Below are 127,032 nucleotides of genomic sequence, written 5' to 3'. Positions count from 1 at the left end.
GAACAATGAGGTGGAATAAGATTCTACAGGTGAACAACTGGCTACGTCGATGGTGCCGTCAACAAGGATTTGGATTTCTGGATCACGGAATGAATTACCTATACGATGGACTACTTGCTAGAGATGGGGTGCACCTTACAAAGACTGGAAAACATGTATTTGGAAGTCGCCTTGCTACACTCATCAGAAGAGCTTTAAACTAGAACAATGTGGGAAGGGAAGCAAAAGGCCAGAAAAAGCCATACAGCTGACAAATACTATTGAGATCTCTGCTACTGGAAGTGGAAAGGAAGAACAAAGACAAAACAATTTAAATAATAAAAATATGGGAGGAAGAGAAACCAATCACAAACTAAAATGTTTTTATACAAATGCACAAAGCATGGGCAACAAACAAGGAGAATTGGAACTACTAATGCAGGAAAAGAAATATGATGTCATTGGAATCACTGAAACTTGGTGGGACGATACACATGATTGGAATAAAAGGCTAAAAGGATACAACTTATTTGCAAGAAACAGACTTGATAAACGAGGAGGAGGTGTCGCATTGTATGTTAGAAAAGCGTATATCTGCACAGAGATTGAAGCTTCAGAGACTGGGAGTTCTGTGTAAACTGTTTGGGTAAGAATACAAGGAGAGAACAACGGAAAGGACACCATTGTAGGCATTTACTACAGGCCACCTGGGCAAGCTGAAGATATGGATGAACTCTTTATGTATCAAATGACCAAGTTCTCAAAAAAATATGACGTAGTGGTCATGGGAGATTTCAACTATCCAGACATTTGTTGGGAATCTCTCTCAAGTAAAACTAACAGGTCAAGCAAATTCTTATCCTCTCTTGCTGACAACTTTATCTTCCAAAAGGTAGGGGAGAAAACAAGGGGATCTGCTACTTTGGATCTAATCCTTATAAACAGGGATGAAATGGTTGAGGAGGTAAAGGTGGCTGGGACCCTAGGAGGCAGCGATCATGCTATTATAGAATTTTCGATAACTAGAGGAGGAAGACATGTGAAGACTCAAACTTCAAGGTTAGATTTTAGAAAGGCAGATTTTAAGAGACTCAGAAAGAGAATAGGAGGGATCCAATGGCTGGATGTCCTTAAGGACAAAAATGTCCAGGAAGGATGGGAAATTTTTAAAACTGAGATTCTCAAAGCACAATCGTTAACAATCCCGAAAAGTAGGAAGAATGGGAAGCATTTAAGGAAACCAGGATGGATGAACACAGAACTTAAACACATGCTAAAAAGAAAAAAAGAAATGTTTATTAAATGGAAAGAGGGAGGCATATCTAAAGAAGATTATAATGCAGTCTGCAGATCCTGTAGGGCACGTATCAGGTTAGCTAAAGCTGACAATGAATTAAGGCTTGCAAGAGATGTCAAAAGCAACAAAAAAGGATTTTGGGGGTATGTCAAAAGTAAAAGAAAAGTCAAAGATGCTATAGGATTTTTACAGGATGAAAATGGAGAAATGGTAAGAGAGGATGTTGAGAAGGCCGAACTTTTTAATTCCTATTTTGCATCTGTTTTCTCTCAGAAAGAAAATGTATCATCAACTGATCTTCACTGTCGTTTTAAAGGAATAGAAGAATCCAAGTTATCTGTAAACAGAAAGATTGTGAGGGAATATTTAGCTAACATAAATGAGTTCAAGTCTCCAGGTCCAGATGAATTACACCCCAGAGTACTGAAGGAGATCGTAGAAGAAATTTTAGAACCACTCTCCATAATCTTTGAAAATTCTTGGAGAACAGGAGAAGTCCCAGAAGACTGGAGAAGAGCAAATGTTGTTCCTATCTTCAAAAAGGGGAAGAAGGTGGACCCAGGGAACTATAGGCCGGTGAGTCTGACTTCTATACCAGGAAAGATCTTTGAACAAATTATTAAACAACATGTAGGTAAGTACATGGATAAGAATGAAGTGATTAACCAGAGTCAGCATGGGTTTGTAACTAACAAGTCATGTCAGACAAACTTAATTTCCTTCTATGACAGAATCACTGACTGGGTGGATCAGGGAAATGCTGTAGATATAGTATATCTTGACTTCAGCAAAGCATTTGACAAAGTATCTCACACCATCCTTATTGAAAAAATGACCAAGTATGCAATGGACCAGGCAATTGTTAGGTGGATTCATAACTGGCTTAGTGATCGGACTCAAAGGGTGGTTGTAAATGGCTTCACATCCAGCTGGATGAATGTCTCAAGTGGGGTACCACAGGGCTCCGTCCTGGGACCTGTATTGTTCAACATCTTTATCAATGATTTAGATGAAGGAATTGAGGGTAAACTGATTAAATTTGCTGATGACACAAAGCTAGGAGGGATAGCTAATACTAGAGAAGAGAGAGAGAGGATTCAAAAAGACCTAAATAAACTGGAGCAGTGGGCAGCAACCAACAGAATGGTTTTTAACAGGGAAAAATGCAAAGTACTACATCTGGGTAATAAAAATGAAAAAAGCATATACAGAATGGGAGGAATAGAGCTAAGCAACAGTACATGTGAAAAAGACTTAGGTATACTAATAGATCATAGACTGAACATGAGTCAACAGTGTGATGCAGCAGCAAAAAAGGCAAATACAATTCTGGGATGTTTTAACAGAAGCATACAGTCTAGATCACGTGAAGTCATTATCGGACTTTACTCCTCTTTGATCAGACCTCATCTGGAATACTGTGTACAGTTTTGGGCACCACATTTTAAAAAAGACATAGACAAACTGGAGCAAGTTCAGAGAAGAGCGACCAGAATGGTGACTGGTCTGCAAACCATGTCCTATGAGGAACGGTTGCAGGATTTGGGAATGTTTAGCTTGCAAAAAAGAAGACTGAGAGGAGACTTAATAGCTGTCTACAAATATGTCAAGGGCTGTCACATTGTAGAAGGATCATCTTTATTCTCATTTGCACAAGGAAAGACTAGAAGCAATGGGATGAAAATAAATGGGAGGAGACACAGATTAGATATTAGAAAAAACTTTTTGACAGTGAGGGTGATCAATGAGTGGAACAGGCTGCCACGAGAGGTGGCGAGTTCCCCTTCAATGGACGTCTTCAAACAGAGGCTGGACAGACATCTGTTTGAGATGATTTAGTGAATCCTGCTTTGAGCAGGGGGTTGGACCAGATGACCCAGGAGGTCCCTTCCAACTCTACATTCTATGATTCTATGATACTCATTTTTTAATCTGAATTCTATATAGATCAGCCTCGAGCTAGGTTTTGCTGACAAGACATTCAGGCTATTCTTGTCTTTTTAGCTCAGTGTAAGTTAGTGCCATAAGCAGAAGAACAGGTGCTGTGAGGGGCCAATATAACCCATACAGGGTGGGGGGCTCGGGGTCTCTTTTCCATTCTACATTACATGGCTCAGTGCTAGGATCTAAGAGCTGAAGAGGCAGCTGACATGTAGGCCCTGACACACGTGCTGGACACAGACAGACGCAACCTACCATTCAGGATCCCAGGAAAAGATGGGTGAATCTCAACTAATAGGCTAATTATGGACAAATGGAAAATCATTTTGTAACTATTTCACCTATTTTATGTAACTGCTGGAATTATTATTTTTAATGGACAACCCAAAAATAAAAAATATATTCTTTGAACAATCGCATCTGATAAACAGTCCTATCTATATATAAATATATGAAAATAAGTATATTTAACATTTTGGCGAGCCCCCATTCCTGATTTTTTTGTGCTTTCAAGTGGCTTCCTTCTTGAACAAGGTGGGGGAGAGGAGGAAAGCTTTTGCTGAACACCTGTTGTCCAAGTGTCGGGAAATCCACTAACTTTGTCACAAGAATCAGAAAGAACCTACAGAAGATTGAGGACTGATATATTCTCAAGATGGATTGACAGGCACCAGAAGTACTACAAGGATCAGACGTACACTGATGACCAAACCCCAGTGTAAAGGAGAATCTGAGAAATCTGAAGTTAAGGAAAAATATGGATATTATTTCTTCTTTTCTAAGCAAAGTAAACTAAAATTTAAGGCTACTGACGAGACTGACTTAGACGTTTTTGTGGCTTAGCTTATGCGCAGAATGTGAAATGGAGAATTTAAAAATAGATTCTAAGCTGGTGTCCTTTTATAGAGACAAAGAAGTTGAAAAATATTTTACAATTCATTGACGTATTTCACAAACTTGTGTCAGAAAAGTCTAAGCATGACTGTAATAGTGTCAGAAAAGTCTAAGCATGACTGTGTAATAGTGTCAGAAAAGTCTAAGCATGACTGTGTAATAGTGTCAGAGGATACTAATGATGTTACTGATTCTGACTGTAATGTGGAAATTGAACAAGATGACAGCTACTGAAGGTGACCTTGTGTCTATTGACAAAGAGACTGACATGGGAACGGATGAACGAGAAACTGACATAATAAGTGATGTAGGAGACATGATAATTGACTTAAGTAATGTAGGAGGAGCTTATGTACAAAGACCATTAAAATTAGAAGAAAACTTAAAAGCTACACAGCCCAACTCCAAATTAAAGTTTGGAAAAATTTGTTAAAATGATAAAAAATCATTCCAAAAATCCATGTCTGTAGAAATTCCGAGATATTTGAGAGCTTTGGTGATAAGTTTAATTTAACTAATGAGGAGAGGAATCAATTATTTAAAATGTGGATTCCTGTGACATTTTCCAGACGTCTATTGTTAATGTTCTGTGAACATGACTCTCCTAATCAATGGATAAATGATTCGGACAGATTAAAATATTTGATTTACTGTTCAACCAAGAGTTTCCCAGACATAGATGATCTTCAAAAATTAAGGATTGGTAGGAAAGAATGTAAGTTTACATTCATGTCCATATTTAAATGGTTGTACAATACTCATCAAAAATGGAAAATGACAACAAATGCTAACAAATTTTGTACAAAAATTCAAATTCTTAAATCCAGCATCTCGAGTTATTGCTTCACAATAAGAATCTTTATTTAACCCTGCTGTTCTGTTCGGTCAAAAATGACCAAAGTTGAAATTTGATATTTTTTAAAATATTCATTATGCGGTTCTGAAACTTGTGGTTAATTGACGTTTCCGCATTTGAGGGGTTCTTACTGTGGGTAGTAGGTGTTTTTTTTTTTTTTTACTTCTTGCTCCAGGTTTTTTTTTACACTTGTACTGTTTGGTCAAAAATGGCCGATAGCCTTTTATACTAATCTTCAGCCATTTTTTGAGTAAAATAAAGGAGTTATAATCTCATTTTGGACTATATGTATATTGCATCTACTACTGTTTATCGACTTATCTAGGTCCTTTTGGTCCATGCTGATTTACACGTACATACATTTTCAAATTACGATACAGCAGATGGATTCGCTTCCAGTATAGTTATGTGCAAAATTTTTGCTGTATCTTATTTATGGGTAGAGATTCTACCAACATTTTATAATACTGGTGAAAATGTGACTGTAGATGAACAACTGGTGTCATTCAGAGGTAGGTGCCCATTCACACAGTATATTCCAAGTAAGCCTGCAAAGTACGGCATCAAAATATAGACTCTGTGCGACAGCAAAAGTTCATACGCTGTAAACGCTCAGGTATACATAGGGAAAAACACTGGAGAAAGAGCTGAAAAAAATCAAGGCATGCGAGTAGTTTTGGATTTGACACACGGACTCAAAGGACAAAATGTTATATTTTTTCACATCATACCAACTGGGGGAGATGTTGCTGAACAGAAAAATGACCATGCTGGGTACTGTTAGAAAAAATAAGCCAGAACTGCCACAAGGTATCCTCAGTAAGAGAGACATTTATAGTTCTATGTGTTATTTTACTAAGGATACCACAGTAGATTCTTACGTTCCCAAAAAACACAAACGGTCATTCTGATGAGCACGATGCACCATGATAGTGCAATCAGTAATCGAGAGGACAGAAAGCCGGACATGATTTTACATTACAATGCCACAAAAGGGGCAGTTGATACTCTAGATCAGGGGTCTCAAACACGCGGCCCGAGGGCCCGCAAGCATTGGAGCACCAGTAATGACTGCGGCCTAGTCCTGAGGGCAGCCGAAGTCAGTGATTCTTTTCAGTTGAATGTTCTGTAAGTTAGGGACCAGCATTGGCCACTACTACAAGATGGGTTACCAGGATAGAGGACATTACTACTATATGGGGACCAGGATGGGGAACATTACTACAAGATGGGGACCAGGATGGAGAACATTATTACAAGATGGGGACATTACTACAAGATGGGGATCAGGATGGGGGGACATTACTACAAGATGTGGACCAGGATGGGCACATTACTACAAGATGAGGACAAGGATGGGCACATTACTACAAGATGGGGACCAGGATGGGCACATTACTACAAGATGGGGACCAGGATGGGCACATTACTACAAGATGGGGCCCTGAAGGGCACATTACTACAAGATGGGGACCAGGATGGAGAACATTACTGAAAGATGGGGACCAGGATGGATAAAATTACTACAAGATGCGGACCAGGATGGAGAACATTACTACAAGATGGGAACATTACTCTAAGAAGTTGATCAGAATTACTATATGGTGCTAATTGTAAGAAGAAAAAAAATCACTGTATGTCGCCAATTAGTGGACACAAAAAGGAAATAAAAATTGTAAAAAAAATTCAAAACTGTACCATAGCCCATAAAATCAGTGCCATTGTAAAGAATAAAATAAAACAGCCAAAAATGTTGAAAAAATTATCCAAAATGTGTATAGAAAAAAACAATATGGTATCATTAAAAATATCATATCATCCTGCAAAGAATGTGGCCCTACAAATTTGCATTCTTTCTATGTGCGGCTCATATACTTAGCCGAGTTTGAGACCCCTGCTCTAGATCAACTCATAGGCACTTACACCTGTAAACGCAAAACAAATAGGTGGCCAATAGTTGTCTTTTACAACATTCTTGATGTGTCGGCATACAATGCATTCGTGTTATGGCGTGAAATACACCCAAATTGGAACAAAAATAGACTATATAAAAGAAGAATTTTTATAGAGGAGTTGGGAGAATCACTGGTTAGCCCATATATCGAAGAAAGAAAAGTAACACCGAGAAATGATGGAGCAGTAGCCATTGTCCACAGGATCCAACAGCATGCTAAGAAAAGTGAACCAACAGCTTCCACTGGCACTGCTACGATACCAACGGCCTCAACCAGCCTAAAACTGAAACAATGTGCCTTCTGACCAACATCAAGTAATCACAAAACAAATGTAATATGTTGCAGTTGTGCAAAGTACTTATGCAAAAGACTTGTAAATTATACTTGTGACGAATGCAAACAGTAAATTCAGCACCGTGAACCTTATTTACCATTTTATATAGAAAAAAATGAACTTTATTTTTTAATTTTTAAAAAAATATTTATACAGTACAGATCAAAAGTTTGGACACACCTTCTCATTTAAAGATTTTTCTGCATTTTCTTGACTATGAAAATTGTACATTCACACTGAAGGCATCAAAACTATGAATTAACACATGTGGAATTATATACTTAACAAAAAAGTGTGAGACGACTGAAAATATGTGTTATATTCTAGGTTCTTCAAAGTAGCCACCTTTTGCTTTGATGACTGCTTTGCACACTCTTGGCATTCTCTTGATGAGCTTCAAAAGGAGGCACCAGAACTGGTCTTCCAACAATCTTGAAGGAGTTCCCAGAGATGCTTAGCACTTGATGGCCCTTTTGCCTTCACTTCACTACAGCTCACCCCAAACCATCTCGATTGGGTTCAGGTCTGGTGACTATGGAGGCCAGGTCATCTGGCGTAGCACCCCATCACTCTCCATCTTGGTCAAATAGCCCTTACACAGCCTGGAGGTGTGTTTGGGGTCATTTTCCTGTTGAATAATAAATGATGGTTCAACTAAATGCAAACCAGATGGAATAGCATGCCGCTGCAAGATGCTGTGGTAGCCATGCTGGTTCAGTATGCCTTCAATTTTGAATAAATCCCCAACAGTGTCACCAGCAAAGTACCCCCACACCATCACACCTCCTCCATGCTTCACGGTGGGAACCAGGCATGTAGAGTCCATCCGTTCACCTTTTCTGCGTTGCACAAAGACACGGTGGTTGGAACCAAAGATCTCAAATTTGGACTCATCAGACCAAAGCACAGATTTCCACTGGTCTAATGTCCATTCCTTGTATTCTTTAGCCCAAACAAGTCTCTTCTGCGTATTGCCTGTCCTTAGCAGTGGTTTCCTAGCAGCTATTTTACCATGAAGGCCTGCTGCACAAAGTCTCCTCTTAACAGTTGTTGAAGAGATGTGTCTGCTGCTAGAACTCTGTGTGGCATTGACCTGGTCTCTAATCTGAGCTGCTGTTAACCTGCGATTTCTGAGGCTGGTGACTCAGATAAACTTATCCTCAGAAGCATAGGTGACTCTTGGTCTTCCTTTCCTGGGGCGGTCCTTATGTGAGCCAGTTTCTTTGTAGCGCTTGATGGTTTTTGCAACTGCACTTGGGGACACTTTCAAAGTTTTCCCAATTTTTCGGACTGACTGACCTTCATTTCTTAAAGTAATGATGGCCACTCGTTTTTATTTACTTAGCTGCTTTTTCTTGCCATAATACAAATTCTAGTCTATCAGCTGTGTATCCACCAGACTTCTGCACAACAGAACTGATGGTCCCAACCCCATTTATAAGGCTATAAATCCCACTTTTTAAACCTGACAGGGCACACCTGTGAAGTGAAAACCATTTCCGGTGACTACCTCTTGAAGCTCAGCAAGAGAATGCCAAGAGTGTGCAAAGCAGTCATCAAAGCAAAAGGTGGCTACTTTGAAGAACCTATAATATAAGACATATTTTCAGTTGTTTCACACTTTTTTGTTAAGTATATAATTCGACATGTGTTAATTCATAGTTTTGATGCCTTCAGTGTGAATGTACAATTTTCATAGTCATGAAAATACAGAAAAATCTTTAAATGAGAAGGTGTGTCCAAACTTTTGGTCTGTACTGTATATATATATATATATGTGTGTTTGTGTGTATATATATATATACATACACTACTCAAAAAAATAAAGGGAACACTTAACAGAGTATAACTCCAAGTAAATCAAACTTCTGTGAAATCAAACTGTCCACTTAGGAAGCAACACTGATTGACAATCAATTTCACATGCTGTTGTGCAAATCGAATAGACAATAGATGGAAATTATTGGCAACTATCAAGACACCCTCAATAAAGAAGTGGTTCTGCAGGTGGGGACCACAGACCACATCTCAGTACCAATGCTTTCTGGCTGATGTTTTGGTCACTTTTGAATGTTGGTTGTGCTTTCACACTCGTGGTAGAATGAGACGGACTCTACAACCCACAGAAGTTGCTCAGGTTGTGCAGCTTATCCAGGATGGCACATCAATGCGAGCTGTGGCAAGAAGGTTTGCTGTGTCCGTCAGCGTAGTGTCCAGAGGCTGGAGGCGCTACCAGGAGACAGGCCAGTACACCAGGAGACGTGGAGGGGGCTGTAGGAGGGCAACAACTCCAGCAGCAGGACCGCTACCTCGGCCTTTGTGCAAGGAGGAACAGGACAAGCACTGCCAGAGCCCTGCAAAATGACCTCCAGCAGGCCACAAATGTGCATGTGTCTGCACAAATGGTTAGAGACTGACTCCATGAGGGTGGTATGAGGGCCCGACATCCACAGATGGGGGTTGTGCTCACAGCCCAACACCATGCAGGAGGCTTGGCATTTGCCACAGAACACCAGGATTGGCAAAGTCGCCACTGGCGCCCTGTGCTCTTCACAGATGAAAGCAGGTTCACACTGAGCACATGTGACAGACGTGACAGAGTCTGGAGACGCCGTGGAGAGCGATCTGCTGCCTGCAACATCCTTCAGCATGACCGGTTTGGCAGTGGGTCAGTAATGGTGTGGGGTGGCATTTCTTTGGAGGGCCGCATAACCCTCCATGTGTTCGCCAGAGGTAGCCTGACTACCATTAGGTACCGAAATAAGATCATCAGACCCTTTGTGAGACCATAAGCTGGTGCGGTTGGCCCTGGGTTCTTCCTAATGCAGTACAATGCCAGACCTCATGTGGCTGGAGTGTGTCAGCAGTTCCTGCAAGATGAAGGCATTGAAGCTATAGACTGGCCCGCCCATTCCCCAGACCTGAATCCGATTGAGCACATCTGGGACATCATGTCTCGCTCCATCCACCAACGTCACGTTGCCCCACAGACTATCCAGGAGTTGGCGGATGCTTTTCTCCAGGTCTAGGAGGAGATCCCACAGGAGACCACCCGCAACCTCGTCAGGAGCATGCCCAGGCGTTGTAGGGAGGTCATACAGGCACGTGGAGGCCACACACAATACTGAGCCTCATTTTGACTTGTTTTAAGGACATTACATCAAATTTACATCAGCCTGTAGTGTGTTTTTCCACGTTAATTTTGGTGGTGACTCCAAATCCAGGCCTCCATTGGTTAATAAATTTGATTTCGATTGATGATTTTTGTGTGATTTTGTTGTCAGCACATTCAACTTTGTACAGAACAAAGTATTCAATGAGAATATTTCATTCATTCAGATCTAGGATGTGTTATTTGAGTGTTCCCTTTATTTTTTTGAGCAGTGTATATATACAGTTTTGCTCAAAAGTTTACATACCCCGGAAGAATTTTTCCTTTCTCGGCCTTGTTTCAGAGAATATGAATGATAACAAAAAAACTGTTTCTCCACTCATGGTTATTGGTTGGGTGAAGCCATTTATTGTCAAACTACTGTGTTTTCTTAATGACAACCAAAAACATCCAAATGACCCTAATCAAAAGTTTACATACCCCATTTCTTAATACCGTGTATGGCCCCCTCTAGCATCAATGACAGCTTGAAGTCTTTTGTGGTAGTTGTGGATGAGGTTCTTTAATTTCTCAGATGGTAAAGCTGCCCATTTTTCTTGGCAAAAAGTCTTCAGTTCCTGTAAATTCCTGGGCTGTCTAGCATGAACTGTGCGCTTGAGATCTCCCCAAAGTGGCTCAATGACATTGAGGTCAGGAGACTGAGATTGGCACTCCAGAACCTTCACTTTGTTGTGCTGTAGCCAATGACAGGTCGACTTGGCTTTTAGTTTTGGATCGTGGTCATGTTGGAACGTCCAAGTACGTCCCATGTGCCGCTTCCGGGCTGATGAGTGCAAATTTGCCTCCAGTATTTGCTGAAAACGTGCTGCTTTATTTATTTATTTATTTATTTATTTTACTCACTTATATAGCGCCATTAATTCCACAGGGCTTCACAGACAATATCGGCACTGTCCCCATCGGGGCTCACAATCTAGATTCCCTATCAGTATGTCTTTGGAGTGTGGGAGGAAACCGGAGAACCCGTAGGAAAACACACAAACACAAGGAGAACATACAAACTACTTGCAGATGTTGTCCTTGGTGGAATTTGAACCCAGGACCCCAGCGCTGCAAGGCTGCAGTGCTAACCACTGAGCCACCGTGCTGCATTCATCTTTCCTTCAACCCTTACAAAGTTTTCTGGGCCTTTGTAGCTCACACATCCCTAAAACATCAGCAATCCACCTCCGTGCTTTACTGTAGGAATGGTGTTCCTTTCATCATAGGCCTTGTTGACCTCTCTCCAAATTTAAAGTTTATGGTTGTGGCCAAAAAGTTCAATTTTGGTCTCATCACTCCAAATTACCTTGTACCAGAAGTTTTGAGGCTTGTCTCTGTGCTGTTTGGCGTATTGTAGGCGAGATACGTTGTGGCATTTGCGCAGTAATGGCTTTCTTCTGGCGACTCGACCATGTTAGAACCCTCCTGTTTGTTTTTTCCATCTTGTGTTTTGCGGTCACGTGACCATCTGCCTTTATATTCCTGTTCCGCCCTTCTGGCTGTGCTGGACTTCAGTGTTTGACTGTTTCTCTAGCCTGGTGCTTCGGTGCCTTTCTCTGTCAGTTCACTTAGTCCTTCTGGGACCTCTAGTACCTTTTGTCAGTTTGTCTTTTTGTGTTCTGTAACAACTTCTCTGTTTAGGAGGTGTCCCATTTTTGTCCCAGTTCTTAGTTCTTTTAGGGACCCCTCCCTTAATGCTATAGGTCTTCGTTCAGACTAGCCGAGGACTAAGGTTGATCTGTTCGCTAGGAACAGGCAGCCCGCTACATCGTAGGGATTCAGCTTAGTCTTACTGTAGTGACAGCTTTCCCCTATCTTTCCTTAGTACATGTTGCAGATCATAACAGTAAGTCCAGCCCAAAAAACTAAAAGGAAAGAAATTCGGGGATCAGTATGGTTTCCGTCCAGGATTTGGCTCAACGCCTGCAGGGATTGTCTCTGGAGGTGGCTGAGCTTCAGCAACACGGGAGTAGCTGTTCTGGAGCGCATTTTGTCAAACCCAAGGTAGGACTGCCTGATGTTTTTTATGGTAAACAGCAAGATTTTTTTTCCTTTAAAAATGCTTATTGGTTATATTTTCGTTTGAGACCAAGGTCCTCTGGGAATGAATCACAGTGCATTGGTTTTATTATGTCACTTTTGCGCAATGAACCACAGGGGTGTGCCTTTTCTCTCCAACCTAATGGTCCGTGTTTAAGGTCTGTTGAAGATTTTTTTTTCTGCTATGGGGCCATTATATGATGATCCTGATCGAATCTGATCTGCTGAAGCAGAGCTCAGGCGTTTGAATCAGGAGTCAGATGATGTTGAAAATTATTGCACACACTTCAGGAGATGGGCTTCAGAAGTTAAATGGAATGATCCTGCGCTGAGATGTCTATTTCTTGCTGGTCTGAGTGAAAGAGTTAAGGATTTTCTAATTGCATTCCCTGCACCTGAGACTCTGCAGGATGCCATGCAGTTAGCTGTTCGTGTAGACAGGAGACTGAGGTGCAGGCTTAATGAGGGAAAGACTCCTGTAATGTCTGTTCCTAGTCCCCAGAAAATCTGCTCTGACGACGGAGAACCGATGGAGGTTGGGGCGATGCCACTCCGCTCTCAGGAAAGAGACCGGAAGTTTTCCGAAGGATTGTGTCTTTATTGTGGTAAAGCTGACCATTTGATTAAGTATTGTGAGTGTCGTTTAAGTAAAGAAAAAAAAAGGTCAGTTAGGCCCGTATAGCTTGTTTACACTCTGCAGGAGTATTTCTTTATGGGAGTACTACTTTGCAGGAAGATTTAATTGAATTTCAGGTATTTGTAGATTGTGGTTCAACACTTAGTGTGATTGATAAAGGGTTTTTGGAAAAACTTAAATTGAAATCCAAACCTTTGTCATCACCTATTTCTGTGGTTGCAATTGATAACACTCCCTTGAAATATATTACTCACAAGATTGCTGCATTTCCCCTCACTATCAATGGAGTTCACAAAGAAATTTTGGACTTGGTTGTTTTAGATAATTTACCCTCTCGGGTTGTTCTAGGATTGCCTTGGTTAAAAAGGCACAATCCTTTATTGGACTGGTCTACTAATGTGATTAAGTCTTGGAGTCCGAAGTGCTATGATAAATGTTGTAATGGTCGCATTGCGTCTGTGGAAAAAGGGGAATTACCTGTACCTATTCAAGATTTTTGGAGGGTTTTTTAAGAGGAGGAGTCACAAATTTTACCTCCTCATAGGGATTATGATTGCGCCATTAAGGTCGTTTTGTTTAATCTGACTATCCCTGAAAGAAAGGCCTTGGAGGAGTACATACACACTAGCCTGGCTGCTGGTCACATTAGACCTTCTAAGTCGCCTGTGGCAGTTGGATTTTTCTTTGTTAAAAAAAGGATGGGGGTTTACATCTATGTCTGGATTTTTGTGAAATTAATAAGATTACCGTACGCAATTCCTACCCATTGCCGTTAATTCCTGACTTGTTTAACCAGTTAATTGGGGGCCAAGAGGTTCTTCAAAATTGATCTCCGGGGGACATACAAGTTGTTACGAGTGAAAGAGGGTGACGAATGGAAAACTGCTTTTTACACCCCGGTAGGTCATTTTGAGAATCTGGTGATGCCTTTTGGTCTTACCAATGCACCTGCATTTTTTTAAGAACTTTATTAATGACATCCTGAGTCCTTTGATTGGTAAGAATGTGGTTGTGTATACTGTTATGATCTGCAACATGTACTAAGGAAAGATAGGGGAAAGCTGTCCCTACAGTAAGACTAAGCTGAATCCCTACGATGTAGCGGGCTGCCTGTGCCTTGCGAACAGACCCGCTTTAGTCCTCTGCTAGTCTGAACGAAGACCTATAGCATTAAGAAAGGTCCCTAAAAGAACTAAGGACTGGGACAAAAGTGGGACACCTCCTAAACAGAGTAGTAGTTGCAGAAACACAAAAATACAAACTGACAAAAATGTACTAGAGATCCCAGAAGGACCAAGCGACCTGACAGAGAAAGGCACAGAAGCACCTGGCTAGAGAAACAGTCAAACACTGAAGTCCAGCACAGCCATAAGGGCGGAGCTGGAATATAAATGCAGATGGTCACGTGACCGCAAAACACAAGATGGAAAAAACAAACAGGAGGGTTCTAACACAAACAAGTCTCTTCTGCTTGTTGCCTGTCCTTAGCAGTGATTTCCTAGCAGCTATTTTACCATGAAGGCCTGCTGCACAAAGTCTCCTCTTAACAGTTGTTGAAGAGATGTGTCTGCTGCTAGAACTCTGTGGCATTGACCTGGTCTCTAATCTGAGCTGCTGTTAACCTGCGATTTCTGAGGCTGGTGACTCGGAGAAACTTATCCTCAGAAGCAGAGGTGACTCTTGGTCTTCCTTTCCTGGGGCGGTCCTCATGTGAGCCACTTTTTTTGTAGCTCTTGATGGTTTCTGCAACTGCACTTGGGGACACTTTCAAAGTTTGCCCAATTTTTCGGACTGACTGACCTTCATTTCTTAAAGTAATGATGGCCACTCGTTTTTCTTTACTTAGAATTTGTATTATGTCAAGAAAAAAGCTGCTAACAGTCTATTCAGTAGGACTATCAGCTGTGTATCCACTTGACTTCTGCACAACACAACTGATGGTCCCAACTCCATTTATAAGGCAAGAAATCCCACTTATTAAACCTGACAGGGCACACCTGTGAAGTGAAAACTATTTCCGGTGACTACCTCTTAAAGCTCATCAAGAGAATGCCAAGAGTGTGCAAAGCAGTCATCAAAGCAAAAGGTGGCTACTTTGAAGAACCTAGAATATATGACATATTTTCAGTTGTTTCACACTTTTTTGTTAAGTATATAATTCCACATGTGTTAATTCATAGTTTTGATGCCTTAAGTGTGACTGTACAATTTTCATAGTCATGAAAATACAGAAAAATGTGTGTCCAAACTTTTGGTCTGTACTGTATATACATATATATCTACTACATAAGTATGCTATATATATATATATACACACACACACACACACACACACACACACACATACACACACACATACACACACACATACACACAGTACAGACCAAAAGTTTGGACACACCTCATTTAAAGATTTTTCTGTATTTTCATGACTGTGAAAATTGTACATTCACACTGAAGGCATCAAAACTATGAATTAACACATGTGGAATTATATACTTAACACGAAAGTGTGAAACAACTGAAAATATGTCTTATATTCTAGGTTCTTCAAAGTAGCCACCTTTTACATTGATGACTGCTTTGCACACTCTTGGCATTCTCTTGATGAGCTTCAAGAGGTAGTCACCGGAAATGGTCTTCCAACAATCTTGAAGGAGTTCCCAGAGATGCTTAGCACTTGTTGGCCCTTTTGCTTCACTCTGCGGTCCAGCTCACCCCAAACCATCTCGATTGGGTTCAGGTTTGGTGACTGTGGAGGCCAGGTCATCTGGCATAGCACCTCATCAATCTCCTTCTTGGTCAAATCACCCTTACACATCCTGGAGGTGTGTTTGGGGTCATTGTCCAGTTGAAAAATAAATGATGGTCCAACTAAACACAAACCGGATGGAATAGCATGCCGCTGCAAGATGCTGTGGTAGCCATGCTGGTTCAGTATGCCTTCAATTTTGAATAAATCCCCAACAGTGTCACCAGCAAAGCACCCCCACACCTTCTCCTCCATGCTTCACGGTGAGAACCAGGCATGTAGAGTCCATCTGTTCACCTTTTCTGCATCGCACAAAGACACGGTGGTTGGAACCAAAGATCTCAAATTTGGACTCATCAAACCAAAGCACAGATTTCCACTGGTCTAATGTCCATTCCTTGCATTCTTTAGCCCAAACAAGTCTCTTCTGCTTGTTGCCTGTCCTTAGCAGTGGTTTCTTAGCAGCTATTTTACCATGAAGGCCTGCTGCACAAAGTCTCCTCTCAACAGTTGCTGAAAATATGTCTTATATTCTAGGTTCTTCAAAGTAGCCACCTTTTGCTTTGATGACTGCTTTGCACACTCTTGGCATTCTCTTGATGAGCTTCAAGAGGTAGTCACCAGAAATGGTCTTCCAACAATCTTGAAGGAGTTCCCAGAGATGCTTAGCACTTGTTGGCCCTTTTGCCTTCACTCTGCGGTCCAGCTCACCCCAAACCATCTCGATTGGGTTCAGGTCTGGTGACTGTGGAGGCCAGGTCATCTGGCGTAGCACCCTATCACTCTCCTTCTTGGTCAAATAGCCCTTACACAGTCTGGAGGTGTGTTTGGGGTCATTGTCCTGTTAAAAAGAAATGATGGTCCAACTAAACGCAAACCGGATGGAATAGCATGCCGCTGCAAGATGGTGTGGTAGCCATGTTGGTTCAGTATGCCTTCAATTTTGAATAAATCCCCAACAGTGTCACCAGCAAAGCACCTCCACACCATCACATCTCCTCCTCCATGCTTCACGGTGAGAACCAGGCATGTAGAGTCCATCCGTTCACCTTTTCTGCGTCGCACAAAGACACGGTGGTTGGAACAAAAGATCTCAAATTTGGACTCATCAGACCAAAGCACAGATTTCCACTGGTCTAATGTCCATTCCTTGTGTTCTTTAGCCCAAACAAGTCTCTTCTGCTTGTTGCCTGTCGTTAGCAGTGGTTTCCTAGCAGCTATTTTACCATGAAGGCCTGCTGCACAGTCTCCTCTTAAATGTTGTTGTAGAGATGTGTCTGCTGCTAGAACTCTGTGTGGCATTGACCTGGTCTCTAATCTGAGCTGCTGTTAACCTGTGATTTCTGAGGCTGGTGACTTGGATAAACTTATCCTCAGAAGCAGAGGTAACTCTTGGTCTTCCTTTCCTGGGGCGGTCCTCATGTGAGACAGTTTCTTTGTAGCGCTTGATGGTTTTTGCAACTACACTTGGGGACTCTTTCAAAGTTTGCCCAATTTTTCGCACTGACTGACCTTCATTTCTTAAAGTAATGATGGCCACTCCTTTTTCTTTACTTAGCTGCTTTTTTCTTGCCATAATACAAATTCTAACAGTCTATTCAGTAGCACTATCAGCTGTGTATCCACCAGACTACTGCACAACACAACTGATGGTCCCAACCCCATTTATAAGGCAAGAAATACCACTTATTAAACCTGTGAAGTGAAAACCATTTCCGATGACTACCTCTTGAAGCTCATCAAGAGAATGCCAAGAGTGTGCAAAGCAGTCATCAAAGCACTGTAACGGGTCTGGGAGGTGGAACCTCTGAGCAACAATACAAGGGGGCAGTCCTTGTAAGGAAGCGGGTGGCTCCCAGGGAAGGTGGGCAGGTAGTCACGGCTAGTGACGGGGACAGTCTCTGGGTAAGCGGGCAAGTGGTCACGGCAGGTGACGGGGACAGTCTCTGGGAAGATAGGCAGGTGGTCACGGCAAGTGACCGGGACAGTCTCTGGGTAGATGGGCAGGTGGTCACGGCAAGTGACCGGGGCAGTCTCTGGGTAGATGGGCAGGTGGTCACGGCAAGTGACCGGGCAGTCTCTGGGTAGATAGGCATGTGGTCACGGCAAGTGACCGGGGCTGTCTCTGGGTAGACAGGCGAGGCGGGTACCTGACAGGTAGCTGGCGGGCGCTCCCAGGTGAGCGGGCTGACGGAGACAGCAGGTAACAGGCAGGTAACTGGTGGATGCTCCCAGGTGAGCAGTCAGCAGACAAGGCAGATAACAGGCAGGTAACTGGTGGACGCTCCCAGGTGAGCAGTCTGACAGACGAGGCAGGAGACAGGCAGGTGACTGGTGGACGCTCCCAGGTGAGCAGTCTGACAGACGAGGCAGGAGACAGGCAGATGACTGAAGGACGCTCCCAGGTGAGCGGACTGGCAGGCAAGGCAGGTAAGTAGGAGACGCTCCCAGGTGAGCGATCTGACGGACAAGGCAAGTAACAGGCTGGCAGGCAGGATGAGAAGTCAGGCTAGCAGCGGGGCCTGAGGGCTGAAGCACAGGTGAGACACAGTGCAAACAACATTGCTCGGGCACCTCCATTTTTGAGGAGGTGCCTTAAATATGGGAGGTCCTCCGGCAATTGGCCGGGGACTCCTTAGGACGGCGCGCGCGGTCCCTTTAAGAGAGGGGGAGCGCGCGCGCCCTAAGCACACTGCCGGGGAAGGAGCGCGTGCCGGAAGCAGCGGGGAGAGAAGCGCTGGAGGACGCCGCGCCAGGAGTGGGGAGGTGAGAGGGACGGCGTCTCTGCCTAGTACGGTGCAGAGACGCCGATGCTACAAGCAAAAGGTGGCTACTTTGAAGAACCTAGAATATAAGACATATTTTCAGTTGTTTCACACTTTTTTGTTAAGTATATAATTCCACATGTGTTAATTCATAGTTTTGATGCCTTCAGTGTGAATGTACAATTTTCAAAGTCATGAAAATACAGAAAAATCTTTAAATGAGAAGGTGTGTCCAAACTTTTGGTCTGTACTGTATATACACTACGAAAAAAAGGATACAACTTTGCCAATTACGTGCTGTTTATATGGAACATTTTTTTAAAGGAAAAAAACAATGATGTGGATATACGTATTGTGTCTTATGATGTAAGAAAATGCAGGTTATGCAGACATGATGTTTCATATGTTTGTCATTAAACTCATCTCCTCTCCATCATGTCAGGTTCCCCAGGCTTCCTAAACTACCACAGTTATGATTCAGAGACTTATGTACACATTACCTATCAGTTTTTTTCGGTGAATTAAATAAACAATTGGTGTGTGGGGACTTTACTAAGACCCTCATGTAATGTTCACTATTGTTATCACAATGCTGCTTGAATGCAGCACAATTAGGACGGCAGTTTCCAAACCACACTCTTTTTATTATATAATTGTTGTGGTACCAATGTAGCAAGCTTGATTGTGTTATTGTATCAACATAACGAGTATGGATGTTATTATTTCTACGCAGTAAGTTTTTGCTGATCCCATATATATACAGTAACCTTCCTTTGTAAATGTATATCAGCAGTAATCTAGGTTCTGTTACAGTTTGCTTCTAATAGGCATGGTTCTGTTCCTGTAGCTATGTAGTAACCTAGGTTCTGATCCTGTAGATGTGTAGTAAGCTTGGTTCTGGTACTGTATCAAAGTAGTACACTTGGTCCTGGTACCGGATCTAGATACTATGCTTGGTCCTGGTACCGGATCTATTTAGTACGCTTGGCTGTCATATATTTATTCAGTAGACGTTTTTTAACCATGTCTGTGTAGTCTGTTCAATCTTGGGTTTGTGACTACATTACAAATACAATCCCAACATGAACACACAACCCCTGCTCCTTCTTTAATCCTTTAAGGGCCAGATGACATTTTGTTTTTACCTATCTGTTTTTTTCCTCCCCTTATTCCAAGACCCAGAATTATTTTATTTTCCATCCACATAAGCATGTGAGGGCTTGTTTTTTGTGGGACGAGTTGTACTTTTGAATGACACCATCCAATTAATCATGTGATACTGGACAGTGGGAAAAAAATTTCAAGTGTGGGGAAATAGCAAAAGAGCACAATTCTGTAATTGTTTTTTACTTAGAGTGTTAATTTTATGGTAAAAATTACCTGACAGCATGATTTTCCAGGTCAGTACGATTATGCAGATACCAAACATGCATAGTTTTTGTTTTATTTAAGTGGTGAAAAAAAAAATCAGAAATTTGTAAAAAAAAATTAGCTTGTGATGTAATTTTCCAAGAGTCGTAACGTTTTCAATTTTCGGGATATGGAGCTGTGTGAGGGCTTATTTTTTTGCACCCCTAGCCAATTTTTTTATTGATATAATTTTGGGTAAATACTATGTTTTAATCGCCCATTATTAAATTTTTGGGTTGTTGTAGTGGCCAAAAAAAATGGAATTCTTGCGGTTTGATTTTTTTCGTTACATAGTTTACCGAGCTGATTAATTTATTTTACATTGTCAGGAACGACACCAGCGGGACTATACAATATCCTACCGCTTCCACCAATTTGTCAGGGATTCAGCACACGCACGATTCCGATTACTCATTCCGTAATTAGCGACAAGTGAGCGTATGGCGTACACACCTCCGAATTCCAATGCATGGAATATGTGTATATGCCTCCGTATGATCACTGCCAGCTTCACGAGAGCCCAATTAAGATTATTCACTGTCACCACCGATCAGATACAGGCCTGATTGGGCGCCTCCTTTCTGGTAGCGTATATGCCTTCGGGGGAGGGACAATTACAGAGCACAAGAAACAGAACTATTAAATTTTATATTTAATCCAAAAAGGAGGCAGTGTTTATGAAAAATATACAAAGATTTTACTAAGGGGGGCAATACAATATAGAATATACAGTTACACAAAATAAAAGGGATTAATGGAAGAACTTACTAGACGATTCAGTTGAGCTGGAAAGGAGGCGCTCCAATGGACCATTATCGAACGGGACCCCTGTTTATAGAATATATACCTCCCGGCATGAGTATGGACCCATCTTCAGCTGGATCTTTTATGCTAAATGGGGGCCCTGCCCACACACTCCCCTGGGATGACCTCACGTGGTCTCGGCTCCACCCTTCATGTTTTTATTAAAATCTCTAACTTGTGCGATAACTTCTCGCTGGTTGATCGCAGAAGTTAGCAAGCGACGCCATATTTTTTATTGCGAATATACCTTTCTGTAGAGACCAGACATTACATGGCTGCTGTCTGTTATTTTTGTACTTTTGCGCTATAGCTCCCCGGAAGGGCTCATAGATCCGGAAAAATGTGCACATTGTTCCTTAGCTAGACCCTCTGCTAAAAATGTGGGTCCTATCATTATCGGAATTATAGAACTTCCAATATTCCATATTTTGTGTCAGTGCCTACGAGACTGGTGAGCAAAAGGAGTTTGCAAATGAGGATGACCCTGCTATTATATGGAATGTGATAGAATTTCTTTGTAGCTTAAACGAGCAGTTTCCTCTTTACCCAGGTGCCTATCATCACCCATGTGTCTCTGTTTGGTATGATAATTAGCCTAGATTATTGAGTTTGAGGTTTCTTTTGTCCCCTCCCATTTGCATAAAGGCAGCTGTCTAGATTGCAAGCTCCGCTTCATTTGACAAATGGTATAGGAGAGGGGGAAGAGGGGCTTGGGGGGAGAGAGAAATTCTTAATATTTTCTATGACATATCTTGATCATATTTTAAGAACTTAGCGATATCAAGCAAATATGTGTATTTTTTACTTCCTAATTTTTAATAGGCAAAAAGGGGTGTGATTTTAATATATATATATATATATATATATATATATATATATATATATATATATATATATATATATATATATATACAGTACAGACCAAAAGTTTGGACACACCTTCTCATTTAAAGATTTTTCTGTATTTTCATGACTATGAGAATTGTACATTCACACTGAAAGCATCAAAACTATGAATTAACACATGTGGAATTATATTCTTAACAAAAAAGTGTGAAACAACTGAAAATATGTCTTATATTCTATGTTCTTCAAAGTAGCCACCTTTTGCTTTGAAAACTGCTTTGCACACTCTTGGCATTCTCTTGATGAGTTTCAAGAGGTAGTCACCAGAAATGGTCTTCCAACAATTTTGGAGTTCCCAGAGATGCTTAGCACTTGTTGTCCCTTTTGCCTTCACTCTGCGGTCCAGCTTACGCCAAACCATCTCGAATGGGTTCAGGTCTGGTGACTGTGGAGGCCAGGTCATCTGGCGTAGCACCCCATCACTCTCCTTCTTGGTCAAATAGCCCTTACACAGCCTGGAGGTGTGTTTGGGGTCATTGTCCTGTTGAAAAAGAAATGATGGTCCAACTAAACACAAACCGGATGGAATAGCATGCTGCTGCAAGATGCTGTGGTAGCCATGCTGGTTCAGTATGCCTTCAATTTTGAATAAATCCCCAACAGTGTCACCAGCAAAACACCCCCACCCCATCACACCTCCTCCTCCATGCTTCCCGGTGGGAACCAGGCATGTAGAGTCCATCCGTTCACCTTTTCTGTGTCGCACAAAGACACGGTGGTTGGGACCAAAGATCTCAAATTTGGACTCATCAGACCAAAGCACAGATTTCCACTGGTCTAATGTCCATTCCTTGTGTTCGTTAGCCCAAACAAGTCTCTTCTGCTTGTTGCCTGTCCTTAGCAGTGATTTTCTAGCAGCTATTTTACCATGAAGGCCTGCTGCACAAAGTCTCCTCTTAAATGTTGTTGTAGAGATGTGTCTGCTGCTAGAACTCTGTGTGGCATTGACCTGGTCTCTAATCTGAGCTGCTGTTAACCTACGATTTCTGAGGCTGGTGACTCGGATAAACTTATCCTCAGAAGCAGAAGTGACTCTTGGTCTTCCTTTCCTGGGGCGGTCCTCATGTGAGACAGTTTCTTTGTAGCGCTTGATGGTTTTTGCAACTGCACTTGGGGACACTTTCAAAGTTTTCCCAATTTTTCCTACTGACTGACCTTAATTTCTTAAAGTAATGATGGCCGCTCGTTTTTCTTTACTTAGAATTTGTATTGTGGCAAGAAAAAAGCAGCTAACAGTCTATTTAGTAGGACTATCAGCTGTGTATCCACCTGACTTCTGCACAACACAACTGATGGTCCCAACCCCATTTATAAGGCAAGAAATCACACTTATTAAACCTGACAGGGCACACCTGTGAAGTGAAAACCATTTCTGCTGACTACCTCTTGAAGCTCATCAAGAGAATGCCAAGAGTGTGCAAAGCAGTCATCAAAGCAAAAGGTGGCTACTTTGAAGAACCTAGAATATAAGACATATTTTCAGTTGTTTCACACTTTTTTGTTAAGTATATAATTCCACATGTGTTAATTCATAGTTTTGATGCCTTCAGTGTGAATGTACAATTTTCATAGTCATGAAAATACAGAAAAATCTTTAAATGAGGTGTGTCCAAACTTTTGGTCTGTACTGTATATATATATATACAGTACAGACCAAAAGTTTGGACACACCTTCTCATTTAAAGATTTTTCTGTATTTTCATGACTATGAAAATTGTACATTCACACTGAAGGCATCAAAACTATGAATTAACACATGTGGAATTATATACTTAACAAAAAAATGTGAAACAACTGAAAATATGTCTTATATTCTAGGTTCTTCAAAGTAGCCACCTTTTGCTTTGATGACTGCTTTGCACACTCTTGGCATTCTCTTGATGAGCTTCAAGAGGTAGTCACCGGAAATGGTTTTCACTTCACAGGTGTGCCCTGTCAGGTTTAATAAGTGTGATTTTTTGCCTTATAAATGGGGTTGGGACCATCAGTTGTGTTGTGCAGAAGTCAGGTGGATACACAGCTGATAGTCCTACTGAATAGACTGTTAGAATTTGTATTATGGCAAGAAAAAAGCAGCTAAGTAAAGAAAAACGAGTGGCCATCATTACTTTAAGAAATGAAGGTCAGTCAGTCCGAAAAATTGGGCAAACTTTGAAAGTGTCCCCAAGTGCAGTTGCAAAAACCATCAAGCGCTACAAAGAAACTGGCTCACATGAGGACCGCCCCAGTAAAGGAAGACCAAGAGTCACCTCTGCTTCTGAGGATAAGTTTATCAGAGTCACCAGACTCAGAAATCGCAGGTTAACAGCAGCTCAGATTAGAGACCAGGTCAATGCCACACAGAGTTCTAGCAGCAGACACATCTCTATAACAACATTTAAGAGGAGACTTTGTGCAGCAGGCCTTCATGGTAAAATAGCTGCTAGGAAACCACTGCTAAGGACAGGCAACAAGCAGAAGAGACTTGTTTGGGCTAAAGAACACAAGGAATGCACATTAGACCAGTGGAAATCTGTGCTTTGGTCTGATGAGTCCAAATTTGAGATCTTTGGTTCCAAACACCGTGTCTTTGTGCGACGCAGAAAAGGTGAACGGATGGACTCTACATGCCTGGTTCCCACCGTGAAGCATGGAGAAGGAGGTGTGATGGTGTGGGGGTGCTTTGCTGGTGACATTGTTGGGGATTTATTCAAAATTGAAGGCATACTGAACCAGCATGGCTACCACAGCATCTTGCTGCGGCATACTATTCAATCCGGTTTGCGTTTAGTTGGACCAGCATTTATTTTTCAACAGGACAATGACCCCAAACACACCTCCAGGCTGTGTAAGGGCTATTTGACCAAGAGGGAGAGTGATGGGGTGCTACGCCAGATGACCTGGCCTCCACAGTCACCAGACCTGAACCCAATCGAGATGGTTTGGGGTGAGCTGGACCGCAGAGTGAAGGCAAAAGGGCCAACAAGTGCTAAGCATCTCTGGGAACTCCTTCAAGATTGTTGGAAGACCATTTCCGGTGACTACCTCTTGAAGCTCATCAAGAGAATGCCAAGAGTGTGCAAAGCAGTCATCAAAGCAAAAGGTGGCTACTTTGAACAACCTAGAATATAAGACATATTTTCAGTTGTTTCACACTTTTTTGTTAAGTATATAATTCCACATGTGTTAATTCATAGTTTTGATGCCTTCAGTGTGAATGTACAATTTTCATAGTCATGAAAATACAGAAAAATCTATAAATGAGAAGGTGTGTCCAAACTTTTGGTCTGTACTGTATATATATATATATATATTTATTTTTTATTTTATTTTTTTGTATATTTAACACTTTTTAGTCCCTTTAGGGGACTTGAACCTGCGATCATCTGATCGCTTGTGCTATATACAGCAGTGCCACAATATTGCTGTGTATAGCAAAAAACATAGTCTATCAATGCCAGGCATGGGTTGGCTTATGACAGGCACAGGGTTTTCAACAAATCCCTAGCTGTCACGAAGACCCATCTGTGTCCCACGCATTGGGGGAGCTCCGATGAGCAGTTAGAACAGCGCGCCCCCTGCTGATGCATTGCAAATGCCGCTGTCACAGATTAAAAGCGGCATTTAACAGCAAGTCAGATGATCACAGCCATCATCTGCTGACAAAGACACAGGCTTTTTTTACGAGCCTGCATTAAAGTCAGGAAGCTAGCATTTGACATACCTAGTGCATCATATTTCATCAGGGGTTTAAAAGTGTCTACTTTAAAGCCTAATAACTCAGTTACCTTTATAAGGCAGCCAAAGGAAAATAGACAAAGCCCCCATAGACATCAGATACATCCAAAATCTATCTTCCTTGAATCCCCCATTGTCATAGAAAATATTAAGAACCTCTCTCCCCCCTGAAATCCCTCTCACTGTCCCCCCTCCCCTATACCACATGTCAAAGCAGAAGAGCTCACAATCTAGAGAGCTGTCTCTACGCAAATGGCAGTACAAACAAGAGGTGGCAAACTCAATTATCCAGGCTAATTACCATACCAAATGGAGAGACATGGATGATGAATAGACACCTGAGTAAATAGGAATATCTCGTCAAGGCTTCAAAGGGAATCTACCACACTCTTCACAATAGCCGGGGCATTCTCATTTGCACATGTGTTGAATCTGCAGACTTGTAGGCACCGAAATAAAATATGGAATATCAGGAGTTCGATAATTCTGATTGGTATGGGACATATTTTTAGCGGCGGCGCTAGCTACGGAACAATATGCATATTTTTCCGGATCTGTGCGCCCTCCCATTGAGCTGTAACACAAGAACACAAAAATAATGGACAGCAGTCATGTCATGTGTGGTCTCTAGGTAAAGGTAAAATCAAAATAAAAAAGATGGCATCACTTGCTAACTTCTGCGATCAACCAGCGAGGAGTTATTGCAGAAGTTAGAAATTTAATAAAAACAATGAAGGATGGAGACCAGCTCACGTGAGGTCATCACAGGGAAGTGTGTGGGCAGTGCCCCCCTTCAGCTTAAAAGATCAAGCTGCATATTGATCTATACTCATGTCGGGAGATACATATTTGTGTAAGTAGTGGTCCCGTTCCATAGAATCATAGAATGGTAGAGTTGGAAGGGACCTCCTGGGTCACCTGGCCCAACCCCCTGCTCAAAGCAGGATTCACTAAATCATCTCAGACAGATGTCTGTCCAGCCTCTGTTTGAAGACGTCCATTGAAGGAGAACTCACCACCTCTTGTGGCAGCCTGTTCCACTCCTTGATCACCCTAACTGTCAAAAAAATGTTTCTAATATCTAATCTGTGTCTCCTCCCATTCAGTTTCATCCCATTGCTTCTAGTCTTTCCTTGTGTAAATGAGACTAAAAATGATCCTTCTACAATGTGACAGCCCTTGAGATATTTGTAGACAGCTATTAAGTCTCCTCTCAGTCTTCTTTTTTGCAAGCTAAACATTCCCAAATCCTGTAACCGTTTCTCATAGGACATGGTTTGCAGACCGGTCACCATTCTGGTCGCTCTTCTCTGAACTTGCTCCAGTTTGTCAATGTCTTTTTTAAAATGTGGTGCCCAAAACTGGACACAGCATTCCACATGAGGTCTGACCAAAGAGGAGTAAAGTCCGAAAATGACTTCACGTGATCTAGACTGTATGCTTCTGTTAATACATCCCAGAATTGTATTTGCCTTTTTTGCTGCTGCATCACACTGTTGACTCATGTTCAGTCTATGATCTATTAGTATATCTAAGTCTTTTTCACATGTACTGTTGCTTAGCTCTATTCCTCCCATTCTGTATATGCTTTTTTTATTTTTATTGCCCAGATGTAGTACTTTGCATTTTCCCTGTTAAAAACCATTCTGTTAGTTGCTGCCCACTGCTCCAGTTTATTTAGGTCTTTTTGAATCCTCTCTCTCTCTTCTCTAGTATTAGCTATCCCTCCTAGCTTTGTGTCATCAGCAAATTTAATCAGTTTACCCTCAATTCCTTCATCTAAATCATTGATAAAGATGTTGAACAATACAGGTCCCAGGACAGAGCCCTGTGGTACCCCACTTGAGACATTCATCCAACTGGATGTGAAGCCATTTATGACCACTCTTTGAGTCCGATCACTAAGCTAGTTATGAATCCACCTAACAGTTGCCTTGTCCATTCCATACTTGGTCATTTTTTCAATAAGGATGGTGTGAGATACTTTGTCAAATGCTTTGCTGAAGTCAAGATATACTATATCTACAGCATTTCCCTGATCCACCCAGTGATTCTGTCATAGAAGGAAATTAAGTTAGTCTGACATGACTTGTTAGTTACAAACCCATGCTGACTCTGGTTAATCACTTCATTCTTATCCAGGTACTTACATACATGTTTTTTAATAATTTGTTCAAAGATCTTTCCTGGTATAGATGTCAGACTCACCGGCCTATAGTTCCCTGGGTCCAACTTCTTCCCCCTTTTGAAGATAGGAACAACATTTGCTCTTCTCCAGTCTTCTGGGACTTCTCCTGTTCTCCAAGAATTTTCAAAGATTATGGAGAGTGGTTCTAAAATTTCTTCTACGATCTCCTTCAGTACTCTGGGGTGTAATTCATCTGGACCTGGAGACTTGAACTCATTCATGTTAGCTAAATATTCCCTCACAATCTCTCTGTTTACAGATAACCTGGATTCTTCTATTCCTTGATGTTACATTTTCTTTCTGAGAGAAAACAGATGCAAAATAGGAATTAAAAAGTTCGGCCTTCTCAACATCCTTTCTTACCATTTCACCATTTTCATCCTGTAAAAATCCTATAGCATCTTTGACTTTTCTTTTACTTTTGACATACCCCCCAAATCCTTTTTTATTGCTTTTGACATCTCTTTCAAGCCTTAATTCATTGTCAGCTTTAGCTAAGCTGATACGTGCCCTGCAGGATCTGCAGACTGCATTATAATCTTCTTTAGATATGCCTCCCTCTTTCCATTTGATAAACATTTTTTTCTTTCTTTTTAGCATGTGTTTAAGTTCTGTGTTCATCCATCCTGGTTTCCTTAAATGCTTCCCATTCTTCCTACTTTTCGGGATTGTTAACGATTGTGCTTTGAGAATCTAATTTTTAAAAATTTCCCATCTTTCCTGGACATTTTTGTCCTTAAGGACATCCAGCCATTGGATCCCTCCTATTCTCTTTCTGAGTCGTTTAAAATTTGCCTTTTTGAAATCTAACCTTGAAGTTTGAGTCTTCACATGTCTTCCTCCTCTAGTTATCCAAAATTCTATAATAGCATGATCGCTGCCTCCTAGGGTCCCAACCACTTTTACCTCCTTAACCATTTCCTCCCTGTTTATAAGGATTAGATCCAAAGTAGCAGATCCCCTTGTTTTCTCTCCTACCTTTTGGAAGATAAAGTTGTCAGCAAGAGAGGATAAGAATTTGCTTGACCTGTTAATTTTACTTGAGAGAGATTCCCAACAAATGTCTGGATAGTTGAAATATCCCATGCCCACTACGTCATATTTTTTGGAGAACTTGGTCATTTGATACATAAAGAGTTCATCCATATCATCCATAACGGCCAGAATTGGATTGCTTCCCTCCAGCTAAACTGAATAGTCTCCGCGATCAGTCTAGTAATTTTTTTCTGTTAATCCCTTTTATTTTGTGTAATTGTATGTGTTGTATCCTCTTGTCCCCCTTTGTAGAATGTTTGTATATTTTTTCATAAACACTGCCTCCCTTTTGGATTAAATATAAAATGTAATAGTCCTGTTTCTTTTGCTCTGTAATAGTTCCTCCCCCGAAGACATATACACTACCAGAAAGCAGGTGTCTAATCAGACCTGTATTGAATATTTAAAACTGATTGGTGGTGGCAGCGAATAATCTTAATTGGATTATCGTGAAGCTGGCAGTGACCATACGGGGGCATATACACATATTCCAATCACTGGAATTCGTAGGTGTGTATGCCATACGCTCACTGCTCGCTTGCCGATAGTTACGTAATGCGTAATCAGGATTGTGCGTGTGCATAATCCCTGACAAATTGGGGGCAACGGTGGGATATTGTATGATCTCGCTGGTGTCGTCCCTGACAACTTCATGGCAACGGTGGGATATTACAGAACATCAGTGGCTGGATTGAGCAATCATTTCTGTCACTGAACACTTGCACGGTTCTTGCGAGAATTCTGTGCAAAGTTTTAAGGAATCAGACTCAGTGTTTTAATATATTTTATCTGGGACATTACTGTACGTGCAGCAGTTGCACCCCCCCTTCTCTTGTTTTTCTGTTCTATCTCTTGTTTGGCAATGATGGTTATGCGTGGAGAGCCCTGGTATCACCAGCAGTCTAAGGACACTATCACTGCCCTCTGTGAGCTGGGACAGATTGACCCCACAGGCAAAACCAAGGCCCAAATGATTGCTGAACTGTTGCAAGGTGCCACAGAGCCAGTCCGCCAGCAGAACCCTGATGATGGGGCAGCCAACCAAGGCCTAGACGGGGCTGTTGCAGGGGTCCCACCTGTGATTGACAGTCATACCCGCAGCCAGGGTAGTGTGGACCCCCACCTGCAGATGGCCTGGGAGCAGCTCGCAGCAGACGATTGTGATGGACGACAACAGCTGATCATGAAATTCTGAGAGGCTGAGAGAGCTGAGTGACAGGCCCAAGCTGACCGAGAGGCTGCTGAGCGACAAGCCCAAGCTGACCGAGAGGCTGCTGAGCGACAGGCCCAAGGTAACTGAGAGGCTGTTGAGCGACAGGCCCAAGCTGACGGAGAGGCTGCTGAGCGACACGCCCAAAACGAGCGTCTGTCCTCACTGGAGCTAGCCTGGATTCAGAAGGAGCCATCCCCCATACATACCCATGAGTGCAACAGTGCCAACAGCTTTAAACCCCATCCCGAGCATATTCCTGTAATGGAAAAGAACAGGGACTTGGACATATTTCTGCAGAGATTTGAAAAAGCCTGCAGACAGTACCAGCTGCTCGAGGACCAGTGGACCAGATATAACTCCAGGGCTCAGAGGAAAAGCTCTGGAAGTGTTTGCTTCTCTCCCTCAAGCCCACGATGGAGACTATGAGGCCATCAAGCAGGCCCTGATTAAAAAGTACCAGCTGACTCCGGAGGCATACCGGAAAAAGTTCAGAGCCCTATAGAGTGGACCACATGACAGCTACAGTGATGTGGGTCCAAGGACTGTCAGTCATCACTTTTGAGGACCTGAAAGATCTGATGGTGAAGGACCAGTTTCTTCATCTTTGCCCTGAGGAAGTGCGACAGTTTGTGCTGGACCGAGAGCCAAAGGAAGCCGCCAAAGCAGCGGTGTTGATTAACACAGACTATTGTTTGAATATTCCTGAATGTTAACAATTGAGTTAAGATGTATTGCAACTTATTGTCTGCAAATCTTAAAAATATAGGGTCATGGAGCATGGTCATACTGTTTGATAACATGCTGATTACATATTTGTTAATTTGCTGAGCAATGGAGGACAAACTATGCAAGTTGATTAAATGCTCAAACAATGAGTCATGAGCTCTTTCCACCTTCAACCCTGACCCTTGACCTGTGAATAATGGCTGCAAGGACAATTGTGATCTATAAAAAGGGGGTCTCTGCCTCTATTCGGTGTCATTCTACAGCATGTCAGCTTAGGGGACTACAGCCCCGGCTAGAGGAATACAGATCGGCTCCATTGACCATTGCTGAACCCTCAGAGACGTCTTGAGCCCTGGTCCATGCGGTCTTTCTAAAGACAGCCGGGCCGGCGGACAAGATAACCCACTGATCTTCACACCGCTCATTCACACTGAACATTTAAAGAAGTGTTAAAAAAATTGTGGAATTTTTTTTTTCTTTTGTCAGTACATTTTAAAGTGAATTTTGTTCTAAAGCACAAAAACTTTCAATCGCCCGACACCAAAAAGTTAAATATTCCTAAAAATGTATGAAAAACATCATTACACAGATGGAGAAGGTGGCAAATGGTGAATGTGAACACATGTGAAGAAAGAGGAGAGAGTGAGGCCCGATGGGGACGGTGATAATAATGTGTGTACAGCGCTGCGGAGTATGGAGGCGCCATAGAATGAAGACGAAGAAATAATAGAGAATAACAGGGAATCTCCACAAACCTCCACCTGCAGAGCCGCCACCACATATATGGCTGCTCTGTGCGCACAGGAGCTGTGATGAGGTCACAGGAGGGGAGGAGTCAGGGGTCACATGATCAGGGGCCTCAGTGGATGCAGGACTCTGCTGTGCTGGTTGTCATGGTGCTGGATGAGCTGAAGTTTATGTGTGGGGTCAGGAGGGGTTTACAGTGTGGATGTAGCAGAGCCGCGTGTGTACGAGGTGTACGGAGCAGAGCCGCGTGTGTACGAGGTGTACGGAGCGGAGCCGTGTGTGTACGGAGCAGAACCGCGTGTGTACGAGGCGGAGCCGTGTGTGTACGGAGCGGAGCCGCGCGTGTACGAGGCGTACGGAGCGGAGCCGCGCGTGTACGAGGCGTACGGAGCGGAGCCGCGCGTGTACTAGGCGTACGGAGCGGAACCGCGCGTGTACTAGGCGTACGGAGCGGAACCGCGCGTGTACTAGGCGTACGGAGCAGAGCCGCGCGTGTACGAGGCGTACGGAGCGGAGCCGCGCGTGTACGAGGCGTACGGAGCGGAGCCGCGCGTGTACGAGGCGTACGGAGCGGAGCCGCGCGTGTACGAGGCGTACGGAGCGGAGCCGCGCGTGTACGAGGCGTACGGAGCGGAGCCGCGCGTGTACGAGGCGTACGGAGCGGAGCCGCGCGTGTACGAGGCGTACGGAGCGGAGCCGCGCGTGTACGAGGCGTACGGAGCGGAGCCGCGCGTGTACTAGGCGTACGGAGCGGAGCCGCGCGTGTACTAGGCGTACGGAGCGGAGCCGCGTGTGTACGAGGCGTACGGAGCGGAGCCATGTGTACGAGGTGTACTGAGCCGCGTGTGTACAGGGTGTATGGAGTGGGGGCGCGTTTGTACAAGGTGTGCAGAGCGGAGGTGCGTGTGTACAAGGTGTACAGAGCGGAGCCGCGTGTGTACGAGGTGTACGGAGCGGAGCCGCGTGTGTACCAGGTGTACGGAGCAGAGCCGCGTGTGTACGAGGTGTACGGAGCAGAGCCGCGTGTGTACGAGGTGTACGGAGCAGAGCCGTGTGTGTACGAGGCGTACGGAGCAGAGCCATGTGTACGAGGTGTACGGAGCGGAGCCGCGTGTGTACAGGGTGTACGGAGCGGAGGTGCGTGTGTACAAGGTGTACAGAGCGGAGCCGTGTGTGTACGAGGTGTACGGAGCGGAGCCGTGTGTGTACGAGGTGTACGGAGCGGAGCCGCGTGGGTACAAAGTGTGCGGAGCGGAGGTGCGTGTGTACGAGGTGTACGGAGCGGAGCCGTGTGTACGAGGTATACGGAGCAGAGCCGCGTGTATACGAGGTATACAGAGCAGAGCAGTTTGTGTATGAGGCATACGGAGCGGAGCCGCGTGTGCAAGAGGCGTACGGAGCGGAGCTGTGTGTGCATACCTGGATGGGGGGCCATATATATCAATATGGGAATCATATATGTCTGGATAGGGACATATATATATATCAGGATGGGGGATATTAGTATAGAATTGGGGTACATTAACCCTATAACAGTGTCAGCAGCAGACCTCCCCCATAACAGGGCATCATATGGTATATCTCAGAGGCACACAGACAATTAATGGATGACTCCACATATGTTCCTTTGCCGGATGATCCAACTAATAAATATAAAAATCAACTCCGTACATTTTTGAGAAAAAGGTTGAAAAATACTGGCACTATGTACTCAAAGTGCAAAAATCCTTAACCTCACCTCCTGGCAGTCCGATAATCTCGGGGATTGGTTCTGTAATGGAACCACTGTCAAAATATCTCGACTGGCTGCTGAGACCATTGTTAACAAATGTTCCATCATATCTAAAAGAATCTGGTGAATTCCTGAAGACTTTCTATGACATTGAATGGCAGGAGGATTTTATTTTAACATCGATAGATGTAGAAAGCCTTTGTACAAGAATTCCCCAAAAAACGGCAATTGAATGTATATTAAAACCCCTCTCTGACATTGTCAGCAATAGTACGTCCCTGTGTCCTGAGCCTATTGGACTACTACCATTACGCACAATGTGATCACTCCCGCACACAAGCTGTGCAGGGAGATCGCCGCCGGTGCTATGTGCCAGGAGCGGTGCCACCCCGCTCCTGGCACTTTAACCCCCGAAATGCTGCGATTGAAGCCGATCACGGCATTCCAGGAGCAAGGGAAGGTAAGCAAGCCCCTCTTATCCTCTCTCAGGCATCTCGCGCTGTCTGTGCTGGGTCCCGGTAGTTGCTATGGGGACCTGATGTCGTCATGACGACATCCGGGTCACCAGGCATCAGGAACGTACTTTGATCATGCGCACAGCTCAATCAAAGTAACTTCTGCATGCAGGCTGAAAGCCTGTATAGCATAAAGATGCAGGTGCTGCATCTCTATGTTATACTAGTGATCAGCCTGCAAAAAAGTGAAAGTCCCATAGTGGGATAAAGTGTAAAAGTAAAAGAAAGTGTCAAAAAGTGGGAAAAAAAGAAGTAAAAAAAATTGTAAAAAAAATATATATATATATAAAGAAAAAATAATCAAAAAAAAAAATATATATATATACACACTGCACCCTTAAATTAAATATTATTATGACAAAAAACAAAAACAACAATAAAAGTACACATATTTGGAATCGCCGTGTCCGGAACAACCTGAGCTATAAAATTGTCCCACAAGTTAACCCCTTTAGTAAACACGGGAAAAAAAATAAAAATAAACGAAGCAAAAACAATGCGTTATCATCATTCCGCCAAACAAAAAATAGAATAACGCGCGATAAAAAGACAAATGTAAATAATCCCACAAAAAAATCCCACAAAAAAACAAGTTGCCATACAGCTTCATCAGCTGAAAAATAAAAAAGTTATAGCTCTCAGAATAAAGCGATGCAAAAAAAAATTTTTTTTTCTATATAATTATGTAAAGGCGCCAAAACATAAAAAAATATACAGTACAGACCAAAAGTTTGGACACACCTTCTCATTTAAAGATTTTTCTGTATTTTCATGACTATGAAAATTGTACATTCACACTGAAGGCATCAAAACGATGAATTAACACATGTGGAATTATATAGTTAACAAAAAAGTGTGAAACAACTGAAAATATGTCTTATATTCTAGGTTCTTCAAAGTAGCCACCTTTTGCTTTGATGACTGCTTTGCACACTCTTGGCATTCTCTTGATGAGCTTCAAGAGGTAGTCACCGGAAATGGTCTTCCAACAATCTTGAAGGAGTTCCCAGAGATGCTTAGCACTTGTTGGCCCTTTTGCCTTCACTCTGCGGTCCAGCTCACCCCAAACCATCTCGATTGGGTTCAGGTCTGGTGACTGTGGAGGCCAGGTCATCTGGCGTAACATCCCATCACTCTCCTTCTTGGTCAAATAGCCCTTACACAGCCTGAATGTGTGTTTGGGATCATTGTCCTGTTGAAAAATAAATGATGGTCCAACTAAACGCAAACCGGATGGATTAGCATGCCGCTGCAAGATGCTGTGGTAGCCATGCTGGTTCAGTATGCCTTCATTTTTGAGTAAATCCCCAACAGTGTCACCAGCAAAGCACCCCCACACCTCCTCCTCCATGCTTCACGGTGGGAACCAGGCATGTAGAGTCCATCTGTTCATCTTTTCTGCGTCGCACAAAGACACAGTGGTTGGAACCAAAGATCTCAAATTTGGACTCATCAGACCAAAGCACAGATTTCCACTGGTCCATTCCTTGTGTTCTTTAGCCCAAACAAGTCTCTTCTGCTTGTTGCCTGTCCTTAGCAATGGTTTCCTAGCAGCTATTTTACCATAAAGGCCTGCTGCACAAAGTCTCCTCTTAACAGTTGTTGAAGAGATGTGTCTGCTGCTAGAACTCTGTGTGGCATTGACCTGGTCTCTAATCCGAGCTGCTGTTAACCTGTGATTTCTGAGGCTGGTGACTCGGATAAACTTATCCTCAGAAGCAGAAGTGACTCTTGGTCTTCCTTTCCTGGGGCGGTCCTCATGTGAGCAAGTTTCTTTGTAGCGCTTGATGGTTTTTGCAACTGCACTTGGGGACACTTTCAAAGTTTTCCCAATTTTTCGCACTGACTGACCTTCATTTCTTAAAGTAATGATGGCCACTCGTTTTTCTTTACTTAGCTGCCTTTTTCTTGCTATAATACAAATTCTAACAGTCTATTCAGTAGGACTATCAGCTGTGTATCCACCAGACTTCTGCACAACACAACTGATGGTCTCAACACCATTTATAAGGCAAGAAATCCCACTTATTAAACCTGACAGGGCACACTTTTGAAGTGAAAACCATTTCCGGTGACTACTTCTTGAAGCACATCAAGAGAATGCCAAGAGTGTGCAAAGCAGTCATCAAAGCAAAAGGTGGCTACTTTGAAGAACCTAGAATATAAGACATATTTTCAGTTGTTTCACACTTTTTTGTTAAGTATATAATTCCACATATGTTAATTCATAGATTTGATGCCTTCAGTGTGAATGTACAATTTTCGTAGTCATGAAAATACAGAAAAATCTTTAAATGAGAAGGTGTGTCCAAACTTTTGGTCTGTACTGTATATAAATGTAGTATCACTGTAAATGTACTGACCCAAAGAATAAAGCTGTCTTATCAATCTTACCACACGCAGAACGGCATAAAAAAAAAATCCTGAATTGTTGGTTTTTGTTTATTCTGCCTCCAAAAAATCGGAATAGAAAGTGATCAAAAATGGTCATTTAATAAAAACGTCAACTCGTCCCACACAAAACAAGCCCTTACATGACTGTCAGCCGAAATATGGAAAAATAGTTGCAAAAACTAGTCTTTGCAAAAAAAACGTCATTTAGTGTGTGACCACTGACAAACATGAAAACCCGATATGAATCTGGTATCGCTGTAATCGCACCGACCCGTAAAATAAAGTCGTCTAATTACTTAGATGACTAAATACCGCACGAGGAACAGCATAAAAAATAAACTTTAGGGTTGTACTAGGGTAAAGCTTATATTAGGGTTGGAGTTGTATTAGGGTTGTGTTGGGGTTGGGATTTTTTCAGAAGTAAAGAAAAAAAATGACGATATGGCGACTAGTGTTGTGCACAGGTGCTCGCTACTTGAGTTTGAATCAGGTGCTCGGGTATGCCCCGAGTATGGTGGGTGCTCGAGTGAGATGCTCCGCCTCATATGTTTCGCAGCTGTTATACAACCAAAAAAACACGGGGGATTGCCTGCCATGCACGAGTGATCCCTGCATGTTTTTTTTGGGTGTCTAATAACCGTGAAACATGCGGAGCGAGGACTGGAGCATGTCACTTGAGCACCCGCGATACATGGTGCATACCCGAGTACCCGATGCAAACTCAAGTAGCGAGCACTTGCACTCAAGACTAATGACAACTAATTCAATATGATGACCTAATGTTTTCAAATTCTGTGTCGTACCTCTGGGTTCAAAATATTCACTATACCCCTTAATAAAATCCATGAGGGTGTAGTTTCCAAAATGGGGTCACTTTTGGGGGGTTTCCACTGTTTAGGCGCATCAGTGGCTCCCCAAACACGACATGGCGCCCGCTCTTGATTTCAGCCAATTTTGTGTTCAAAAAGTCATAGTGCTCCTTCCCTTCTGAACCCTGCCGAGTGCCCAAACAGTGTATTTTCCCCACATATGGAGTATCGGCATACTCAGGAGAAATTGCACAACAGTGTTTGGGGTCCATTTTCTCCTCTTACCCTTGTAAAAATAAAAAATTTGGGGCTAAAATATCATTTTTGTGGAAAAAGTTAGATTTTTTTATTTTCATGGCTTTACGTTATAAACTTCTGTGAAGCACCTGGGGGTTCAGGGTGCTCACCACACATCTAGAGAAGTTCCCTGAGGTGTCTAGCTTCAGTTGTTTAGGCACATCAGGGACTCCCAGAACGCGACATGGCGTCTGCTAATTATTCAACCAAATATTACATTCAAAAAGTCAAATGGCGCTCCTTCCCTACCGAACCCTGCTGTGTGCCCAAACAGTGTTTTTTCCCCACATATGGGGTATCTGCGTGCTCAGGAGAAATTGCACAACAAACGTTGGGGTGCATTTTTTCCGGTTACCGTTGCGAAAATAAAAAAAAAATTTGAGGTCTAAAGTAAAATTTTTGTGAAAAAAAAGTTATATGTTCATATTTCTCCCACATTCCAAAAACTCCTGTGAGGCACCTGAAGGGTTAATAAATGTCTTGAATGTGGTTTCGAGCACCTTGAGGGGTGCAGTTTTTAGAATGGTTGCACTTTTGGGTATTTTCTGTCATAAAAGCCCCTTAAAGTCGCTTCAAATGTGATGTGGTCCCTAAAAAAATCGTTTTGTAAATTTTGTTGGAAAAATGAGAAATTATAACTTATAACTTCCTAACAAAAAAAAGTAGACAGTATAAAGTAGACATGTGGGAAATGTTATTTATTAACTATTTTGTGTGATATATCTCTCTGATTTAAGGCCATGATAATTCAAATTTTTGAAAATTGCAAAAATTTTTGCCAAATTTCCTATTTTTTCACAAATAAAGCAAGTCATATCGAATAAATTTTACCACAATCATGAAGTACAATATGTCATGAAAAAACATTCTCAGAACCAGGGGGATCCGTTGAAGCGTTCCAGAGTAATTACCTCATAAAGTGACAGTGGTCAGAATTGTAAAAATTGGCCTGGTCATTAACGTGCAAACCACCCTCGGGGGTAAAGGGGTTAAATAATGCAGGTGAAAATTAGGACTAAAATGACTTTGTAGGTGAAGCTTTGGGTTTTGTTTTATCCCATAACACTTTTAAATTTCTGGACAAGTGGTTCCTTCAGCAGGCTGCAACTGCAATGGGTACCCCTGTGGCATATGTTTTTGCCAATTATTCTTGGCTTTTTTTGAAGATAAATATGTCACCACTACCTCAAACCCATCCATGCATATCTCCAGTATGTAGATGATGTGTTTATTGGATGGGCGGGCACTAGTTTGCAGTTTTTTTTTCTTTTGTTCCTTATCTGAATTACTGTTCAAAATCTGAAATTTACTGCAAATTGTGGGGGAACTCAGAATATTTCAATGTCAAAATAAACATACAGGAAGGAAAAATAGTTACAGAAATGTATAAAAACAACACTGTAACAAATTTGCTGTTACATTATAACAGTGCACATCCACAGCACACAAAGAGATGGCTCCTTACAGTCAATTCCTGAGATTAAGAAAGATCAATAACAATGATGACACATTTTCCAGACAAGCAAATGAACTCAAAAATAAATTTTCTTAGTCGAGGTTATCCATTACCCCTACTAAATGAACAGACAGAGTCAGTAAAAAAACTCAAAAAGATTTATTAAAACAGAAAGATAAGAAAAAGCAGAGTACTGTAGAGAAGTTAACTTTAACTGTCAAACACAAAGCAATGGATAAGGTGATCCATACAGCTATAAGCCAAAACGGACACCTGATAGAAAGTGACAAAGAGCTAAACGAGAAAGCCAATACTAAACCCCTATCTTCATGTAGAAGTAGTAAATTGGGAGATTTAATAGTCAGAAACAGAACTGAACACAATACAGGTAACTGGCTAGAGACCCTTCAGATGCGGCAGCTGCTCGTTCTACCACCTGCAGATCACAGATAAAAGCTTCCGCTTAGGACCATTGACCTGACATGTGAAGGACTTTGTGTCATGTAGAACTAAGCACATCATATCATAGCATCATACATAGCATAGCATGTGTGGTATACGTCATCTCCCCATGTAAATTCTATAAGAAAGGTAAAACTATAAGACCTCTGTTTATCTGATCTAGAGAACATTATCGCTCTATAATTACTGGAAAGGGAGCTCCTTCACTTAGACGACACATGCATAATTATCATAATGCTGATCCGAACAAAGTGTTTTGCAGGAATAGAAAAGGTCAAGTTCCCTCCACAATTTAGAAATCATCATGTGTTATTATTAAAACAAGAAGCAAGGTGGATTCTTACTTCTGCAGCCCAGGGTCCTTTGCGACTAAATGACAGATTGGATGGGCAACACGGTGACTCAGTGGTTAGCACTGCAGCCTTGCAGCGCTGGGGTCCTGGGTTCAAATCCCACCAAGGACAACATCTGCAAGGAGTTTGTATGTTCTCCCTGTGTTTGGGTGGGTTTCCTCCCACACTCCAGAGACATACTGGCAGGGAATTTAGATTGACAGCACCAATGGAATTAATAGTGGTATATAAGTGAGTGAAATAAATAAAAATAAATGTCCGTGTTTTTTGTAATTATCTTTTAACATGTTTTTAAATTGCACAATGTTTTGCATGCACTGATAATGACAACTATTCTGCACCTGTTTTTTTACAAAAGGAATCAGTGGCTAAGGCATTGTTAGCTGAACCCATTGAAGCACAGCTGCGTGAAACGGCTGTGATTCTCCCTCATTCCCCTGCACACTCCCTGTCCTCCACTCAGTTAGATCCTGCTCCAATGTACTGGAAATAAAGGACTCTTGAATTGCATACCTGGTGAGTGCCGCTTTTCTTCAATTTTGTTGGATGCATTAAATAAGGCCAATGGCACCTCAACCCGAGTAAAGGAATGGGTCAGAGAGTAATTAATAGGACCCCTAACACATCCCCCCGCCTAGGTTGGTCAGGTATCACGTTCTGATGACCACTTCCATTAAAATTGTTACCTTTTTCCCCCAAAAATACCAGCAGAAATTAAATATGTGGTGTACTTTAGGGCTGAGGCTTAATAGTGATTGCAATTTCAGAGTTAGAGTCACTGGGTTACCACGACAGAGAGGGGCCAGAAGACTGCGGTGTCTGGTTTCATGTACTTCTGCACTGGTTAAAAGTACTTCACCATCATATTCAAAAGTGCAGTTTTTTTCCTTGCTAGCAGTGCAAGGGTTAATCTATTTAGTTGAAGCTCCTGGAGCTTTCCTACCTGGATTGTCTCAGCTGTTCAGTGTTGGCCACTCCCCTCTGCTATATAAGCTCACCTCTGACACTTAGGTAATGCCAGTGTTAGTTCTTACTGCCTGGTTCTGGAGTTGGCAGTAGTAGTGGACAACTCCTTTAAGAAGATACAATTTTCAGTTAGAACATTTCCAACATTCTGAACATGAAAAAGGCTTCTCCCCAATGTGACTTCTATGATGTTTATTAAAAGTTGATTCCGTGTAAAACATTTCCCACATTAATTACATGAAAAAGGCTTCTTCACTGTGTGGGTTCTCTGGTGACTAAGAAGGCATGTTTTCTTCACAAAACATTTTCCACATTCTGAACATGAAAATGGCTTCTGCCCTGTGTGAATTCTCTGGTGTCTATTAAGATGTGATTTCCGGTTAAAACATTTTCCACATTCTAAACATGAAAATGGCTTCAGCCCTGTGTGGATTCTCTGGTGTCTATTAAGATGCGCTTTCAGTTTAAAACATTTTCCACATTCTAAACATGAAAATGCTTTCTCCCCTGTGTGACTTCTCTGGTGTGTAACAAGATTTGATTTATGGTTAAAACATTTACCACATTCTGAACATGAAAAAGGCTTCTTTCCTGTGTGAATTATTTGGTGACTTAAAAGATATGATTTGTTCACAAAACTTTGTCCACATTCTAAACAGGAAAATGGTTTCTCCCCTGTGTGAGTTCTCTGGTGTGTTACAAGACTTGATTTATGGTTAAAATATTTCCCACATTCCGAACATGAAAAAGGCTTCTCCCCTGTGTGAGTTATTTGGTGTCTATTAAGATGTGCTTTCAGGTTAAAACATTTTCCACAATCTGAACAGGAAAAAGGCTTCACCCCTGTGTGGGTTCTCTGGTGGTAATCAAGCTGTGTTTTCTGGTTAAAACATTTTCCACATTCTGAACAGAAAAAAGGCTTCTCCCCTGTGTGAAGTCTCTGGTGTGTAACAAGACTTGATTTATGGTTAAAATATTTCCCACATTCTGAACAGGAAAAAGGCTTCTCCACTGTGTGAGTTCTCTGGTGCTTAACCAAATCTGATTTCTGGTTAAAACATCTCCCACACTTGGAACATGCAAACCTATTCTCTGTCGTGTGAATTTTTTGATGTTTTAGAATACACTTTTTGAGGGGAAAACTATTTCCATATTCTGAATGTGAAAATGGCTTCTTTGCTTTAGGAGCAGTTTGTTTTTTAATGTTTGTTTTGTGACTTTGATTTTCCTTAGTAGTCGGTAATGAATCAGAAGACAGGACCTGTTTCAAATGATCAGATGACAGATCTTTGCTGTGAAGGGATGATGGTATATCTGGAGTAATGGCATTCACTTCAATTGTATCCTGTGGGATCTCAAGATCATCTGATTTAAAAATTGAAGATGTCAGCTGTCCCTCTGATCTCCTGGTACAGTCATCTGCCAAGAAGAAAACCAATTATTATTTTACAATAAAATATCCTTGAATTGTATATTTTTGAGCATTTCTACTTAAACTGTCTGTAAAAATGGTAATTTATGTAAAATATTGAATTATTCATCAAGACAATGACAGTTCACAGTCAATAGAAAACCTCATAGGATGAACCAGTGGATCGTAGTGTTCAACTGTTTGTTAATTCTGCCTCCCAAATATGGAATAAAAAGCCACCAAATGATGTTATGTAGGTGAAATAATACCAATAAAAACTTCTACTCCTCTCACAAAAAACAAGTCCCCACTCAGGTCCATCATCTGTCAATGGAAAACCAGAGGTTTCCACATTATTAGTGGCTCAAAGGCTCTTGAAAAGCAACATGGCTTCCATAAACCAATCCAGCAATATCCGCTCCCCCAAAGTCAGATCTCCCCCTCACTTCTGAGCCTTGCAGTGCGCCCAAACAACATTTAGCATCCATGTATTTGACATTCCTATAGTGAGAGGAACCCACTTAATTTACGGTGTGTGTCTCCTGAAGCAAAATCTGGGCACTATGTGTAGGGTAATAAAATGGTATATTTGCAATTTTCTTTCTCCAACATCCACTGCGTGCTAATTTCCAGAAAGTGCCTGTGAAGTCAAAATAGTCACTACTCCTATAGATTATTTCACTGAGGGTTATAATTTCCAAAATGGAGTCACTTTATGGGGATTTCTACTGCTCTGGTTTTCAGCTATTTTGTTATTTTAGAGCTTCTGCAAAAGGTGTGTCCCATCTTCTCTGGGATCTGCTCCTGCGACATCTGCCTCTGTCACCAGGAGCCGCCTTATTCATCCTGCAGGCGGCGCTGGTGATGGAGGAGATGACAGAACCAGAAGCTCTGGGTGATGCAGGTTCTGTCCAGCCCTTGGCTCTGACCCGGCTACATGACTATTCTTCTTCCCATCTCACACCAAAGAACAGCAGGTAACACCATGGCCCAAGCCTAGGGGTGCAAGTCCAGATCCATGTAGAGGGGTAAAAGGGTGATGGGCAAGGCAATCCCTATTTTGGACACTAACTAGTGCAGTCAAAAATTGTGAGTATAGACAATGACATCTATTGAAATGATCAAACTCAACAGTCTTCATCAGTAAACAGTAACTAGTGGTGAAACCTCTCTGGGGTAATTAGAGTATGGGGCTAGGTGGCTCTTAGCTATCTAAAGTATCGTAAGGGCACTTGGAAGAGGCAATGGAGACCTTTTTTTTTTTTTTAAAGACTACCAGGGAGTTACAGACTCACATAAGTGAGGCCGGCCGATCCCACCACAATCAAACTATCACACAGAATTAAGCTGTAAAGAAAGATATGGAATAAAAAAATGTTACATCTCCAACAACGGACTTTATTCATTTATGGTGGACCACTGGAGCTACTATGAGTCCTGACCAGAAGAGTAGACAAAGTGTTAGTGCCCCCATTTCAGGAGAGATTGTGCAGTAATCTGAATTCCTTAGGATTGAAAACAGAATGGAATTTATGATGTGGAGTGAATCCATGAAACCAGGGCTCGAGCCACCACATCTCCTGCAGGCGTGAATAAATGTATATTACAGCCATCAGCCACGCACAGCTTAGAGATATATCATGGCACAGGTGTAATGTTTTTTATGTAGTTTATCACAATCCTATTTGAAGTTAGATGGTTTTAAAAGAAATTGTAAAGTCAGGATAAAGGGAAACTCTGTTGTTATTATACAGAAATTCACACTTGGCCCTCACTGCATGTTTAATGTTGTCGATCATAAAAGTGAAGTTTGGCCAGAAAGACTAGACCTGGTCTTGTAGGGACCATATGACGACATTCAGAAGCAGAAGGGAGAGAAGGCAGATTCATCCAATAAGATATCAGGATTCTAGGAAGCCAACTGGGGGTAGGTGGATCCCGCAGGTTGTAAATTCTATAGAAAAGGGCTTTCAATGCCCAAAGTCATTCGAACAGTTTTGGGTGAAGGAGAATGTTGTGGTCAAGAGGTAAAATGGTCATCACATGATTGTGATACGGCCGGACTACACCACCGATAAAGCAGCCACAGCCGGTGACTGAGGAGAATATGTGACTTCTCTGCATTTAGTGGTTACTACTCACCTGGATGGTTATCTGTAGGAATCTCCTCTTTACACCGCTCATGACCCCTCACATATGTTTCTGTAGCATTAATATAGGTCAGATCTTCACCCTGAAACAAATATTGTAAAAGTCACAGACAGATGGAGAAGTCGCATCTATGATCAGCTCTAATCCTGCCATCTCCACCGTTCTCATTACACAAGTATAAAACATATAATACTGGTGGATAAAACAAGACTGAACACAAGACCTTCACAGCCGTCTACACATCATAGGGGAGATCTCATGACACCATCTCTCCATCTACCTGATGATCCTGAGGAACATTGGGATCTTCTTGCTTACAGTCCTGTGGAAGAAGAGGACGGGGACATCTCTCTGGTGTTGTCCTCTTACTGGATAGATCTGGAGGAAACACATACAGGGACTGAATTCATTCTTTACATATAGATAATTATAGGCCGTGTGTATTTAGTCCTATTACCTGGTGATGTGAGGGGCTGGGGAACCTCCATTATGACGTCCTTATACAGATCTTTGTGTCCTTCTAAATACTCCCACTCCTCCATGGAGAAATAAACAGCGACATCCTGACACCTTATAGGAACCTGACACATACAATGATACTGTCATCCCCCAATCCCTTCATAGCGTTACTGTATAATGTCCCAGCATTCCCAGCAGTGTCACCTCTCCAGTCAGAAGCTCAATCATCTTGTAGGTAAGTTCTAGGATCTTCTGGTCATTGATGTCCTCATGTATCAGGGGGTGAGGTGGAGGTCCTGTGATTGGGCTCAGGGGTCTTCCCCATCCCTCAGACACAGGGTCCTGACAGCGCTCACTAGAGGTCTTCTTCACTACTGTGTAATCCTGGTAATGGAGAGACAGATTAATAAATCTCACTCCAGACATTTCCAGAGTCCTCACCTCTCCAGTTCGTCCATCTGTTATTCCCATAGATAAGAATGATGTAATGTGACATCATCAGAATCTCTCACCTCTCCAGTAAGCCGGAAGAGGATCTCTAGGGTGAGGTGTAATATTCTCTCCGCCATCTTGTCTCTGTCCATATCCATCTTTGATGGGAGAATTAGGAAAATTCTCTTACATAGAAGATCTTCACTGAGAGGATCTGATATTGACCTGAACAAGAAGAAAATGAGCCGATGGAACATCATAAAAATCCTGTGTAATAATACAATTACTGGAGATAATAAGGGAAACATGAGGAGATTTATTATTTTACAGTATTTAGTTTTCTGCTTTACATCTAGTAATAAAACCTATATATTTTAGGCCACAAACAAAAATCAGTTTCTTCCTTGGAGTCTGCAGCTGAACACGTTTCTCATAAACTCATCTTCCTTATTGCTAATTCTCGTCCCATTTACCGACACTGGAATCGGCATTAGCAATACTGCAGGAGATATTCATTACACGTGACATGAGAAATAACTACTTCATGATGAGGACGACACATTCATCATCTACTACGGCTCTAGAAAGATATTTGGCCAGAGTCCATCATTGACTACATCTCCACCGGTCGTCTATATGAATGTTTCCCGTCTTCCCCGGACTGTAATCTTATGTCACGTTAGATCTCATGTCTGATTCACACACAGAAGTTTGATGCTTTTATATATAATTTCACAAGCCCCTACATATAATAAACTTAAGTGCCTTTCATGTGGCACTAAAGGGTGTTTACCCTAATAAATAAATGAAAAAAAAAAACTATTTTTTGTAACCAGGCAAGGTGAAGCAGACAACTGCGGGTTGATATCAGGCTCAGAACGATCCTGGTTATTGACCCTATCCAGCCTGAAAATACGCGCTTTGCCCACCTCTTCTCTATTGCCCTTGTGCGGTGGCAATTGGGGTAATGATAGTTGAGGTTGATGTCAGCTGTGAATTGTCAAAAAACACATTTGGCATCAAGCCCTGGGGTTAGTAATGGAGAAAAAAATACACAGACAGAAAAAAAAAATTATTTGAAGAAAGACTCCCCGACACTCTTCCTGGTTCACCAATTTATTTTTGAAAAAAAAAAACCCATGCAGGTCCGACATAGTCCATGGCGTTCCCATGACGATCCCTGAATCCAACATCCAAAGGCTATGGAGCCTTGTTCAGAGGACGACGCTCTATAGGTCGTAGCAGCAGCCACTCCGGGACCCACTGCATTCCACAAGACCTGGCGGCTCTGATGAGCAGTGACCTCAGTAACTACACCGCACATCAGAGTCACCGAGTCCTCTGTATAATGGCCCCATGTAGTGCCCCACAGTCTAATGGCCTCATACAGTGCCCCAGTGTCTAATGGCCCCACACAGTGGCCCAGTGTCTAATGGCCCCACACAGTGGCCCAGTGTCTAATGGCCCCACACAGTGGCCCAGTGTCTAATGGCCCCACACAGTGGCCCAGTGTCTAATGGCCCCACACAGTGGCCCACAGTCTAATGGCCCCACACAGTGGCCCACAGTCTAATGGCCCCACACAGTGGCCCACAGTCTAATGGCCCCACACAGTGGCCCACAGTCTAATGGCCCCACACAGTGGCCCACAGTCTAATGGCCCCACACAGTGCCCCACAGAATAATGTGCCCCACAGTATCATGGCCCCATATAGTGAACTATAGTATAATGTCTTCCCCATATAGTGCACCACAGTATAATGGTCCCATGTAGTGCATCCTGGTATATGGCCCGTGACATTACTAATAGATGGGGGCACACAGGCGACATTACTAATATATGGGGGCACACAGGAGACATTACTAATATATGGGGGCACACAGGAGACATTACTAACATATGGGGGGCACACAGGGGACATTACTAACATATGGGCGGGCACACAAGGGACATTACTAACATACGGGGGGCACACAGGGGACATTACTAACATTTGGAGGCTCACAGGTGACATTACTAATATATGGGGGCACAGGTGACATTACTAATATATGGGGGCACACAGGGGACATTACTAATATATGGGGGCACACAGGGGACATTACTAATATATGGGGGCACACAGGGGACATTACTAATATATGGGGGGCACACAGGGGACATTACCGATATATGGGGGGCACACAGGCGACATTACTAACATATGGGGGGCACACGGGGCAGTAATACTATTTTGGGCACACAGGGGACATTACTAATATATGGGGGCACACAGGGGACATTACTAATATATGGGGGCACACAGGGGACATTACTAATATATGGGGGGCACACAGGAGACATTACCGATATATGGGGGGCACACAGGAGACATTACCGATATATGGGGGGCACACGGGGCAGTAATACTATTTTGGGCACACAGGGGACATTACTAATATATGGGGACACACAGGGGACATTACTAATATATGGGGGCACACGGGACATTACTAATATATGGGGGCACACAGGGGACATTACTAATATATGGGGGCACACAGGGGACATTACTAATATATGGGGCACACAGGAGACATTACTAATATATGGGGCACACAGGGGACATTACTAATATATGGGGGCACACAGGGGACATTACTAATATATGGGGGCACACAGGGGACATTACTAATATATGGGGGCACACAAGTGACGTTACTAATATATGGGGGCACACAAGTGACGTTACTAATATATGGGGGCACACAAGTGACGTTACTAATATATGGGGGCACACAGGGGACGTTACTAATATATGGGGGCACACAGGGGACGTTACTAATATATGGGGGCACACAGGGGACGTTACTAATATATGGGGGCACCCAGGGGACGTTACTAATATATGGGGGCACCCAGGGGACGTTACTAATATATGGGGGCACCCAGGGGACGTTACTAATATATGGGGGCACCCAGGGGACGTTACTAATATATGGGGGCACCCAGGGGACATTACTAATATATGGGGGCACCCAGGGGACGTTACTAATATATGGGGGCACCCAGGGGACGTTACTAATATATGGGGGCACACAGGGGACGTTACTAATATATGGGGGCACACAGGAGACGTTACTAATATATGGGGGCACACAGGAGACGTTCCTAATATATGGGGGCACACAGGAGACGTTACTAATATATGGGGGCACACAGGAGACGTTACTAATATATGGGGGCACACGGGGACGTTACTAATATATGGGGGCACACAGGGGACGTTACTAATATATGGGGGCACACAGGGGACATTACTAATATATGGGGGCACACAGGGGACATTACTAATATATGGGGGCACACAGGGGACATTACTAATATATGGGGGTACACAGGGGACATTACTAATATATGGGGGCACACAGAAGACATTACTAATATATGGGGGCACACAGAAGACATTACTAATATATGGGGGCACACAGGGGGACATTACTAATATATGGGGGCACACAAGGGACATTACTAATATATGGGGGCACACAGAAGACATTACTAATATATGGGGGCACACAGGGGGACATTACTAATATATGGGGGCACACAAGGGACATTACTAATATATGGGGGTACACAGGGGGCATTACTAATATATGGGGCACACAGGCGACGTTACTAATATATGGGGGCACACAGGGGGCATTACTAATAAATGGGGGCACATAGGGGACATTACTAATATATGGGGGCACACAGGGGACATTACTAATATATGGGGGCACACAGGGGACATTACTAATATATGGGGGCACACAGGGGACATTACTAATATATGGGGGCACACAGGTGACGTTACTAATATATGGGGCACACAGGCGACGTTACTAATATATGGGGGCACACAGGTGACATTACTAATATATGGGGACACACAGGTGACGTTACTAATATATGGGGGCACACAGCGGACATTACTAATATATGGGGGCACACAGGAGACGTTACTAATATATGGGGCACACAGGCGACGTTACTAATATATGGGGGCACACAGGTGACATTACTAATATATGGGGACACACAGGTGACGTTACTAATATATGGGGGCACACAGCGGACATTACTAATATATGGGGGCACACAGGGGACATTACTAATATAGGGGGGCACACAGGGGACATTACTAATATATGGGGGCACACAGGTGACATTACTAATATATGGGGACACACAGGTGACGTTACTAATATATGGGGGCACACAGCGGACATTACTAATATATGGGGCACACAGGGGACATTACTAATATATGGGGGCACACAGGTGACATTACTAATATATGGGGACACAGGTGACGTTACTAATATATGGGGGCACACAGCGGACATTACTAATACATGGGGGCACACAGGGGACATTACTAATATATGGGGGCACACAGGGGACATTACTAATATATGGGGGCACACAGGGGACATTACTAATATATGGGGGCACACAGGGGACATTACTAATATATGGGGGCACACAGGGGACATTACTAATATATGGGGGCACACAGGGGACATTACTAATATATGGGGGCACACAGCGGACATTACTAATATATGGGGGCACACAGGGGACATTACTAATATATGGGGGCACACAGGGGACATTACTAATATATGGGGACACACAGGTGACGTTACTAATATATGGGGGCACACAGCGGACATTACTAATATATGGGGGCACACAGGAGTTGTGGCCGCTGCAGGTGAATATTATCATGTGGAGTCACAGGGGGAAAAGGGAGAATTATTACAGAGGGGAGGACATTACTCTCTGGAGGACAGGAGGAAACCGCAATCACTGCACACACAGATAGGAATCGCAGGTGTGAATAAGGACTATAGTGAGTGCGATAATAATGTGCACAGTGCTGCGGAGTATGGCGGCGATATAGAAGGAAGAGGAAGAAATAATTCACAAAGAGAATAACGAGAAGTCTGCACAGACCTCCAGCTGCAGAGCCACACCCCGGAAAAGGAGGAGCAACCTGGGAAAAAGGCAACCGAGCCGCCACCACATATATGGCTGCTCTGTGCGCACAGGAGCTGTGATGAGGTCACAGGAGGGGAGGAGTCAGGGGTCACATGATCAGGGGCCTCAGTGGATGCAGGACTCTGCTGTGCTGGTTGTCATGGTGCTGGATGAGCTGAAGTTTATGTGTGGGGTCAGGAGGGGTTTACAGTGTGGATGTAGCAGAGCCGCGTGTGTACGAGGTGTACGGAGCAGAGCCGGGTGTGTACGAGGCGTACGGAGCGGAGCCGCGTGTGTACGAGGCGTACGGAGCGGAGCCGCGCGTGTACGAGGTGTACGGAGCAGAGCCGCGTGTGTACGAGGTGTACGGAGCAGAGCCGCGTGTGTACGAGGTGTACGGAGCAGAGCCGCGTGTGTACGAGGTGTACGGAGCAGAGCCGCGTGTGTACGAGGTGTACGGAGCTGAGCCGTGTGTGTACGAGGCGTACGGAGCAGAGCCGCGTGTGTACGAGGTGTACGGAGCGGAGCCGCGTGTGTACGAGGTGTACGGAGCAGAGCCGTGTGTGTACGAGGTGTACGGAGCAGAGCCGCGTGTGTACGAGGCGTACGGAGCAGAGCCCTGTGTGTACGAGGTGTACGGAGCAGAGCCGCGTGTGTACGAGGTGTACGGAGCAGAGCCGCGTGTGTACGAGGCGTACGGAGCAGAGCCGCGTGTGTACGAGGTGTACGGAGCAGAGCCGCGTGTGTACGAGGTGTACGGAGCGGAGCCGCGTGTGTACGAGGTGTACGGAGCGGAGCCGCGTGTGTATGAGGTGTACAGAGCAGAGCCGCGTGTACTAGGTGTACGGAGCGGAGCCGCGTGTGTACGAGGTGTACGGAGCGGAGCCGCGTGTGTACGAGGTGTACGGAGCGGAGCCGCGTGTGTACGAGGTGTACGGAGCGGAGCCGCGTGTGTACGAGGTGTACAGAGCGGAGCCGCGAGTGTACGAGGCGTACGGAGCGGAGCCATGTGTGTACGAGGTGTACAGAGCGGAGCCGCGAGTGTACGAGGCGTACGGAGCGGAGCCATGTGTGTACGAGGTGTATGGAGCGGAGCCGCGCGTGTACGAGGCGTACGGAGCGGAGCCGCGCGTGTACGAGGCGTACGGAGCGGAGCCGCGCGTGTACGAGGCGTACGGAGCGGAGCCGCGCGTGTACGAGGCGTACGGAGCGGAGCCGCGCGTGTACGAGGCGTACGGAGCGGAGCCGCGCGTGTACGAGGCGTACGGAGCGGAGCCGCGTGTGTGCGAGGTGTACGGTGCGGAGCCGCGCGTGTGCGAGGCGTACGGAGGAGCGGAGCCACGCGTGTACGAGGCGTACGGAGGAGCGGAGCCGTGCGTGTACGAGGCGTACGGAGGAGCGGAGCCGCGCGTGTACGAGGTGTACGGAGCGGAGCCGCGCGTGTATGAGGTGTACAGAGCAGAGCCGCGTGTACTAGGTGTACGGAGCGGAGCCGCGTGTGTACGAGGTGTACGGAGCGGAGCCGCGTGTGTACGAGGTGTACGGAGCGGAGCCGCGTGTGTACGAGGTGTACGGAGCGGAGCCGCGTGTGTACGAGGTGTACAGAGCGGAGCCGCGAGTGTACGAGGCGTACGGAGCGGAGCCATGTGTGTACGAGGTGTATGGAGCGGAGCCGCGCGTGTACGAGGCGTACGGAGCGGAGCCGCGCGTGTACGAGGCGTACGGAGCGGAGCCGCGCGTGTACGAGGCGTACGGAGCGGAGCCGCGCGTGTACGAGGCGTACGGAGCGGAGCCGCGTGTGTGCGAGGTGTACGGTGCGGAGCCGCGCGTGTGCGAGGCGTACGGAGGAGCGGAGCCGCGTGTGTACGAGGTGTATGGAGCGGAGCTGCATGTACGAGGTGTACGGAGCATGTATGAAGTGTATGGAAGCAACACAAGTTTTTTCTACAGACAGTTCTTCCTCTTCAGAAGGGAATTTGTATAGCTCCTCTGATAATATCTACAGGACTTGCAGACAGCAGATAAGGACATGGTGGGAAATTGCGAGTTTTGAAACTTATTTTCAGAGGAGGATCGTATATGGGGGTCTGAGAATCCCAGTCCTTCCTGATGCACATAGAGATGATGAGGCGTTTATGAAAGGTTGGGAAGATCTCCTGACAGCTCCTTACGGATGATTAATCACCTTCTCGAATATGAGAAGAACCTGTTACTGATGAATCAAAAATTAGAGAAAGAGATGAGAGAAATTCAACAGTTTGCTTCACAGCCTGATTTCGTGAATTTGGAGTTAAAATTACAAAAAATCTTGAAATATTTAATAGGGACATCAAAGAAAAGAAGCATCGGGAGTTTATATGAGATCTGACTTCGAGACAGGAGAGGTCTAAAAAAATAAATGCAGAGGGCAAAGATCAACAAGACCCAGGTTTGCTGACCTTTCGCGTACTGATCTATCGGAGTCTGATCGCGCTGTCAGTGGGCAGGGAGATTTTAGGTTAGGAATGAAGAGAAAGCGCGGATATAAAAGGAATCGGAGACAAAGGAAATTGTCCTTCTCTAAATCATTGGGGGGACAATTTGTGGAACAATTCAAAATTGTTTTCCAGAATCCCCCTCTCCTGCTTATTTTCATCTACATTAACCACTATGAGAACAGAACCAGTAACTCAGGGAGTGGAAAGCTCAGCCCACTTTACCTGCTGTGTTTAGACATATGATGTCAACGGGAACACCAATTGTCCCCCAAATGTCAGTAGCGACAGCTTTACCTGCAACCCCCATGACTATGACAACAGCAATGCCATCAATAGGCGCCACTGGACAGACTTTCCCTTTTTTAGGGAACAAATAATAGACATAGAAAGTAATAATAGGTCTCTCGGTAATGATGATAATTTACAGATTTTCACTTAGTGACATACAGATAGGACTTCTAAGGAAAGGGCTGTCATTTACTCCAACCCCAAGGTTTGATCTCTTTGTATGGACGAAGGATGTCAACTTATTCGCCCGTAAACTGGCCTTGCATAAATATCATGCAATTAACCCCTTGATGACCGGAGCAGTTTGCATTTTTGATTTTTGCTCCCCTTGTTCCCAGAGGCATAGCGTTTTTATTTTTCTGTCAATATGGTCGTGTGAGGGCTTATTTTTTGTGGGACAAGTTGTACTTTTGCACGCCATCGCTGGTTTTATCATATCATGTACTGGAAAACGGGGAAAAAAATCCAATTGCGGTGAAATTGCAAAAAAAAGTGCAATACCACAGTTGTTTGTTTTCTTTACCATGTTCGCTGAATGCTAAAACTGACCTGCCATTATTATTCTCCAGGTCATGATGAGTTCGTAGACACCAAACATGTATAGGTTCTTTTTTATTTACGTGGTGAAAAAAAATCCAAAGTTTGCTGAAAAAAAAGTCCATTTTCCGAGACCCGTAGCGTCTCCATTTTTCGTGATCTGGGGCCGTATCTACCATTTTGGGGTAGATCCGATGTTTTGATCGCTTGTTATTGCATTTTATTGCAATGTTGCGGTGACTAAAAAAACGTAATTTTGGAGTTTAGAATTTTTTTTCTCATTACGCCGTTTACCGATCAAATTAATTCTTTTTTTAGATTGATAGATCGGGCGATTCTGAATGCGACTATACCAAATATGTGTATGTGTTTTTTTTTTTTATTGTTTTATATTTAATGGGGCGAAAGGGGGCGATTTAAACTTTTATATATTTTTTATTTTTTTAATATTTTTAAAAACATTTTTTTTATTTTTTGCTTGCTTCAATAGTCCATGGGAGACTAGAAGCAGCACTTGCCTGATCGGCTCTGCTTCATACAGGCGATGAGCAGATCATCTGTATGTAGCAGAAATGCTCACTGGCTATGAGCACTGACCACTGGGCGGCACTCATAGTAGTCTTGACATGACAACGACAGGGGTCTGCTGCAGACCCCAGGTTGTCATGTCAACCCATTGGTGACCCACGATCATGTGACGGCGTCACTGATGGGCGGGGCTAATGCCACACTTCCGGCACGGTGATGTTAAATGCCGCTGTCAGAGATTGACAGCGGCATTTAACTGGTTAACAGCCGCGGGTGGATCGCGATTCCACCCGCGGCTGTTGCGGGCGCATATCAGCTGTATAGATCAGCTGACATGTGCCCGGTTCAGTGCAGGCTCAGCGCCTGAGCCCTTGCTGAACCAGGGGTACCGACATGGTGCATATTAGTTCGTACCACGTCGGTAAGGGGTTAAATCATTAGAACCCATATTGATGAAGGAGAAGGAGGAAGAGGTAATACATTAGAAGACCTGGGAGCTTACTCAATGACTTCTGACTCACCCAGTCCTCCTTTTTCAAATTTAAGATCTAAGGGCAAAAATATCCCACCTGTTGCACAATATCACTACATATACAGTACAGACCAAAAGTTTGGACACACCTTCTGATTTAAAGATTTTTCTATATTTTCATGACTGAAAATTGTATTCACACTGAAGGCATCAAAACTATGAATTAACACATGTGGAATTATATACTTAACAAAAAAGTGTGAAACAACTGAAAATATGTCTTATATTCTAGGTTCTTCAAAGTAGCCACCTTTTGCTTTGATGACTGCTTTGCACACTCTTGGCATTCTCTTGATGAGCTTCAAGAGGTAGTCACCGGAAATGGTTTTCACTTCACAGGTGTGCCCTGTCAGGTTTAATAAGTGGGATTTCTTGCCTTATAAATGGGGTTGGGACCATCAGTTGTGTTGTGCAGAAGTCTGGTCTGAATAGACTGTTAGAATTTGTATTATGGCAAGAAAAAAGCAGCTAAGTAAAGAAAAACAAGTGGCCATCATTACTTTAAGAAATGAAGGTCAGTCCGAAAAATTGGGAGAACTTTGAAAGTGTCCCCAAGTGCAGTTGCAAAATCCATCAAGCATTACAAAGAAACTGGCTCACATGAGGACCGCCCCAGGAAAGGAAGACCAAGAGTCACCTCTGCTTCTGAGGATAAGTTTATCCGAGTCACCAGCCTCAGAAATTGCAGGTTAACAGCAGCTCAGATTAGAGACCAGGTCAATGCCACACAGAGTTCTAGCAGCAGACACATCTCTTCAACAACTGTTAAGAGGAGACTTTGTGTAGCAGGCCTTCATAGTAAAATAGCTGCTAGGAAACCACTGCTAAGGACAGGCAACAAGCAGAAGAGACTTGTTTGGGCTAAAGAACACAAGGAATGGACATTAGATCAGTGGAAATCTGTGCTTTGGTCTGATGAGTCCAAATTTGAGATCTTTGGTTCCAAACACCATGTCTTTGTGTGACGCAGAAAAGGTGAACGGATGGACTCTACATGCCTGGTTCCCACCGTGAAGCATGGAGGAGATGGTGTGGGGGTGCTTTGCTGGTGACACTGTTGGGGATTTATTCAAAATTGAAGGCATACTGAACCAGCATGGCTACCACAGCATCTTGCAGCGGCATGCTATTCCATCCGGTTTGTGTTTAGTTGGACCATCATTTATTTTTCAACAGGACAATGACCCCAAACACACCTCCAGGCTGTGTAAGGGCTATTTGACCAAGAAGGAGAGTGATGGGGTGCTACGCCAGATGACCTGGCTTCCGCAGTCACCAGACCTGAACCCATTCGAGATGGTTTGGGGTGAGCTGGACCGCAGAGTGAAGGCAAAAGGGCCAACAAGTGCTAAGCATCTCTAGGAACTCCTTCAAGATTGTTGGAAGACCATTTCCGGTGACTACCTCTTGAAGCTCATCAAGAGAATGTCAAGAGTGTTCAAAGTAGTCATCAAAGCAAAAGGTGGCTACTTTGAAGAACCTAGAATATAAGACATATTTTCAGTTGTTTCACACTTTTTTGTTATGTATATAATTCCACATGTGTTAATTCATAGTTTTGATGCCTTCAGTGTGAACGTACAATTTTCATAGTCATGAAAATACAGAAAAATCTTTAAATGAGGTGTGTCCAAACTTTTGGTCTGTACTGTATATGATAGATAATAGATAAATAAATGATAAATAGATAACAGATAGATAATAGATAGATAATAGATAGATATATGGATAGATGATAGATAAATGGATAGATGATACGAGGGTCAGTCAATAAGTAATGCCTCCTATTTTTTTTCTCCTTAAGGTAGTTATGTTAAATATTCGAATTTGGCGCAATTCCTCAAACCTTCTTCTCCAATCCACAGCAATTGCAACTTCCTGCACCAACAGGTGGCAGGACTGTATCCGTTTGCAAAATGGCTGACATCGATGTTCGTATTAGACAACGTTCTGTGATTGAATTCTTGCATGCAGAAGGTGAAACGCCCATTCGAATTCATGAGAGACTGAAAAATGTGTCCGGTGATGCAGCAGTGGATGTCAGTACTGTTAGACGATGGGTTCATCGCTGTAACACAGCTGAAGGGCCATCACCGTTGGCTGACAAAATGCGGAGTGGCAGGCCAGTAACCGCAGTGACTCCAAGCAACATTCAGCGAGTCGATGACATCATTCGTGGTGACCGCCGGGTGACTGCAGATGAATTGTGTGGCATTATCTGCCTCAGTAAAGGCAATGTGATGAAAATTATTCCACAACTGGGATACAGAAAAGTTTGTGCACGGTGGGTCCCAAGAATGCTTTTTACCATGCTGGAATACATGCCCTTGTTAAACGGTGGACCAAGACAGTGGAAATGGATGCAGATTATATTGAAAAGTGACAAATTAATCGTTAATGTTGTCGTTTTCAACCTATGTAATTGTATTTGAATTTCTTGCCAATTAAAAGGAGAAAAAAAATATTCATTACTTATTGACTGACCCTCGTAGATAGAAAATAGACGATAGATAATAAATAGATAGATAGATAATAGATATATAATATATAGATGATAGATAATAAATATATGATAAATACATAGTTGATAGAGAGATAATAGATCGATGATAGGTAATAGATAGATGACAAATAGATAGATGATAGGTAATAGATGATAGATAGATGATAAGTAATAGATGATAAATAAATATAGATAATAGCTGATAGGTAATAGATGATAAATAGATAGATGATAGATAGATAATAGAGAGATTATAGATAGATATATGGATAGATATATGATAGATAATAGATGATAAATAGATGATAGATAGATAATTGATAGATGATAGATAAATGATTAATAGATAGATAATAGATAGATGATAGATAGATAATAGATGATAGATAATAAATAGATAATAGATAGATAATAGATAGATGATAGATAATACATAGATGATAGATAGATAATAGATAGATGATAGATAATAGATACATAATGGATAGATAATAGATTGATGATAGATAAGGGACTCCGGTCTCTTCCTCATGGACTGGTGACACCTAAGATGTCTGACAGCAGCTCGCTGGTGACATCATTATTTATCTTCGTCAGCCGTTAAAGACATCAGAGCTCAAGGACCATCTTGTTTCCCACTGAGAGCAATCTGTAATTATCTGCAAACTGGGGGGACACAGACCCCACCTATAATCCAGCACAGCAGAGTCCTGCACCCACTGAGGCCCCTGGTCATGTGACCCTGACTCCTCCCCTCCTGTGATCTCATCACAGCTCCTGTGCGCACAGAACAGCCATATATGTGGTGGCGGCTCTGCAGGTGGAGGTATGTGGAGATTCCTCATTACTCTCTATCCGGATATTCCTCTCCCTTCTATATTGCCTCCATACTCCGCAGCACTGTACACACATTATTATCACCGTTGAGCTTGAGGAAGCGAGAGGAGAAGGAGGAAGATATGGCTGATGGACAGCAGAGAGGTGACGTCTGGGCCAGAGAGGTAGATCTGGGTGTCATCAGCGTACAGATGGTGCTGGAAGCCATGGGGATTTATGAGCTGTCCTAGGCCAAGGGTATAGATGGAGAAGAGTAGGGGTCCTAGGACAGAGCCTTGGGGGACTCCAACAGAGAGGGGGCGGGATGAGGAGTTAGTGTGGGAGTGGAGACGCTGAATGTGCAGCTGGAAAGGTATGAGGAGATCCAGGATGGGTCGAGGTCTGGTTTCGCCAAAGGAAGAGAGGATCTGTAGTAGGAGGCAGTGGTCAACTGTGTCGCAGGCAGAGGACAGGTCTAGAAGCAGGAGTATGGAGAATTGTCTGTTAGCTTTGGCTGTAAGTCATTAGTAATTTTGGTCAGGGCAGTTTCAGTGGAATGATGGGGGCTGAAGCTGGATTGTAGGTTGTCGAAGAGCAAGTTAGATGAGAGATGGAAGGAAAGTTTAGCGTGAACATGTTGATGAAGGAGTTTGGAAGCGAATGGGAGCAGCGATATGGGGCGATAGCTTGACATAGCGGTCGGGTCGAGGGATGGCTTTTTGAGGGCAGGCGTGATTGTGGCATGTTTGAAAGCAGAAAGGAAGGTACCAGAATATTGATAGAAGAGGTGGGTTAGGGCCGGGATAAGTAGGGTAGTTAGGTTGGGGAGGAGGTGGGATGGGGTCGAGTGCACAAGTGGTGAGGTGTGATTTGGAGAGGAGGCGAGTAAGCTCTCCTTCAGTGATGTTGAAGAGGGAGGTAATAGGAAAAGGGAATTGGTCTGGTACACAAAGGGGTTGTGGTGGTGGTAAAATAAAGACTTGCCTTAATTGGTAGATCTTTTTTTTGAAGTGTGTGGCAAAGTCCTCAGCATGATGTGGCCATCTCATCATTATTCCTGTCTGTCCTCAGGCTAAGGCTCATTATAACTTTGAACATCACAATGTGCCCTGGACTAACATCAGAGAGGAGTATCATAGAAGAGGATTCCCCTTTCAGTGTTCTGTACACAGTCTACGAGCCTGTGTAACAAATGCAATAATCAGCATTACTCACCTTCCCCTGCTCCTGTGCCGGCTCTCTGCTGCTGCTCGGGTCTTCTTTATAGGCTGCAGTGGTGATGTCATGTCTTTAGCGTGTGTGACAACTGCAGCCAGTCACTGAGCTCAACGAGTCATACTGAATAAATAGTCATCAGTTCTGAGATCAGTGGTTGACTGCAGCGGTCTAATGCTCTACAGGTGTGATGTCACCAGGGCTGAAAATTTAGTATCTACCAATTTTTTCGTGTCGCCATTTTCTGAGACCTGTAACTATTTTCATTCTTCCATCGATGGTCCGGTTTCAATGATTATTTCTTGTTTTCTTTGTTTTTGTTGATACAATTTTGGAGGAAATATGACATTTTAATAGCTTTGTATTACATTTTTATGTGGAATTGAAGTGATCAAAAAACATTATTCGTAGTGTTTCAATTTATACCACATGGGAAAAAATATTTCAAAATGTTATTAATTCAGGCAGTTACGTGCATGGCAATACCGAATAATGTTTTCAATGTATTACATTTTGCTATTTACTTTGGGGGGAGGGGAATGATATAAACATTTATTGTTGTGTGTTTTTTAATATTTTGTCTTTTTCATATATATATTTTTCATTACTCTCCTTGTCCTGCCCATTTGTCTCCACTTCCACATAGTGCTATAACCATCTATAGTGCCCTATAAAGTAATAGCCCCCCTCTCATTGCCATATGCAGTAATGATCCTCATCTTTGTTAGCCCCCATAGTTTTAGTGGCCCACAGCCCACACCGCTAATAGGGGCTTTCTTCTCTTTTGCTCTAATCTACAGGATATGGTTGTAATCATTTATTTTTTGTAACTCCTGAGCATGCACTGCACCCTGCTAGTTGCTACCATGCCAGTGTTTCTTTTTGTATTACCATAAAAAAACAGTGCACCCCTAATACACATTAACATAACTGAGAGATTTAAACTTGCTTATAACATATCATAATCACAATGGAGACAAACTTCAGAATATTGCCCAACTATTTTCACTTTTTGGCTTTGTCAGGGGTGAGATGTGTAATCCACGTTCTATGGATTGAGGGATGATTCCTGAACATTGCACCCATAGCTTATAGTAGGTGAGAATAAAAAATAGTTTTCTTGATCACTTTGAAACATACACTGTGCGTGCAATTATTAAGCAAGTGAATATTTTGACCATATGATCATTTTTATGCAAATTTTACAAATGCAAGTTATATAAACATTTGTTAGTGGATGAAGTACTGTATTTTTCAGACTATAAGACGCACCTTTTTTCCTCCAAAATTTTGGAGATAAGTCGGAGGTGCGTCTTATAGTCCGATATAAATAAATACTGTGGCTGTGAGGGAAGCTACAGTGACAGTGGCAAAGTAATGGGGCACAGGAGGCAGCAGCCGCCTGCTGCAGCCTACACTGTGCCCCCTACTAAAGAAAATGAATATTCACTGCTCCCCACGCCCAGTGAATATCCCATGGGTGTGGTGAATATTAATGGACTTTGATAGCGGGCATGTTGACAGCCGAGCACAGCAGGAGCCGTGCTACGGCAACAGCGTGCGCGCTATTAGGGAGAATGAAGGTCACTGCTCCCCACGCACGCAGTCCCAGCGTGGGGAGCAGTGACTATTCCGGCACAGAGCGGAACACAGCGCTGGAGGAGAGAGGAGGTGAGTATGATTGTTTATTTTTTCTGTGCAGTGTGATGGAGATCAGGGGGTGCCAAGCATACCAGGATGTGGGGGGCATACATACAGGGATGAAGGGGGCCATACATACAGGGATGAAGGGGGCCATGCATGCAAGGATAAAGGGGGCCATGCATACAGGGATGAGGCATAAGAGGGGCCATGCATACAGGGATGAGGCATAAGGGGCCATACATACGGAGATGAAGAGGTCCATACATACAGGGATGAAGGGGGCCATACACACAGGGATGACGAGTGCCATACATACCAGGAAGAGGAATGAAGGTACCGTACATAGGAAGAAGAGGGATGAAGGTGCCATACATGCCAGGATGGGTGTGAGGGGGGCCATACATACCAGAATGAAGGGTGCCATACATACCAGGAAGAGGGAAGAGGGGGCCATGCATATCAGGATGGGGATGAGGGCCACATATAACAAGGAAAAGGGGGCCGTATATACCAGGATGGGGCATATTAACAGAATTGGGGGACAATACCCCTGTAACAGTGTCAGCAGTAGACCCCCTCCCCCTTAACAGGGCATCATGACCACATTTTTGTCTTAAATTTTTTTTTCTATTTTCCTCCTCTAAAACCTAGGTGCATCTTATGGTCCGGTGCGTCTTATAGTCCGAAAAATAAAGTAGATCGGGTGATGTGTATTTGTGTAATGAGGGGTGTGTGGCCTATGGATATTGACACCCTTTATCGGGGGGGGGGAATTATTGGACAGCTTCTTGTCCTCAGACAAAATCGGCCAAAAAGAGTTTTAACTGACTCTAAAAAGTCAAAAATGGTTAAAAGTCTTACAGAGGGATGCAACACTCCTTAAATTGCTCAGATATTGGGGAGTGACCACAGAAACTTCAAAAGTCTAGAGGGTTGCAAAAAATATATACAGAATAACATTAACTGCAAAAGATTTCAGAAGACTCAAACGTGAAGCGACCAGGAAGATATTATCCTCCAGTGCTGTCGTATTCCAGAATTGCAGCCTCCCTGGAGGCCCAGAAGAACTAGGTGTTCAGTGCTCAGAGACAAGGCCGAGGCTGAATATCAATCACCACCAACAAGACACAAGTGCAAACATCAAGACTTAACCAAAAGAAAGCTGAAAAAAGATTTTTTTAAAGGTTTTATGGACTGATGAGAGTGACTCTCAACGGAGCAGATGGATGGGCCCATGGCTGGATCATTACTGGGCACAGACCTAGACTTCAACTCAGACGCCAGCGAGATGGAGTTGGGCAATGCTATGGGCTGGTATTATTACAGATGAGCTAGTTGGACTTTTTTTAATTGAATATGGACTCAAAATCAAATCCCAAACCTACTGCCAGTTTTTAGATGACACTTTCTTTAAACAGAGGTACAGAAAAAATCTGCATCTTTAAAAAAAAAAAAACAGCAGGATTGTTCTGCGGGAGAATGCTCAATGGCAGCATCAAAGTCTTCACTGCTCAGTACCCGGAAAGGCCTTAAAGATGAAAGAGTAATGACATGACCTTTTCCTCACTGGACCTAAACCTTCCGGAGAACTTTTGAGCTTTTCTTAAACTCGAGATTTAAGGTGAAGGAGAACAGTCCCCTCTTTGATAAGTGTCAGGGGGCTGTGCCTGGTGCTGCCCACAAAGATGATTGTCAACAGATTAAGAAACTAATGGACTCCATGGATGGATGGCTTATCACTAGTATTGAGAAGAATGGTGGCTATATTGGTCACTGATAAATTTTTGTTAAATGTCAGAAATGTATTTTTGGACATTGAGTTGTTTGGGTCTTATTCTCAATATACCAGATGAAAATAAACAGTTAAGATGGAAAATTTACATTTTTAATATAATTGCATAATAATTCTGGACACAGAGATATTCTCCTAAGACAACACCTCACTTTTACTTTCTTAAATATTCAGGTTTATTACTCTGTGGATTGACCGACAGCACTGGAGATGTTAACTAATAAAAATAATCATCAAAAATACAAATTATCTAATAATCATGCATATAGTGTAGAGTAGGCGGTGGAGATAGAAGACGTCTTCTTTCTAGAACTTATCATGGAGTGGTGAGATGTATATAAATAAACCATTAACATATTTTATTGGCTGTACAAAGACTGTTGCATTCTTTATATTGTTAAATTACCTGAATTATTTTATAACTTCCGTAATCCCAACTGATAGCACATCGGTATCTCTGTGTGATCTGAAGATGTATGACGTGCTCTACCACATTATTGCCTTATACCGGCATCACAATGCTATTCATGTTTTTTAGTACACAGAATTTGATGTATTTTACACCAACTCATCTTCAATCCACTCAGATTCCCACAATATGAGATAGTAATAATTTATCTATATAATTTTCCTACAGAAGAATGGATAGAGACAGAAAGAAGATGGCGGAGAGGATAATGCATCTCACCATAGAGATCCTCTTCCGGCTTACTGGAGAGGTGAGAGATTCTGATGACGTCACATTACATCATTCTTATCTATGGGAATAACAGATGGACAGAACTGGAGAGGTGAGGACTCTGGAAATGTCTGGAGGGAGATTTATTAATGTGTCTCTTCACAACCAGGATTACACAGTAGTGAAGAAGACCTGTAGTGAGCACTGTCAGGACCCTGTGTCTGAGGGATGGGGAAGACCCCTGAGCCCAATCACAGGGCCTCCACCTCACCCCCTGATACATGAGGACATCAATGACCAGAAGATCCTAGAACTCATTTACAAGATGATTGAGCTGCTGACTGGAGAGGTGACACTGCTGGGAATGCTGGGACATTATACAGTAACGCTATGAAGGGATCGGGGGGATGACCTTATCATTGTATGTGTCAGGTTCCTATAAGGTGTCAGGACGTCACAATCTATTTCTCCATGGAGGAGTGGGAGTATTTAGAAGGACACAAAGATCTGTACAAGGACGTCATGATGGAGGTTACCCAGCCCCTCACATCACCAGGTAATAGACAGGAATAAATACACACGGCCTATAATTATCTGTATGTAAAGAATGAATTCAGTCCCTGTATGTGTTTCCTCCAGATCTATCCAGTAAGAGGACAACACTGGAGAGATGTCCCCATCCTCTTCTTCCACAGGACTGTAAACAAGAAGATCCCAATGTTCCTCAGGATCATCAGGTAGATGGAGAGAAGGTGTCATGAGATGTCCCCTATGATGTGTAGTCGGCTGTGAAGGTCTTGTGCTCAGTCTTGTTTTATCCACCAGTATTATGTGTTTTTTACTTGTGTAATGAGAACGATGGAGATGGCAGGATTAGAGCTGATCATAGATGGGACTTCTCCATCTGTCTTTGACTTTTATAATATTTGTTTCAGGGTGAAGATCTGACCCATATTAATACTACAGAGACATATGTGAGGGGCGATGTGCGGTGTAAAGAGGAGATTCCTACAAATGACTACACAGGTGAGTAGTAACCACTAAATGCAGAGAAGTTAAAGATTCTTCTCAATTACCAACTGTGGATGCTTTATCAGTGGTGTAGTCCGGTTGTGTTACAATTGTGTGACCACCATTTTAACTCTAGACCACAAGATTTTCCTCCATCCAAAATTGTTCACATTACTTTGTGTAATTGTGAAAGACCTTTTCTGTAGAACTTACAACCTGGAAGATCCACCTACCCCCTGGAATTAGAAGACTCTGTCCATTACCTGCTCAGATCTGTAAACTACAAAGCCAAATGACAGCGTACTTAGAATGTGCTGACAAAAGAGAAAATCACTTGAAGAGAAAGTAGAGGGTGATGATTCTGTTGGCTTCCTAGGACCCTGATATCGTATTGGATGAATCTACCTTCTCTCCCTTCTGTGCTGCTGAATGTCCTCATATGGTCCCTACAAGACCAGGTCCAGTCTTTCTGGCCAAACTTCACTTTTATTATCGACAACATTAAATGTGCAGTGAGGGCCAAGTGTGAATTTCTGTACAATAACAACAAACCTTCCCTTTATCCTGACTTTTCAGTTTCTTATCAAACCAACTAACTTCAAACAAGATTGTGATAAACTATACAGAAAACATTACACCTGTGCCATGATATATCTCTAAGCTGTGCGTGGCTGATGGATGTAATATACATTTATTCCCGCCTGCAGGAGATGTGTTGGCTCGAGTCCTGGTTTCATGGATTCACTCAACGCCATAAATTACATTATTTTTCAATCCTAAGGAATTCAGATTACTGCACAATCTCTCCTGAAATGGGGGCGCTAATAGTTTCTCTACTCTTCTGCTCAGGAGTCATAGTAGCGCCAATGGTCCACTATAAATGAGTGCAACTCCAGTTTAGTGTTGGATCTCTCCCCTTATATATATGTTGTTGGGGATGTAACATATCTTTTATTCTGTCTTTTTTTTCCAGTTTCATTTTGTATGATAGCTTTATTGTGGTGGGATCGGCCTGACTCACTTATGTGAGTCTGTAACTCCCTGGTAGTCTTTAAAAGAAGGTCTCCATTACGTCTTCCCAATGCCCGAGGTCTAAATTTAAGACATCTCAGCTCTGCAGTATTATAAAAAGTTCTCTTTAAATGTCTAATATTTCTTCTTGACACTCATCTGATAGAAAATATTGTTCCTTATGATAGTTTAGATTGCAAAGACCCACCGAGCCCCATACTCCAATTACCCCAGAGAGGTTTCACCACTAGTTACTCATTTATTACTGATGAAGACAGTTGAGTTTGATCATTTCAGTAGATGTGTTATTGTGTATAGTCACAGTTTTTGACTTCAGTAATCCTCTGATTTAACCTCTTCCTGCAGCCAGTTTTGTGTTCCTAATCAGGCCCCATTTTTTTGATCTGACGTGTGTCACTTTATGTGGTGATAACTTTGGAATTCTTCACAAAGGATAATAGGAAACAAATGGACCTTACAAATTATTTTCCAACTTCTCTTGAGTCCGACAATACCCTATATATGGTTGTACACTACTGTCTGGGCACATGGCAGGTTAAGAAGGGAAGGAGCGGCATTTAGCTATTTGAATGCAGATCTTGCTGGAATAGTTTGTGGACACAATGTATTGGGGGCACTGTTCATGGTCACCTGGCAGCTCAAAAGATGGCCACCATGAACATGCTTGGCGCTATATACTCCAGATCCCAGGGATTGCCTTGCTCATCACCCTTTAACGTCAAGAAGAATAGTCAGGTAACCGGGTCAGAACTAGGAGGGCAGAGAAAATAACGAATCAGAAGACACAAGAGTAGTCAGTAAATGGGCCGGGGTCACAAGAAGAAACAAATACACAAGCTGGGAGCTGAGCACAGAGGACTGAACCAGAGGAGAACAAGGCTGTATCTGGCAGCTTCCAGCAATATGCTTCCAGCTTTAGTAGGGTGCGGTGCTTTCTAAATGGCTGAAGCAGGGAGCAGATTACTCTAGCTGGACAGCACACACACCCATACTGCCAGACTGGATGGTACTACTGGTCCCAACAACCCTAATCTTAGTGGCTGGACAGAGCCTGCGCCGCCCAGAGCTTCTGGTTCTGATGTCTCTTCCATCACAAGTGCCACCTGCAGAATTAATAAGGAGACGCCTGGTGACAAAAGCAGATGTCACACAAGTCGAAGCAGGAGGAGAAGTAAATGCCCCAGAGGAGATGGGACACACCATTTGCAGAAACCCTAATATAACAAAATGGCAGAAAATCAGAGCAGTAGAAATCCCCATAAAGTGACTCCATTTTGGAAATTATAACCCTCAGTGAATTAATCTATAGGAGTAGTGACTATTTTGATTCCACAGTCACTTTCCAGAAATTAGCACTCGGTGGATGTTGGAGAGTGAAAATTGCAAATATATCATTTTATTACCCAACACATAGTGCCCAGATTGTGCTCCAGGAGACACACACTGTAAATTAAGTGTGTTCTTCTCATTATAGTAAAACCAAATACATGGATGCTAAATGTGGTTTAGGCACATAAACTACTGCAAAGCTCAGAAGTGAGGGGAAGATCTGACTTTGGGAGAGCAGATATTGCTGGATTGGTTTATGGAAGCCATGTTGCTTTTCAAAAGCCTTTGAGCCACTAATATTGTGGAAACTTCTGTTTTTCCATTGACAGATGATGGACCTGAGTGGGGACTTGTTTTTTGTGAGATGAGTAGAAGTTTTCATTGGTATCATTTTTCTACATAACATTTTTTGATGGCTTCTTATTCCATATTTTGGAGGCAGAATGAACAGTTGGACACCACGCTCTACTGGTTCATCCTATGAGGTTTTCTATTAGACTGTGAACTGTCATTCTGTCAATAACTTCCCATTTCTACAGACATTTTACGTACAATTAACACAAGAATCCCATAGAAAAATAAATAAAGATTGCATACCACTTCTAAATCAATCTCAACAAACACATCCCTGGGCTACATGCTAGTCCAGGAAAATGAAGAGATATATGCTCAAGTTTAAAAATCAATTTTATTAGACACAAATCTAAAAAATAACAGGAATATTTAAAATATTTAAAATATTCCTCTATTTTTTAGATTTGTGTCTAATAAAATTGATTTTTAAACTTGAGCATATATCTCTTCATTTCCCTGGATTAGCATGTAGCCCAGGGATGTGCTTGTTTAGACATTTTAAGTAGAAATGTTCAAAAATATAAATTTCAATGATATTTTATTCAAAATTAATATTTTTTTTTTCTTGGCAGATGACTGTACCAGGAGATCAGATGGACAGGAGATTTTTAAATCTGATGATCTTGAGATCCCACATGATGCAATTGAAGTGAATGCCATTACTCCAGATATACCATTATCCCTTCACAGCAAAGATCAATCATCTGATCCTATGAAACAGGTCCTATCTTCTGATTCATTACCGACTACTAAGGAAAATCAAAATAAAATAAGCATTAAAAAACGAACTGCTCCTAAAGCAAAGAAATCATTTTCACGTTCAGAAAATGGAAATAGTTTTACCCTCGAGAAGTCTATTCTTAAACATCAAAAAATACACACAGCGGACAATAGATTTTGTTACAAATGTGGAAAATGTTTTAACCAGAAATCAGTTTTTGTTGTTCACCAGAAAACCCACACAGGGGAGAAGCCTTTTTCATGTTCAGAATGTGGGAAATGTTTTAACCATAAAGCGCATCTTGATATCCACCAGAGAACTCACACAGGGGAGAAGCCTTTTTCATGTTCAGAATGTGGGAAATGTTTTATCCAGAAAGCGCATCTTGATAACCACCAGAGAACCCACACAGGGGAGAAGCTCTTTTCCTGTTCAGAATGTGGGAAATGTTTTAACAATAAATATGTTTTGGTTAACCACCAGAGAATCCACTCAGGGAAGAAGCCTTTTTCATGTTCAGAATGTGGGAAATGTTTTAACCATAAAGCGCATCTTGATATCCACCAGAGAACTCACACAGGGGAGAAGCCTTTTTCATGTTCAGAATGTGGGAAATGTTTTATCCAGAAAGCGCAACTTGATAACCACCAGAGAACCCACACAGGGGAGAAGCTCTTTTCCTGTTCAGAATGTGGGAAATGTTTTAACAATAAATATGTTTTGGTTAACCACCAGAGAATCCACTCAGGGAAGAAGCCTTTTTCATGTTCAGAATGTGGGAAATGTTTTAACCGGAAAGCGCATCTTGATAGCCACCAGAGAACCCACACAGGGGAGAAGCCTTTTTCTTGTTCAGAATGTGGGAAATGTTTTAACCGGAATGCGTATCTTAATAAGCACCAGAGAACCCACATAGGGGAGAAGCCTTTTTCATGTTCAGAATGTGGGAAATGTTTTAACTGGAAAGCGAATCTTGTTAGACACCAGAACAGTCACACAAGGGAGAAGCCTTTTTCCTGTTCAGAATGTGGGAAATGTTTTAACCAGAAATCAGGTTTGATTAAGCACCAGAGAACCCACACAGGGGAGAAGCCCTTTTCCTGTTTAGAATGTGGGAAATGTTTTAATCGTAAAATGATTCTTGATAGACACAAGAGAACTCACACAGGGGAAAAGCCTTTTTCTTGTTCAGAATGTGGGAAATGTTTTAACCGGAAAGAGCATCTTGATAACCACCAGAGAACCCACACAGGGGAGAAGCCTTTTTCATGTTCAGAATGTGGGAAATGTTTTAACCATAAATCACATCTTGATAGTCACAAGAGAACCCACACAGGGGAGAAGCCTTTTTCATGTTCAGAATGTGGGAAATGTTTTAACCAGAAATCGGCTTTGGTTAAGCACCAGAGAACTCACACAGGGGAGAAGCCTTTTTCATGTTCAGAATGTGGGAAATGTTTTAACCAGAAATCGGCTTTGGTTAAGCACCAGAGAACTCACACAGGAGAGAAGCCTTTTTTCTAATCTTTTTTTTTTTAATCCAATAAATTTTTATTGAGATTTTTTTTACAAAACAAGAAACCAGTACATACTGTTAAGCGTCAGTCTGTTGCTTGATTTGAAATGGGTTCAGAAGCTTCTGTGGTCTCCCATTTTGGTCCAGGTGGGGCTGATGCTGCTCAGCATCATCATCAGCCCCAACGCCTATCTGGTCCACGAGATGTGCAGATTGTCTCCTGGGTATTTGTGCCTAGCAATGTTAAGCATAGGTTGCAGAGGGAGATAGGGCTTTTGGAGTCTAAGTCCAGGATTCGCCGCACTGAGCACGTCCATGACCTGGCGGATCGTGATTGGTGGTTTGGCACCCACCTGACCCGGTGACCTGGCACCGCCTGATTGGTCCATGGGTAGCGTCACCAATGGCGCGTCGGTGGGCAGGGTTTAGTCTTTAAATGGCCCGCCCATAAACATGGCGGCGCGCTCTGATCATTTGAGCAAGTGATGCTGTGGTGTGGACAACTGTGTTCCACGTGCTCCCTAGCTGTTCACTCCGGAACCTGCTGATGCCAGAGTTCGCTCGGCTGATCAGCACAGGTCGCTTAGGCAGGCTTAGATGTGCATAGGCAGGTAGCTTCGTCTTGCACCCTGGCTCAGCCAAAGGGGTCACCTATCACCCCGAGCAGCCTGCAGACGTCCTGTCCACGGCTATCGCCTGTCAGCCACGTGGAGTTTTACCCTTCAGTCCGGTAGCACGCCGGCTGGAGGAACGTGTACCCGTTGGCGTAGTCACACACGCATCCTAGTGCCGCCACTGTAGTCCCTGTGCTGTAACAGGACTACAGATAGTTTTTCTCTGCCTATCTCTCGTGCAGCTAACGGAGATAGTGCGAATTGCTATACCCGTTCCAGTGTGCAGAAACATGGAGGGGTTTTACATTTAAGTTGGTTGCTTCCCTTTCCACCCGGAAAGTGTTCGGCAGCAGTTCACCAGGCTGCATCGCGGACCCTGGGGTCGGTTGCGTTCCATTATATTAAAGTCGTCTGCAACCGCCCTCCTAACACATACAATAAAAAAATAACATACCGTAGGGATGACATACATGCATCTCTCCAATATATCCTTTCAGCTTGCCCATTACCGTCTGATAACTTGCAATTACTATATCTTACTTCTAGCTGGAGAAGGAAATATTCTTAAATATTTATCAAGAAGGACTCAGTAAATATCAGAAATACGACCCATACTATTTCCCTTCTCTAATACCAACTTAACAAAAGTATTATTTTCTACCCAAAAGGGAGTCCATCTTGATTGTGCATTAAATGAATGCCGAAACTGTAAAGATTTATAGAATTGTTTATTTGTCATCCCAAATCCCCCCTTTAATTGATCAAAGCACTTAAGTATCCCTTCAGATAATATGTTTTATATCGTATATATTCCTTTATCCACCCAACTCCGAAATCCCTCTAATTTATAGAACTCAGCATATTTATTATTAAACCATATAGGTGTAGATTCATTGCAGTCTCCTATTTCCATTATATCTTTACCCCTATCCCAGAACTTGTAGAGTAGAGCAAGTGTAGGGTATATTGATTTCTTGTGTACGAGGTCATTCAGTTCCACTATATGAATAGGAATATTCCACGGTGTTCCTGAAGTAATTAACCCCTTAATACTATTTGGGTTTGCAGCGCTATGCCACCCACCCAAATGTTGCAATTCCGCTGCCATATAATGCAATGGGGAAAAAAAGTATTTAGTCGGCCACCAATTGTGCAAGTTCTCCCACTTAAAAAGATGAGAGAGGCCTGTAATTGACATCATAGGTAGACCTCAACTATGAGAGACAAAATGGGAAAACAAATCCTGAAAATCACATTGTCTGATTTGGGAAGAAATTTTTTTAAAATTTTGGTGGAAAATAAGTATTTGGTCAATTACAAAAGTTCATCTCAATACTTTGTTATATATTCTTTGTTAGCAATTACAGAGGTCAAACGTTTTCTGTAAGTCTTCACAAGGTTGGCACACACTGTTGCTGGTATGTTGGCCCATTCCTCCATGCAGATCTCCTCTAGAGCAGTGATGTTTAAGGGCTGTCGCTGGGCAACACGGTCTTTCAACTCCCTCCAAAGGTTTTCTATAGTGTTTAGATCTGGAGACACTAGGCCACTCCAGGACCTTGAAATGCTTCTTACGAAGCCACTCCTTCATTGCCCTGGCAGTGTGCTTGGGATCATTGTCATGCTGAAAGACCCAGCCGCATTTCATCTTCAATGCCCTTGCTGATGGAAGGAGGTTTGCACTCAAAATCTCATGATACATGACCCCATTCATTCTTTCATGTACACGGATCAGTCGTCCTGGTCCCTTGGCAGAGAAACAGCCCAAAAGCATGATGTTGCCACCCCCATGCTTCACAGTAGGTATGGTGTTCTTTGGATGCAACTCAGCATTCTTTCTCCTCCAAACACGCCGAGTTGTGTTTCTACCAAACAGTTCTACTTTGGTTTCATCTGACCATATAACATTCTCCCAATACTCTTCTGGATCATCCAAATGCTCTTTAGAAAACTTCAGACGGGCATGGACATGTAATAGCTTAAGCAGGGGGACACGTCTGGCACTGCAGGATCTGAGTCCCTGGCGGCGTAGTGTGTTACTGATGGTAGCCTGTGTACCGTTGGTCCCAGCTCTCTACAGGTCATTCACTAAGTCCCCCTATGTGGTTCTTGGATTTTTACTCACCGTTCTTGAGATCATTTTGACCCCACGGGGTGAGATCTTGTGTGGAGCCCCAGATCAAGGGAGATTATCAGTGGTCGTGTATGTCTTCCATTTTCTAATGATTGCTCCCACAGTTGATTTCTTCACACCAAGCTGCTTGTCTATTGCAGATTCAGTCTTCCCAGCCTGGTGCAGGGCTACAGTTTTGTTTCTGGTGTCCTTCGACAGCTCTATGGTCTTCACCATAGTGGAGTTTGGAGTGTGACTGTTTGAAGTTGCGGACAGGTGTCTTTTATACTGATAACAAGTTCAAACAGGTGCCAGTACTACAGGTAATGAGTAGAGGACAGCGGAGCCCCTTAAAGAAGAAGTTACAGATCTGTGAGAGCCAGAAATCTTTCTTTCCAAATCAGACAATGTGATTTTCAGGGTTTGTTTTCTCATTTTGTCTCCCATAGTTGAGGTCGACCTATGTTGTCAATTACACGCCTCTCTCATCTTTTTAAGTGGCAGAACTTTCACAATTGGTGGCTGTCTAAATACTTTTTTTTCTTATTTTTTCTAATATGCTCGAATTAGAGATATCATCAAATGGTAGAATAGCCGACTTATCCCAATTAATGGACAGGCCTGACCATTCACCAAACTCTCCAATAATGTTCAGAATTGGATCAATAGACTTCTGGATATATTGTACATATAGAACTGTTTGTGTATTATACAATCACTGTATTTTATGTAGTGTGGTCTCCCGCTTCTGAGGTGCCACCATGTAACCAATTGCTTGTGAAATAAAGGTTTTTGACCAAACTCATGTTTGGTGTTTCTGATTATTCCCAAATGGTCTGCCATTCATATCCTAGCATAGATATGTCACCATCTTATTGGTACTAGACAATTGTCTGATACGTAGATACTTTCCTTTGGTTTGATATATATTATTTGCTTTGTTCAATTTTTATTTTTGTTGTGTTAACCCATTTACCCCCGAACGTGGTTTGCACATTAATGACCAGGCCAATTTTTACAATTCTGACCACTGTCACTTTATGATGTAATTACTCTGGAACGCTTCAACGGATCTCACTGATTCTGAGATTATTTTTTGTGACATATTGTACTTCATGATAGTGTTAAAATTTCTTCGATGTGACTTGGCGTTACTTTGTGATCAGAAATTTTGGCAAAATTTGAATTTTTATGCCCTTAAATCAGAGATATGTCACATAAAATAGTTAATAAATAACATTTCCCACATGTCTGCTTTATACCAGCACCATTTTGAACCAAATTTTTTTTTGTGTAATGAGGGGTGTGCGGCCTATGGATATTGACACCCTTTATCGGGGGGGGGGGGGGAATTATTGGACAGCTTCTTGTCCTCAGACAAAATCGGCCAAAAAGAGTTTTAACTGACTCTAAAAAGTCAAAAATGGTTAAAAGTCTTACAGAGGGATGCAGCACTCCTTAAATTGCTCTGATATTTGGGCGTTACCACAGAAGCTTCAAAAGTCTACAGGGTTGCTAAAGAAATAAACAGAATAACATTAACTGCAAAAGATTTCAGAAGACTCAAAGGTGAAGCGACCAGGAAGATATTATCTTCCAGTGCTGTCGTATTCCAGAATCGCAGCCTCCCTGGAGGCCCAGAAGAACTAGGTGTTCAGTGCTCAGAGACAAGGCCGAGGCTGAATATCAATCTCCACTGAACAAGACACAAGTGCAAACATCAAGACTTAACCAAAAGAAAGCTGAAGACAGATTTTTTTTAAAGTTTTATGGACTGATGAGAGTGACTCTTGAAGGACCAGATGGATGGGCTCGTGGCTGGATTGGTAATGGGCACAGACCTAGACTTCAATTCAGACGTCAGCGAGATAGAGTTGGGTAATGCTATGGACTGGTATTACTACAGATGAGCTAGTTGGACTTTTTTTTAGTTGAATGTGGACTCAGAATCAAATCCCAAACCTACTGCCAGTTTTTAGTTGACACTTTCTTTAAACAGAGGTACAGAAAAAATCAACATCTTTAAAAAAAAAATAGGATTGTTCTGCAGGACAATGCTCAATCGCAGCATCGAAGTCTTCACTGCTCAGTACCCGGAAAGGCCTTAAAGATGAAAGAATAATGACATGACCTTTTCCTCACTGGACCTAAACCTTACTGAGATCTTTTGAGCTTTTCTTAAACTCGAGATTTATGGTGAAGGAGAACAGTCCCCTCTCTGATCAGTGTCGGGGGCTGTGCCTGGTGCTGCCCACAAAGATGATCGTCAACAGATTAAGAAACTAATTGACTCCGTGGATGGATGGCTTATCACTAGTATTGAGAAGAATGGTGGCTATATTGGTCACTGATAAATTTTTATTAAATGTCAGAAATGTATTTTTGGACATTGAGATGTTTGGTTCTTAGTCTCAATATACCAGATGAAAATAAACAATTAAGATGGAAAATGTACATTTTTCATATAGTTGCATAATAATTCTGGACACAGAGATATTCTCCTAAGACAACACCTCACTTTTTCTTTCTTAAATATTCAGGTTTATTACCCTTTGGATTGACCGACCGCACTGGAGATGTTAAATAATAAAAGTAATCATCAAAAATACAAATTGTTTAATAATCGTGCACACAGCGTAGAGTAGGCGGTGGAGAGAGAAGACCTCTTCTTTCCAGAACTTATCATGGAGTGGTGAGATGTATACAAATAAACCATTAGCATATTTTATTGGCTGTATAAAGACTGTTGTTTCTTTATATTGTTAAATTACCTGAATTATTTTATAACTTCCGTAATCCCAACTGATAGCACATAGGTATCTCTGTCTGACCTCAAGATGTATGAAGAGCTCTACCACATTATTGCTTTATACCGGCATCACAATGCTATTAATTTTTTTATTACACAGAATTGTATATATTTTACACCAACTCATCTTCAATCCACTCAGATTCCCACAATATGAGATACTAATAATTTATCTGTATGATTTTCCTAGAGAAGAATGGATAGAGACAGAAAGAAGATGGCGGAGAGGATAATGCACCTCACCCTAGAGATCCTCTTCCGGCTTACTGGAGAGGTGAGAGATTATGATGACGTCACATTGCATCATTCTTATCTATGGGAATAACAGATGGACAGAACTGGAGAGTTGAGGACTCTGGAAATGTCTGGAGTGAGATTTATTAATGTGTCTCTCCATAACCAGAGATTAATCACGGGGCCTCCACCTCACCCCCTGATACATGAGGACATCAATGACCAGAAGATCCTAGAACTCACCTACAAGATGATTGAACTGCTGACTGGAAAGGTGACACTGCTGGGAATGCTGGGACATGGTACAGGAACGCTATGAAAGGATCGGGGGATGACGGTATCATTGTATGTGTCAGGTTCCTATAAGGTGTCAGGATGTCGCTGTCTATTTCTCCATGGAGGAGTGGGAGTATTTAGAAGGACACAAAGATCTATACAAGGACGTCATGATGGAGGTTCCCCAGCTCCTCACATCACCAGGTAATGGACAGGACTAAATACACACGGCCTATAATTATCTATATGTAAAGAATGAATTCAGTCCCTGTATGTGTTTCCTCCAGTTTTATCCAGTAAGAGGACAACACCAGAGAGATGTCCCCATCCTCTTCTTCCAGAGGACTGTAAACAAGAAGATCCCAATGTTCCTCAGGATCATCAGGTAGATGGAGAGAAGGTGTCATGAGATCTCCCCTATGATGTGTAGACGGCTGTGAAGGTCTTGTGCTCAGTCATATTTTATCAACCAGTATTATATGTTTTTTACTTGTGTAATGAGAACGATGGAGATGGCAGGATCATAGATGTGACTTTTCATCTGTCTGTGACTTTTACAATATTTGTTTCAGGGTGAAGATCTGACCCATATTAATACTACAGAGACATATGTGAGGGGTGATGAGCGGTGTAAGGAGGCGATTCCTACATATGACCACCCAGGTGAGTAGGAACCACAAAGTGCAAAGAAGTCACAGATTCTTCTCAGTCACCGGCTGTGGCTGCTTTATCGCTGGTGTAGTGCTGTTGTGTCACAATTGTGTGATCATCATTTTACCTCTAGACCATAACATTTTCCTCCATCCATAAATGTTCACATTACTTTGTGTAATTGTGAAAGACCTTTTCTGTAGAACTTACAACCTGGAGGATCCACCTACCCCCCTGGGATTAGAAAACTTTGTCAGTTACCTGCTCAGATCTGTAAACTACAAAGCCAAATGACAGCGTATGTAGAATGTGCTGACAAGTTAGAAAATCATTTGAAGAGAAAGAGGAGGGTAATGATGCTGTTGGCTTCCTAGAACCCTGATATCTTATTGCATGAATCTACCTTCTCTCCTTTCTGTGCCGCTGAATGTCCTCATATGGTCCCTACAAGACCAGGTCCAGTCTTTCTGGCCAAACTTCACTTTTATTATCGACAACATTAAATGTGCAGTGAGGGCCAAGTGTGAATTTCTGTACAATAACAGCAGAGTTTCCCTTTATCCTGACTTTTCAATTTCTTTTTAAACCAACTAACTTCAAACAGGATTGTGATAAACTATACAGAAAACATTACACCTGTGCCATGATATATCTCTAAGCTGTGCGTGGCTGATGGCTGTAATATACATTTATTCACACCTGCAGGAGATGTGTTGGCTCCAGCCCTGGTTTCATGGATTCACTCCACATCATAAATTCCATTATGTTTTCCATCCTAAGGAATTCAGGTTACTGCACAATCTCTCCTGAAATGGGGGCGCTAATACTTTCTCTACTCTTCTGGTCAGGAGTCATAGTAGCTCCAATGGTCCACCATAAATGAGTGCGGCCCTGGTTTAGGTTTGAAGTTCTCTCCCCTGATACATACATTGTTGTTGAGGATGTAACATACCATATTTTCCGGCGTATAAGATGACTTTTTAACCCCTGAATATCTTCTCAAAAGTCAGGAGTCGTCTTATACGCCGGGTGTCATTTTATAGGGCGTATACCCTTAAACTCCGAATGTTGGGGGAGGAGGGGGTATATATATATGATGTGTGGGGTGTGGGGGGAGCAGTAGCCGCGGAGGAGCGGGGCACAGGAGGCAGCAGCCGCCTGCTGCAGCCTACACTGTCCTCGCTGCTAAAGAAAATGAATATTCACTGCTCCCCACGCCCATGGGGTGTGGGAGCACTGAATATTCATGCTCCTTAATAGCGTTACACAGTGTAGACGCAGCGCAGCTCCTGCCGGAATCGCCTGTGCCCGCTGTTAAAGGGCATAAATATTCAACCTCTCTCCATGCCCATGGGCGTGGGAAGGGGTGAATATTTGTGCCCTTTAATAGCGGGCACACGCGATCGCCCGGCAGCAGCAGGAGCCGCGTGTGTGCTGGCTATTAAGGAGGATGAAGTCACTGCTTCCCCCGCACACAGTCCCGGCATGGGGAGCAGTGACTTCCGGCAGCTGATCTCTCCTTGTGAGCCGCGCATGGTAGTGACGCCATGCACGGCTCTCATGGCGAGATCAGTGCGGGCAGACAGGACGCAGAGTTGGAGGAGAGAAGAAAGGTGAGTAGGAATGTTTATTTTTTTTATGTGCAGCATGATGGGGATTAGGGGGACCATGCATACCAGGACAGGGATGAGGGGTGCCATGCATACCAAGACAGGGATGAGGGGTGCCATGCATACCAGGACAGGGATGAGGGGTGCCATGCATACCAGGATGGAGGGGTTCCATGCATACTAGGATGGAGGGATGCCACGTATAAACGGTAGGGGGGCATATATACCAGGATGGGGGATATTGTCAGAATTGGGGGACATTACCCCTGTACTAGTGTCATCAGAAGACCCCCTCCCCATTAAAAGTGCATCGTGAACACATTTTTTGCTTACATTTTTTTTCTATTTTCCTTCTCTAAAACCTAGGTGAGTCTTATGGTCCGGTGCGTCTTATAGTCCGAAAAATACGGTATTTATGGTAATTTATAAGCCCTCCCTGTCTCCAAGACTATCAGGGCGGTAGCACATCCCTCTGGCCCGCCCTTGTATCCTATTACTGGTACCTCCTTCTCTGCCTCTCTGATCTCGCTCCTGAGGACTGCAGTGACGAGGTGAGGGGGCGCCTCACCGGCAAAGTGTAAGTGAAGCAAGCTGCAGGCGTCCCTCTCACCTCATCACTGTAGTCCTCAGGAGTGAGATCAGAGAGGCAGAGAAGGAGGTACCAGTAATGATACAAGGGCCAGAGGGATGTGCTACCGCTCTGATAGTCTTGGAGACGGGGAGAGCTGGGCAGGCAGGGAGAGCTGACCAATCCAAGCAGGATTTGTATACAACAACCAGCCAATCGCCGGTAAGGTTCATCACTTTAAAATTACCATATTGAAATCAAATCTGATTTTTTTTCAATTTTTACCGTATTTGCGTTAGAAGAGGGGTAGTCTTATACGGCGAGTATATCCCAAACTCTATATTATAACTGGAAAAGTTGGGGGTCGTCTTATACACCCCGTCGTCTTATACACCGGCAAATACGGTATCTTTTATTCTGTCTTTTTTTTTTACAGGTTCTTTTTGTATGATAGCTTTATTGTGGTGGGATCGGCCTGACTCACTTATGTGACTCTGTAACTTCCTGGTAGTCTTTAAAAGAAGGTCTCCATTACGTCTTGCCAATGCCCGAGGGCTAAATTTAAGACACCTCAGCTCTGCACTATTATAAAAAGTTATCTTTCAATGTCTAATATTTCTTCTTGAAACTCATCTGATAGAAAATATTGGCCCTTATCATTGTTTAGACCTCAGAGAGGTTTCACCACTAGTTACTCATTTTTTACTGATGAAGACTGTTGAGTTTGATCATTTCAGTAGATGTGTTATTGTCTATAGTCAGTTTTTGACTACAGTAGTTAGTGCCAATAAAACCCTGATTTAACAACTTCCTGCAGCCAGTTTTCTGTTCCTAACCAGGCCTCATTTTTCAAATTTGACGTGTGTCACTTTATGTGGTGACAACTTTGAAATTCTTCACAAAGGATAATAGGAAACAAATGGGCCTTAGAAATTTTTTTCCAACTTCTCTTGAATCCGACAATACCCTATATATGGTTGTACACTACTGTCTGGGCACATGGCAGGTTAAGAAGGAGCGCCATTTAGCTATTTGAATGCAGATTGTGAAGACCCGGGGTCTTCCGTGGGCTTAATACTACTCAGACAACACAGGGTGAGGGTAAAACAGCGTGGCAATACTTTATTGAACCACAAAGCGGACAACAAACACAAAACAGTCCCAGCAAATGCCCAAGATGGTACAACATTACACAGTCTCACCTTTCCTTCTCCGCCCGCCTGGGATAGAACAGCTGCAACTTTGGAGACTTCCAGGGCCGACTACCTCAACCAGTGGACCCCCGCTTTTGTCGGGCCCCCACAGAGAGAAGGCAGCGGCAATCTTAGGAAGCTAGCCGTCCATCGAGGTACAAGACCAGGAGACTTGAGGGTCCAAATCTGGCCTCTCCGAGAGTTTCCATGGTGCCATGTGACCGATGGGTCCCTCCTAGCAACTCCAAATGTCTCCATGGGTTCTAGGCAACTGGTGGGTCTCTCCTAGCAACCCAAAGCAACATATCCATGGGTCCAGGTGACTTCTTCGTCCTCCCCTGGTCTTCCCAAAATGTATCCATGTCACTCTGATGGTTAATGGAGCAGATCCGAATCTTTCCAGTTAGGGCCGTTACCCTTAGGTTAGAATCATATAGAATTCAAATCTGTGTCTCTTTTGCAATGCCATGCAATCCATCTGCTGTCCTGAAGGATTGTCGCTCATTCTCCTTCTAAAGTATTTTTGATGTTCCTTGATTCTCTGTACCAAATCTCATTCTGTTACAAAAACACATGTCCTGTTTGCTTCTCTGGGCTCAAGTCTCCTGAATCGCAGAACTGCTCTCACCCTCCTCCAAAAGCTAAGTGTGCAGTAGTGGAGGATCACTAGTGCCGCCTGCAGAATAAATATGGTGATGTCTGGTGACAGAAGCAAAAGTCATAGGAGCAGATCCCAGAGGAGATAGGACACACCATTTGCAGAAGACCTAATATGACAAAATGGCAGAAAACCAGAGCAATAGAAATCCCCATAAAGTGACTCCATTTTGGAAATCATAACTCTCAGTGATATAATCTATAGAAGTAATGAATATTTTGACTCCACGGGCATTTTCTGGAAATTAGCTCACACTAGATGTTGGAGAGTGAAAATTGCACATTTTCTGTAATATTACCCACCACATAGTGTCCAGATTGTGCTCCAGGAGACACACACCATAAATTAAGTGGGTTCTTCTCACTATAGTAATGCCAAATACATGGAGGCTAAATGTGGTTTGGATACACTGAAAGGCTCAGAAGCAAGGGGGAGATTTGACTTTGGGAAAGTGGATATTGCTGGACTGGTTTATGGAAGCCATGTTGATTCTCAAGAGCCTTTGAGCCACTAATAATGTGGAAACCCTCTGTTTTTCCACTCACAGATGATGGACCAGAGTGGGGGCTTGTTTTTTGTGAGATAAGTAGAAGTTTTTATTGTTATTATTTTTGCCTACATAACATTGTTTGGTGGCTTTTTATTCCATATTTGGGAGGCAGAATGAACAAACAGTTGAACACCATGCTCTACTGGTTCATCCTATGAGGTTTTCTATTAGACTGTGAACTGTCATTGTCCTGGTGAATAATTTAATATTTTACATAACTTGCCATTTTTACAGACAGTTTAAGTAGAAATGTTCAAAAATATAAAATTCATGAATATTTTATTCAAAAATAATAATTGGTTTTCTTCTTGGCAGATGACTGTACCAGGAGATCAGAGGGACAGCTGACATCTTCAATTTTTAAATCAAATGATCTTGAGATCCCACAGGATACAATTGAAGTGAATATCATTACTCCAGATATACCATCATCCCTTCACAGCAAAGATCTGTCATCTGATCCTTTGAAACAGGTCCTGTCTTCTGATTCATTACCGACTACTAAGGAAAATCAAAGTCGTCACAAAATAAGCATTAAAAAACGAATTGCTCCTAAAGTAAAGAAGGCATTTTCACATTCAGAATATGGAAATAGTTTTCCCCTTCAAAAGTCTTTTCTTAAACATAAAAAAATTCACACAGCAGAGAATAGATTTTCTTGTTCCAAGTGTGGGAAATCTTTTAACCAGAAATCAGATTTTGTTAAGCACCAGAAAACTCACACAGGGGAGAAGCCTTTTTCCTGTTCAGAATGTGGAAAATGTTTTAACCAGAAAGCGCATCTTAATAGACATCAGAAAGCCCACACAGGGGGGAAGCCTTTTTCATGTTCAGAATGTGGAAAATGTTTTAACCAGAAAGCACATCTTGATAGCCACCAGAGAACCCACACAGGGGAGAAGCCTTTTTCCTGTTCAGAATGTGGAAAATGTTTTAACCAGAAAACGCATCTTAATAACCACCAGAGAACTCACACAGGGGAAAAGCATTTTTCATGTTCAGAATGTGTGAAAAGTTTTGACCATAAGTCAGATTTAGTTAAGCACCAGAGAACTCACACAGGGGAGAAGCCTATTTCATGTTCAGAATGTGCGAAATGTTTTAATCAGAAATCAGATCTTATTATACACCAGAGAACTCACACAGGGGAGAAGCCATTTTCATGTTCAGAATGTGCGAATTGTTTTAACCAGAAATCACACCTTGTTAGACACCGGAGAAGTCACACAGGGGAGAAGCCATTTTCATGTTCAGAATGTGGGAATTGTTTTAATCAGAAATCACACCTTGTTATGCACCAGAGAACTCACACAGGGGAGAAACCATTTTCATGTTCAGAATGTGGGAAATGTTTTTACAAGAAATTAAAATTAGTTAATCACCAGAGAACTCACACAGGGGAGAAGCCTTTTTCCTGTTCACAATGTGGGAAATGTTTTTACCATAACTCAGATTTAGTTAATCACCAGAGAACTCACACAGGGGAGAAGCCTTTTTCATGTTCAGAATGTGAAAAATATTTTTACCATAAATCAGATTTAGTTAAGCACCAGAAAACTCACACAGGAGAGAAGCCTTTTTCATGTTCAGAATGTGGAAAATGTTTTAATCAGAAACCGCATCTTGATACCCACCAGAGAACACACACAGGGGAGAAGCCTTTTTCTTGCTCAGAATGTGGAAAATGTTTTAATCAGAAAGCGCATCTTGATAGCCACCAGAGAATTCACACAGGGGAGAAGCCTTTTTCATGTTCAGAATGTGAAAAATATTTTTACCATAGATCAGATTTGGTTAAGCACCAGAGAACCCACACAGGGGAGAAGCCTTTTTCATGTTCAGAATGTGGAAAATGTTTTAACGATAAATCAGATTTTGTTAAGCACAATAGAACTCATTCAGGGAAGATGCCTTTTTCATGTTCAGAATGTGGGAAATGTTTTAACCGGAAATCAGATTTGGTTAATCACCAGAGAACCCACACAGGGGAGAAGCCTTTTTCCTGTTCAGAATGTGGAAAATGTTTTAACCGGAAAACACATCTTGATAGACACGAGAGAACCCACACAGGGGAGAAGCCTTTTTCCTGCTCAGAATGTGGAAAATGTTTTAACCGGAAAACGCATCTTGATAGACACGAGAGAACCCACACAGGGAAGAAACCTTTTTCCTGTTCAGAATGTGGGAAATGTTCTAACCAGAAATCAGATTTGGTTAAGCACCAGAGAACCCACACAGGGGAGAAGCCTTTTTCATGTTCAGAATGTGGAAAATGTTTTAATGATAAATCAGGTTTTGTTAAGCACAAGAGAACTCATACAGGGAAGATGCCTTTTTCATGTTCAGAATGTGGGAAATGCTTTAACCGGAAATCAGATTTTGTTATGCACCAGAGAACCCACACAGGGGAGAAGCCTTTTTCCTGTTCAGAATGTGGAAAATATTTTGTGAAGAAATCATCTCTTTTTAGACACCAAAGAATTCATACAGGGGAGAAGCCTTTTTCGTGTTCGGAATGTTAATATGTTCTAACTGAAAATTATATCTTCTTGAAGGAGTTGTTCACTACTAGGACAACTCCTTGTCATTCATAAACGAATTGGAAGATTAGCGCCAGTATAATAAAACATGGAGTTTTTATTGACATATACTTAAAATACAGCATAAAATACATAAAAATTGGGAAGGAAACTATAACAGAAAATAACTACACAAGCCAGTTATAACATGATATATCCACCATATAGAGCAAGTGCTCAAAATCACAAAAATCACTGAACCATAATTATGTTAATTAAATATATCGAATTATATAAGAATTGAGAAATGTATCAAAATCAAATCACATAGAGTGCCATTAGCTATAGTGCAAATCAGCTACCATTTAAATAAAATGCAAATTAATAGTGCAAAGAAAATAAGCACCACCTTGAGGCCACAAATACTGCAAGTGCACTTGCTCGCCTAGGGGTTATGGCCGCTGTGCAAGCTAGACAGGTATGGGCCTGGGAATACCAGTTATACAAATCTCCCCGGTCCCAAATGTTTGACTTATTTCATCTGGTAAAGAAATGGCTGGAATCTGATGTCTGTACGCATGCACAAATCGTGGAGCGGGTGGCTGTCAACCTTTTTTCCAGGAGCCTTCCCAGTAAATTGCAGCACTAGGTTGGCCATGGTGACCCCTGGAGGGCGGAACATCTAGTAAAGTTGTTGGAGAGATTTGTCGCTACAGATGGAAACCTCCCGGATGATACCCCCCAACCTCGGCCCCGCAGGGCCACGCCGACCCACTCTCCATCAGAAACGTCCCACCGTCCAATGTGGGGTGGAAGGAACTGGCCGGGAAAGTGTCAGACCTGGTAGGGACTCTATGTGTAAAAAACCTGGGCTGCTCCAGTGTTGTTGGTGTCGTGAGTTCGGTTATGTCATGGCTAATTGTCCATTAGGCCCAGAGCCTATGGAATGTGTCACCGGCGCCAATCCCTGTTTTCTGTGCCCTCCTGTGATGCTGCGCCCTCCTGTGTGGCCACACCTGGACTAGAAACTGAGTCACAAGTATGCAAAATCAGGGTGAATGATTGTCCTATCACTGCCCTACTAGACGCTGGTAGTCTAGTGACACTAGTACATGACAGCCTCATATCCGCGGGTCATATACCCGACAGGTTCATAAGTGTGGTGTGTATCCATGGTGACACCAAAATGTATCCTGTGGCCCTTGCGAAAATAGAGACATCATATGGGATAATGGACTATGAAGTAGGGGTAGTGAAAGCCCTTATGCATAACGTAATCTTGGGCCACAATTTTCCCTTGTTTTGAAAGCTATGGGGGAAAGGGACGGGTACTGAGGGTAGACCCAGTACCGGCCCAGATTAAGAGGGCAAAAATTCTCCATTGCAGATCTTCGCTGTAGATGATGAAATTCTCCGATTCCCCAGTAATACTTGAGGTAGAGGAAACACGGGATAAGTTTGGTACCACTCAATTGAAGGATGACACCCTTAGATATTCAAGGGAGAATGTTGCCATCGTTAATGAAGTTTCCCAATATCCAGAAGCTAACTAATGGTTTCCCTACTTTGCTATGAATAATAAGCTCTTGTATAGAGTGATCAAGAAAGATCTGGAAATAGTTGAGCAATTGCTGGTCCCTAAGGCCTATCGGTTGGTAGGATGCTTGATATAGCTCATAGTCATGTTCTCGAGGGACACTTGGGGACCTAGAAGATCCAGGAGAGGATTCTCCGGAGGATCTTCTGCATGGGGATTGTCGTCACCACATAATGTGAGACGTTCTGAGACATTGTGCCTGTTCCAAATTAAATTGTAAAATTCAAATATGTGCACGGAAGAACTACAACTGATACATTTGAGCATCAGGCTAGATCTACTTTATTACATGCTTTGGTCCAGGTTTATACAGGCTATTAGTATTCATAATTTAAAGCAATATAATTGGCTCAGCTTATCTCTAAATATATGCTGGCATTAGCATACATACATCTAATTGGCTAAGTTAACACTACTGACACCCAGCTCTTCTGTCTGTAGTATTATACCACCCCCCCCAAGTTTCGTTTTCTCGAAGTCTTTAGACAAAGACATTCGAAAAGACTCCTTATCTCACACATATACCAGCTCAAACTCCATTCTAGTAAGCAGAAGATGCATGTACAAAAATCAAAATGGAGTCAGGATAGATAAAGTATAACTCCTGCTCTCACAGGATATACAAAGACCTTGAAGATTATTGTATGCCAAATAACTTCGCTCGTGTCCCATTTTCCCCATCATTGAAGTACCCTTTGAGATGATTGGATTTGGTGTGGCCAATTGTAAAATCATTTCAGGGCCACCAGTATATTCTTGTCATAGTAGATTATGCCATGCTCTACCCTGAAGCGGTTCCCCTAAGAAATACTGCATCCAAAAGTACTGCCCGTTGTTATAATAATTGTAATAAAGTCCTTGCTTATTTTAATGTTTATTGATATATTAGAATATTAGAATATATCAAAGGCATTTTAGATATAGAATGACATTCAGTTTACATAAGAATGACAAGTGTATCTTAATGTTTTGAATATCTGCTGACCTCTTCAGAAATGTCTTCTCTTCCTTATCTCTTTAACAGAATACTTACTGTTAGACTATAGGGTTTTCATATCTTATGTTGTTTTTCTCTCTTTGTAACTCTCCAGAACTAGCATACACGCCTTTAACTGTATGTATTTATACATGAACAAAATTATAATAGGTCAGACATTTGATTTTGCTCCTAAACTTGTTTGGGCTGTCAATTTGTCTCCTCGCTAACATGATCAATAAATAAATAACAAATTATCTTACAAATTCAGGTGTGGACGATTTATAATTTGTAAGGAAGAAAATTCCACTGACATTTTGGTGCGTTGACCGGGAATCCAACATCTTTCCCTCACCGGTGAGGACTGCAAACCATGGACAGGGGAGTTTTGTAACTCTTGAAGTAAGTCCTCCGCCATCAAATTTGGTGTCAACAGAGGCATTGTCAGTTATCCCGGACTGAGGGAGAGTGACGGATTTCGTATAGTCTAATGATCTCTGGGAATCGTCTATATCTGAATACAGGTAAGACCATTTACTTCAGTAACTTTGTTAATCCAGTATTGATGTTATTCTAGAAATTGATTTGGGGACTGTGATTGTGAACATTTGCAATTGGAGTTTGTAGGCTCCTGTAAGTTGGAAGTTGTTCACATGCAATTGGGGTTGTAAAACTCTTGTAAGTTGCGAAACTCCATAAGTGTGATTGGAGTTTGTTAGTTCCTGTAAGAAATTTTGTAGAATGGGTACACAGCCAATGTGAGAAGGCTACTGTGGAATAAAAAACTCTGTGTGCACGTTAAACTTATCTAGATGGTGAGGGTCGAGGACCCCCGGGGATTAAAGAATCCACTGGATTAACCCAATATAAGAGCTCAATATAAGATTAATTTTTACTGGTATTTTGTTTTGTCTTCTGTAGTTTGTTGATTTCTGTTAAATGTGCAGTTTTCCTTCGTTTGTTTTTTGTAGAACTAAACCGCCATAAATATGTTTTATGTTACATATGAGACTCCTTGAATGATCTCTTGAGTGAATGTATAAGGATTGAAATATAAAATCCTGAGTGTATAAGGGAGTCCACTTAGGTGTGGTTGACAGTCATTTGTGGACTGGAGACAACTCATAGATTATTGTAACGTTTAAAACACCAAGGTACATGCCGGTCTGGGTAGAGGGTGTGGAGGCTGTGGGGCTCCGTGACTCCGGAGCCTCAGTCACATTGATAAAAGACCATTTAGTACTGGATCAATGTATTGTCCCAGGCAGCCGTATGTTAGCCAATATAGCCGGAGGAGAATCTTTGAACATTCGGAGGGCCCCACTACATTTAGACTGGGGTCACAGTCATGGAATGGTGGATGTAGGAGTAGTGTGGCACCTACCAGTAGATGTGTTGCTGGGAAACAATCTGGGAGCAGGATTGGTGTGCCACCGGGCCAATGTCGTAACCGGAAGCCAAGGACCGATTCACACTGCATCAACCGATAGGGAAAGGAGCAATATCAACATGTCAGCGGTGAGTGATACACAAAATGCAATGACTGTCACAATGAAGGAATGTAATCTAGGGGAGGTAAATTACATCAGGGAGGAGGCCCATGGACTTCGAAACACTGGATCTACCATAACCCTGGTCAGCACAGATACTGTCCCCCCCAGAGCTCCCTTTACCAGGCGGCCAAGTGACCATCCCCTTAACTGGGTGTCAGCACTCTGGGGTTGGTCGCAATGAGTACAAGTTTGGTTCTCATTGGGCACATGGGGAGTTTCCCAGGAAAAACCGGGGATCGGGGGGGGGGGATATGGAGGACCCCGCGGAAGGGACAGACCCCTGATCCAGCAAACTAAATACAGAGTCCTCGTCTCAGGGCTTCCCCCATCGGGAAGTTGGCAGGATCTGAAAGACCATATGAGAGAAGCTATTACACTGACATATACCAGCGAGGAATGGGGACTGTGGAGTATATTCGCAAGGGCGACATGGAATATGCTTTGAGGAAACTGGATGATACCAATGATACAAAGTTTTGTTCTTATAAAGGCGAGACCTCTTACATTCGTGTCTGTGCTGAAAAAGCAGGGGAGGTATGTGAGGAGCTGCCCACTTACTAAAGACTATGATGCTTTTCCAGCAACGGATAACCATTTTTGTCAATATTATTATTGTGTTTATCAGTGATTTACTTGTTATGTTTTATATACAGTACAGACCAAAAGTTTGGACACACCTTCTCATTTAAAGATTTTTCTGTATTTTCATGACTATGAAAATTGTACATTCACACTGAAGGCATCAAAACTATGAATTAACACATGTGGAATTATATACTTAACAAAAAAGTGTGAAACAACTGAAAATATGTCTTAAATTCTAGGTTCTTCAAAGTAGCCACCTTTTGCTTTGATGACTGCTTTGCACACTCTTGGCATTCTCTTGATAATCTCTGTATTATCCTGTTTTTGGCATTTTTTGCCGTAATAAAAAAAACAGTAATAGTGTCTCCCTGACTGGTCAGACACCAATATATCTGTTTAAAAGAGTCTGGTGTACGCCACATAGCTATAACTGTGGTTTTGCAGTTCCACGGGTCAAATCTCTGTATTATCCTGTTTTTGGCATTTTTTGCCGTAAAATAAACTGTAATAGTGTCTCCCTGACTGGTCAGACACCAATATATCTGTTTAAAAGAGTCTGGTGTAGGCCAGAAAAATAGAACTGTGGTTTTGCAGTTCCACGGGTCAAATCTTTGTATTATCCTGTTTTTGGCATTTTTTGCAGTAAAAAAAACTGTAATAGTGTCTCCCTGACTGGTCAGACACCAATATATCTGTTTAAAAGAGTCTGGTGTAGGCCAGAAAAATAGAACTGTGGTTTTGCAGTTCCACGGGTCAAATCTCTGTATTATCCTGTTTTTGCCATAAAAAAAACCTGTAATAGTGTCTCCCTGACTGCTCAGACACCAATATATCTGTTTAAAAGAGTCTGGTGTAGGCCATAAAAATAGAACTGTGGTTTTTGCAGTTCCACGGGTCAAATCTCTGTATTATTCTGTTTTTGGCATTTTTTGCCGTAAAAAAAACTGTAATAGTGTCTCCCTGACTGGTCAGACACCAATATATCAGTTTAAAAGAGTCTGGTGTAGGCCAGAAAAATAGAACTGTGGTTTTGCAGTTCCACGGGTCAAATCTCTGTATTATCCTGTTTTTGCCATAAAAAAACCTGTAATAGTGTCTCCCTGACTGCTCAGACACCAATATATCTGTTTAAAAGAGTCTGGTGTAGGCCAGAAAAATAGAACTGTGGTTTTGCAGTTCCACGGGTCAAATCTCTGTATTATTCTGTTTTTGGCATTTTTTGCCGTAAAAAAAACTGTAATAGTGTCTCCCTGACTGGTCAGACACCAATATATCTGTTTAAAAGAGTCTGGTGTAGGCCAGAGAAATAGAAATGTGGTTTTCCTCTACCACGGTTCTAATCTTTTTGTTACCCTTTTTCCATTGATAGTGCAAGTGTAAGCTATTTTACTTCATTTACAATGGGCAAGGCGCATGGAACTAGACTTTCTGGTGATGGTGCGTGTAGAGGACGGGGCCGTGGCCAAGGTGAAGATGTGCCACAACCAACAGCCACATCTTCTCGCTCCCACTTCTTGACCGAATTACTAGGGAAGCACACTACAACACCAGTATTGCGAACTGATCAGTGTGAACAGGTTATTAATTGGATAGCAGATAATACTTCCAGTTACCTGGGCACCACCTCCTCCGGTCTGTCTTCCACACGGTCAAGTTTTAGTAGCCGTGAGTCTCGACCGCATACTCCTCCTCACCCTGATGCTCCTTCCTCCCACCATGCCGAGTGTCGTCAGACAGCAACTGATCCCACACTTGGACACTCTGAAGAGCTGTTCACTGGTCCATTTCCATATTTGAGCCCCTCGCCTGCTCCGCTTGAAGTGGTGGAAGAGGAGATCCCATGTAGCGATGCCCAAATATTTGAACAGCCACGGCCAGAGGAAGTCGACGCTGGCAATTTGTCACAAGAGGTGGACGATGACGAGACACAATTGCCACAAAGTGAAGAGGAGGATCATGGTGCGCAAGTGGAAGAGGAGGAGGTGGTGGATGATCTAGTAACTGACCCAACGTGGCAGGAGGACATGTAGACCGAGGCCAGCAGCACACAGGGGGAGGGAGGCAGAGTACCCCAACAGGCAGGAAGAAGCATTGTGGTGGCCGCACACAGAAGGCGGGCAACAGTTCCCCGTAACACCAACGCGAGGGACGTTGCCAGTACAACCGGTAGGTCTTCCAGAGCCTGGAATTTTTTTAACGACTCTGCTGATAACCCAAAAAGGCCATTTGTACCACCTGCCATGCCAGCATCAGCAGGGCTGACAAAACTACCAGCCTGACCACCACCAGCATGATCAGGCACATGGCAGCAAAGCACCCGACTTTGTGGGGTGAAACCCAGGGTCCACGACCAGTGTCAGCGGGTGTCACCACTGCTTCTTCCACTGTTGTGCACGTAATATAACCCCCTGTTGTGCGTGCAAGGCAATCCCCTGTCCATACTACATGCAAAGATGCCCCCTCCTCTCAGTCTTCACTTCTCAAGAAACAGCATCAACGTCCATCTCCCACCGCAGCGTTCAATTGTCCATATCCCAGAGCTTTGAACGAAAGCACAAATTCGCAGCCAACGCCCCACAGGCCACAGTCCTAAATTCGCACATTTCACGACTGCTTGCGTTGGAAATGCTGCCTTTTAGGCTGGTGGAGACGGAATCCTTCCGCAACCTTATGGCGGTGGCCGTCCCTCGGTACTCGGTCCCCAGCCGACACTATTTTGCCCGGTGTGCCATCCCTGCACTACACAAGCACGTGTCCCAAAACATCTGCCGTGCCCTCAACAACGCAGTTACTGGGAGAGTCCACCTGACAACGGACATGTGGACAAGTGCTTGTGGCCAGGGACGGTACATCTCCCTGACGCCACACTGGGTAAACATAGTGGAAGCCGGGACCCAGTCGGACCTTGGGACGGAACACATCCTCCCCACACCGAGGATTGCAGGCCCTATGTCAGTCAGAGTTGCCCCCACATTGTACAGCTCCTGCGCATCATCCTCCTCCTCCTCATGTTCAGCCTCCATCTCAGATATCACCACATCAGTTACAAGCTGGAAGCACTGCAGTACTGCCTCAGCCAAGCGGCAACAGGCTGTGCTGAAACTCATAAGCTTAGGTGATAAACCTCACACTGCTTGTGAGTTGCAGACAGCTGTGAAAGAGCAGGCAGATCCAGGCATAGTCGTGTGTGACAATGACTGTAACCTGGAGGCGGCTCTGAGACGAGGCGAGATCACACATGTACCATGCCTGGCTCATGTGCTCAACCTCGTGGTTCAGCGGTTTCTTAAATCGTACCCCGAGTTGCCAGATCTGCTCGTCAAAGTACGCCGCCTGTCAGCTCATTTTCACAAGTCGGCTACAGGTTTCGCCGCCCTTGCTGTGTTGCAGCAGCGTTTGCAGCTTCCGGCACACCGACTGGTGTGTGATGTCCCCACACGTTGAAACTCTAACCTCCACATGTTGCAAAGGATTTGTAACATAGTAACATAGTTTTTAAGGTTGAAAGAAGACTAAGTCCATCTAGTTCAATCCATAGCCTAACTTGTTGATCCAGAGGAAGGCAAAAAAAACCCATGTGGCAAACACTAAGCTCCACATTGGGGAAAAAAATTCCTTCCCGACTCCTTACGACAATCAGACTAGTTCCCTGGATCAACGCCCTATCAAGGAATCTAGTATTTCTAACCTGTAATATTATACTTTTCAAGAAAGGCATCCATGCCCTTCTTAAATTTTAACAGTGAATCACTCATTACAACATCATGCGGCAGAGAGTTCCATAGTCTCACTGCTCTTACAGTAAAGAATCCCCATCTGTGATTATGTTTAAACCTTCTTTCCTCCAGACGTAGAAGATGCCCCCTTGTCCCCGTCTCAGGCCTCAGAGTAAAAAGATCAGTAGAAAGGTCTTTGTACTGACCCCTCATATACTTGTACATAGTAATAAGATCACCCCTAAGCCTTCTTTTTTCCACAGTAAATAACCCCAAGTGTAATAACCTGTCTTGGTATTGCAGACCCCCCAGTCCTCTAATAACCTTGGTCGCTCTTCTCTGCACCCGCTCTAGTTCAGCTATGTCTTTCTTATACACCGGAGACCAGAACTGTACACAGTATTCTAAGTGTGGTCGCACTAATGACTTGTATAGAGGTAAAATTATGTTCTCCTCATGAGCATCTATGCCTCTTTTAATGCATCCCATTATTTTATTTGCCTTTGCAGCAGCAGCCTGACACTGGCCACTAAACGTGAGCTTGTCGTCCACCAATACACCCAGATCTTTTTCAGTTACAGTTTTGCCCAGTGTTTTACAATTAAGCATATAATTATACATTTTATTTCCTCTGCCCAAGTGCATTACCTTACATTTATCCCCATTAAAGCTCATTTGCCATTTATTAGCCCAAGCTTCTAGTTTACATAGATCCTCCTGTAATATAAAATTGTATTCCTCTGTATTGATTACCCTGCAGAGTTTAGTGTCATCTGCAAATATTGAAATATTACTCTGTATGCCCCCTACAAGGTCATTAATAAATATGTTAAAAAGAAGGGGGCCCAATACTGACCCCTGTGGTACCCCACTGTTAACCGAGACCCAGTCTGAGTGTTTTCCATTAATTACCACCCTTTGTTTCCTATCACTGAGCCAATTCTTAACCCACATACATATATTTTCCCCTATCCCCATTGTTCTCATTTTATGTATCAACCTTTTGTGTGGAACCGTATCAAAAGCTTTTGAAAAGTCCATATACACAACATCCACTGCATTTCCTTGGTCCAGTCCAGAACTTGCCTCCTCATAAAAACTGATCAAATTAGTTTAACAGGAACGATCCCTCGTAAACCCATGTTGATATTGGGTCATGAGGTTATTCTTCTTCAGAAACTCTAGTATAGCATCTCTTAGGAAACCCTCCAGGATTTTACCCACAGTAGAGGTTAAGCTTACCGGCCTATAATTTCCAAGTTCAGTTTTTATCCCCTTTTTGAATATTGGCACCACATTTGCTATACGCCAGTCTTGTGTTACAGACCCTGTTATTATGGAATCTTTAAAGATTAAAAATAATGGTCTATCTATGACGTTACTTAATTCCAGCAGTACTCGCGGGTGTATCCCATCCGGGCCCGGGGATTTGTCAACTTTAGTGATTTTTAGACGCCGTCGTACTTCCTGCTGGGTTAAGCAAGTGACATTTGCTGGAGAATTTTTGTTATCACTAATCATGTTTTCTGTCATGCGATTTTCTTGTGTAAATACGGTTGAAAAAAAATCATTTAGCATATTGGCTTTTTCCTCATCCTCATCCACCATTTCACCCAGACTATTTTTAAGGGGGCCAACACTATCATTTTTTAATTTTTTACTATTTATGTAGTTAAAGAATATTTTGGGGTTATTTTTACTTACTCTGGCAATGATTCTCTCTGCCTCAATCTTTGCTGTCTTGATTTGTTTTTTACATAATTTATTTAATTTTCTATATTTATTTAATGCCTCATCACTACCTACTTGCTTTAGTTCTCTAAATGCTTTCTTTTTGTCACTTATTGCGCCCCTTACAGCTCTATTTAGCCATAGTGGTTTCCTCCTATTTCTAGCATGTTTATTCCCATAGGGTATATATTGTACACAGGTCCTATTCAGGATGTTAATAAATGTCTCCCATTTGCTTTGTGTAGTTTTATGTCTCAGGATATTGTCCCAGTTTATTGCACTAAGATCATCTCTTAACCATTGGAAATTTGCCTTCCTGAAGTTTAGTGTCCTTGTAACCCCTCTACTGCACATCTTATTAAAGGTTACATGAAAACGTATTATTTTGTGATCACTATTACCCAAGTGACCCCCAACTCGTATATTTGATATGCGGTCTGGCCTATTGGTTAGTATTAGGTCTAGCAGTGCCCCCCTTCTTGTTGGGTCCTGAACCAGTTGTGAAAGGTAATTGTCTTTCATAGTAGTCAAAAACCTATTTCCTTTGCTTGAACTACATGTTTCTGTCCCCCAATGTATTTCAGGGTAGTTGAAGTCTCCCATAATAATGACTTCTCCTTGAGTCGCTGCTTCATCTATTTGCTTTACGAGGATATTCTCCGCTACTTCTATTATTTTTGGAGACTTATAACAAACTCCTATCAGTAATTCATTATTTTTTCCCCCTCCCCTTATCTCCACCCACAGGGACTCTACATTTTCATTAGATTCACATATATCCTCCCGCAAGACAGGTTTTAAGGATGATTTTACATATAAACACACCCCCCCCTCGCTTGTTTGTACGGTCATTTCTGAACAGACTATAGCCCTGTAAATTAACTGCCCAGTCATGGCTCTCGCCCAGCCACGTCTCGGATATCCCTACCATGTCATAATTATTTTCCAACAAAATTAATTCTAATTCCTCCATTTTGTTGGTGAGGCTTCTGGCATTAGTGTACTTGCATTTTATGTATCTCTCTGTACCTCTATTCCTTCTTACTTTATTGACTGTTCTAACCCCACCCCCAATTTCTTTATTTGTGCCCAGGTCACTATCTGCACTATCTTCCCCACCTATAAAATGAATACCCTCCCCCCCAATCCCTAGTTTAAACACTCCTCCAACCTTCTAGCCATTTTCTCCCCCAGCACAGCTGCACCCTCCCCATTAAGGTGCAGCCGGTCCCTAGCGTAGAGTCTGTAGCCAACTGAGAAGTCGGCCCAGTTCTCAAGGAACCCAAATCCCTCCTTCCTACACCAGTTCTTGAGCCACTTATTTATCTCCCTAATCTCCCGTTGCCTCTCTGGCGTGGCACATGGTACCGGTAGTATTTCAGAGAATACCACCTTGGAGGTCCTTGCTTTCAGCTTGCAGCCTAATTCCCTGAAATCATCTGTAAGGACCTTCCACCTACCTCTAACTTTGTCATTTGTGCCAATGTGCACCATGACCGCTGGGTCCTCACCAGCCCCTCCCAGTAATCTGTCAACCCGATCAGCGATGTGCCGGACTCGAGCGCCAGGTAGGCAGCACACTGTTCGACGATCCCTGTCTTTGTGACAGATTGCCCTATCTGTTCCTCTAATAATTGAGTCCCCCACTACCAGCACCTGCCTTACCTGCCCTACTCTCCTATTTCCCTCTTTACTGGAGCTAACATTCCTCCGGCTTTCAGGGGACATGCCTTGCTGCAGTAGTGCTACCCCTGTACCATCACTCCCCTCATCTGCCAACTTTGCAAACTTATTGGGGTGTGCCAGATCAGGACTAGCCTCCCTGGCACTCTTCTCTCTACCACCCTTTCTAACTGTCACCCAACTAGCGACCTCACTGTCCTGCAGCTCCCGACTACCACCCTCCCCCACATCTACCCCAGTGAGCTGCTGCTCAGTGAGCAGCAAACTCCTTTCCATATTGTCAATGGATCTGTGTTGCCAGCTGCTCATTTAGATCCAGTATCTGGGCTTCCAAATGCACAACGTGCACACATCTCGCGCAGCAGTAAGCAACCTCGACCGGCTGTTCAAGGAATACATACATGTGGCAAGATGTACACTGGATAGCATTGTCAATAATGGAGCTCATTTCCTAATGGGGATTGCAATATACAGAATGTTAAGTAAAAAGTAAAGTAAAGAAATTAATGAAATACAGTCAGCAATTCAGTCCAAAGTCCTCCCTTCCAAACTCCCTGAATACAAAGTCACTGAAAAACAAGTCACACACTTACTTTCGTCCGGACACACGCAGCTCGTTCACACTCGCAAACTAAGAGATTTAAAGAGTTTTTTTTTTTTCCCTTTTCCAGCAATACACCCTTCACCTCAATGCACTTCCAAAGCAGAAGAGAGCAGTTGTGGAGTACCAGCTGCAACAAGGCCGTCGATATTCAGGTCAGACTCCACACATAAGACCTCAGGAGTGGACCTGGATGTCTGACATATGTACCATCCTGACAAACTTTGAGGAGTCCACCAAGATGGTGAGTTGCGATGACGCCATCATTAGCGTCAGCATCCCACTTGTCTGTCTTTTGCAACGCTCTCTGCAGAGAATTAAAGAGGAGGCATTGCAGCCAGAGTCTGATGAGATGGATCAAGAACCCGTAATGGGCGATAACACACAGCCCAGCCTCATCTCATCCCAACGTGCATTGGGGGACAATGAGGGAGAAGAGGAGGAGGAAGAACAGGAGCTGGTATCATACGCTGTAGACGGTAGTACCTGTACAACTGTCATACAGTCGGTTCAGCGTGGGTGGCCTGAGGACAGGGGGGAGGAGGAGGAGGAGGAGGAGGAGAGCATGGTCAGTCGTCATCTTGGTGAGGACACGAAGTCTTGCCCGTTACCAGTCTGGCACGCATGGCTGACTTTATGTTACGCTGCCTTAACCGTGACCCTCGCGTTGCCAAAATGTTGGGTGACAGTCATTACTGGTTGGTGACACTTTTAGACCCCCGCTACAAGGAGAACTTTCACTCTCTTATTCCTGAGGTGGAGAGGTCTACAAAAATGGGGCAGTACCAGAAGGCCTTTGCTGCAGAACTGTTAAAAAAATTCCCATCTGAACACGCTAGCGGCAGAGGTCACAGTTCGTTGACCAACCAAGGCGTACAGGCGAGAGAGACGCAACTCCAATCCAGCAAAGGCAGGGGAACACTGTCAACATTCTGGGACAGTTTTCTGAGACCCGCCCAGCTTACAGGCCCTGAGGCGCAGGGTACTCTCACAAGGAGTGGAAAGTTTCAAAAGATGGTGAGGGAGTACCTTGCCGACCGTACTAGCGTCCTCCGTGATTCCTCTGTGCCTTTTAATTATTGGGTATCCAAGCTGGACACTTGAAATGAACTCGCTCTGTACGCCTTGGAGGTCCTGGCCTGCCTTGCCGCTAGCGTGTTATCGGAGCGTGTTTTTAGTGTCGCTGGGGGAATTATAACTGATAAGCGCACTCGCCTGTCAACTGACAATGCTGACAAGCTGACCCTTATCAAAATGAACAAGGGCTGGATTGGGCCAGACTTCTCATCACCACCAAATGACAGCAGGGTAACATATAGTCAAATCCACTGTGTTATTTCGGGAGTTGTATTCCCATGCACCGCTTCACACCCACACATGGGTATACGCTTCCTCAATTCGGCTTTTTTTTGCTCTTCTCCTTATCCTCAGCCTCCACCACCACTATACCACCAGGGTGACCGTGGTCCGTGTTGCCAGCATTGCAAGTTCCTCCGTCCTAATTTTTGGCAGCTTTTGCTTGGAAGGCATAGGCAAAGACTATGGGAGACCCACTCCCCAATAATGGGAATAATGTTTTTAATATGCTGTACTGCATGGCTCTTCCAAGGGGCATTAAAACCGTCTTGTTAAGCTACTGCGACCTCCACCACTTCTCCAAGGGGCATTAAAACTGTCTTGTTAAGCTACAGCTACTGTAACCTCCACCACTCTTCCAAGGGGCATTTAAACTGTCTTGTTAAGCTACTGCAACCTCCACGTCTCTTCCAAGGGGCATTAAAACCATCTTGTTAAGCTAATGCGACCTCCACCACATGTCCAAGGGGCATTAAAACCGTCTTGATAAGCTACTGCGACCTCCACGTCTCTTCCAAGGGGCATTTAAACCGTCTTCTTAAGCTACTGCAGCCTCCACGTCTCTTCCAAGGGGCATTAAAACCGTCTTGTTAAGCTAATGCGACCTCCACCACTTTTCCAAGGGGCATTAAAACCGTCTTGTTAAGCTACTGCGACCTCTACCACTTTTCCAAGGGGCATTAAAGCTGTCTTGTTAAGCTACTGTAACCTCCACCACTTTTCCAAGGGGCATTAAAACTGTTTTGTTAAGCTACTGCGACCTCCACCACTTTTCCAAGGGGCATTAAAGCTGTCTTGTTAAGCTACTGCGACCTCCACCACTTTTCCAAGGGGCATTAAAGCTGTCTTGTTAAGCTACTGTGACCTCAACCACTCTTCCAAGGGGCATTAAAACAGTCTGGTTATGCTACTGCGACCTCCACCGCTCTTCCAAGGGGCATTAAAACCGTCTTGTTAAGCTAATGCGACCTCCACAACTTTTCCCAGGGGCATTGATATTATCTTTTTATTCCACTGCGACCTCCACGTCTCTTCCAAGGGGCCTTAAAACGTCTTGTTAAGCTACTGTGACCTCCACCACTCTTCCAAGGGGCATTAAAACAGTCTTGTTAAGCTACTGCGACCTCCACCACTTTTCCCAGGGGCATTGATATTGTCTTTTTTTTCCACTGTGACCTCCACGTCTCTTCCAAGGGGCATTAAAACTGTCTTGTTAAGCCACTGCGACCTCCACCACTTTTCCAAGGGAAATTAAAACTGTCTTGTTAAGCTACTGCGACCTCCACCACTTTTTCAAGGGGCATTGATATTGTCTTTTTATTCCACTGTGAACTCCACCATTCTTCCAACGGGCATTGCATTTCCTCCTAATTTTAGTCAGCTTTTGCTTTTCAATGCATAGGCGAACACTAAGGGAGACCCACTCCCCAATAATGGGTAAAAGGTTTTTAGTATGCTGTAATCCACGTCTGTTTCAAGGGGCATTGCAGTTCCTCATAATTTTTGGAAAGCCTTCCATTCACTGCTTAGGCCAACAGTGCACAGGAGACCCAGTTGATATAAATGGAAAAAACGGTTTAGTTAAGGCCCTCTGACCTCCATGTCACTTCCAAGGGGCATTGGAGTGCCTCAAAATTTTTGGTAGGCATTGCACTCACTGCATGCCCTATAACTGTGTAGCTGAACCTCTCCTTTTGGTACAGAAACATATCCTACTAGACATATGTGGTTGACTGGCCTGATATTGATGTGAATGGTCCCTGTTCCTCCTGATCTTTCTCCTTTGCCACCACCTCATCCATCATTCATCACCTGAAGCTTTGTTTTAACGGGAGTCATAGAACTGGGATAGTAGCATGAAAACATCCAGCAATCCTCGGAGGAGGTAGGATATGCTCCAAAACGCTGACCACCTCAGGCCTAGCCACTACTACATACATGCGTTTGCATATCAAGAAAACAAAGCAGATGCTAACTTCTATCATCATCATCATGCTCCTCACCTTGGCACTCTCAACTCCCCTGATGGAGAAGCCAGGGCCCACCGGAGGAGTCTGGTTCTCTGGTGGGCTTGTCCACTGCTGCCCTAAAGCAGGCCGGGCTAAGAAAAGTGTGTGGGGGGATGTTCCAATGAGAAATAGGGGCGGCTGGGGACCGTTTATGGACACCCGGCCGCCCCCAGGCGGCTGGGGACCGAGTATGGACACCCTGCCGCCGGGCGGCTGGGGACTGAGTATGGATACCACGCTGCCGAAGCAGCCATGAGGTAGTGGCCAGTTTCGGCCTCCTCCAAACTAAAAGGCCCCATTTCAAGTGCAAGCAAGCTAGCAGTATGGTATTGCAGCCTGGGGTGGGTGGGTGGCAGGCTGCATACTTGCGCTTGCATTGCAAGGAATGGGAGAGGTACAATTCAACACTGCCCTGGAACAAGGACTTGCACGGGGATAGTTGCAAGTCTGCATCTACTGATGCGGAAAGGATCACTTCTGATGGGCACACTTTTAGGCAGTAACCTGGGTGTCAGAGATGCTTCTAGGGGTCTTCCCCATGCTGTTTCCATGTCTTTTCAGCACTGTATACATGTGTCACACAGCACATGGCCAGATAAGATTGTAAAATGTTAAAATGACATTTCCCGGTGAATGCATTTGTCACGGTTGAAAGCAATACAAAAGTGCAAAAACGCATAAAAAATGCTACTTGTGAACATAGCCCAAGGTGTGGAGGAGTATTTTTTTTTTGGTTATTTATTTTACCTTATACACAAGTCTTTACCCTGGAAAGGAAGTTCCTTAACATATTTCACAGGAAAACCATTTCAGTTTTGTTTTTGAACGTTTTATTGTGAGCCCGTTAAAGTGGCTTAATACCTCTGACCACATTGTTGACAGCAGTGACCTGGGGGTCAGAAATGCTTCCTGGGGCGATGCCCATGCTGTCCCCATGTGTTTTGAGCACTGTCAATATCGTTTTGGGCACCTTTTAGGCTTTCTACAGACTGCCGGGGGTGCCGCCGCAAAAATGCTCGGGTCTCCCATAGACTAACATTGGGCTCGTTGCTTGGGTCAAGCACCCTAGTATCACGGCGACCTCGGCCTGAGCTTCGAGCACCCGAGCATTTTAGTGCTCGCTCAACACTATTAAGTATATAATTCCACATGTGTTAATTCATAGTTTTGATGCCTTCAGTGTGAATGTAGAATTTTCATAGTCATGAAAATACAGAAAAATCTTAAAATGAGAAGGTGTGTCCAAACTTTTGGTCTGTACTGTAGTTCTGCTAACTTGTCAGTATGTGCACTAGATTCACTTGTAAAATGTCCAGCATTCCACTAATCGGTATCTCAGGATATCTGCATCTCAGGAGTATCTAACCATTGTTCCAACAGCCAATAATCTCTTTATGTGTGTGTAGATTGTAGACACAGTGGAGCCGTCACCACAGGGGGTCTTACCTGCAGTCTCAGATGAAGGCTTCTAGAATATTCTTCATTGTTTTTAGCTAACAGTAAATGCTTAAGGGGGAGGGTGATCACTTCTGACCTGGGTGGGGACTGATCCCAGTGAAAGGAGAGTCATGTTTTAGTAAGTGTAGCATCGGCATCTTTGCCTCATGCCGGGCAGAGACGCCGTTCCCCTCACCACCGCGGTCCAGGTCCGGCGTCCTCCCGCTCCCCTGCTGCTGTGGCACACACTGCGCGCAGATTCCCGTGCGCTCCCTCACTCTTAAAGGGGCCGCGCGCGCCGTCCTATAGAGTCCCCGGCCAATGGCTGGAGGACTGCCCCTATATAAGACACTGCCTCCAAAATGGAGGTGCCTTTGCAAGGCTGTTGTTCCGTGCGGCTTGCTTCAGCCCTCAGGTCCCGCTGCCTGTCAGTCCTGCCCGCCAATCTGCCTGTCAGTCCTGCTCGCCAGTCGGCCTGCCAGTTACCTGCCTTGCTCTCCAGCCTGCCTACCTGGAAGCACCTGCCAGTTACCTGCTATGCCCGCTTGCCTGTCTACCTGGAACACCTGCCTGTTACCTGTCGTGCCCGCTAGCTTGCATACCCAGAGCACCCGTCTGGCTATCTGCAAACCAGCCTGCTTATCTACTCGGACCACCCGTCAGCCTTCCAGCTGTGCTCATCTGCTGTACCGGTCAGTTTCTGCCATCTGACCCTGCTCTCACACAAGGTCAGTCCCAGAGTGGCACCTGGTCCCCCTGCTCGGTCCCTTCCTGGTTCACTGAGTCGATTGAGCCGCCGTATGACCTTGGTCAGGCCGAGTAGGCACTTAGTCATGCCCCTCTGGTCCCTCCTTGCACCGAAGCACAGAGGTTCCACCACACAGTAAGTGTTGTGTGGAAGGATTGAAGGAAGAGGATGGAGACCATGGACTTGGAAGGATGGATGGACAAACATGTTACCATTATGGATTATGTCGGTTGGATTTAAACTTTCTTAAAAGGACTGTTGCTACTGGATACCTGTGCTTTCATTGTTTATCTGCCGTCTAGAGGATCATGGACTGTGGCTACAGACTATACTGGCTGGAGATACGAAATCTGTGGGCCAACCAAAAGTTGGGAGATAGTGAGTATGGCCTTATACAAAGCCAGTGGAACTACTGAACCCAGATTGGGAACTTGAGGACTGAGAGAACTGTATTTTGGCCATTTACCTGGAATTGCTTTATTACCATGGCTGTGATCAATAAAATATTCAAGGGTATCCCTTGAATGAAACTGGATATGGTCCCTTTTCATCATGATGCATGGAAATAACAGTCTTCAGATTAAATATACATTGTGTCCTTGTTGGCCATAAACTTATAGGCCTAACTCTTACACAAATAGAGTGAAAAATTGTATGTTTCTAAAAAATAGACCATTCAGGTGTCCCTTTAATCTTGCACAACCAAGAATAACATACCACCAAAGCTGAACAAACAGTCTTGAATTTGGGATATAAGTTGTGAACATGGGAAATGTTTCAGGCAATAGTGTGGATTGTGGTTGTGTCTGGAGTGACAATAAAAAGGGAACACTAGAAGGGGATATTAAGTATATGCATAAAATAGACCCTGAATGTGTGAAGTACCTTGATGAATGGCATAAAAAGTTTAGATTTGATGGTAAACTTACTTTGACAAAATGTGAAAATTTGGTACAAGAAATAGAACAATGTAATGAGAAGGAAAAAAGAAAGTATGGTCTTGCCAGTGTAACACGGGTATTTTAGATGCAGCGACACAGAAACACAGAGCCAATACAGGGTTAATAAACAGGGGAAGTTTATAATAACAGGCTAAATCTCCACGCAGGGAGTATCAGGGGAAAATATGGGGGAAAACAAGGGAAGTAGCAGGTAAAAGTCTGTAACTGACAGTTCACAGTTTAACTAGATATAGCAGAGTAGAACCGGTTGTAAACGACAGTTTTTACACTTAGCTGACTCTTTTTCTCCGCAAGGCAGTTGCCAGCTGAGGCCGGTGTTGATTTCTTCAGGCTTCCCCGCCCAAACAATGCTCCGTTTTCTGGCGGTAGCGGGCGGTCTTCGGTTTTACCCGCTGAGCCACTAGTCCATAACACGGCACCTCACGTTCCCGGCTCCACCGACCCTGCGTCTCTTCTCTAGTCGGCTTGACTACTCCGGTCCACTGCACTCAGCTTTTGCGCCCAGTCCTAGAGCCAGGAGCCTGGACCCTCTCACACTACTCTGCTGAGCAGGACCCAGCTCCGCTTTCCCGCGCAAACGTCCTCGTCTCTTCCTCTCTCTAGCCACGCCACCAGTCTCTCGGTCACCTGACCTCCCAGCTCTCACTCTGGACACGCACCCAGCTTCCCAGTCACCTGACTCCTGTGCTCGCAGTTTGTCTTCCCCCTGCAACCAGAGGCACGGCCCTGGCAGTTCCGGATCCCTTGCTCTGACAGTACTTACACCCGGTCTTCCCCCTTACACCAGTGCAAATAAATGGTTGAGTGAGGCAAGAAGAGAGAAAATGGTAAATAAAAGAAAAAACAGGAGAAAAGGACTGAGATAATGCCATTGTGTGATAAGGAAGATGTATGGCTGCGAATAGACCCCCACCTTATCACGCTTCCTCTCCTGCCCCGCAAATGAAACCACCCTCTGCTTCAGAGTCTGGAGACATTCCTCCTACCATAGAGTTAACTCAGACTGGGGATTAACTCTAGACCTGGATGTAGTGTCTCCTATAAGGTTAGACCATAGTTTGACCCGCAGTGGTACTGCCTATAGCCATTGGAGTGTGACTAGTCCCAAACTCCTTAGAATAGATGAGGCACAGAGTTACCCCATGATTGAGGTCCCCAATGGTCAAGGAGGAATGTTCCATGTGTACAGACCTTGGACTGACAAGGACATTATAGATGCCACTCAGAATATTCCTTACCCAAAGGTGAAAGTGAGAGAATTTGAGGAAGGTGAGAGAGGACTTTATCAAAATTTTAGATGGAATGGTGTGGAATTGGAAAGGGTGGTAAAAAAGATAATGGGTACTGATTGGTTTTCTATCTGTGTAGACTTCAGAGGTGTGAATGGTAACCCTCCAATCCCAATTGCATTTGATGAAGCAGGATTGTTAAGTGCAGCCCTAGGGAACTTAATGGACAGGGTCAGGACAAGATACACAGGTACAGCAAACTGGACAGAAATAAACAGGACTATACAACAGGATGATGAAGATGTTGATAGATATTATCACAGAATTAAAGAGGTATTTGACATCCATAGTGGTATAGTCCAACCTGCCAACATGATGAATGATACTCCCTATGAACAGCAATTAAAGAACGCATTCTTAAAAGGCTGTCAATCCCAAATAAGTGGATATATTACCAAACACATGGTTACACACAGGACAGCCTGACTGACTGACTGAAGTTTTAGATTACGACAGACATGCAGAAAGGTACTTCAAGAAAAAGGCTAAGAAGGGACAGGTATTTCTAGTCGAGGATGGGTGTGAGATCTTCTTCACTCAAAAAGATCCAAATAAAGGATAAGGACACAGGGGTAAGGGAAAGGCAGAAGGAGAGGTAAGAGAGTAGGAGGCAGACTATCCAGCTGGTATTGTGGGAAGACTGGAAACCTTCTCCGAGAATGCCCTGACAGACAAAACGACCCAGACAAACAGAACAAATGACTAGATGGAACTGATACAAAAAACATAATACCACAAATATCAGATCCCTTTTGGACAAAATAAAAAAATAAGATTCCTGGGGAAATATTTAATTTGGCTGAAATAGAAATGCATTTACAAAACACTTCACTTTCAGAAGTAACCCTCCTCGTTGGGAGCCCATGAGGTCATTTTTCTTGTTGATTCAGGGGCCACTAGAACCTTATTACATCCAGACGAGATACCCACTATTGGACTGTCTGCTGCCTAGGAGCAAATGGTGAGGCACACAGAGAACCATTGTCTACACCAGTGGAGATACGGGACCCCGGTACAGGTAAAGGTGCAATTGCACAAATTATATTATCAACTGTCTGGGAGGGATATGATGTAAGCCCTGAGCCTGGGAATAATTCCTACTGCTGCAGGACTTCAGGTAAAATCCATGGCTGAGACAATGGTCCTCCAAGGGTATGGGGAACCCAGATACTATTACAGTCTAGATCTAATAACTGCAGGACCATCCTCAGTTACTGAGTCCTTAATCAAGGAAGCAAGAGATAAAGGGTACCCATGTGCAGATTTTCACACACTTGAAGAACTACACTGCAACATGTATTACAGGTATTTTAGGTGTCCTGATTTAAAATATGAAAATAGGTTTTTCCATGAACCTTGCTCTATGCTGTTCTTGGACACCCTGTACTGGGATCAGAAAGGGAACTGCGCTGCCAGCTGTAAACTGTCAGAACAAATGAATTTGCTTTTTAGAGGTACCAGGGCACAAGTTTCCCTCTCCAGATGTAAAGGTAGATCATGGAAATTCCTTGGTAACAGTGGCGTACCGCCAATAGCGGCAGGCCAAGCCACTACTATGGGGCCTGTTACCGGAGGGGGGCCCGTGAGTCAGGAGGGCCCCAAGCAGCGTGGAAACCAGGAGGATAGGGTGAGTATTGGGGGGAGGGAGGATGCGGCGGCGGCGGAGGAGCGGGTTGCGGCGGTGGAGGTGCATATTCACGCTTCTCTACGCCCATAGTCCCGGCGTGGAGAAGAGTGAATGTACCGCCAGAAGCTCACCTCAGCATCTGAGAGCATGCACTGCGCCTCAGATGCCGACATGAGCTGCAGCAGACAGGATGCAGCAGCGCTGGAGCAGAGGTGAGGAAGGAGTATTAGTGTTTATTGTTTTATGTGTGCAGTGGTTGGGACCATACATACTAGGATTGGGGGATTGAAGAGGCCACACATACCAGGATTGGGGGATTGAGGAGGCCACCCATACCAGGACTGGGGGATTGAGGAGGCTACACATACCAGCATTGGGGGATTGAGGAGGCCACACATACCACGATTGGGGGATTGAGGAGGCCACACATACCACGATTGGGGGATTGAGGAGGCCACACATACCAGGATTGGGGAGGCCACACATACCAGGATTGGGGGATTGGGATGCTACTCATACCAGGATTGGGGGATTCAGGAGGCCACCCATACCGGGATTGGGGGATTCAGGAGGCCACACATACCAGGATTGGGGGATTCAGGAGGCCACCCATACCAGGATTGGGGGATTCAGGAGGCCACCCATACCAGGATTGGGGGATTCAGGAGGACACACATACCAAGATTGGGGGATTCAGGAGGCCACACATACCAGGATTGAGGGATTCAGGAGGCCACACATATCAGGATTGGGGAGGCCACACATACCAGGATTGGGGGATTGAGGAGGCCACACATACCACGATTTGGGAGGCCACACATACCAGGATTGGGGGATTGAGGAGGCCACACATACCAGGATTGGGGGATTGGGATGCTACACATACCAGGATTGGAGGATTCAGGAGGCCACCCATACCGGGATTGGGGGATTCAGGAGGCCACACATACCAGGATTGGGGGATTCAGGAGGCCACCCATACCAGAATTTGGGGATTCAGGAGGCCACCCATACCAGGATTGGGGGATTCAGGAGGACACACATACCAAGATTGGGGTATTCAGGAGGCCACACATACCAGGATTGGGGGATTCAGGAGGCCACACATATCAGGATTGGGGAGGCCACACATACAAGGATTGGGGGATTGAGGAGGCCACACATACCACGATTGGGGAGGCCACACATACCAGGATTGGGGGATTGAGGAGGCCACACATACCAGGATTGGGGAGGCCACACATACCAGGATTGGAGGATTGAGGAGGCCACACATACCAGGATTGGGGGATTGAGGAGGCCACACATACCAGGATTGGGGGAATGAGGAGGCCACACATACCAGGATTGGGGGATTGAGGAGGCCACACATACCAGGATTAGGGGATTGGGGAGGCCACACATACCTGGATTGGGGGATTAGGGAGGCCACACATACCATGATTGGGGGATTGAGGAGGCCACACATACTAGGATTGGGGGATTGGGATGCTACACATACTAGGATTGGGGAGGCCACACATACCAGGATTGGGGGATTGGGATGCTACACATACCAGGATTGGAGGATTCAGGAGGCCACCCATACCGGGATTCGGGGATTCAGGAGGCCACACATACCAGGATTGGGGGATTCAGGAGGCCACCCATACCAGAATTGGGGGATTCAGGAGGCCACCCATACCAGGATTGGGGGATTCAGGAGGACACACATACCAAGATTGGGGGATTCAGGAGGCCACACATACCAGGATTGGGGGATTCAGGAGGCCACACATATCAGGATGGGGGAGGCCACACATACCAGGATTGGGGGATTGAGGAGGCCACACATACCAGGATTGGGGAGGCCACACATACCAGGATTGGAGGATTGAGGAGGCCACACATACCAGGATTGGGGGATTGAGGAGGCCACACATACCAGGATTGGGGGATTGAGGAGGCCACACATACCAGGATTGGGGGATTGAGGAGGCCACACATACCAGGATTGGGGGATTGAGGAGGCCACACATACCAGGATTAGGGGATTGGGGAGGCCACACATACCTGGATTGGGGGATTAGGGAGGCCACACATACCACGATTGGGGGATTGAGGAGGCCACACATACCATGATTGGGGGATTGAGGTGGCCACACATACCAGGATTGGGGGATTGGGATACTACACATACCAGGATTGGAGGATTCAGGAGGCCACCCATACCGGGATTGGGGGATTCAGGAGGCCACACATACCAGGATTGGGGGATTCAGGAGGCCACCCATACCAGAATTGGGGGATTCAGGAGGCCACCCATACCAGGATTGGGGGATTCAGGAGGACACACATACCAAGATTGGGGGATTCAGGAGGCCACACATACCAGGATTGGGGGATTCAGGAGGCCACACATATCAGGATTGGGGAGGCCACACATACCAGGATTGGGAGATTGAGGAGGCCACACATACCACGATTGGGGAGGCCACACATACCAGGATTGGGGGATTGAGGAGGCCACACATACCAGGATTGGGGAGCCCACACATACCAGGATTGGAGGATTGAGGAGGCCACACATACCAGGATTGGGGGATTGAGGAGGCCACACATACCAGAATTGGGGGATTGAGGAGGCCACACATACCAGGATTGGGGGATGGAGGAGGCCACACATACCAGGATTAAGGGATTGGGGAGGCCACACATACCTGGATTGGGGGATTAGGGAGGCCACACATACCAGGATTAGGGGATTGAGGAGGCCACACATACCAGGATTGGGGGACTGAGGAAGCCACACATACCACGATTGGGGGATTGAGGAGGCCACACATACCAGGATTAGGGGATTGGGGAGGCCACACATACCTGGATTGGGGGATTCAGGAGGCCACATATACCAGGATTGGGGGATTCAGGAGGCCACACATATCAGGATTGGGGAGGCCACACATACCAGGATTGGGGGATTGAGGAGGCCACACTTACCACGGTTGGGGAGGCCACACATACCAGGATTGGGGGATTGAGGAGGCCACACATACCAGGACTGGGGATGCCACACATACCAGGATTGGAGGATTGAGGAGGCCACACATACCAGGATTGGGGGACTGAGGAGGCCACACATACCACGATTGGGGGGATTGAGGAGGCCACACTTACCACGATTGAGGGATTGAGGAGGCCACACATACCAGGATTGGGGAGGCCACACATACCAGGATTGGGGGATTGGGATGCTACACATACCAGGATTGGGGGATTCAGGAGGCCACCCATACCGGGATTGGGGGATTCAGGAGGCCACACATACCAGGATTGGGGGATTCAGGAGGCCACCCATACCAGAATTGGGGGATTCAGGAGGCCACCCATACCAGGATTGGGGGATTCAGGAGGACACAAATACCAAGATTGGGGGATTCAGGAGGCCACACATACCAGGATTGGGGGATTCAGGAGGCCACACATATCAGGATTGGGGAGGCCACACATACCAGGATTGGGGGATTGAGGAGGCCACACATACCATGATTGAGGAGGCCACACATACCAGGATTAGGGGATTGAGGAGGCCACACATACCAGGATTGGGGAGGCCACACATACCAGGATTGGAGGATTGAGGAGGCCACACATACCAGGATTGGGGGATTGAGGAGGCCACACATACCAGGATTGGGGAGGCCACACATACCAGGATTGGGGGATTGAGGAGGCCACACATACCAGGATTAGGGGATTGGGGAGGCCACACATACCTGGATTGGGGGATTAGGGAGGCCACACATACCACGGTTGGGGAGGCCACACATACCAGGATTGGGGGATTGAGGAGGCCACACATACCAGGACTGGGGATGCCACACATACCAGGATTGGAGGATTGAGGAGGCCACACATACCAGGATTGGGGGACTGAGGAGGCCACACACACCACGATTGGGGGGATTGAGGAGGCCACACTTACCACGATTGAGGGATTGAGCAGGCCACACATACCAGGATTGGGGAGGCCACACATACCAGGATTGGGGGATTGGGATGCTACACATACCAGGATTGGGGGATTCAGGAGGCCACCCATACCGGGATTGGGGGATTCAGGAGGCCACACATACCAGGATTGGGGGATTCAGGAGGCCACCCATACCAGAATTGGGGGATTCAGGAGGCCACCCATACCAGGATTGGGGGATTCAGGAGGACACAAATACCAAGATTGGGGGATTCAGGAGGCCACACATACCAGGATTGGGGGATTCAGGAGGCCACACATACCAGGATTGGGGGATTGAGGAGGCCACACATACCACGATTGGGGAGGCCACACATACCAGGATTGGGGGATTGAGGAGGCCACACATACCAGGATTGGGGAGGCCACACATACCAGGATTGGAGGATTGAGGAGGCCACACATACCAGGATTGGGGGATTGAGGAGGCCACACATACCAGGATTGGGGAGGCCACACATACCAGGATTGGGGGATTGAGGAGGCCACACATACCAGGATTAGGGGATTGGGGAGGCCACCCATACCTGGATTGGGGGATTAGGGAGGCCACACATACCAGGATCAGGGGATTGAGGAGGCCACACATACCAGGATTGGGGGACTGAGGAAGCCACACATACCACGATTGGGGTATTGAGGAGGCCACACATACCAGGATTGGGGGATTAAGGAGGCCACACATACCTGGATTGGGGGATTCAGGAGGCCACACATACCAGGATTGGAGGATTCAGGAGGCCACACATATCAGGATTGGGGAGGCCACACATACCAGGATTGGGGGATTGAGGAGGCCACATTTACCATGGTTGGGGAGGCCACACATACCAGGATTGGGGGATTGAGGAGGCCACACATACCAGGATTGGGGAGGCCACACATACCAGGATTGGAGGATTGAGGAGGCCACACATACCAGGATTGGGGGACTGAGGAGGCCACACATACCACGATTGGGGGATTGAGGAGGCCACACTTACCAGGATTGGGGAGGCCACACATACCAGGATTGGAGGATTGAGAAGGCCACACATACCAGGATTGGGGGACTGAGGAGGCCACACATACCATGATTGGGGGATTGAGGAGGCCACACATACCAGGATTAGGGGATTGGGGAGGCCACACATACCTGGATTGGGGGATTAGGGAGGCCACACATACCAGGATTAGGGGATTGAGGAGGCCACACATACCAGGTTTGGGGGACTGAGGAAGCCACACATACCAGAATTTGGGGATTGAGGAGGCCACACATACCAGGATTGGGAATGCCACACATATCAGGGCTGGGGATGAGGGGTGCCACACATACCAGGATTGGGGGATTGAGGGGTGGCATACATATCAGGATGGGGAAATTTACCAGTAGCTGCTGCATTTCCCACCCTAGGTTTATACTCAAGTCAATAAGTTTTCACAGTTTTTTGTGGTAAAATTAGGGGCCTCGGCTTATACTCGGGTCGGCTTATTTAAAATATACAGTATTTTGAAATCAGTGAGTACGTGGTGCCCATAATACTGCAGGACTGTGCGGTGCATTATACTATATGGGGGCTGCATATTACCCTATGGGGTTTGTAATAAACTGCATGGAGGACTATGGAGAGTGCATTATATTCTATGGAGGACAATGGGAAGTTCATTATACTATATGGAGGATTATGGGGGGCGCATTATACTATATGGAGGATTATGGGGGATGTATTATACTATATGGAAGGCTATGTGGAGCCATTATAACATTTTGAGGGCTATGTGGGGGCCATTATACTGTATGAAAGCAATTAGACAGTGTGAAGGGTTATGTGGGATCCATTATACTGTTTGGAGGGCTAGTGCGGGCCATTATACTGTATGTAGGCACATTATAGTGTATGGGGGGCTCTGTGAGGGTCACAGTTGGGGGATCATACTGTGTTAGGGTCACCATACTTTGCCTTGGGAATTAAGATGGGGTACAGTAGGGTCATTATACTGCGCATGTGGAGGCTAATGTGGAGGAATGCACCATGGGGGTATCATACTGTGTTTGGGGGGTACTTTTGTTGGCATCATACTTTATGGGGCAATGAAAGAGGAATCTAGGACTTCAGCAGGAGGAAAATTACTGTATAAAGGCTGGAAAGTTGTGAGATCAGCTCTTCTGTGACACAGACAAATATCTATTTTTGTGGAGGGGGCAATTAGAGCTTCTTCTATGGGGCCCCATGATTTCTATGTACGCCCCTGCCTGGTAATTTTGTGGAAGAATGTGGAGGATTGAGGAGGCCACACATACCAGGATTGGGGGATTGAGGAGGCCACACATACCAGGATTGGGGGATTGAGGAGGCCACACATACCAGGATTGGGGGATTGAGGAGGCCACACATACCAGGATTAGGGGATTGGGGAGGCCACACATACCTGGATTGTGGGATTAGGGAGGCCACACATACCATGATTAGCGGATTGAGGAGGCCACACATACCAGGATTGGGGGACTGAGGAAGCCACACATACCACGATTGGGGGATTGAGGAGGCCACACATACCAGGATTAGGGGATTGGGGAGGCCACACATACCTGGATTGGGGGATTCAGGAGGCCACACATACCAGGATTGGGGGATTCAGGAGGCCACACATATCAGGATTGGGGAGGCCACACATACCACGGTTGGGGGATTGAGGAGGCCACACATACCACGGTTGGGGAGGCCACACATACCAGGATTGGGGGATTGAGGAGGCCACACATACCAGGATTGGGGAGGCCACACATACCAGGATTGGAGGATTGAGGAGGCCACACATACCAGGATTGGGGGACTGAGGAGGCCACACATACCACGATTGGGGGATTGAGGAGGCCACACTTACCACGATTGGGGGATTGAGGAGGCCACACATACCAGGATTGGGGAGGCCACACATACCAGGATTGGGTGATTGGGATGCTACACCTACCAGGATTGGGGGATTCAGGAGGCCACCCATACCGGGATTGGGGGATTCAGGAGGCCACACATACCAGGATTGGGGGATTCAGGAGGACACACATACCAAGATTGGGGGATTCAGGAGGCCACACATACCAGGATTGGGGGATTCAGGAGGCCACACATATCAGGATTGGGGAGGCCACACATACCAGGATTGGGGGATTGAGGAGGCCACACATACCACGATTGGGGAGGCCACAAATACCAGGATTGGGGGATTGAGGAGGCCACACATACCAGGATTGGGGAGGCCACACATACCAGGATTGGAGGATTGAGGAGGCCACACATACCAGGATTGGGGGATTGAGGAGGCCACACATACCAGGATTGGGGGATTGAGGAGGCCACACATACCAGGATTGGGGGATTGAGGAGGCCACACATACCAGGATTAGGGGATTGGGGAGGCCACACATACCTGGATTGGGGGATTAGGGAGGCCACACATACCAGGATTAGGGGATTGAGGAGGCCACACATACCAGGATTGGGGGACTGAGGAAGCCACACATACCACGATTGGGGGATTGAGGAGGCCACACATACCAGGATTAGGGGATTGAGGAGGCCACACATACCAGGATTGGGGGACTGAGGAAGCCACACATACCACGATTGGGGGATTGAGGAGGCCACACATACCAGGATTAGGGGATTAAGGAGGCCACACATACCTGGATTGGGGGATTCAGGAGGCCACACATACCAGGATTGGGGGATTCAGGAGGCCACACATATCAGGATTGGGGAGGCCACACATACCAGGATTGGGGGATTCAGGAGGCCACACTTACCACGATTGGGGAGGCCACACATACCAGGATTGGGGGATTGAGGAGGCCACACATACCAGGATTGGGGAGGCCACACATACCAGGATTGGAGGATTGAGGAGGCCACACATACCAGGATTGGGGGACTGAGGAGGCCACACATACCACGATTGGGGGATTGAGGAGGCCACACTTACCAGGATTGGGGAGGCCACACATACCAGGATTGGGGGATTGAGTAGGCCACACATACCAGGATTGGGGGACTGAGGAGGCCACACATACCACGATTGGGGGATTGAGGAGGCCACACATACCAGGATTAGGGGATTGGGGAGGCCACACATACCTGGATTGGGGGATTAGGGAGGCCACACATACCAGGATTAGGGGATTGAGGAGGCCACACATACCAGGTTTGGGGGACTGAGGAAGCCACACATACCAGGATTTGGGGGGATTGAGGAGGCCACACATACCAGGATTGGGAATGCCACACATATCAGGGCTGGGGATGAGGGGTGCCACACATACCAGGATTGGGAGATTGAGGGGTGCCATACATATCAGGATGGGGAAATTTACCAGTAGCTGCTGCATTTCCCACCCTAGGTTTATACTCAAGTCAATAAGTTTTCACAGTTTTTTGTGGTAAAAGTAGGGGCCTCGGCTTATACTCGGGTCGGCTTATTTAAAATATACAGTATTTTGAAATCAGTGAGTACGTGGTGCCCATAATACTGCAGGACTGTGCGGTGCATTATACTATATGGGGGCTGCATATTACCCTATGGGGTTTGTAATAAACTGCATGGAGGACTATGGAGAGTGCATTATATTCTATGGAGGACAATGGGAAGTTCATTATACTATATGGAGGATTATGGGGGGCGCACTATACTATATGGAGGATTATGGGTGGTGTATTATACTATATGGAAGGCTATGTGGAGCCATTATAACATTTTGAGGGCTATGTGGGGGCCATTATACTGTATGAAAGCAATTAGACAGTGTGAAGGGTTATATGGGGTCCTTTATACTGTTTGGAGGGCTATTGCGGGCCATTATACTGTATGTAGGCACATTATAGTGTATGGGGGGCTCTGTGGGGGTCACAGTTGGGGGATCATACTGTGTTAGGGTCACCATACTTTGCCTTGGGAATTGAGATGGGGTACAGTAGGGTCATTATACTGCGCATGTGGAGGCTAATGTGGAGGAATGCACCATGGGGGTATCATTCTGTGTTTGGGGGGTACTTTTGTTGGCATCATACTTTATGGGGCAATGAAAGAGGAATCTAGGACTTCAGCAGGAGGAAAATTACTGTATAAAGGCTGGAAAGTTGTGAGATCGGCTCTTCTGTGACACAGACAAATATCTATTTTTGTGGAGGGGGCAATTAGAGCTTCTTCTATGGGGCCCCATGATTTCTATGTACGCCCCTGCTTGGTAATTTTGTGGAAGAATGTAAGGAAAGTAAACAATGGGAGGATTTGAGTGAGGACTCATTGTATTAATGCCAAACTGCAGGCATACTGAAAAGTGCTGAATTGGACACCATCTCTAAACCCAGTGTCCACCTGCAGCAAGACAGGAGAACTAGTGGAGAAATGATGATCCTCTCTCCAGAACTAGAGGAGGAATTGATCACATGTGCAGAAGCTTTGTGGTCCTCAGGACCTGCAGATGTGGGGTTAATGAAAGGGGTAGAACCTGTCACTATAACACCAAAATCCACTTTTAGACCCCATCAAAGGCAGTATCCCCTTAAGCCAGAAGTTGAGCAGGGTACAGAACCCATTATACAGAGCCTCCTCCAGGCAGGGGTGATTGTACCCTGACCCAGCTCACCTTGTAACACACCCTTGTTTCCAGTAATAAGGCGCCCCTATCTGTTGGATGGTGCTTGGTGCAGGACCTTCAAACAGTAACCAAGGCTGTGATTCCAAGAGCTCCCACAGTGCCAGACCCCCATACTCTGCTAAACGACTTGTGACCGGAAAATAAAGTCTTTACAGTGATAGATATCAGTGATGCCTTCTTCAGCATCCCGGTACATCCAGTTTTGGTTTACATTTACATATAAAGGAAAAGGTATACTTTCACCAGAATCCCACAAGGGTACTGTGAATCTCCTACCATTTTCTTACAGGCAATATCGGCTAACCTAGCTCAATCTGAGCCACCCGGGGAGCCAGATACTCTTATATGTGGGAGACATTCCATGAGGAAATTTGTGAAACAGATACTAAAGCCTTGCTGTGGTTCTTATGGGAGCAAGGAAATAATAATAATAATAACAATAATAATAAAAAACACCTATCAGTACAAGCAGCAGAACTTGTAGCACTCACAGAAGCTTGTAAAAAAGCTAAAGATACAATTGTGACTATATACACTGATAGTCAATATGTCTTCTCTAGCACATGTGTTTGCACAACAGTGGAAGAATATGGGTTTGGTTACTTCCACAGGTAAAGAAATAAATCATAAAAATCTTATTTTAAACCTGTTGGGAAGCTGTATTGCCTCTAAGAAAATAGCAATATGTAAATGTGCAGCACATACACGTAACAAAAAGATTGTCTATATGTATCTACAGAAAATAAGTATATACTGCCCAGTAACCTCTTCAGATATGCCGTAGTATTGAGCCATGGCATTAGCGATGTCTTAACAGGAGGGATGGTAGAGATCATATCTAAGGGATTTACGATGTATGGCTTTACCAACTATTAAAAAAACAAAAAACAATTTTGTTTAACCTGTTGACTACTCCTACTGCGATCAAAATTGCTGAGCGCTCCTCCTGGATCCATCTCTCACACTGTAAACTTGTCAGACAGGTAGGGGCAGAGTAGGATCTGACTTGCCTGTCAAAGTCCAGCTACAAAGGGAGGTTTTCCATAGGGGGAAGCTTGTCTCAAACTGGTGAAGTCTCCCATCCCCTTCCCGGACGGGACGGTCAGATCTAGGATGTGTATATCAGGATTAGTTACATGTATATTTTTCGTGTCCAGGGTAATGGGAGATTGGAGAATAATGGATCCAGCAGGAAAGGAAAGTCAAGGGTGGTGGAATGGTCTCGGATTTAAGACCTTAAATCTTACTTTTGAAATCAGACAGGACTAGCAGACTCGCATAGTAGACTTCTGCCTGTTATATAAAGGATGCAGAGATAAAGAACAAGCTGTCAAATTAGCAAAGTCCGATAAGTATGTTTGTATCATAAGTTCAAATAGCAGGGGAGACCGAATGTGTGTTGACTGGCATAAAGCTTTATGGACAACTGCGGCCCAAGATTATGGGTATAAGCCTTATGGCTACACAGACTTAAAAGCCCGACCCCTCCATTAGGAAAAAAGAAACCTCCCCTTGCACAAATAAGGATAATTGTAACCAGCTACTGATAACTTTAAACCCTAAGACGAGGGATCAAAGGTTAGATGCCATAGGAGCTGATGTATCAGGAACAGATCCAATAGGACATTTCTACATAGAAGTTCAGAATAATACTAAACCAAGATCCAAAGAAGGTATGTCAGACAGAACCATAGTAGAGTCCATAGGACCAATAGTTAGATTTTCTAACCTAACTTATGAAGATAAACTAGCTGCAGAGACAGGCTATGAGGAGAAGAATGAATGGTGAGAATGGCTTAAATATACTGCAAAAAGCCTTAAAAAAATTAAACTGTATAGCTTGTGCACAGGGGCGTACATAGAAGTCATGAGGCCCCATAGCAGAAGCTCTAATTGGGCCCCCCCACCAAAAAAATAAATAAATATTTGTCTGTGTCACAGAAGAGCCGATCTCACAACTTTGCAGCCTTTACATAGAAATTTTCCTCCTTCTGAAGTCGTAGATTCCTCTTTCATTGCCCCATAAAGTATGATGCCAACAAAAGTGCCCCCCAAACAGTATGATACCCCTATGGTGCATTCCTCCACATGCACAGTATAATGACCCTATTGTACCCAACTTCAACTCCCACGGCAAAGTATGGTGACCCTAACGCAGTATAATCCCCCAACTGTGAACCCCACAGAGCCCTCCATACACTCTCATGGCCCCCACACAGCCCTCCAAACAGTATAATGGACCCCACACAAACCTTCACACTGTATAATTGCTTTCATACAGTATAATGGCCCCCCACATAGCCCTCAAATATTATAATGGCCCAACATAGCCTTCCATATAGTATAATACACCACCTATAATCTTCCATATAGTATAATGCTCCCCCCATAATCCACCGTATAGTATAATGCGCCCCCATAATCCTCCATATAGTATAATGCGCCCCCCATAATCCTCCATATAGTATAATGCGCCCCCCATAATCCTCCATATAGTATAATGAACTTCCCATGGTCCTCCATAGAATATAATGCACTCCCCATAGTCCTCCATACAGTATATTACACACCCCATAGGGTAAAATGCAGCCCCCATATAGTATAATGCACGCCACAGTCCTGCAGTATTATGGGCACCATGTACTCACTGATTTTAAAATACCGTATATTTTAAATAAGACGACCCGAGTATAAGCCGAGGCCCCTAATTTTACCACATAAAAATGGGAAAACCTATTGACTTGAGTATAAGCCTAGGGTGGGAAATGCAGCAGCAGCTAAATTTCCCAATCCTGGTATGCGTGGCCCCCTCAATCCCACAATCCCTGGTATCTGTGGCCCCCACAATCCCTGGTATGTGTAGCCTCCTCAATCCCCCATCCCTGGTATGTGTGGCCCCCTCAATCCCACAATCCTTGGTATGTGTAGCCTCCTCAATCCTGGTATGTGTGGCCTCCTCAATCCCCCCATCCTGGTATGCGTGGCCTCCTCAGTCCCCCAATCCTGGTGTTGCCTCCTCAATCCCAAAATCCTGGTATGTGTGGCCTCCTCAATCCCCCAATCCTGGTATGTGTGGCCTCCTCAATCCCCCAATCCTGGTATGTGTGACCTCCTCAATCCCCCAATCCTGGTATGTGTGGCCTCCTCAATCCCCCAATCTTGGTATGTGTGGCCTCCTCAATCCCCCAATCCTGGTATGTGTGGCCTCCTCAACCCCTCAATCCTGGTATGTGTGGCCTCCTCAACCCCTCAATCCTGGTATGTGTGGCCTCCTCAACCCCGGTATGTGTGGCCTCCTCAATTAATGCAGTCTATAAAAAGAATAATGAAGAAAATAAGGATGACCTAGCAGTACATGATCAGGAGGAACAGGGAGGACAGGAATCAGCAGTTGACACTGACACTCCGCAGTACCCCATGAACAAGACCCAGCACCTACCACTATATAGTGGGGGGATATCATCATCTCAGTCCTGTCCATATAAGCCCTAAAGCTTACATCCTGGCTCTCGACCTGTTTCCCGCAATGACTCCTGGAAATACCCAGAGACAGGTACCCTGATGAACAGCTTACCAGACCCAGTAAAGCATCCAATGCCTTTTTACAAGAAGATGTGTCAGATACAGAAGGCACATTATGCCTCATGGATAGACTTAGAGGGGTTCACTCAAATGAAAGCAGGAAACTCCTTTTGGCCCAAATGCGACTAGCCCTTGAACCTGACAACCTGCATGTAGAATGGCATGAATTGCGTGTATGTGAAGAAGATTTCCTCCATAAGCTTTATGTCTGGGCTAAGAATCGCCTACCAGGACATGCCCCCGCTCTTCAGGATGTCATGCAGGAAAAGGGAGAAACTGTGGAGAGGGTCTTCCACCGATTAAATCAGATGTTCCAGGATCTCGGATTTGAAATACAAGTCGGTCTCCCTTGGACAACAGCATCAGCCATTCCTAGGACCACCACCGAGCTCCAGACCAAAATAGGATATTGGCAAGCTGAGTCCTCACACACCAGAAGCACATATACTCTTACGCTTCACAAGACAACTGAGTATATTAACCCTCATCATCCATTTAAGTTAAAGATAAAAAGCTCTCAATTTCCTGGTGGATACTGGTGCAGCCAGAAGTGTAATAATAACTATTGATTCACCAGTGTAGCCAACCCAGATTGCATCACAGATGAAGTGATACCTTGTGTGAGGGTGGGTGTAGCTACCCTCTATACACCAATGACCAAACCACCTACACATAGGCCTACAACCTACACAGAGTATGCTGTCCCGATTAATTATCATTACAAATCTGCCCAGTAAATCTACTAGAAGTAGATCTACTAGCAAAGCTTCAGGCCAATATTCGATTTCATGAAGATGGAACTGTGACTCTGACTACTCCACTATCACAAGAAGACTCAGTTAAATGGTATGGCTTCTTCACCCTACAGGACACCCGTGAGGACCCAGTGGATGCTACTCTACTGGCACAAGGCCCAGAAGACATTGGAAGACTCCATGTCAAACCTGTTGAAGTGAAACTAAAGCCAGGAGCCCTGTTACCAAAGAAACCTCAGTATCCACTCTCCATTCCACAATCTGCTGGTATTGCTCAATGTCACGCTGTCTCTGTATACTGGAGGTAGGGGGCCTAAGCTGACCCTAAGCTGGGGCCCTGACTAATCCCTCAACCTGGAGGTACTGTTAAAGGTACAGAGGTCCAGGCCGCCAGCGTAACCCCTACCTCCTGAAGATCCCTGCACCTCAGTAATCTAGTCCTGAGAAGGACCCCGATCACAACCAAAGGGAACAAGAAATAATATGCCCAAACACAGTATTTAGACGAACGAGACAGTACAAGGGAAAAACCAAAACCACCTTGCATACAAACAACTTCTCAACTACAACAGAGGGAAAACCAACGGGAAAGGAGATAAATGATAAAGCGAGGAAAGGGAAAAAACACTTCCAAGTACACTTATCTCAGCAACTCCAAACACCACGATCCGCTCTGTCAGTCTGAATGAAATGCTTTCACCGACACCTCCCAGACAGACCAGCAGGTATATGAAGGAGTCTCACTACAGAAGTATTGATTGCAGCTGGGCGAGGCTGGACCTCATCTAGCCCAGAGAGAGAGAGAGAATTAACTCCCTCACTGCCGAGAAACACAAAGCACCAACAAGTCAGCTGCGAGAAGTCAGGCTGTGTACTCGTGACGATCTTCGTGGCAACACACCTGTGACAGTACCCCCCCTTCTACGAGGGGCCTCCGGACCCTCAGGGCCAGGTTTATCCGGGTGAGTCGTGTGGAAGGCCCGAACTAATCGGTCTGCGTTAATATCCGACGCAGGAACCCACATCCTCTCCTCAGGACCATACCCCTTCCAATGAACCAAGTACTGAAGGGACCGGCGATTAAAGCGTGAATCAATGACCCTCGATACCTGGAACTCCAAGTTACCATTGACAACCACTGGAGGGGGAGGTAAAAGTGACGGTACCACCGGCGCCACATACCTCTTAAGCAATGATCTGTGAAACACGTTGTGAATTTTAAACGTAGGGGGGAGGTCAAGACGGAATGCCACCGGATTAATAATAGAACTGATTCTGTACGGCCCGATGAACCTGGGACCCAGTTTCCAGGAGGGAACCTTAAGTTTTATATTCCTGGTAGACAACCATACCCGATCGTTCACACTTAGGTCCGGACCAGACACTCTCCTCCTATCAGCCATACGTTTGTATCGGTTCCCCATAGTATTCAGATTCTTCAGCACCCCTCTCCATACTGAAGCGAGTGATGAGGAAAATCGTTCCTCCTCAGGAACCCCCGAAGAGCCCCCCCCACTGAAAGTACAAAACTGGGGGTGAAAACCATATGCCCCAAAAAACGGGGACTTACCAGTGGACTCGCTCCGCCTATTATTAAGAGCAAACTCTGCCAGAGGTAAGAAAGAAGCCCAGTCCTCCTGGTTCTCTGACACAAAACACCGGAGATATGTCTCCAAGCTCTGGTTCATACGTTCAGTCTGACCATTGGTCTGAGGATGAAAAGCCGATGAGAATGACAACTGCATCCCCCGCCGTGCACAAAACGCCTTCCATAACTTAGACACAAACTGAGACCCCCGATCAGACACCACCTGGGAGGGTACCCCGTGAAGCCTCACAATCTCCCCAATGAACACCTGCGCAAGAGTTTTAGCATTAGGGAGAGCCGGAAGAGCGATAAAATGTGCCATCTTGCTGAACCTGTCCACTACAACGAGTATGACCGTTTTACCCGAAGACGGAGGGAGGTCCGTAATAAAGTCCATAGACAGATGAGTCCAAGGACGCTCCGGGATCTTCAAAGGTAAGAGGGCCCCAGACGGACGGGTATGTGAGGTCTTAGAGCGCGCACAAACCCCACAGGACGCGACAAAAGTTACCACCTCCTTATGTAAATTAGGCCACCAAAACCGACGCGAGAGGAGATCCACAGTTGCTTTACTCCCCGGGTGTCCTGCAAAAACTGAGTTATGGTGTGCCTCGATCACCTTTTGTCGCAACTGATCTGGAACAAACAATCTCCCTGGAGGTCCAACAGGGGCGTCCCCCTGAGCCTCCAATACCTCCTCCTCCAGCTCAGAGCATACTGCCGAAACCACCACCCCCTCCTGAAGGATAGGAATCGGGTCGTCCGTATTCCCGGCCCCCGGGAAACTACGAGATAAGGCATCCGCCTTTACATTTTTTGACCCAGGACGATATGTAACGACAAAATTAAACCTGGTAAAAAACAATGACCACCTAGCTTGTCTGGGATTCAGACGTTTCGCGGACTCCAGATATAGCAGGTTCTTGTGATCGGTTATGACGGTGACCGGATGAACTGCCCCCTCCAGAAAATGGCGCCACTCCTCAAAAGCTAACTTAATGGCCAAGAGTTCCCTATTGCCGACATCGTAATTCCTCTCAGCGGACGACAATTTTTTAGAGAAAAAGGCGCACGGATGCCACTTACCAGGGGACGAACCTTGTGACAATACTGCTCCCACCCCTACCTCGGAAGCGTCTACCTCTACAATGAATGGCTGAGACGCATCAGGTTGAATGAGTATGGGCGCCGAGGCAAAGCATTTTTTCAAAGAGGAGAATGCTTGACAAGCCTTGTCAGACCACCTAGAAAAATCCGTCCCCTTTTTAGTCATGTCAGTGAGAGGCTTAACCATGGACGAGAAATTACGAATGAACTTTCGGTAATAATTAGCAAACCCCAGGAAACGTTGTAGTGCCTTAAGATTCTCTGGCCGATCCCACTCAAGAACTGCCCGCACTTTCCCAGGGTCCATACGAAAACCGGACGCTGAAACCAGGAAGCCTAAAAACTGGAGTTCCTGTACGGCGAACACACACTTTTCCCACTTGGCATACAGTTTATTATCCCGCAAGATCTGTAACACCTGCCTAACGTGCTCCTGATGAGACACCAGATCCGGCGAGTAAATTAGGATATCATCCAGATATATGACAACAAACTGTCCCACCAAGCGGCGAAAAATGTCATTAACAAAGTGTTGGAACACCGCCGGGGCATTAGTCAGACCGAATGGCATGACAAGGTTCTCATAATGCCCCTCCGGAGTGTTAAACGCCGTCTTCCACTCATCCCCCTCCTTCATCCTAATCAGATTGTACGCCCCCCTGAGATCCAACTTAGAAAACCATTTGGCGCCCACGATCTGATTAAAGAGATCGGGAATAAGTGGGAGCGGATACGGATCTCGGACCGTAATCCGATTAAGTTCACGGAAATCCAGGCAAGGGCGTAGGCCTCCATCTTTCTTCTTAACAAAGAAGAACCCCGCAGCCACCGGTGAAGATGAAGGTCTAATATGCCCCTTAGCCAGACTTTCTGAGATATAATCCTTCATGGCCTGCCTCTCAGGACCAGAAAGGTTATACAACCTAGCTTTAGGTAACTTGGCCTCTGGGAGCAGTTTTACAGAACAGTCATACACGCGATGAGGAGGTAGTTCCTGACACCCTTTCTCCGAGAATACATCCTCAAAGTCCGCCAGAAATGGAGGTAAGACCCAAGGAGTAACCGCACCAATGACCGTGTTCATGCAGTTTTTATTACAGAATTTACTCCATTGGCTTATCTCCCTGGTTTGCCAATTAATAACCGGGTTATGCTTAGCTAACCAAGGAAGGCCCAACACAATAGGAGTGGGAAGACCCTCCAACACGTAGCAAGACAACAGTTCTTTATGTATTGCCCCCACTTGAAGTTTTACGTCATGCACAACTTGCAAAAAACTTCCCTGCCCGAGAGGCCTGGCATCGATCGAGAATATGGGGATGAGTTTAGCCAACTCACTCAACCGCATACCTTGAACCCGGGCAAACCGAGCATCAACCAGATTAGCCCCGGCCCCACTATCCAGAAGAACAGATATCCTCTCAGTTCTCGTACCCACCACCACCTCCGCCGGTACGAGAAACTGAGACGAACCTAGGGACGAAATACCTACTCCCAGATTGCCGTCCACCACACAACCTGGGATCAACAGTTTTCCGACGACTCTTCACTCTGCAAGGGACGGGATGGACACCCCCCAATAAAATGTCCCTTTCTCCCGCAGAAGAAACACCTTCCTGCCTTATGGCGCACCACCGGTCCCCTCCCCCGAAATGATGTCCCTCCTAATTGCATAGGCTCCTCTGGACTGACCAGGGGAACCACCATATGAGGGGACCTTGTAGGAGGTGGAGTCATCACAGGGGGTAGAGTTATCCCGCACCTCTCCCGAAGCCGTCTGTCCACGCGAATAGCGAGGGCCATAGCGGCTTCCAGAGACACGGGAGAGTCATACTGTGCCAACACATCCTGTAATTTGTCGGATAAACCATGACAAAACTGGCTCCTAAGAGCCGGGTCATTCCACTGGGTGTCCGTGGCCCACCTACGGAACTCCGAACAGAATTCCTCCGCCGGACGATCTCCCTGCTGGATCCTACGTAACTTAGACTCAGCAAGGGAGATCCGATCTGGGTCATCATATACGAGTCCCAGGGCAGCGAAAAACCTATCCACTGTCTGGAGAGCCGGGGAACCCGGGGGAAGAGAGAACGCCCAAGATTGTGGGTCCCCTTGTAGGAGCGAGATGACAATTCCCACCCTTTGTTCTTCACTCCCCGATGACCGAGGCCGCAGCCGAAAGTACAATTTACATGCCTCCCGGAAAACAAAAAACTTGTCCCGCCCCCCAGTGAACCTATCAGGGAGAGCTACTTTAGGTTCTGGTCCGGCTTGCTCCTGAGGATGCCAAACCTTGGACCTAACGTCCGCCAGCTCCATGGACAAACTCTGCAATTGCCGAGCTAGACCGGCTACTGGATCCATAGTAGCTGGAGAAAAACTAAGTGGGTCGGTGAAAATGTCACGCTGTCTCTGTATACTGGAGGTAGGGGGCCTAAGCTGACCCTAAGCTGGGGCCCTGACTAATCCCTCAACCTGGAGGTACTGTTAAAGGTACAGAGGTCCAGGCCGCCAGCGTAACCCCTACCTCCTGAAGATCCCTGCACCTCAGTAATCTAGTCCTGAGAAGGACCCCGATCACAACCAAAGGGAACAAGAAATAATATGCCCAAACACAGTATTTAGACGAACGAGACAGTACAAGGGAAAAACCAAAACCACCTTGCATACAAACAACTTCTCAACTACAACAGAGGGAAAACCAACGGGAAAGGAGATAAATGATAAAGCGAGGAAAGGGAAAAAACACTTCCAAGTACACTTATCTCAGCAACTCCAAACACCACGATCCGCTCTGTCAGTCTGAATGAAATGCTTTCACCGACACCTCCCAGACAGACCAGCAGGTATATGAAGGAGTCTCACTACAGAAGTATTGATTGCAGCTGGGCGAGGCTGGACCTCATCTAGCCCAGAGAGAGAGAGAGAATTAACTCCCTCACTGCCGAGAAACACAAAGCACCAACAAGTCAGCTGCGAGAAGTCAGGCTGTGTACTCGTGACGATCTTCGTGGCAACACACCCGTCACACTCAGCAACTCAAGATCTACCTTAGGAATGGAAACATTGTCCCTACTAAGTCACCATGCAATACTCCATTGTTCCCAGTCAAAAGGATGACACTAAAGGGTCAGCCTACCAAGTATCACATGGTACAGGAAATATGGGAAGTCAATGAAGCCACAGTACTGGACACTCCAATTGTGCCAAACCCACATACTCTTTTATCATCGATTTCATCTACTTTCCCATGGTTTACAGTGATTGACTTAGCTAATGCTTTCTACAGTGAAGCTACTACACCTTGACAGCCAATACCTGTTTGCCTTCACCTATGAAGGACAGCACTACACATGGATTGTGATACCTCAAGGGGCCCAGAACAGTCCTTCCATGTTCAGCCAAGCCATGACTACTGTCTTGGAGCCCTGGAAGATGACACACCCCAACGTCACGCTCCCACAGTATATTGATGACCTCCTCCTATGCTCAGACTCCAAGGAAGAAGGTCAGGAAGAGTCAATCTCACTACTCCAGTTCCTGGCACACACAATGGCTGCAAAGATAAAGTTGTGTTTCTAGGACACAGCATCTCACACCAAACAAAGCATCTCACTGAAGATAGGAAGATGGCTGTAAATAACATGTCCTTGCCAACAACCACAACACAGCTTCAGTCATTTCTTGGTCTAGTATCCTGTCGTCCCTGGATTCTAGATGCCTCTGTACACATGCAGCCGCTGTATGACTGTCTCAAGAATATTCCCTTCAGTCTGACCAAAGAAGCCATTGATGGATTCTATGCACTGAAAAAGACAATCATGTCTTTCCCAGCTCTAGAACATCATTTTGGGCTTCAAGCTGAAGATAATGGCACCTCATGACATCACTGCCATTCTGGCCCAGACACAGCCAAAGCACCTATCTGCTGCCTGTCATCTACGCCTACAGTGCTCACTTCTGCTCCCAGATACCGTCACTATCTCCAGATGTGATGTCCTTAACCCAGCCATCTTCCTACCTCTACCAAGGGGGCAGGAGGATCACATCTCTAACACTCTGATGGAAGAGGTAGTCGACTCTGAAATGGCTCAGCATGATTGTCTCGCCCTCATGAGACAAGAAACCTCTGGATTTGACACTCACAGATGTGCCTCAACACCCTGACCTGACTCCATGGATGGATCAAGATATGCAGACCAAGAAGACCGTTCTCACACGTGTATGGCAGTGGTCACAGAAGACATTGTGCTGCTAGCACAGTCACTGCCTGCATCTCTGTCTGCACAGGAAACAGCTACTTGCCTTGACAGAAGCCTGCAAGATGGCCACCCAGAGGAAAGCGAACATCTACACAGATAGCCGTTATGCTTGGGTTGTGTCACACGACCATGGACCGATCTGGAGGACAAGAGATTTCATCACGGCTAATGGAACCCCAATAAGACACCATAAAGCCATTCAAGAACTGATGGAGTTCCTGTTGATGCCAAAAAGAGTTGCTGTGATAAAGGTTAAGGCACACACTGAAGGAACCTCAAAGGAAGCAGTGGGCAATAGTTTGGTAGACAAAACAACAAAAGAAGCAGCAAAAGAAGCCATAATATTATCACTTGGCACAGAAACATCTCATCTATGCTCTTTGACTGACCCTGAAACAGAAAAACGAAAAGATTATGCTTTTGGCCAAGGAACAAGCATCCAAGGAAGAAAAAGACAAATGGATTCAAGATGGAGCCAGACAGGATGAAGAACATTAATACAGACGTTTACGAAATGGAAACCTATGCCTGCCAAGAGCCCTTTACCCAATGATAGCCAGATGGGCTTATGGCACCATCCACCAATCAAAAATGAAGATGAATAACCTTGAGAGACAATATTACCACTTACCAGTCTTTTCAACAACAGCTGCAACCCAGGAAAGACCCCTCAGAACTTCCCAGGATGGCCAGGCCAAAAGCTTTTCCCGTGGAAAATCAATTGGCCAGGACCACAGCTAACAAACTGCTCTCTTAAATAATTTGCACATATGAACTTCCAGAGACTATAGAAAATGATCAAGAATCTGCATTCACAGCAAATCCAACCCCAATTTTTTTTTAAGGCCTTAGAACAGAGTTAATCCTACACACTTAATACTGCACAAGAAACAGGGAAGCCACAGCATAAGAATCTTAGTCTTCCCCTTGGGTCATTTAGTCTCAGACACACGCCAGTAAGCCCAACTAAAATTAGCCCCTATAAGATCCTATTTGTAAATGCTCACAGGTTAGGATTATATTTACCCACGATAGTTGTTGATATGCAGACTAAATTTGTTGTTGAATTACATGTGGCTAAAATATGTTCTCGAGTTTTCTTCTCCCAGATTCCCAAAATCTAGAAAGGACCCGTGAGATCCAATTCAAAGACTGGTTCCTCATCCAAAAGTTCAAGTGATGGATCCTCGAGCCTAAAGATGACATCCCAATGGATCCATGCTTCCCACTACCAGATGACATAAACTATGGACACTACCATGATGATGATACTACCAGATTTTGGGAATCCAGATGATGAACTCTATCCGGAGCCCCTGAAAAGACTGTGTTCCCAACATCCCCTAAATCAGAAGGACACTTGCCCAGCCTGCCAAATATGGACTGTTTAGTAAGGGATATGATCTGACCTTCTGCACACTTGAGTCTGTTAGGAGGGGGTCCATCCACAAGGGATGGGTCATCTCATATACACGGTGAAGATTAGCTTAGTTAATTTCATTGCCCAAATTTGGTCCAAATAGTTAAATAGGTGCACTGGGTCAAATCAGTAGGTTTGACAGAAGTTCGGGTGAGACAGGATTACATTTTGAATGTCTCCAAACAAGGGACTGTTGAGGATATAAATATATGCAGGATTCTGGAAGTTATATGA

The 127,032-nt window shown here is 44.4% G+C and overlaps 2 protein-coding genes across 2 annotated transcripts; one reads left to right on the top strand and one right to left on the bottom strand.

Moving 5' to 3' along the window:
* Nucleotides 1-38,697: 38,697 nt before the first annotated feature.
* Nucleotides 38,698-49,868, bottom strand: LOC141178609 (uncharacterized). The gene is made up of 7 exons (XM_073660496.1): nucleotides 49,775-49,868; nucleotides 44,868-45,012; nucleotides 44,560-44,739; nucleotides 44,354-44,477; nucleotides 44,177-44,274; nucleotides 43,888-43,978; nucleotides 38,698-41,753 (listed from the first exon to the last, which is right to left on the bottom strand). Exons 2-7 carry the CDS (start codon nucleotides 44,943-44,945, stop codon nucleotides 40,564-40,566), a joined length of 1,761 nt encoding a protein of 586 aa, XP_073516597.1. The 5' UTR covers nucleotides 44,946-45,012; nucleotides 49,775-49,868; the 3' UTR covers nucleotides 38,698-40,563.
* A 12,903-nt stretch (nucleotides 49,869-62,771) lies between these two features.
* On the top strand, nucleotides 62,772-85,089 carry LOC141178607 (uncharacterized). The gene is made up of 12 exons (XM_073660494.1): nucleotides 62,772-62,849; nucleotides 62,979-63,158; nucleotides 63,242-63,365; nucleotides 63,449-63,546; nucleotides 63,745-63,835; nucleotides 67,108-67,256; nucleotides 74,499-74,582; nucleotides 74,712-74,816; nucleotides 74,899-75,022; nucleotides 75,106-75,203; nucleotides 75,391-75,481; nucleotides 80,364-85,089. The coding sequence occupies exons 1-12, from the start codon at nucleotides 62,772-62,774 to the stop codon at nucleotides 82,568-82,570; spliced, it is 3,429 nt and encodes a 1,142-aa protein (XP_073516595.1). The 3' UTR covers nucleotides 82,571-85,089.
* The last annotated feature ends 41,943 nt before the right edge of the window (nucleotides 85,090-127,032 follow it).

This window comes from Phyllobates terribilis, unplaced genomic scaffold (genome assembly GCF_046119375.1).
Source record: "Phyllobates terribilis strain yellow unplaced genomic scaffold, ASM4611937v1 Scaffold_29__1_contigs__length_15306474, whole genome shotgun sequence".
NCBI classification, from domain to species: Eukaryota; Metazoa; Chordata; class Amphibia; order Anura; family Dendrobatidae; genus Phyllobates; species Phyllobates terribilis.
This window is presented reverse-complemented; position numbering and strand designations above follow the sequence as displayed.

Excerpts from the sequence above, each read along its gene's own strand:
- LOC141178609 (XM_073660496.1), bottom strand. The coding sequence starts at position 44,945 with ATGGATATGGACAGAGACAAGATGGCGGAGAGAATATTACACCTCACC. Across the intron at positions 43,979-44,176 it reads ATGTTCCTCAGGATCATCAG|GGTGAAGATCTGACCTATAT; the intron begins GTAGATGGAGAG and ends TATTTGTTTCAG. Across the intron at positions 41,754-43,887 it reads TCCTACAGATAACCATCCAG|ATGACTGTACCAGGAGATCA; the intron begins GTGAGTAGTAAC and ends TCTTCTTGGCAG.
- LOC141178607 (XM_073660494.1), top strand. The coding sequence starts at position 62,772 with ATGGATAGAGACAGAAAGAAGATGGCGGAGAGGATAATGCATCTCACC. Across the intron at positions 63,366-63,448 it reads CCAGCCCCTCACATCACCAG|ATCTATCCAGTAAGAGGACA; the intron begins GTAATAGACAGG and ends TGTTTCCTCCAG. Across the intron at positions 75,204-75,390 it reads ATGTTCCTCAGGATCATCAG|GGTGAAGATCTGACCCATAT; the intron begins GTAGATGGAGAG and ends TATTTGTTTCAG.